The sequence below is a fragment of the Meriones unguiculatus genome, chromosome 3 (genome assembly GCF_030254825.1).
Source record: "Meriones unguiculatus strain TT.TT164.6M chromosome 3, Bangor_MerUng_6.1, whole genome shotgun sequence".
Taxonomy (NCBI): Eukaryota; Metazoa; Chordata; class Mammalia; order Rodentia; family Muridae; genus Meriones; species Meriones unguiculatus.
This window is the reverse complement of record NC_083351.1, coordinates 114,289,155-114,433,333: the sequence shown is the minus strand read 5'-3', so window position 1 is coordinate 114,433,333 and position 144,179 is coordinate 114,289,155.

Below are 144,179 nucleotides of genomic sequence, written 5' to 3'. Positions count from 1 at the left end.
GATTGAGGTATTAAAGCAGAGGCTGAGACTCATGGCCAGATTTGGGCAGAATGCAGAAAATCTTATGAAAGAATGAGGAGATAGAAAGACTTGGAGGGGACAAGAGCTCCAAAAGGAGATCAACAAAGCCATAAAAATTGAGCCCTAGGGTCCCTGGAAAGAATGATACCCCTGGGAATGGGGTGCAGCCTTGCCAGTCCACTAAGGAAGACAATGCAACCAGTCCTTGATGAGTTGTGATAGGCTAGGGTCAAATAGAAGGGGAGGAGGACCTCCCCTATCAGTGGACTACGGGAAGAGTATAGGGAGAGAAGAGGGATGGAGAGTAGGATTGGGAGGAGACAAGTGAGGGGGCCACAGCCGGATAAAAATTGAATAAACTGTAATAAATGATAATAATAAAAAGACTCAAAATAAAATAAAGTTATACACAAACATAAAACACTCACTATGGCAGGTGTATTTTGAATTGTATATTACTTTTTAAAGATCATATGCATTATTGTTTGCCTACAAAAACATCTGTGTCCTCCCCCATCAGGGACTAGGGAAAGGGCATGAGGGAGAAGAGGAAGGTTGGGTGGGACTGGGAGGAGATGAGGGACAGGGCTGAAGCGGGGATTCAAGTAATTAAATTGTAATAAATAAATATATAAATTAATTAAATTAAATTTAAAAAATCTGTGTTTCAGGTGTAAGTGGTCTCCTTGTCGTCTAGGAGAGGGCCTTAGATCCCATATGACTGGAGTTAGAAATGGTTGTTAGTCTCCATGTGGGTACTGGGACCTGGGAGCTGAAGCTATGTCCTCTTTAAGAACAGATTACTCTTAACTGTTAAACCATCTTTCTAGCCCTGGTTTCTGAGTTTTTATCAGAGAATTATAAGATGGGACAATATTGATTTGAAAGCAAGAATAGAATTATAGAATGGTAAAGAATTATGAAAAGGCCCAGAAAGGGAGAGATGTTTTCTGCCTCTTTTGATTTTCAGTGTCTTCTGCAGTTATTGTACTAATAATCCCCTATTTTCCCTTTCCTGAGTTTGATGGGACTGAGACTGTGTTCTGCAGCTTGTATTTTTTATTTTCATTCAAAATCATTGAGAAAAGGTATGCCATATCTGGTGGTATTTGGGTGGTTTCTTCAAATAGCAAAGGTAAAAATATCCGGGATTTTGTGGATTTTTTCAAAGTTTCTGTAGTGCCCAAGTATCTTCATCCTTTATCATTCCAAATACTCGGAGGAGTCCTCTGAGAACAGGAAGAAATCGTCAGTAAATGCCGACTGTTATTTGTGTCACAGCTGCAAAAAAGCTAACAATGTAATCAGGATACTCTTTAAGCAGCTGTAATAGACGGCTTTGTGATCTCTCCCGATCTCTATACTTTTTCTGCTGTGTGTAAATATTTCATTGACTGATATGATCACTAAAGATCCCTTAGATTTGGCCTGTGTAGTCTAGTTTTTAAGTAGCCCACCTCTTATTTTTTTTTATCTCTTTTTAAAATGTAGATATGTATGTATGAGAGAAGGAATGCAATCTTTGTATTTCTGAGTCTTCAATTTCTTCCCTAACAAAATGATTGTCAGGTTAACCGTGAATTGTATAATTCATTTGTCTTTCTCAACATTTTAGTTTAACCTCTTTATAGGAAACCTGTACAGTAGAGAAATCATTTTCAGTTGGCATAAATACAGTCATTAATGATAATGTATTGATGTCAGTGTCCTCTCTATTGGTCTGACTCCTATGGCCAGCTGCACAGTAAACAAACTGGATACATAAACTTTAATAACAACTTATTGGTCTTCAAAATGGTAAATTAATATATTTATTTTTACCTGGTATATGAATTTGTATTCCTCTAGTGTCTTAGCTAACTCCAGCACACAGCAGACATAAAATTAATGAGACGTCCTTAAGCATAATCAAGTGTGTTTAGAAATAAAAATAAGCATGTGATAACTCCTCTAGGAATAGAGATGTATGAATTATGGTAATTTTCTTTTCCAAAATTTTCTCATCTTCTTCAGACAAGGGAAAACACTCTTAGTTATTTTTTTTTTCAAATTCAGCTTCAGTGTAAGTGTGATCTTTCAAAACCTCATAAAATATAGCATATTTCCCAGTAACTATAAGTATTCATGGACCAAATACTAACCAGAACTAACATTATCTCTTTTTTAATGATTTTATTGCAATCATAAAATACCCGTGTATACCTTGGTAAGGATTTTAGAAGTATCAGCCCAAGGTCAGAGGTGTCTACTTCTCTTGCTCCCATGGTAAGACAGAGACATTGTGATGGAACTGTTTATACAGAAATGTTACTGATCTCTCATGGTATCCAAAAACTAAGTGTAAAAAGGAAAGAAAGAAAACACGGAAAAAATGTACTGTTCCTGGAAAAGACACATGTGCTTTGCTTCCTCCAACTTTGCCTTATGTTTGTAGTTCTCACTAACTCCATTCGTTCATTCCAGTAAATCCAGTGATAGCTTCATACTGGTGTGTTTCAACCCTTCCCCAAAGCCCATTAATGGCAAATAAGCCTTCAACATAGCTATGGGGAGGTAATTCAGATACTAATAAAAACAGTTGAATCTCATTTTAATGTGAAATATGTAATCAATGCATTAAAGAGTGGTGAATCTGAAATGGAAAAGATGAATTGTAATTTTGAAGTGCTTACTTCCATGAGCAGAACCTGGGAAGGAGTGATTTTAAGTTTGCTGAGGAAGAAATGATATTTTTTTCTTAATATATTACTTTCTCCCTTTGTCTCAAATCCTTCGCACATTTTATTTCTCTTGTAATATGTAAAAATTGACTTAAAATCTTGATATTATCATGAATCTCTGTAAACTGCTGAGGAGGAAAATAATAGTGATAATGAAGATTTTTCTTTTTGTCTTTTAATTATAAGCTTGGCAGAGAGAAATGCAAAGATAAACATTAATGAAATTGTCCCTTTACCTAAATGAGTGTTAGTATCAATGATTTTGCTGAGTTGTCCATAACATCTTTTGAAATATTCATGAAAACAGTGATAAGCATTTTTAAAACATTGAGGTTTTATTTTCCTAATATTAGAATTATGATACATTTAAAGGATAGGAGCTCCACAAGGGCCAAATATACTGGGCACAGGGTCTTTTCTGAGACTGACATTCAACCCAGGACCATGTATGGATATAACCTAGAACCTCTGCTCAGATGTAGCCTGTGGTAGCTCAGTAACCAATTGGTTTCCCAAAGTGAGGGGAACAAGGACTATTTCTAACAGGAACTCAATGACTGGCTCTTTGGCCTCCCCACCCCGGAAGGGAGGAGCAGTCCTGTTAGGCCACAGAGGAGGGCTTTGCAGCCAGTCCTGAAGATACCTGATAAAATAGGATCAGATGAATGGGGAGGAGGTCCCCCCCCATCAGTGGACTTGGAAAGGGGCACAGTGGAGATGAGGGAGGGAGGGAGGGGCTGGGAGGGAATGAGGGATCGGGACACGGCTGGGATACAGAGTTAATAAAATGTAACTGATAAGAAAAAATAAAATTAAAAAAAGAAAAATATATACCTGTATAGTCTACAGATAAGATGTCAAAATATAGAATAATACAAACAATAACAGGAAAATTATAGCAATTAAGAAAATATATAGTGAGACTATTAGCATAATATTAAAACATTTGAAATTGTAGTAGGTATATAATTAGGACAGTAAGTTATTACACTGAAATAACTGTGTATAGGCATATGTGTTTATATAGATATGACAAAATTCAAGTATAAGAATTAATACATTTCTTCATTTCCCCTCCAAAAAAACATATTTTTACTTTAAATTCACATTTGTTCTCATTTTAAAATACCAGCTTAAATAGTATACATATACACCATCTTATTTGATAATGTCACCTGTGCTCTGAACTACCATGATAATGTCACCACTCTGGGACCATCCTTTACATTAGGCACCAAATTTACATCTTACCATAATTAAAAAATTGACTAATATGTCTCATTATTTCTGCATATATCTAATGTATTTGACCACTGGATAACTCAGTGTAATGCTGCCAACCTACTAGGGGACATATCTCTCAAGAAATAAGCCTCTGCCAAAGGTTTGGTTATGAGTCTTTGCTTTGAAAACACTGCTAGTTAGTCTTTCAGATGCGCTCAGTAGACTCCTGTCATACGTTCAATGCACATCCCATCTGTCTTTCTAAACGAGGATTGATCATCTTACCCCATGTCCGCTCAATTGATAAGGGGCACGGTGGAGATGAGGGAGGGAGGGAGGGACTGGGAGGGAGGATCGAGACACGGCTGGGATACAGAGTTAATAAAATGTAACTGATAAAAAAAATAATAATAAAATAAAAAAATTGTAAAAATTAAAAAAAAGAGAAGTCAAAAAAAAAAAAAAAAAAAAAAAAAACCAAAAGAAAGAAATAAGCCTCTTCATCACCCAGGCAAGAGCATTTCACCTGATGTTGGAACAAGTAAACTCTTCTACTATCATGCTGTACTGTTGGCTGGCTTGACTGTATATAAATTTTCTGCAAGTAATCACAGCTTCTGTGAGTTTGTGTATAAAGACTTTCATAGGCACTGATTTTTAGCCATGAACTACCATGACCTTCATTCCTCTATCCAGGAACCCAGACACGGAGTGCCAAAGTAATCAAAGAATAACAAACGCACAGGCACACGTACAGACAAACAGATCGGGGGGATATACACTCTCATAGACGTGTACCCTCTACTTGTGTAACTTAGAACCTCAGATTGTTTATTAAGTACAGCACAGTGGTTTGGGGTTCCCTAGTCTTGACAGGTGGTCTCTGCAGGTGATAAGTCTACAGATATGTGTGCTGACAGAACATGCTGTGGTTGCTAGTTTTTGTGAACACTGGTCTGCTTGTACACATTCACATCTGAAAAGAAAGCTTTTCCATCTTTCTGAGTATGGTAGACATGGGTTGATTTCACATGGGTTCAAGGCTTGAATTCTTTGATGTAACCATGCCTGTTTCAACATGCATTCACGATTTCAATCCTTTATTGCTTCCTCTGCTTCTTATTTGAACATTAGTCTTACCACTCTCTTCTTCCCCTCTATTAGTATGTCCCTGTAGTCTGGGGGTTAAGTGTCACCATATGGAGCTCCATTTTGGTGCTGATCATCATTACTACTGCTATGTTACATATGACATTATCTTTGTGTGTTATGAAAACTGCTCAATATTTTGCTCTTGTTTAAGTTGAGTGAGATGTTTGTTGTATGCTGTATCAATGAATTAAATCTCTACATAAAGAAAGACTAAGTATACAAGAATAGGAAAGTCATGATAAGGACGCAGGTACATGAACAAAGCTGTGGATGGGAAATTTGTCTCTTAAACTTTTACACACAATATTTCACCTCCTCATAACCATATTTTTCATAACCATTTAGCACGCTATAGCAAATGTGTTGAGAAATGTGTAAAAAGGATGGCTGTTTTTGTATAGATTTGGAAATGTATACAAAACAATGCTCTGGTTATTATTATTATTTTTTGTCTTTGCACTTAATTTTGCATGAGGAAATGTCCTTATACTAACAAAATAATATGATATATTCATAGTTGTCAGGCAAAATTTTATTGTGTGGCCCATCAGGCACATACATATGATGTATGGAAAATAAAAACGCTTGCTCAGAAAATGATTCAACCAATATCAAGATGAAACTTTGCATTTAATGAGATTGGAAAGGCACAGTGTAAACAACTTGTCACTAACTAGGTAGTTAGTTCTCCCAGGGGACATTTGCTATCTCTGATGTAGCAGGTCTGACATTCAGTAGCAGCACATGTTAAATCAGTGGTGTAACGTGAGAAATTTCACTCTGGGGATCATGCTCACATCTTAGCTCTGCCACCAAAACACAAGTCGTTGGTTATATATACATAAAGATATTATGGCAGGTATAAACTAGACCTCAACAGAAATTTGCTAATGGTAATTACCAATTCAATTTCAACCTTTTGCTTATATCTTATTCCCTATTCCCATCTGTATTTCTCTTTCTAGTTACATCCTGTGGTTGGTTTTACACACTAATTTTTGTGGTCCTCTAAAATATAAGCTAAGCCATTCATTACTGTCAAAGACTAATTTTTTTAACTGGAAGAAAATTCCTTTTCCACACAAAATAAATGGTTATTGCAGTACTTAAAATTCTGTTATTTTCAAAAAATAACAAATAATAAGTTAACAAATTAATTTAATATTTACAAATATATTTTTACCCAGGAATGAAAGAAAATTTACAATGAACACCCTTCAAAGTAGATGAATGAAATTGAATACTACATACATACATAAGCAAATGAAAACACTTCTAATCCTTATGATTAAAAGAAAGATGTTTATATTTTCCATACTATATAAAGCAGTTAGGAATTCAGTCCAACAGTCATTAAAATGTGTATTTCTTTTTGTCTTCAGTCTTTTTTTCTCATTATTATTATTATTTACAATTTATTCACTTTGTAGCTAGATTTTAGCTCCCCACCTCATCTCATCATTGTCTTACCCTCCCTCCCTCTTCCTTCCCTATGCCTCTCCTGCACTCCAATGATAGAGGAACTCCTTCTCCCCAACTGTCAGACTCTAGCCTATCAGTTCTCATCAGGACTGCCTGGATCTTCTTCCTCAGTGGGCTGGATAGGTCACCCCACTAGGGAAAAGTGATCAAGGAGCAGGCAACTGAGTTCATGTCAGAGACTGTCCCTTCCCCCTTACTAGGTCACCCACATGGAAACTGAGCTGTCTATGGGCTACATGTGAGCAGGAAGTCTAGGTCCACTCTCTGAATGTCCTTTAGTAGAATAATCAGTTTTGCAGTACCCCCACTGTGGGCTCAGAATTTTTTCAAATGTTGTTCTCCTTGTGGGGCTTCTGTCCTCTCTGGGTCATTCTATATTCCCCCCTTTCAATAAGACACCCTGGTATCTGCCCAATCTTAGGCTGAACTTCTTTGCATCTACTTCAATGCCTTGCTGGTTGGATTCTTTCACAGGATATCTGTGGTAGGCTCCTGTCTTGTTCACTTTCTTCAGTGGCTTCAGGTACCTAACCTGTTTGACCTTCTGAATGAGTTTTAAGCATCCTTTTTAGGGTCCGAATTGTTGTTTAGCATTGTTAGCTCAGTACATTTTAGTATATTGAACCTGTATTATATAGCTATCATCCACATAAAAGTGACGATATACCATGTGTGTTACTCTGCTTATGGGTTACTTCACTTAGGATGATCTTTACTAGTTCCATTAATTTGCATGCAAATTTCATAATTTCCTTGTTTTTAATTGCTGAGTAGTATTCTATTGTGTAAACGTAACACAATTACTGTATCCATTCTTTAGTTGAGGGACATAGTTTGTTTCCAGATTCTGGCTAGTATAAATAAAGCTGCTACGAACATAGCTGACCAAATGTCCTCCTTGTAAATTTGAACATCTTTTGGATATATGCCCAGAAGTAATACAGCTGGGTCTTGAGATAACACTATTCACAGTTTTCTAAGAAAAAAATCAGATTTATTTACAAAGTATTTGTACAAGTTTGCATTCCAACAAGCAATGGAGGAGGGTTTCTCTTTTTCTACTTCCTTTCCAGCATGTGTTGTAACCTGAGAATTTTTTTTTGATCTTTGCCATTCTGATGACTCTCAGAATCATTTTGATGTGCATTTCCTTGATGACTAAATATGTTGAGCATATTTCTTTGTTTCTCTGGCATCCGATATCACTCTGTTAAGAATTCTCTGTTTAGCTCTGTACCCTGTTTTTTAATTGGATTATTTGGCTTGTTGATGTTTAATTTTTTGAGATCTTTATATATTCTGGATATTAGCCCTCTGTCAGATGTAGGTTAGTGAAGATCTTTTCCCAGTCTGTAGGATGTGGCTTTGTTCTGTTGACAGTGTCCTTTACTTCACAGAAACTTTTCAGTTTCATGAGGTCCTATTTATTTACTGTTGATCTTATAGCCTAAGCTCTTGGTGTTCTGTTTATGAAGTTATCTCCTGTGTGTGGAAACAGGATCCAACAGTTTGCTACATTCAAGAAACAGGCCTCTGCAACAAAGATAGACAGTATCTCAGAGTAAAGGGCTGGAAAAAGTCTGTTTCCAAGCAAACAGACTCAAAAAGCAAGCTGGAGTAGCCATCCTAATATCTAATAAAATATTTCATTTATATATGAATTGATAAAATAATTGCAAATTTTACATGACAACACAGATTTCCAAAACCAAAACCAATATTAACCAAAAGGAAAGAATTAGGAGGCATCACAATATATTATAATACATGCAAGAGAATAGTAACTGTAAGTATTACATAATGTATGATGATTCGTAAACAAATACTCAGAATTAATCCATACTTCTGCTGCCATTCTATTAGTATTTAAAAAAAAAACAAAAAATAAAGAAAAATATCCATCCTAACTAAAAGGACAATGAAAAGCAGGCATTCACATGCAGAAGACTAATAGTTCACACTGTCACTCTCTATGGGTAATTAACTCATGGTGAATAAACACAAAAGTAGAATACCTGTGATCAGGAACCTGCTAGAAGAAAACATGGGGGGAAACCTTCAGAACATCATCATGAGACAGATTTCTTTGTATAATACTGAAAAACACAAGGGTATAAATAACAACAAATGAACAAAAAGAAATGTATGTTTTCTTCTGTAACAAAAGAAACCAGAAATTGATGAAGACTGTAGCAACATAATGGAGAATAAATGAGCAAACTACATATCTGCCAAAGAGTAAATATTTGTAATATATGGCAAACCCTAAAAATAACACACACAAAATGACTCAGACTTAAATTTGTGAAAAATACTGAGATATTTATTTATTTTATTTTTAAATTTATTTATTATAGTTTATTCACTTTGTATCCCTGCTGAATCTCCCTCTTCATCTACTTCTTGACCCACCTACCATTCCTCTTCTCTCCCTATGTCCCTCCCTTAATCCATTGATAATAGAGGACCTCCTCCCATTCTATCTGACCCTAGCCTATCAGGTATCATCAGGACTGCTTGCATTACTTTCCTCTGTGGTTTGGCAAGGCTGCACCCTTCACCTCCACACAGGACAGGGTAATCAAAGTTCAGGCCACTAAGTTCATGTCAGAGACATGGCTATTAGGAATAAAGATGCTATGAACATGGTGAGCAATGTCCTTGTTTTATGGTTGAGCCTCTTTTGGATATATGTCCTAGAGTAATAAAGCTGGGTCTTGAGGTAGCACTATTCCTATTTATCTGTTATCCAAGAAAGCACCAGACTGGTTTCCAAAGTGGTTTTATGAGGTTAAATTCCTACCAGTAATGGGGGAGGACTCCCTTTTCTTTAAACCTCTCCAGTATGTGTCATCCCTTGAGCTATTGATATTAGCCATTTTGATGGGTATGAGGTAGAATCTCTGTGTCATTTTGCTTTGCATTTCTGAGATGACTAAGGATGTTCAGCATTTCTTTAAGTGTTTCTCTGTCACTCGATATTCCTCTGTTGATAATTCTCTGTTTAGCTTGAATGGCTATCCTACCAAAAGCAATTTACAGATTTAATTCAATTCCAATTAAAATACCAACAATTAGGAATAGTGCTTCCTTCATATCCAACTATACCATTCCTAGGTATATATCCAAAAGATGCTCAAGTACACAACAAGGACATTTGTTCAACCATATTCATAGCAGCTTCATTTGTAATAGCCAGAAGCTGGAAACAACTCAGATGTCCCTCAAAGAAGGAATAGATATAGAAATTGTGGTACATTTACACAATGGAATACTACTCAGCAATTAAAAACAATGAAATCATGAAAGTTGCAGGCAAATAGTGGGATCTAGAAAAGATCATTCTGAGTGATGTATCCCAGAAGCAGAAAGAGACACACAGTATATACTCCCTTATAAGTGGATACTAGACCTATAAGATAGAATAAATATACTAAAATCTGTACACCCAAAGAAGCTAAATAAGAAGGAGGACCCTGGGTAAGATTATCAATCCTTACTTAGAAAGATAAATGGGATGGACATTTGAAGAAGGAGAAAACAGAGAAAAGGAGAGGAACCTACCACAGAGGGCCTCTGAAAGACTACCTTGCAGTGTATCAAAGCAGATGCTGAGATTTGTAACCAAACTTTGGGCAGAGTGCAGGAAATCTTATGAAAGAAGTGGGAAAGAGTAAGACCTAGAGAGGACAGGAGTTCCAGAAGGAGAGCAACAGAACCAAAATATCTGGGCACAGGTATATTTTCTGAGACTGTTTCTCCAACGTAGGACCATTCATGGATATACTCTAGAATCCCTGCTCAGATGTATCTGATGGCAGCTCAGTCTTCAAGTGGGTTTTCCCTAGTAAGGGGAACAGGGACTATCTCTGACGTGAAATCAATGGCTGGCTCTTTGATTACCCCCCCGCCGAGGGAGGAGCAGCCTCGCTAGGCTGCAGAGGAGGACATTGCAACCAGTCCTGATGAGACCTGGTAAGCTAGGGTCATATGGAAAGGAAGGAGTACCTCCCCTATCTGTGGACTTGGAGAGGGAAATGGGAGAAGAGGAGGGAGGGAGGGAGGGAAAAAGGGAGGGTGGGTGGAATTGGGAGGGAATGAGGGAGGGGGCTATAGCTGGGATACAAAATGAATGAAATAATTAATGCAAAAAATAAAATTTAATTAAAAAAAGAAAAAAAAAAACTGAATAGCTAAAACAATCCTGTACAATAAAATATATTCTGGAGGTATCTCCGACCCTGACCTCAAGCTGAATTGTAGAGTGACAGTAAGAAAAACAGCATGGTGCTGGCATAGAAATAGACTGGTGCATTAATGAAATCAAATCAAAGATCCAGAAAGATCCAGAAGAGTAGAGGAAATAATAGATGTGAGGGGACAGGAGCTTCACAAGAAGACCAACCATGCCAAATAACCACATCTGAGGAGGGCTTATGGAGACTGAAACACCAACGAATGACCATTTATGGACTGGACCTAGAACCTCTAAACAAATGTAGCCAATGGATAGCTTGGTCTTCATGTGAGATTCCCATTAAGTAGCGCAGGGGTGGTCTCTGGCATGGACTCAGTTGCCTGCTTTTAGATCACTTCTTCCTGGTGAGGTTGCCTTGCTAAGCCACAGGGAAGGAGGATGCATTCCGTCCTGAGGTGACTTGATATGCTGGTTTGGATCGGTATTGGGAGGATTCCCTTTTCTGAGGAGTAAGAGGTATAAGGGGAAGATGGAGGGAAAGTGGGACTGGAAAGACTATAGGACAGAGGGGGCTATGATCCAGATGTAAAGTGGATAAAAGAATTTTATAAAAAAGAGAGAGAACGAAGTGTTAGCTACTCAGACATGCTCATTATACATTGTGTATATGTACCCCATTAGCATTCTCTTCCCCATAAAAATACAAAGTTGAAAAATAGTACATGATCACAAAAGGAAACACTCCAATTTATTTCTAATACACTGTAAGTAATGAAGACTTATAGTTAGTATTAAGGTTATTATAGACTCTACATAATGACCTTAATTTCACTACTGTGTAATACCAATGGAACGGGGCTCGTAATATCTTGATGGAAGAAAGAGGTAGAATATATGTAAGTCCACATATCACATTATCCCTGACACTCATCTTCCACGTGATCACTCTTTTCTTGTAGTATAAGCTACCTATTCTGATTTCCAGTAATTACTCTTAACTAGTAGCTTGTTTACCATTTCTTTTTTCCCAGAGTCATTGCTTTAGCTCCAAGATTTTAGCTCTTTTTTTTATATCAAAGTTTTCGCCTTACAGTTACTCACCTAGTTTGTCACCTGAAAGCCTATTAATAATTTTATGACCTACGTCAATGAGTTTAAAAAAGGAAACTTCCAGGCAAATGCTTTAACAGGTTGCTTATTATTATCAAAGAACCTTGTTGGTGAGTGCAAAAACCTGCCACTGAACCCTAATGTTTCAACTGCCTATCATCCTCTCTATTATTAGACACCCACATTCTGTAACAGCAAGTCTTGATACCCTTGATCTACAAAGATCAGCCATTACAAAATGGCAATGTTCTTAGCACTGCCCCCAACGTTAACAGTGTACTCCTGCTCTCACGAAACAGCTAGCATACTGGCTTCAGGTCTCATACAGTAGAGATACAGAACTGTCACAGTGCTTCCAATACTCTGAGCCTTTTGACCCATCTTCCACATACTGTCAGTGTTGCAAGCATCTCTACTTCAATTAATAGGGGCTGTTTGTATTCTAGCTTCTGAAAGACATTTTTTAAGATATACTATTAAATCTGTCTCCCCATGTTTTTACTGGGACTGTAAATAATGTGACACATGAAAGAAACCTTTATTGGCAAGGTAATTCTATTTTCTATTTATGTTTAACCCCTTGGTCCTGAGCCATTCCCTTGCATAGGCTGCAAGTTTGTGCTGCAACACATGAATTCATTAATGTAGCTTCTTTTTTTCTTTTAAAAGATGTCTTTTAACAAAGACATTAATTTGTATGTTAGAATAAGCTGTGTGTTCTTATGATAATTAATGGTTTTATCCTAGAAGTGGAATTAAGGTTCGATACATAATAAGGTACTAGGACAATTTTTTTTTTCCAATTTGAAGCAGAAGGTAAAACAGTAGGTAACAATTTTTGTCTCAAAGAAAGGAAAAACAATAGGAAAAATCATAGCTTCAAAGGGTTGGATGATTCTATGCGTAACTGTTCTCTACTTTCATGGCCTCAAGCCCAAATACTTGATGGCCTCAGAATTTCTCTGTTCAATATGCAGAGATTGCCCAATACATACCCAAAGCTAACAATTCAATTTTACTGATGTTGTGATTTTTTATATAGTTTCAAATGTGATGCACAGAACAATCAATCCTCAAAACAGTATAGGTAGGATTGTTTTTTTTTCTTGACTGAGAATTTTAGGGACAGCATAATTCTTCTCAGATGTGATGAATTCACGTGAGTACAAACCTTCATATTTCCAGAATAATGTATAGTATTAGCAAAAGTCACCAGGTTCCAAGGTCTTAATAATTACTCTTCCTATACCTATTTCAACTAATGCAACATTTCACCATGCAGAACATCACATTCTGATTTTATTACATCCCAGTTCAGCACAGGGGTAAAATTGTGAACTAGAACAATTATAATTTACCAAAAGTACCACTCAACTTACATCCATGAAGGTATTTTCCAGCTGGTCTACTCAGTGGCCAACCTTAATCTATTAAGCTCTTAAATAATTAAACGCTAAAAGTAATTCAAGTTCATCCTTGATTTTACTCACCTCTTAAAATGAAACATAAGTTAAGCTTTTCAGATTTCTTTTTAATGCATAGCCAGATTATTTTGGGTAGGCTTTTCTCCAAATATAGCATGTGCTGAGGAAACTGATATACATGAATTGTTGAGGGAAAACACTTCAAAAATGGTGTAATACAAAAACAAACAAACAAACAAACAAAAAACAGTAAGGGCTCAAGATAGAGCCATACCACTTGTAGGCATATATCCAAAATATGCTCAAGAATACAAGGACATTTGCTAACAGCTTTATTTGCAATAGCCAGAATCTGGAAAGGCAAATGGTGGGATCTAGAAAAGATCATTCTGAGTAAATTATCCCCGAAGGAGTGAGTATATACAGTGAGTGCCTGTCCTCTTGCTTCAGAGTTACCTCAATTAATAGTTCCATTCATTTCTCTGTAAATTTCATGATTTCATTGTGTTTAATAACTGAGTAGTATTCGCTTGTCTAAATGTACCACAATTTCTATATCCATTCTTCAACTGAGGGACATCTGGTTTGTTTCCAGATTCTGGCTATTATGAATAAAGCTGTTATAACAAAGCTGAGCAAATATCTTTACTGTATGGTAGCGTATCTTTCAAATATATGCCCAGGAGTTGTATAGCTGGATTTTTTTTCACTTTATTCACTTTGTATCCCCCTTGTGGTCCCTGCTCTTCTACCATCCCAATCCCTCCCTTCCTGCACCCTCTACATGCATGCCCCTCGCCAAGTCCACTGATAGGGAGGTCTTCTTTTCCTTCCTTCTGATTCTAGTCAATTAGGTCTCATCAGGAGTGGCTGCATTGTCTTCTTCTGTGGCCTGGTAATGCTGCTTCCCCTTCATGGGGAGGTAATTAAAGAGCAGACCAATCAGTTCATGTCAGAGTCAGTCCCTGTTCCTATTACAATGGAACCCACTTAGATACTGAACTGCCATGGGCTACATCTGTGCAGGGGTCTTACATTATCTCCATCCATGATCCTTGGTTAGAGTATCAGTCTCAGGAAAGACCCCTCTGCTCAGTTTTTTGGTTCTGTTGCTCTCTTTGTGGAGTGCCTTTCCTCTCCAGATCTTACTGTTTCCCACTTCTTTCATAAGATTCTTTGCCACTCTGCCCAAAGGTTGACCATAAGTCTCAGCATCTGCCTTGATAGTCTGCAGGGCAGAGCCCTTCAGAGGTCTTCTGTGTCGGGTCCCTAATTTGTTCCCTCTTTCTGCCTTCTTCTGAAGTCCATCCTCTTTGCCTTTCTGGATAGGAATTGAGCATTTTAGCCAGAGTCCTCCCTCTTGATTAGTTTCTTTAGGTGTACATATTTTAGTAGGTTTACCCTATATTATTTGTCTATATGAGTGAGTATATACCATGTCCTTCTTTCTGATTCAGGGATAGCTGAATGGCAGAAAATCACTTAAAGAAATGTTCAACATCCTTAGTCATAAGGGAAACACAAATCAAATTGACCCTAAGATTTCACCTTACACCCATCAAAATGGCCAAGATCAAAAACTCAGGTGACAACACATGCTGGAGAGTTGTGGAGAAAGGGGAACCCTCCTCCACTGCTGGTGGGAATGTAAACTTGTACAACTACTCTGGAAAGCAATATGGCGTTTTCTCAGACAACTAGGAATAGCGCTTCCTCAAGATCCAGCTATACCATTCCTAGGCATATATCCAAAAGAGGCTCATGTATTCACTAAGGACATTTGCTCAACCATGTTTGCAGCAGCCTTATTTATAATAGCGAGGAACTGGAAACAGCCCAGATGCCCCTCAGTGGAGAAATGGATACAGAGATTGTGGTACATCTACACAATGGAATATTGCTCAGCAACATCTGGATTTTGAGTAAACACTATTCCTAATTTTCTGAGAAAGAGGGAGGCTGATTTCCAAAGTGGTTGTATAAATTTACATTCCCACCAGCAATGGGGGAGGGTTCTCCTTTTTTCACAACCTCTCCAGCAGGTGTCACCCCTTGAGATTTTGATCTTAGCCATTCTGATGTGTGAGGTAAAATCTCGGGGTCATTTTGATTTGCATTTCTCTGATAACTAAGGACTTTGAGCATTTCTCTAAGTGTTTTTCTGCCATTCGATATGCCTCTGTTGAAAACTCACTGTTTACCCCACTTTAAATTGGATTACTTGTTTTGTTAGTGTTTAAGTTTTTCAGTTCTTTTTGTATCCTGGATAGTAGCCCTCTGTCAGATATAGTGTGGGGGAAGATCTTTTCCCAGTCTGTAGGCTGTCATATTGTTTTGACGACAGTGTCCTTTACTTTACAGAAGCTTTTCAGTTTCCTGAGGTCCAATATACTGATTAGTGCCTGAGCTCTTGGTGTTCTTTTCAGGAAGTTGTCTCCAGTGCCAATGAGTTCAAGGCTCTTCCCCACTTTTTCTTCTAACAGAATTATTGTGTCTGTTTTATGTTGAAGTCTTTGATCCACTTGTACTTTAATTCAGGGTGGTAAATACGGGTTTATTTTCATTTTCTATATGTAGACATCCAGTTATACCAGCACCATTTGTTGAAGATGCTGACTTTTTTCCATTGTATGGCTTTTGGTTTCTTTGTCAAAATTTAAGTTTCCATAGGTGTGTGGGTTTATTTCTGGGTCTTTGATTTGATTCCATTAATCCACTAGTCTCTTTCTATGCCAGGACAATGCCATTTTTGTTACTATGGCTCTATTGTACAGCTTGAGATCTGGGATGGAGATAGTTCCAAATGACCTTTTGCTTTCCTTTAAGTACATTCATCTTCATCAAAGAATTCAAGCAGTTACTATGAAATAAAAAAGCATTAAATGGAATTATAGAAAATTAACTTGAAAAGAATAATTACCAGTGTGACTACCCAAGGAATCACAGATAATAGTCAAATGGAAATAGTGAAGACAGTCCAGGATTTTATTTTATTTAAAAAAAAGAAAAATGAAACCAGACTATTATTTATTTTACATGTTTTCTTTTATTTATTTATTTATTTATTTGTTTGTTTATTTTAATTTATTACAATTTATTCAGGATTTTAAATGGCATCAATAGATTTAGAATCATTGGAAAAGATTAATTTCTGGGGGTAATGGCACAATCCTTTAATTCCAACATTTAGAAGGAGGAGTTAGGCATTTATCTGAGTTGAGGCCAACCTGGTCTTCATAGCAAGTTCCAGGACAGCCAAAGCTACACAAAGAAACTTTGCCTATTAAAAAAATTAAGATATAAATATGAAGAATGAAAATGCTCAAGCCATGTTGATATAATGTTCTTGTGGAATGTATACAATTTACCCTTGTTCATTCAAATGCTGTTTTCTCTACCCCACTATCTGGTTTCAATCTGGACATTACATTGTGATGCTTATTCTAAGCCTCACCTGTCTCAAGTTTGTGTAAACATGCCATTATTTGTTCCCTGTAATTATCAATTAAACAACTGGCCAATGTTGCACAATGAAGAGAATAAGGTTGGACATCCTGGTCCAGAGGGGAGGAGAAGAAAGGAGAAGGAGGAGGAGAAGAGCAGAGATTGGCAGGACAGGACTTGGAATCATAAGGAGAGTTGAACCAGACCTAAGATATGACTAAAAACAAGTATAATTTTGAAAATCTGAATAAAAGGAAAATATGCAGACTTGGAGGTTTAGGATAGAGTAACTATTTCCTGTGCTCTAGGTTAATTAAATATATTCTAGTCTCTGTGTGTTGATTTGGGTATCCAGATGGTTTAGGAATAACCTCTGTTTAACTAAAAGATAAATCCATATTAAACATTAATAATCGACAATCAATGGCATACGAATGTGTAGCAGAATTTACATTAATCTAGCTAGAATTTAAATAGAAAGTAAAACTATAGAGCAATTTTTGTTGGTTTGTTTTTGTTGTTGTTGTTGTTTTAGTTCTGTCCTTAAAAACATAACTAAGGAAGTTCCTCAACTAGAAGCTTACAGATTTATGATCAGACAGGACTCCCTCTCTCTGTTCCACAGTGCAGCAAGGCCTCCAGCAGGCTACAGAAAAATAAAAATTGATGACATATAAACCCCAGAGAGGCAGTTTCTTTAACAAGGAAGCTTCTCAAAGTAGACTTTGCTAACCAAAGCAGAAAACAAAAGCCCTTGGAGAAGAGGACCTTGCCTGTCTAAGGAACATTCTTAGACCCACTTACTTCCCAGAGTAAAGGAGGGGTCAGGGACCAGTGCAGCAGGAAGAAAAAATACCTCATCCTGGAAGCAGGAGCCAAAGACAGAAGGAGAAGCCTCAAGCATCTGAACTGGTAAGGGCCAGAAGGAAAACTGGGTCTAAGAAAGTAAAGACTTTAAGAAAAGATTTTGAGATTTAAAAAGATAATTTCTGTGTTGAAAATGGAGGAAGGCACAATGACACAGTGCTTCTGGATACCATTTGAGTTTGTTTCTCTTTGCATACAATAATTTTTTCACTGATGATTTCAGTTTTGTATATCCTCTTTAGGAAACATCAGGATAAGACAAACTTGGAGAAAGAAGAGGCTGAGAAAATAGATGCTAAAATAAAGGCCATAGAACAGAGGCGGGGGAATCTTTGAATCAAAATAGAGATATTTCTGAGAAATACAATCTGAAATACACAATAACATCAAAAGCGGTATGTTGTTCCGAGAAGAAAAGTCCACAGAGTCTTGAAGATATTACAAAATGGCAGCCCATTGAGATGCTGAAGAGAAAGTCTTCAGCTATAAGCCAGCTTGGTCAGACTGGGTGTTACATGTGTATTGTCAATGTTCAGTTACTATATGAAGGTCTATAGGCTAAAGTAGATATGCAGGTCCTGCTTAATGTCTTGAAATAAGATCATACAATGGCTGGTGTGCTCCATTTTACAGAGTTTGGAGAACTGAAATACATGCACCATGCCTTAGATTCATATTCAAAATTCCAGTGGGCTTTTGCCTCCAATTCTGGAATGCATGATCCTAAGGTTAGACATTTGTTAGAGGTGGTGAGTGTTTTGGAGATGCCCTTGCAAATTGAGGCTGATTGTACTTCAGCATGTATATCCATTGGAATTCAACAATATTTTAGATATGACATGAAACCTGTTACAGATATAACTTATATCTACAGGTCAAACAATTATGAAAATATTCAACAGTAATTTTAAAAAGATGGTCATAAAAGAGATGGAAGATATAATATCTCCTTAAAATAGATTAAATGATGATTTATCGATTTAAAAATGTTTATATGAGGTAAGTAGCACACCTGCTAAGACATAGTGGAATTTAGAAAGGACTGCTGAAATAGAGCAGCATGTAAAGGTCCTAATTCCAAAATGGAGAACAGGGAGTTTGTTATGCTTGATAAGAGGTTTTGCATATGTTCATACAGAAGAAGAGAAATTATGGGTTTCATCAAAAATAATAAAAATCAGATATGACAGAGGAAGACCACCTGAAGATCTTGGCCACACACAATAAGAGAAAAATCAAGAAGACTAAACAAAACAGGTAACATAAAGTGCTAACCATTTTCCATGGGAACAACTCTGAAACTGACTGAGACATAAAAAATGTCTCCAGCAGAACTTCAATATTACATGGCCAATAAATCCTTGGCTACAACCTCCTCAAAATGTATATATGCCATTTAAATGGCATATATAAAATCATTTTACTGTATAGTTTCATCCTGCACATCTCATACATTTATAATTTTAAGACTGTATAATGCTTGTGAGAAATAATATGTTCAAAGAACAAAAGGACTGGACACCAGAGACACTAGTTCAAACCTGACAGAATTCATCGCTCCAGTATGCAGAGACTTTGACATATCTATTTCGGGCATCTTTCATGTTCCAGCATTTTGCTTGTTCCTGCGTCAACTGATTCAATTGTTATTTCTCATCAAAGCCTTCTCCCAAGAGAGCTTTGAAGAAAGTTACTAATCTCAACTGGTCCAGCATTTTAGACTGCTCCAAACAGGACTTATAGTAAGCCTGAAATTTCTCAAAATTCAAAGACTGAAACACAAATGCAATCATTGCTTAATTAACCATTTTCCCCAATTTCCTTTGGGTTCCTTAACAGGATTTCTACTTGTCCAAAAGGTCAGCTAGGAAAAATTCATGAGAACAACATTCAGTTTCCTTTAAGGGAGGTTTGCTAAGTTTTTGGTTGTTTTCTGTATCTGTGAATGTTTATTGTCATTGGGAGATGGTTATAAGTTATTAATGGTCTTATTCAGAGAGAAAACAAGGTTAGACTCAGGGATTTCTCTCTTTTCTTTTTTTTTTTTTTCTCAATCTATGTTTCTTAAATAAGGAGAAAAGGGATTGAAAAGAAAGAAAGGGGAAAGAATGGGATATCTTATAGGAATAAGACAAAAGGTAGATAATTGAATCTACTTAAGGCTTTATTTGTTATTCTCAAATAAGATTATTTTTAACTCTCATATAGGATTTTATACCGGTAAAAATATAAGTCTATTTTTAATACATTGGTAAGTTTTAGTACATTGATAAAAATTCAAGGTTACTTCCAATACTTTTAAACTGCTGTTTAAAGTGTTCAGGGTATTAGGTAATGCAAGTTAATTGCCAGTTAATAAACTCATAGTCATGTCAGACACTAGTCTGATTTATCACAGGAGTATACATCCCAAGTTTAACAGATAGATATGATTTCTCTAGCCAAGTCAATTACATAAAGATAGGTAAGTCTTTAAAAACTTCAGAAACCTACAGAATATGCCATTTAAAACCTAAGACCCTGCACAGACATAGCCCATGGCAGTTCAGTATCCAAATGGGTTCCATTGTAATAGGAACAGCGACTGTCTCTGACATGAACTGATTGGTCTGCTCTTTAATTACCTCCCCCTGAGGGGGAAGCAGCCTTACCAGGCCACAGAAGAAGACAATGCAGCCACTCCTGATGAGACCTAATTGACTAGAATCAGAAGGAAGGAAAAAGAGACCTCCCCTATCAGTGGACTTGGGGAGGGGCATGCATGCAGAGGGTGGAGGAAGGGAGGGATTGGGACTAGAGGAGGGAGGGAACCACGGCGGGGGGCGAGATACAAAGTGAATAAAGTGTAATTAATAAAGAATTTTTAAAAAAGTATAAATTAAAAATGTCTTTATTATTTTAAAGATTCTTTGCTAATGAGGCAGGACATCTCTTTGAGCAGCACCCTGGCTACCTCAAAGAGGATGATGAGCACTGAAGAACCTCTACATGGAGGTGTCTTCAATTGTGGCAAAGGAGTCACTTGGGCAAAAAGAAAATGCCCTCATTTGATGACAAACAGAATTCTGCCAAAAACAGGCAAGCTTAAATGTAGGAAAAGTCCACTGCTAAACTCTGCCAAGGCACAGTAAGCAAGTCTTAAGTGCTTCCTGCTTCTCATATATGTCTGACAAATATATTAAGTCAGAAGGCTGAAGATGATGCTCCAACATTACAGAAAGTTTTGCGTGACTATTTAGGCAGCAAACTGTCTCTGTCAATATTTTTATTTTTTAAAGGCTGCTAACATGTACTTCCTAGTTCCTTCCAGTAACTACTTTTACTCCTTCTCAAGTCTCTGATGGGGTTGAAGACTAAATAGTTATAGATTCACAATTAAGGTTAAGTTCTTTAGAATAAAGGAAATGTTTTCATATAGGTAAAACGAATAAAATAAAAGTTGATTTATGTGTAGAACTCTAAGCTTGTCAAGATAGGATAGGTAATCAAATATTTTCTCTTAAGCTGTCAAATGCACATGAAATGGACATAGCACATGTAAATCTTACCTAAGAATTTTCTTTTTAAATTTTTTAAAAATTTTAATTAATTACATTTTATTCATTTTGTATCCCAGATGTAACCCCCTCCCTCATTTCTTCCCAATCCCATGCTGTCTCCCTCATCTCCTCCATTGCCCCTTTCCAATCCCACTGATAGAGGAAATCCTCTTCCCATTCCCTCTGACCCTAGCCTATCAGGTCTCATCAGGACTGGCTACATTTTCTTCCTCTGTGGACTGGTAAGGCTGTTCCTCCCTTAGAGGGAGGTGATTAAAAAGCCAGCCACTGAGTTCATATCAGAGACAGTCCTTGTTCCCCTTAGTAGGGAACCCACTTGGGCATTGAGCTGCCATGAGCTATATCTGTGCAAGGGTTCTAGCTTATCTCAATGCATGGTCCTTGGTTAGAGTATCAGTCTCAGAAAAGAACCCTGTGCCCAATTTTTTTATTCTGCTACTCTCATTGTAGAGCTCCTGTCCCCTCCAGGTTTTTCTATCTTTTACTTCTTTCATAAGATTCTATGAACTCTGTCCAAATTTTGGATATTAGTTTTATAATCTGCTTTGATAACTTGCTGGGTAGATTCTTTCAGAGGCTCCCTGTGGTAGGTTCCTGTCTTGTTCCCTGTTTTCTCCCTCTTCTGATGTCCATCCCATTTGCCTTTCGGAGTGAGGATTGATCACCTCACCCAGGATCCTCCTTCTTGTTTACCTTCCTTAAGGCACACAGATTTTAGTATATTTATCCTATGTTAGAGTCTAATATCCACTGAAAAGTGAATATATTACCATGTGTGTCTTTTTGCTTCTGGGATACCTCACTCAGGATGATTTTTTTCTAGTTCACACCACTTGCCTGCAAATTTCATGATTTCCTTGTTTTTAATTGCTGAGTAATATTCCATTGTGTAAATATTTCACAATTTTTCTGTCCATTCCTCTGTTGAGGGACATATGGGTTGTTTCTAGATTCTAGCTATTAATAATGAATCTGCTACAAACATAGTTGAGTAAATATCCTTAAATAGTTGAACATATTTTGGATTTATGCCTAGGAGTGGTACATAGCTGGGTCTTGAGGTAGCACAATTCATAATTGTCTGAGAAAGCGCCAGATTGATTTCCAAAGTGGTTGTACACGTTTATATTTCCACCAGCAATACAGGAAGGCTCCCCTTTCTCCACATTCTCTCCAGCATATATTGTAACTTGAGTCTTTGATCTTAGCCATCTGATGACTCTCAGAGTCATCTTGATTTGCATTTCCCTGATGAGTAAGGACGTTGAGCATTTCTTTAAGTGTTTCTCTTCCATTAGATATTCCTCTGTAGAGAATTCTCTTTTTAGCAATGTATCCCATTATTTAATTGGATTACTTGATATATTGCTTTTTAACTTCTTGAGTTCTTTATGTATTCTGGATATTAGCAACCCTATACCTGGCAGAGGGCTATTATCTAGAAATTTTCACTTTCAATATATCTATCACCACGCCACTTGTTATCTTGAAAAAATAGTAAATAAATTTTATTTTGATGTGTGTTAGCTAATATTTCCTCTGTTAGAGACTCCACAGAATCACTCTGGATTTCTTTTTCCTTCAGATAAATTTTAGATCACTCCACGGGCATTTTAAAACCAATTCTTCTCAAGTAGCAGTTTATTATTTTGCTAATGTACATACTGCAGGTTCTCTAAGGAAAATGGGATCATTTATTATAAAAGTGATAAGCAAAATTAACACATATAAAAATAAAATATAATAGATGAAAAAACTGTGACAGGTAATAAATTTAAAATTATTGTGCATTTTTTTCAAACTATATACGATGAATATAATTTCTAATTCTGAATAAAACCTTTTAATTTGTGCATCCATAACTATAAAGTTTCAAGTAGAGATAAATCTGAAATTATTCTTTAAAAATATAGGAATTTTACATAATTTAGAGATATGCTAATTTGGCTTAAGACAGTCTTAAACTAATAACATTACTGAATACTTATAAATTTGTCTCTGTACATTATATATTTGTTGAATAAATTTCTTTAATAGTATTTATACAAAATATAAGAAGATAAAAATAACAATGTTTTGTTAATTTTGATAAATCAGAAAAATTTCTTGCCTTAAAATCAACATGAAACGAAACTAATATATTTAGCAAGAGCCCAGAAGAACATAGACAATCAAATCCATTTGATACAACAAGGACATTTGTTCAACTATGTTCATAGCATCTTTATTCCTAATAGCCAGAATCTAGAAACAACCTAGATGTCTCTCAATGGAGGAATGGATACAGAAATTGTGGTACATTTGCACAACGGAATACTACTCAGCTATGAAAAACAAGGAAATCATGAAATACACAGGCAAATGGATGGAACTAGAATAGATCATCCTGAATGAGGTAACCCAGAAGCAGAAAGACATACATAATATATACTCACTTATAAGTACATATTAGCCATGTAATATAGGATAAACATACTAAAAGCTATAGTCCGAAAGAAGCTAAACGACAAGGAGGACCCTGGGGAAGATGTTTAATCCTCATAAGGAGGGCAAACAAGATAGACATTGGAAGTAGGAGAAGAAAAGGAACAGGACAGGAGTCTTCCACCGAGGGCATCTGAAAGACTACCCAGCAGGCTATTGAAGTCAATACTGTGACTCATAGCAAAACTGGTCAGAGTGCAGAGAATCTTATGGAAGTGGGAACAAGAAAGATCTGGAAGGACAGGTGCTCCACAGGAGACTAACATCGCCAAAAATATCTGGGCCTCGGGAGGCCTGCAGGGATGAATTAGTCAACCAAGGACCATGCATGGCGAAGACTTGGATCTCCTCTCAGATGTATCCCATGGGCAGCTCAGTCTTCATATGGGTTTTCTAGTAAGGGGAGCAGGGACAGTCACTGGAATGAACCTGTTTGTCTGCTCTTTGTTCAATGCACCCTTGTGAAGTAGAATTACTAGGCCACAGAGAAAGAGCATCCATACTGTCCTGATGGGACCTAATAGGCTAGGGTCAGATAGTCGGGGAGGTGGACCTCCCCTATCAGTGGATTAGGGGAGGAACATTGGGAGAGAAGAGTGAGGGAGGGTGGGATAAAGAGGAAATGAGGGACGGGGTCCTAACTGAGATACAAAGTGAATAAATTTCTCAGAGATATATTTGGCTTCATATGTAAATAATTCCACCAAATATCACAATGTTTACTATTAAGAGGAAAAGCAGCAGGATTTGCTTTGTAGAATTAAAAAGAGAGAGAGAGAGAGAGAGCAGAGAAAATGTAACTGTGCTGAAAATCAGATAAGTACATGTAAGCTCAGTGTTTTAGATAGTACTGAAGAAGAGTCTATTTTCCTATTTTTGATTCAGGTAGACAGGCTTCTCTTAAATATAAGAACATTCGATCTAAATGAAAATTAATATATTTTTCTTAAATTTAATGTTGGTTTTGTGGCTATATTTAAGATCTAGTGTAGAAGCTGAGTCAGAAACAATGGTATCTCAAAATTTTCAGAAAACAATGTCTGCAATTATATTGTAAATAAAAAATTGTTTATAAAATGTGTAATCTGATGAAATATTAATTACTTATCTTACTGGAAAAATGTAACTTAAGAAACTCCAATTGTCGAGCTATATTTCAGGTAATTGGACTGGAGAATTCGATACTACGATGGAGCAGCTGAGAGTGGCCATTGTCACAGTAAATTCTACCAGAGTGGACGCAGGACTAGCCACAGGATTATCAACATGGATTGCTGCAGCCATGAATCATCTGAAGGAATGGGCGGGCATGGGAGCGTTAGCAGGCCTTCTGGTGTTGGTCTCCTTGGTTTGCCTGTGGTATATATGCAAGATTAGAGTCTCACAACAGTGTGATGCAGCCATGATCATTCAGGCCTTTACAGCCATTGAAGCAGGACAGTCTCCCCAAGCATGGTTGGATACCATAAAAAGCTAAAATGATACGCTCAGGATGCGAGGCTAAGCACTGCACTCAGGGTCAGCAGCTTTTGACCCAGAGAAGAGCATGTCTGATTGCATGCGGGTTGATGCCCCAGGTCCCGCCTCTGAGAAAAAGGTATCAGACGGGTCTGATGCTCTTTGGGTGGATGACACCTAAATGAACATCAGTACAAAGTCCCAATTTATTTCTAATATCAGAGATCAGACCTCTACTCTTCTTGCCTGATGCGTCTAAAACAAAAAGGGGGAACTGTAGAGAGCTGCGGAATGCTATGCCTTAAAGGTGGAGCTGGTTTCCGCCTTCCACCTTCCCGATGGTGAGTGCTCTCTGTCAGGAACCATTCCACATTTGGCTAAGGCTGAGGATCTGGCTTGCTTCCATGTATGTGGACCTATCTGCATTGCCCACGTGGCACGCCTGGGTTGGCTACCCAGAGGCTATTTAAGCTGTAGGCTAGCTTTCCCCAGGGTCCGAGGATTGTTCAAGGTTCCTGAATAAACTGCATTGAAAAAAAAAAAAAGAAAAAAAGAAACTCAAATAAAATATTTACTGTTTGCCTATAGAAAACAACACAAAACAGAACAGAAAACCCTCTTGGGTTTTCAAGATTTAAATTATTTTATATGCATGAGTCTTTGTCAGCATATATGTATGCACACCATGTGTGATCCTGGTTCCTACAGAGGCCAGAGGTGGACATTGTTTGGGAGGCACCAAACGGTTGTTTGGAACTCATCCCTGAGTATTCCACAAAGGCACTATAAGATCTTAAGTGCTGAACCATCTCTCTAGCTATCCCCAACCTGTGCATTTGACTTTATATATCACTCCATAATTAATATAACAGGTTGGGGGAAAAGCTCTTACAGAATTAATAAAAAAAGTATTATCTACACTGTTATGTTTGCTAAATTTAAATGTGTACTTCTCACTTCTTAAATAGATAATAAAGATCTCAGGGACTGACTCTGACATGATCTCAGTGGCTGGCTCTTTGATCACCTCACCCTGAGCAGGGAGCAACCTTGCCAGGTCACAGAGGAAGACAATGCAACCAGTCCTGGTGAGACCTGATAGGCTAGGGTCAAATGGAAGGGGAGGAAGACCTCCTCTATCAGTGGGCTTGGAGAGGGACATGGGAAGAGATGAGAGAAGGAGTTTGGGATTGGCCAATAATGAGGGAGGGGTCTACAGCTGGTATACAAAGTGAATACACTGTAATTACTATAAAAAATAAAAATTTAATAATAAAAAAGATCTCTAGAAAACAGGAACCTATGACATGGTCTTCCTCCTTATTAACAATGGGCAATTTTTCAGATTGTGAAAGTGAATAGCAAAATTTCAGAGACTCTTCCATATAAAATCTTATGTTTATGGTACAAGCTGGAAAATACATGCATGCACACACACACCAACAGTCATACAAACCTTCAGGAAGCGTTATAGTCATCTGACAGGGGGATAATGACTATTGACTTGGACAGGAGATAGGCTTATGTATATCTTTATAAATTAGGTCCCTCTCATGTTGGTTCTACCTATATCTTTCTAATGTACTAGTGGGCAGGTAATGAAACGAGATTTTCAACATCACTGTAAATCTTTTATATCAATTCTTCCATATGACACATTATCCTAGTCAGTAAAATAACAAATATTTTTTTCTTTTTTTTATTTTTTTATTTTATTTTTTTTATCAGTTACATTTTATTAACTCTGTATCCCAGCCGTGTCCCGATCCCTCATTCCCTCCCAGTCCCTCCCTCCCTCCCTCATCTCCACCATGCCCCTTTCCAAGTCCACTGATAGGGGGGACCTCCTCCCCATTCATCTGATCCTGTTTTATCAGGTATCTTCAGGACTGGCTGCAAAGCCCTCCTCTGTGGCCTAACAGGACTGCTCCTCCCTTCGGGGGTGGGGAGACCAAAGAGCCAGTCATTGAGTCCTGTTAGAAATAGTCCTTGTTCCCCTCACTTTGATTTAGTGTCAGCCTCCATCTTCTAGGGTTTTGAATACCAGGCTCATTTACTTCTAAAAGAAAATTGCCAATAATCTCCCAGTTTGAGTTTTGCGGGAAGGGAGTTCAGACAACGCATCTCTCATGTTTCCAACCTTGTATTTCAAAGGTAAATTGTTCTCCTTTCTAAATGATCGTGATCTATATGAGCTACAGAGAAGCTTCTCTAGTCACCGTTGCGGATTATGGTGATCCTCTTCCTGCAACACTGTCCAAGTCTATATGCAGAATAATTGTGTCATGATGAGGAAAGTCAAGACATGTTCAGGGCCAGCTCTGTAGGTGCTGTGATTAGGGTGCTTTTGTTTCTCTAAGTATGATAAATCCACCTGAAGTTATGAGCATACTGTGAGAAGGGAAGAAAACTTTGATTTGTAACTACAAACAAAACATGTACCAAGAGTAATGAGTCCTACCAAATATTGAGTCTGCATATTCAAAACGAAGCCAAGATAGAGCTGGCAAGTTCACACATGGAGATTAATAGTGACAGAGGAAGGGTTTGGAATTCTGATCATCATCACCCATGCTGTGTTCAAACACACAAAGTCTAAACACATATTTCCTATATGAATAATTGGAGAAAGACAGTGTTTATTTGTTTTTTTTTCTATAAGTCCCAACATATTTTTTCTCAATACACTTAGGAAAGCTGTTCAGTTTATAAGACATTGCTACTGAGACTTTTAACATAAAGTATGCTTTTCTTTGGCTTACCATTGATGGTATCTTAACTGTAGGCATTTAGTTTATATCAATAAATATTTCTAAATATTTTTTGATGATGAACTTTGCAGACTTGAATTTATCACCTGAATTTCTTTTTCAATCAGTTGTTCTACAGTTGTTCTGGCAGCAACTAATTACGGCATTAATGGACAAACAGAATTAGCCTCCATTTTCACAATTGCTGCTAAAATTCTTTAAAACCTCAGAATCTACAATTTTTAAAATTTTAAAAATCTAAAATTTTTATTTGAAAAAATAGCATGTTATGAAAATGAGAATTTTTCATAGGCTTTGAGGAAGTATTCTAGGTTTCCTCCTTTAAATGAAATGGAAGAAACATGAACCAAGGGAGCATAAATTTCACATGGAGGAGAAAATAATTTTTAAATTATCTCATTCCTTTGCATTAACCAGCAATTGAACTATATTGTTAATGGTCTGTGAATCTTTAATTACAGATAAATGTTCGTGTTAGTGTCTGTCCTTAGGGCAAAAATGCAAACATGTTACCATGAGAGAGGCAAAGAAATGAATTTATGCTTTAATGAGCTGTGGAGTCTTATTATTCACTTGATATGATATGACACTTTGACTTTGTACTAGAAACGAACTGGGAATATGGAGTTCAATTTGTATTCAGGAGTTGTTTACTCTGAAAATTTATCCAATGATTAGTTGTTTTGGTTTAATTTGTTGAATGCTTTCTTTCGTTGATTTTCCTTTTTATTTTTAATTAGTTTAAAGTAATTATTTGAAAATTCAACATTAATTTTGTCTCTAATCTTGAGGGAAATTATTCTTGGAAAAATCTACTATTAAGTTTGTCATTTCACTGTGGCTGTTTGCTTCCTATCCATATGGAAACAAGCAAGCTCAGATTTAGCAGCTGACCCATATAATAGGGGCCTGTCCATTTAATGAAGTACTTTTCATTATGTAGCCCTGCCAGATTTAATTGAGCATTTAACTCATGCTTTGTCACTCTGCTGTTTGCTAATGATTTATATGACGTCTTCATATTAAAGCTATAAGGTGTTGATTTACATGCAATATCAAAGCTCAAATTCTGGAAACAGGAAATCAATATCTCTCTCAGATTTTTCATCATAGTTTTTATTGTTGCTGTTCATGTGCGGAGTTCTATACAGGTGAAAAAAAAGTTATATCCAATGAGCTTATAGCTTGACAATGACAGTTTGAGTTCACTGCTATTATAAAATGGAAAATTAAATGTTATGTGAAGGTCCACAGTAAATAAAAATGTTATTCTATTAGAAGAAAATGTTAAACTTCAAAGTAAAATGCTCAGTGTTAAATAACAGATTAATATTTGTTGTTTTGGGCAAGGAGTTGTGTTTAAAAAGTTTCTTGAGACTTACCTGACTCTGTTTATAACTTTTTTGCTAAATTATAAACAACATAATTATCTCTGAAAGAGAACAATAAAATCAGTTCTCTGAAATCAAAATAACGATAATATAACTGACGTGACGGTTGGCATATTAACAGACATTAATTACATGTTATCATGAGGGAAGATTGAAGATAATATTGGTGTTCATTCAGACACATAGATTGTGCTTTGGATATGCTTGTCTAGTATGTGTGCTAGTTGATAGATTTGAACACCAGCACCCGACTCACACAGAAGTGAAAGGAGGGAGGGAGAATTAGGGGGAAGGAGAAAAAGGGACACACAGAAGGGGAGGGGAAAGAATATTTACAGGTTTCAGTTCTATGAGAGTGCTAGACAATGGCAATACAGTGAGATAAAATGAACCATTTAACCTCATGGAGCAACATAAAATATAACAGGACTTAGGACGGCTCAGTGCATAAAGGTGCATGTTGCTAAGCTCCACTAAATGTGTCAGAATCCTCATGTTGGAAAGAGGAAACTGGCACTGAAAAGTTTTCCTTTGACTTCTTTGTAGGATTTTCACATCTCCATCCATGCACACACACACACACACACAAATAAACTTAGCAAACAAACAAACGAATAATAAATATATTACATGTTTGCTCACTCCTTGTACAGTGCACTTCGGTCAGCAAAGAGAGGCTGAATACAGTATCAGGTGTGAAAATAATGACTTCGTTTCATGTACTTGTCAAGGAGATAACCAAGAGTAACTGAAAATGTCATTTGAAAATAACCATAATTATTAACTTATGCATAAATCTGTAAAAATTATGGAAGGATAAAAACATAAGGAATAAAGTGTAGTGAGAAAAAAATGTAAATAAGGGACATCTGCAATTATATAATACCTGGTCTGCCTTTGTGTAACAGAATGAAGAAAATATATTTAGCTAACAATTTTTGCTGCATATTCATTCTAAAAATTTTTTTGCTCTAACCACTATGCTTAAATGCAAAGCAAATATTAATTGACAAATATTTTACATATTTGAAAAAGAATTGTATCAGTGAGTATGGGGAAATTACTCTATTTTGCTTTGAGGAATCTGATAATATTTAAGTGTTGCGATATCCATGAAAACATTTCTTATTTCATTAATTCTCTAATTTAAAGATTAGTGCTCTCCTTCATAAATATTATTTCTCCATACATTTACAAATTTTACTTTATAGTACTCCTGAGCCAAACCTTCCAACTGCCTTCCTTTTCTTTAAAGCATTCATTCTCACCCCTTTATGAGTGTTCACCTATCACCAGAAAAAACTCACCATATTGAAAAGTCCTTGGCCTTTTCCTTTCCATATTAAAAGTTTTTAAGTTTTATATATACATATGTTACATAATACTTAATTATTGAAGTGATGTGATCAATGTATTTTTTTCCTTTCTATAGAAAATAATTTTTTTCTTTTTCAAATTTTATTTTATAGTTTTTTTTGTTTTTTTTAACTTTTATTAATTACACTTTATTCATTTTGTATCCCCCAAGAGCCCCTCTCTCCTCCCCTCCTGGTCCCACCCCCCCTTTCTCCATGCATGCCCCTCCCCATGTCCACAGATTGGGGAGGTCCTCTTCTTCTTTCTGGTCTTAGTTTGTCAGTTCTCATCAGTAGTGGCTGCATTATCAGGGTTCTAGGTTATCTCCATGAATAGTCCTTGGTTGGAGTATGAGTCTCTGGGAAGTTCCCTGTGTTCAAATTTTCTTGTTCTGCTGCTCTGCTTGTGGAGTTTCAGTCCTCTCCAGCTCTTACTATTTCCCACTTCTTACATAAAATTCCATTCACTCTGCCTGACAGTTGGCCATCAGGCTCAGCATCTGCTTTCACAGTCTGCATGGCAGAGGCTTCCAGAGGCCCTCTGTGGCAGTTTCCTAGATTGTTTCCAGCTTTCTTATTCTGGCTTTCAGAGGCCCACTGTAGCAGGTTCCTAGAGTGTTTCCTGTTTTCTTTTTCTTCTAATGTCAAACCTCTTTGCCTTTCAGAATGGGGATTGAACATTTTAGTTAGGGTCCTCTCTTTTGCTTAGTATGTTTAGATGTACAGATTTTGATGGGTTTATCCTATTTTGTATGTTTATATGAGTGAGTATATACCATGTGTGTCTTTTTGCTTCTGGGACAACTCACTCAGGATGATCCTTTCCAGATCCCACCATTTACCTGCAAATTTCATGATTTCCTTATTTTTCATTGCTGAGTAATACTCCATTGTGTAGATGTACCACAGTTTCTGCATCCATTCTTCAGTTAAGGGGCATCTGGGCTGTTTCCAGCATCTGACTATTACAAATAAAGCTGCTACAAACATGGTTGGGCAAATGTCCTTTTTGTACACTTGAGCCTCTTTTGGATATATGCGTAGGAGTGGTATGGCTGGATCTTGAGGAAGCACTATTCCTAGTTGTCTGAGAAAGTGCCAGATTGATTTCCAGAGTGGTTGTACAAGTTTACACTCTCACCAGCAGTGGAGGAGGGTTCCCCTTTCTCCACAACCTCTCCAGCATGTGTTGTCACTTGAGTTTTTGATCTTGGCCATTCTCATGGGTGTAAGGTGAAATCTCAGGGTTGTTTTGATTTGCATTTCCCTAATAGCTAATGAGGTTGAGCATTTATTTAAGTGCTTCTCTGCCATCCGATATTCCTCTACAGAGAATTCTCTGTTTATCTCTGTTCCCCAGTTTTTAAGTGGATTACTTGGTTTGCTGCTTTTCAGCTTCTTTAGTTATATACTGGATATGAGTCCTCTGTCAGATAAAGGGTTGGTGATGATTCTTTCCCAATCTGTAGGCAGTCGCTTTGTTTTGATGACTGTGTCCTTTGCTTTACAAAAGTTTTTCAATTTCATGAGGTCCCATTTATTGATTGTTGCTTTTAGAGCCTGTGCTGTTGGTGTGCTGTTCAGGAAGTTTTCTCCTGTACCAATGAGTTCTAGGGTATTCCCCACTTTTTTTTTCTAGACGATTTAATGTGTCTGGTTTTATGTTGAGGTCTTTGATCCACTTGGACTTTAGTTTTGTGCAGGGTCATAAGTATGGATCTATTTTCATTTTTCTACATGTAGAAATCCAGTTGGACCAGCACCATTTGTTGAAGATGCTATTTTTTTTCAATTGTATGTTTTTGGCATCTTTGTCAAATATCAGGGTTCCTAAGTGTGTGGGTTTATTTCTGGATCTTCTGTTCGGTTCCATTGATACACCATTCTGTTTCTATGCCAATACCATGCAGTTTTTAAAACTGTTGCTCTATAGTACAGCTTGAGATCAGGGATGGAGATACCTCCAGAAGATCTTTTATTGTAGAGGATTGTTTTAACAATTCTGGGTTTCTTGTTATTCCATACGAAGGTGAGAATTTTTCTTTCCAGGTCTGTAAAGAATTGTGTTGGCAATTTGATGGGAATTGCATTAAATCTGTAGATAGTTTTTGGTAAGATGGCCATTTTTACTATGTTAATCCTGCCAAGCCATGAGCATGGGAGATCTTTCCATCTTCTCATATCTTCTTCTAATTCTTTCTTCAGAGACTTGAATTTTTTTTTTTTCATACAAGTCTTTGACTTGCTTGGTTAGGGTTACACCAATGTACTTTATGTCATCTGTGGCTATTGTGAAGGGTATTGTTTCTCTAATTTCTTTCTCAGCCCTTTTGTCTTTTGTATACAGGAGGGCTACTGATTTTTTTGAGTTAATTTTGTATCCGGCCACTTTGCTGAAGGTGTTTATCAGCTGTAGGAGTTCCCTGGTAGAGTTTTTGGGGTCACTCATGTATACTATCATATCATCTGCAAATAGTGATAATTTGACTTCTTCCTTTCCCATCTGTATCAGCTTGATCTCCTTCAACTGTCTTATTGCTCTAGCAAGGACTTCCAGCACTATGTTGAAGAGATATGGAGAAAGGGGGCAACCTTGTCTTGTCCCTGATTTCAGTGGAATTGCTTTAAGTTTCTCTCTGTTCAGTTTGATTTTGGCTATAGGCTTGCTGTACATCGCCTTTACTATGTTGAGATATGTGCCTTATATCCCTGATCTCTCCAATACTTTAAACATGAATGGATGTTGGATTTTGTCAAATGCTTTTTCAGCATCTAGGGAGATTATCATGTGGTTTTTTTCTTTCAGTTTGTTAATATGGTGGATCACATTGATGGATTTCAGTATATTAATCCACCCCTGAATACCTGGGATGAAGCCTACTTAGTCATACTGGATAATATCTTTGATGTATTCTTGTATTCGGGTTGAGAGTATTTTGTTAAGTATTTTTGCATCAATGTTCATAAGGGAGATTGGCCTGAAGTTCTCTTTTTTTGTTGGGTCTTTGTGAGGTTTAGGTACCAAGGTGACTGTGGCTTCGTAGAATGTGTTTGGTAATGTTGCTTCTGTTTATATTTTGTGGAATAGTTTGAAAAGAATTGGTGTTAGCTCTTCTCTGAAGGTCTGGTAGAATTCTGAAGCCATCTGGTCCTGGGCTTTTTTTGGAAGGGAGACTTTTGATGACTGCTTCTATTTCTTTGGGGGGATATAGGACTATTTAATTGATTTACCTGCTCCTGATTCAGCTTTGGTAAGTCAAATCAATCAAGAAAATTGTCCATTTCATTTAGATTTTCAAATTTTGTGGCATATAGACTTTTGAAGTAAGTCCTAATGATTGCTGGGATTTCCTCAGTGTCTGTAGTTATGTTCCCCTTTTCATTTCTGATTTTTTTGAATTTGGTGGTGTCTCTCTGCCTTTTAGTTAGCTTGGCTAAGGGTTTGTCTATCTTGTTGATTTTCTCAAAGAACCAGCTCTTGGTTTCATTGATTCTTTGAATTGTTTTATTTATTTCTAATTGATTGATTTCAGCCCTGAGTTTGATTATTTCCAGCTGTCTACTCCTTCTTGGTGTGTCTGCTTCTTCTTTTTCTAGGGTCTTTAAGTGGGCCATTAAGTTGCTTGAATGAGCTGTCTCGAATTTCTTCTTGAAGGCACTTAGTGCTATGAACTTTCCTCTTAGCCCTGCTTTCATTGTGTCCCATAAGTTTGAGTATGTTGTGTCTTCATTTTCATTGATTTCTAGAAAGACTTTAGTCTCTTTCTTTATTTCTTCCCTGACCCAGCTCTCATTTAGTAACAAGTTGTTCAGTTTTTATGTGTGTAGGCTTTTTGCTATTTCTGTTGTTGTTGAAGTCCAACTTTATTCCATGGTGATCAGACAAGATAAAAGGGATTATTTCAATCTTCTTGTATCTGTTGAGGCTTGCTTTGTGACCAACTATATGATTTATTTTTGAGAAGGTTCCATGAGGTGCTGAGAAGAAGGTAAATTCTTTTGTGTTTGGGTGTAAGGTTCTGTAAATGTCTGTGAGGTCCATTTGATTCATGACCTCTGTTAGAGATATTGTTTCTTTGTTTAATTTCTGTTTTGTTGACCTGTCCTTTGTTGAGAGTGGGGTGTTGAAGTCTCCCACTATCAATGTGTGGGGATCTATATGTGGTTTAAATTTTATCAATGTTTCTTTTACAAATGTGGGTGCCCTTGTATTTGGGGCATAGATGTTCAGGATTGTGATGTCTTCCTGGTGGAATTTTCCCTTGGCTATAGGAGAAAACAAGTAAGAAAACAGGAGCCTATCTCAGAGGGCCTCTGAAGTCTCTACCTAAGAGTGTATCAAAGCAGATGCTGAGACATAACCAAGCCTTCAGCAGAGTCCAGGGAATCATTTGAATATAAGGTGAGTTAGTATGCTCTGGAGAGGACAGGAGCTCCACAAGGACCATATACATAAGGTCACAGGGGTCTTTTAAAAGACTGTTTCACCAAACAAGGACCTTATGTGGATATATCCTAGAATCCCTGCTGGGATGTAGCCCATGCTAGCTCAGTATCCAAGTGGACACCCTAGTAAAGGGAACAGGGAGTATTTCTGACATGAACCCAGTGGCTGGCTCTTTCACCACCCACCCTCAGGGGAGGAGCAGTCATACTATGCCACAGAGGAGGACATGACAGCCAGTCCTGATGAGACCTGTTGAGCTAGGTTAAGATGGAAGGGGAGGAGGACCTACCCTATCAGTGGACTTGGAAAGGGGCATGGAGGAGATAAGGGAAAGATGGTGGGATTGGGAGCGAATGAGGGAGGGGGCTACAGCTAGGATACAAAGTAAATAACCTGTGATTAATATAAAAATAAAAATTGGGGGAGCCAAGATGGAGGCGCGGGGAGAGCACCACATTTGAGAAGCAGGACAGCACTCTCCATGCAGCGACCAGGAGACTGAACTCTGGGCCCTGAAACTACATTGATCATGTTTCCCAGGTGAGGGGAGGCTCCTATAGCGTGGGAATCGGTCGGGTCCACTCACGGCTACCCAGCCAGAACTCGGAAGAAATCCCGGGTAATGCAGGCTTTGGGTCTACGGGCTGGAGCCACAAGCGTGAGTGTCCCAATCACTTTCCCAGGCTGATCTGTGGGCACAAGGGTGCCTGAGACTGGGAGTCCCAGTCCAGTCGCAAGAAAACCCCACGGGGAAGCAAAGTTGCCAGTCTGATCACGGGTCACCCAGTCTTTCCCTGGAAGGTCTCTAGGACCACTGGTACCCACAGCCATAACAACTGAGCTCCTGCCGCACAGAGAGCTGTGCACTCAGCTCAGCGGTACAGTCAAGCTGTGCGCCACAGTACAACAGGGACTGGGAACCCCTGTGCAGACAGGACCCCACAGGGAAGGAAGAAACTGTGCTGCTGGGGTCACCTAGGGAAAGTTTAGCAGACTGCAGATCACAAACAGGTGAGTACACCCAGCCATCACAGATCTGGGCCCAAACAGGGAGCATAGAGTGATTGGAAACTCAGCTCCCGCAGACTAGCAGTGGCAATTCCTGAGAAACACTGGCCATACAGTGACCATAACCAAAAAGCAGAGGAGGACTCCTTCAGGAAAATTTATCTTCCGGCCAAGGGGATTCTCCCTATCCCAGGACTCCAGAAAGCACAGAAACTAACTGCCAACACCTAAAACAGCCCAATGGGTAGAGGTCAGCATAAAATCGCAACCAACAAAAGACAGAGCAATATGGTATCTCCAGAACCCAGGCATCCAGGGGCAAACAGCCCAGTACAATGCAGCATAACAGAAAATCAAGAAGATGACCTAACATCTATGCTGATGAAGAGGATAATAGAGGAAACAAATGAAATATGTAAAGAATTAGAGGAAGATAAAAACAAACAGATCATGGCTATCAGTAAAGAAAGGGAGGAAATTAAAGACAAGCAGATTATGGCCATCCGTGAAGAAATACCAGAAGATGCAGTCAAACAGTTTGCAGCCTTCAGAGAAGAAATAATTAAATCACTGAAAGAAGTAAAAGAAACAGAGTTGAAGGAAATAAAAGAAAAAGAAGAAAATGCAATCAGACAGGTGAAGGAAGTAAACAAAACAAATCAAGACCTGAAGATGGAACTGGAAAAATTAAAGAAAACACAAATGGAGGAAATAATGGCGAGGAAGAATTTAGGGAAGAAAACAGGAACTGCAGAGGTAAGCATAACCAACAGACTATAACAGATGGAAGAAAGAATCTCAGGTGTAGAAGATACAATGGAAGAAATCGATGTATCTGTCAAAGAAAATGTTAAATCCAAAAAATTCCTGACACAGACTGTCCAAGAAATCCAAGACAGTATGTAAAGACAAAACCTAAGAATAATAGGTATAGAGGAAAAGGAAGACTCTCTTCTCCAAGGCCCAGAAGATATTTTCAACAAAATCATTGAAGAAAATTTCCCTAAGTTAAAGGAGAAGCCAATAAGAATACATGAGGCCTACAGAACACCCAAGAAATTTGACCAGAAAAGAAAATCTTCCCGCCACATAATAATAAAACCGTAAGTATACAGAACAAAGAAAAAATACTAAAAGCTGCAAGGGAAAAAGGACAAGTAACATATAATGGCAAACCCATTAGAATCACACCTGACTTTTCAACAGAGACTATGAAAGCCAAAAGGGCCTGGATGGATATCATGCAGACCCTAAGAGAACACAGATGTCAGCCCAGGCTACTATACCCTGCAAAACTCTCAGTCCTCATAGACAGAGAAAACAAGATATTCAATGACAAAAAGAAATTTCAACAATACCTACATACAAATCCAGCATTACAGAAGACACTGGAAGGGAAAATACAACGTAAGAAAACTAGCTACATTCAAGAAAACACAGGAAATAAATAACACCACTACAGTAAAACAAAAAACAACCAAGCACACAAACTGATGACCACAGCCAACATCAAATTCAAAGGATCGAACAGCCACTGGTCATTAATCTCTCTCAATATCAATGGACTTAATTCTCCAATAAAAAGACACAGACTAACAGAATGGATGCGTAAACAAAACCCAACAATCTGTTGTATACAAGAAACACACCTAAGTCACAAAAGATAAACATTACCTGAGGGTAAAGGGATGGAAGATGGCTTTTCAAGCAAATGGATGCAAGATGCAAGCAGGAGCAGCCATTCTAATATCTGATAAAATAGACTTTCAACCAAAATCAATCAAAAGTGATGGGGAAGGACACTTCATACATCAAGGGAAAATTCCACCAGGAAGACATCACAATCATGAACATCTATGCCCCAAATACAAGGGCACACACATTTGTGAAAGAAACATTGATAAAACTTAAACCACACATAGATCCCCACACACTAATAGTGGGAGACTTCAACACCCCACTCTCAACAAAGGACAGGTTGACAAAACAGAAATTAAACAAAGAAACAATATCTCTAACAGAGGTCATGAAACAAATGGACCTGATAAACATTTACAGAACCTTACACCCAAACACAAAAGAATTTACCATCTTCTCAGCACCTCATGGAACCTTCTCCAAAATAGACCACAGAGTTGGTCACAAAGCAAGCCTCAACAGATACAAGAAGATTGAAATAATCCCTTGTAGCCTGTCTGATCAACATGATATAAAGCTGGACCTCAGTAACAACAGAAATAGCAAAAAGCCTACACATACATGGAAACTGAGCAACTTGCTACTAAAAGACAGCTGGGTCAGGGAAGAAATAAAGAAAGAAATTAAAATCTTCCTAGAACTCAATAAAAATGAAGACACAACATACCCAAACTTGTGGGACACAAAGAAAGCAGGGCTAAGAGGAAAGTTCATAGCACTAAGTGCCTTCAAGAAGAAATTTGAGACAGCTCATTCAAGCAACTTAATGGCCCACTTAAAAACCCTAGAAAAAGAAGAAGCAGACACACCAAGAAGGAGCAGACGGCTGGAAATAATCAAACTCAGGGCTGAAATCAATCAATTAGAAACAAATAAAACAATTCAAAGAATCAATGAAACCAAGAGCTGGTTCTTTGAGAAAATCAACAAGATCGACAAACCCTTAGCAAGGCTAACTAAAAGGCAGAGAGACACCATCCAAATCAACAAAATCAGAAATGAAAAGGGGGACATAACTACAGTCACTGAGGAAAACCAAGCAATCATTAGGACTTACTTCAAAAGTCTATATGCCACAAAATTTGAAAATCTAAATGAAATGGACAATTTTCTTGATTGATTTGACTTACCAAAGCTGAATCAGGAGCAGGTAAATCAATTAAATAGTCCTATATCCCCCCAAAGAAATAGAAGCAGTCATCAAAAGTCTCCCATCCAAAAAAAGCCCAGGACCAGATGGCTTCAGAATTCTACCAGACCTTCAGAGAAGAGCTAACACCAATTCTTTTCAAACTATTCCACAAAATATAAACAGAAGCAACATTACCAAACTCATTCTTTGAAGCCACAGTCACCTTGGTACCTAAACCTCACAAAGACCAAACAAAAAAAAGAGAACTTCAGGCCAATCTCCCTTATGAACATTGATGCAAAAATACTCAATGAAATACTCCCAAACTGAACACAAGAACACATCAAAGATATTATCCACCATGACCAAGTAGGCTTTATCCCAGGTATGCAGGGGTGGTTCAATATACTGAAATCCATCAATGTGATCCACCATATTAACAAACTGAAAGAAAAAAACCACATGATAATCTCCCTAGATGCTGAAAAAGCATTTGACAAAATCCAACATCCATTCATGTTTAAAGTATTTGAGAGATCAGGGATACAAGGCACATATCTAACCATAGTAAAGGCAATATTCTGTAGAGGAATAACGAATGGCAGAGAAGCACTTAAAGAAATGCTCAACCTCATTAGCCATTTGGGAAATGCAAATCAAAACAACCCTGAGATTTCACCTTACACCCATCAGAATGGCCAAGATCAAAAACTCAAGTGACAACACATGCTGGAAAGGTTGTGGAGAAAGGGGAACCCTCCTTCACTGCTGGTGTGAATGTAAACTTGTACAACCACTCTGGAAATCAATCTGGCGCTTTCTCAGACAACTAGGAATAGCACTTTCTCAAGATCCAGCCATACCACTCCTGGGCATATATCCAAAAGAGTCTCAAGTACACAAAAAGGACATTTGCTCAACCATGTTTGTAGCAGCTTTATTTGTAATATCCAGAAGCTGGAAACAAACTAGACGCCCCGCAACTGAAGAATGGATGCAGAAATTGTGGTACATCTATACAATGGAATATTACAAATACTCAGCAATGAAAAATAAGGAAATCATGAAATTTGCAGGTAAATGGTGGGACATGAAAAGGATCATCCTGAGTGAGTTGTCCCAGAAGCAAAAAACACACACGATATATACTCACTCATATAGACATACAACATAGGACAAACCCACTAAAATCTGTGCATCTAAAGAAACTAAGCAAGAGAGAGGACCTTACCTAAAATGGTCAATCCCCATTCTGAAAGGAAAAGAGGATGGATATCAGAAGAAGAAAACAGGAAACAACCTAGGAACCTACCACAGAGGGCCTCTGAAAGCCTCTGCCCTTCAGACTATCAAAGCAGAAGTTGAGCCTGATGGGCAACTGTTGGGCAGAGTGAATGGAATTGTATGTAAGAACTGGGAAATAGTAAGAGCTGGATAGGACAGGGTCTCCACAAAGAGAGCAATAGAACAAGAAAATTTGAACAAAGGGAACTTCCCAGAGTCTCATACTCCAACCAAGGAATATTCATGGAGATAACCCAGAACCCCTGCACCAATGTATCACAGGGCAGTTCAGTGTCCAAGTGGGTTACATAGTAATGTGAAGAGGGACTGCCTCTGACATAATCTGACTGGCCTGCTCTTTGATCACCTCCCCCTGGGGGGGAGCAGCCTTACCAGGCCATAGTAGAGGAAAATGGAGCTACTTTTGATGTGAACTGATGGACTAAGATCAGAAAAGAGAGGAGAACTTCCCCTATCAGTGGACTTGGGGAGTGGCATGCATGCAAAGCGAGGAGGGATGGTGGCATTTGGAGGGGAGTAGAAAGGGGCTTATGGGGTATGCAGAATGATTAAAGTGTAATTGATGAAAAATTTTAAAAAAGGGGAAAAAAAGATAATTTAAGAACCTTAAATGACTTTCAAAAGTGGAGGAAAACATGGAGTTAGTCAATTTACATGGAGCAAGTCTCGCCCCTGGGGGCAATGGTCTCCTGAACCTACTCAGACCTCGGTCACCACCACTGCTATTTCTAGAACCGATGCAGAATGTTCCAACGAGGGGGTTAAGGCTTCTCATAATATTTCTTATAAGAACACCCCTGTTCGTCTATATCCCCCATTTTTATTCATTGTTAGCCAGATAGAGCCAAGTAATTGTTGTAATGATATTTGTTTTTTTGCCCAATGCTGGAATGCTAGTGAATTTAGGTATGCCCTGGTTACTCACATGCCTCGCTGGGTGCCTGTGCCCATTGATGCCCCTCACACTATGACTCTCTTCAGACAGAAAAGGGATCTTGGAACTACAGCCGCCATTGTTAGTGCCATCTCATTGGCGGCTGTTGGAGCTACCACTGCGACATTAGCCATGAGTCATACTGTGCAGACTGCTCAGACTCTGAATAATCTTTTAGCCAATGTAGCTCATGCCTAAGATGTACAAAAAGAAATTAATGCTCAACCTAAAGGAGGCTTGATGGTGTTCAGTCAGAGGATTGACCTCGTGCAGGAGCAAATTGATACCCTATGGCAAATCGCTCAACTTGGCTGTCAATGGATGTATGTTGGACTTTGTATCACTAGCATACAATGTGAGAATTTTTCCTGTGCTGCAAAGCTGTCTAAACAATTGCCGATCTTTTCTAGATCCCACCATTTGCCTGCAAATTTCATGATTTCCTCCTTTTTGATTGCTGAGTAGTATTCCATTGAATAAAAATACCACAATTTCTGTACCCATTCCACCATTGATGGACATCTGGGTTGTTTCCAGGTTCTGGCTATTACAAATAGAGCTGCTATAAACATGGTTGAGCAAGTGTCCTTTTTGTGTACTTGAACAAACTTTGGGTATATACCTAGCAGTGGTATAGCTGGGTCTGGAGGAAGCACTATTCCTATTTGTCTTAGAAAGCGCCAGATAGCTTTCCAGAGTGGTTGTACCAGTTTACATTCCCATCAGCAGTGGAGGAGGGTTCCCCTTTCTCCACAACCTCTCCAGCATGTGTTATCACTTGAGTTTTTATTTTATTTTATTTTTTTTATCAGTTACATTTTATTAACTCTGTATCCCAGCCATATCCCGATCCCTCATTCCCTCCCAGTCCCTCCCTCCATCCCTCCCTCATCTCCACCGTGCTCCTTTCCAAGTCCACTGATAGGGGGGACCTCCTCCCCATTCATCTGATCCTGTTTTATCAGGTATCTTCAGGACTGGCTGCAAAGCCCTCCTCTGTGGCCTAACAGGACTGCTCCTCCCTTCGGGGGTGGGGAGACCAAAGAGCCAGTCATTGAGTTCCTGTTAGAAATAGTCCCTGTTCCCCTCACTTTGGGAAACCAATTGGTTACTGAGCTACCACAGGCTACATCTGAGTGGAGGTTCTAGGTTATATCCATACATGCTCCTTGGTTGAATGTCAGTCTCAGAAAAGACCCTGCGCCCAGATATATTTGGTCTTTGTGGAGCTCCTATCCTTTCCCCATCAGACTAACACCCCTTCTTTCTTATGATTCCCTGTACTCTGCCAAAGGGTTGGTCATGAGTCTTTGCTTTGAAAACACTGCTAGTTAGAGTCTTTCAGATGCGCTCAGTAGACTCCTGTCATACGTTCAATGCACATCCCATCTGTCTTTCTAAATGAAGATTGATCATCTTACCCCATGTCCGCTCAATTGATTATCTTTTTTAGGTGTATAGATTTCATTATGTTTATCATATCTTATAGGTCTATATAAATGAGTATATCCCATGTTTGTCTTTCTCCTTCTGGGATATTTCACTCAGAATGATCTTTTCTAGATCCCACCATGTGCCTGAAAATTTCATGATTTCCTCCTTTTTGATTGCTGAGTAGTATTCCATTGTATAAAAATACCACAATTTCTGTACCCATTCCACCTTTGATGGACATCTGGGTTGTTTCCAGGTTCTGGCTATTACAAATAGAGCTGCTATAAACATGGTTGAGCAAGTGTCCTTTTTGTGTACTTGAACAAACTTTGGGTATATACCTAGCAGTGGTATAGCTGGGTCTGGAGGAAGCACTATTCCTATTTGTCTTAGAAAGTGCCAGATAGCTTTCCAGAGTGGTTGTAACAGTTTACATTCCCACCAGCAGTGGAGCAGGGTTCCCCTTTCTCCACAACCTCTCCAGCATGTGTTATCACTTGAGTTTTTCATCTTGGCCATTCTGATGGGTGTAAGGTGATATCTCAGGGTCGTTTTGATTTGCATTTCCCTGATGGCTAATGAGGATGAGCATTTCTTTAAGTGTTTTTCTGCCATTCGATATTCCTCTGTCGAGAATTCTCTGTTTAGCTCTGTTCCCCATTTTTTAATTGGATTACTTGGTTTGCTGCTTTTCAGCTTCTTTAGTTCTTTATATATACTGGATATTGGTCCTCTATCAGATGAAGGGTTAGTGAAGATTCTTTCCCAATCTGTAGGCAGTCGTTTTGTTTTGATGACGGTATCTTTTGCTTTACAGAAACTTTTCAGTTTCATGAGGTCCCATTTATTGATTGTTGCTCTTAGAGCCTGTGCTGTTGGTGTTCTGTTCAGGAAGTTGTCTCCTGTGCCAATGAGTTCTAGGCTGCTCCCCACTTTTTTTTCCAATTGATTTAGGGTATCTGGTTTTATGTTGAGGTCCTTGATCCACTTTGACTTTAGTTTTCTGCAGGGTGATAAATATGGATCTATTTTCATTTTTCTGCATGTAGACATCCAGTTGGTCCAGCACCATTTGTTGAAGATGCTGTCTTTTTTCCATTGAATGGAATTGGCTTCTTTGTCGAATATCGAGTATTCATAGGTGTGTGGATTTATTTCTGGGTCTTCTATGCGGTTCCATTGATCCTCCTTTCTGTTTCTATGCCAGTACCATGCAGTTTTTATTACTGTTGCCCTGTAGTACAGCTTGAGATCAGGAATGGAGATACCTCCAGATGATCTGTTGTTGTACAGGATCGTTTTGGAGATTCTGGGTTTTTTGTTTCTCCATATGAAGCTGAGAATCTTTTTTTCAAGGTCTGTAAAGAATTGAGTTGGTATTTTGATGGGAATTGCATTGAATCTGTAGATTGCTTTTGGCAGGATGCCCATTTTCACAATGTTGATCCTACCAATCCATGAGCACGGGAGATCTTTCCATCTTCTGATATCTTCTTCGATTTCTTTCTTCAGAGACTTGAAGTTTTTCTCAAACAGGTCTTTCACTTGCTTGGTTAGGGTCACATCAAGGTACTTTATGTTATTAGTGGCTATTGTGAAGGGTGTTGTTTCCCTAATTTCTTTCTCAGCCTTTTTGTCTTTGGTATATAGGAGGGCTTCTGATTTTTTTGAGTTGATTTTGTATCCTGCCACTTTGCTGAAGGTGTTTATCAGCTGAAGGAGTTCTCTGGTTGAATTTTTGGGGTCGCTCATGTATACTATCATATCATCTGCAAATAGTGACACTTTGACCTCTTCCTTTCCGATTTGTATCCCCTTGATCTCCTTTAGTTGTCTTATTGCTCTGGCTAGGACTTCAAGTACTATGTTGAAGAGATATGGGGACAATGGACAGCCTTGTCTTGTCCCTGATTTCAGTGGGATTGATTTAAGTTTCTCTCCATTGAGTTTGATGTTAGCTATAGGCTTGCTATATATTGCCTTTACTATGTTTAGGTATGTGCCTTGTATCCCTGATCTCTCCAAGACTTTAAACATGAATGGGTGTTGGACTTTGTCAAATGCTTTTTCGGCGTCTAAGGAGATGATCATGTGGTTTTTCTCCTTCAGTTTGTTTATGTAGTGGATTACATTGATGGATTTCCGTATGTTGAACCACCCTTGCATTCCTGGGATGAAGCCTACTTGGTCATGGTGGATGATATCTTTGATGTGTTCTTGGATTCGATTTGCAAATATTTTATTGAGTATTTTTGCGTCAATGTTCATAAGAGAGATAGGCCTAAAGTTCTCTTTTTTTGTTGGATCTTTGTGTGGTTTAGGTATCAAGGTGACTGTGGCTTCATAGAATGAGTTTGGTAGTGTTCCTTCTGTTTCTATTTTGTGGAATAGCTTGAGGAGAATTGGAGTTAGCACTTCTTTGAAGGTCTTGTAGAATTCTGCGCTGAAGCCATTTGGTCCAGGGCTTTTTTTGGAGGGGAGACTGTTAATGACTGCTTCGATTTCCTAGGGAGATATAGGGCTATTCAGTCTTTCTACCTGATCTTGACTTAGTTTTGGTAGATGGAATCTTTCAAGAAAATTATCCATTTCATTTAGATTCTCAAATTTTGTGGCATATAGGCTTTTGTAGTATGACCTAATAATTGTTTGGATTTCCTCAATGTCTGTGGTTATGTCCCCATTTTCATTTCTGATTTTGCTGATCTGGATAGTTTCTCTCTGCTTTTTAGTTAGTTTGGCTAAGGGTTTGTCTATCTTGTTGATTTGCTCAAAGAACCAGCTTTTTGTTTCATTGATTCTTTGGATAGTTTTATTTGTTTCTGGTTGATTGATTTCAGCCCTTAGTTTGATTATTTCCAGCCGTCTGCTCCTCTTAGGTGTATCTGCTTCTTTTTTTTCTAGGGTTTTCAGTTGGGCCATTAAGTTGTTTGTATGTGATGTTACGAATTTCTTCTTGCAGGCACTTAGTGCTATAAATTTTCCTCTGAGCACTGCTTTCAGTGTGTCCCATAAATTTGGGTATGTTGTGCCTTCCTTTTCATTGAATTCTAGGAAGTCTTTAATTTCTTTCTTTATTTCTTCCTTAACCCAGCTGTCATTGAGTAGTAAGTTGTTTAGTTTCCATGTGCGTGTCGGCTTTTTGTTGTTTCTGTTGTTGTTGAGGTCGAGCTTTAGTCCATGGTGGTCAGATAGTATACAAGGGATTATTTCAATCCTTTTGTATCTGTTGAGGCTTGCTTTGTGGCCCACTATATGGTCTATTTTGGAAAAGGTTCCATGCGGGGTTGAAAAGAATGTGTACTCTTTTGAGTTTGGGTGAAATGATCTGTAGACGTCTATTAGGTCCATTTGATTTAGGGATTCTGTGAGTGCTTTTATTTCCCTATTTGGTGTCTGTCTAGTTGATCTGTCCCTTGGTGAGAGTGGAGTGTTGAAGTCTCCCACTATTAAGGTATTAGGATCAATGTATGATTTAAGCTTTAATAATGTTTCATTTACGAATGTCCGTGCTCTTGTATTTGGGGCATAGATATTCAAGATTGTGATGTCCTCTTGGTGGATTTTTCCTTTGATGAGAATATAGTGGCCCTCCTTATCTTTTTTGATTAACTTGGGTTGAAAGTCTATTTTATTATATATTAGGATGGCTACTCCAGCTTGTTTCCTGGAACCGTTTGCTTGAAAAACAGTTTTCCAGCCCTTTACTCTGAGGTAGTGTTTGTCTTTGTTGCATAGGTGTGTTTCTTGGATGCAACAGAATGTTGGATCCTGTTTCCTTAACCATTCTGTTAGCCTGTGTCTTTTTATTGGTGAGTTGAGTCCATTGATATTGATAGATAATAGTGACCAATGCATGTTAGTTCCTTTTGTAATGGAGTCGATGATCTAACCCTGTTTCATTGCTTGTTTTCTTTTCATTTTTGTTGGGACATTATCTGTATGCCCTGTTTTCTTGGGTGAATTTGTTTTCATTGGATTGGAGTTTTCCTTCTAGTATCTTTTGTAGGGATGGTTTGCTGTGTAGATATTGTATAAATTTAGTTTTGTCATGGAATATTTTGTTTTCTTCATCTATGTTGATTGAAAGCTTTGCAGGGTATAGTAGTCTGGGTTGACATTTGTGATCTCTTAGAGTCTCCATGATACTTGCCCAGGCCCTTCTGGCTTTCATAGTTTCTGATGAGAAGTCTGGCGTGATTCTGATAGGTCTACCTTCATATGTTACTTGGCCTTTTTCCCTTGCTGCTTTTAATATCTTTTCTTTGTTCTGTAGATTTAGTGTTTTGACTATGATGTGACGTGATGTGTTTCTTTTCTGGTCTAGTCTATTTGGAGTTCTGTAGGCCTCTTGTATATTTATGGACATCTCTTTCTTTAAGTTGGGAAAATTTTCTTCTATGATTTTCTTGAAAATGTTTTCTGGACCTTGGAGTCTGGAGTCTTCTTTTTCGTGAATTCCTATTATTCTTAGATTTTGTCTTTTCATAGCATCCTTGATTTCTTGGATATTTTGTGATTGGAACTTTTCTGATTTTACTTTTTCTTTGAGAGAAGTATCCATTTCTGCAAGTGTGTCTTCAGCTCCAGAGATTCTCTCTTCCATCTCTTGTATTCTGTTGGTGATGCTTACTTTTGTGGTTCCTGATCTTTTCTCCAAGTTCTCCAGCTCAAGGGTTTTCTCATTTTGTGTTTTCTTGATTGATTCTAATTCTGTTTTCATGCCTTGCACCATTTCTTTCATGTGTTTGAATTTAGATTCCTGTCTCTCTACGATGGCCTCTATTTCTTTTTTCATTTCCTTCTTATATGCCAGTAATTTTTCCTCTACTTGTGTATCTATTTGTTTGGCTATGTTTGCCTGTGTTTCTTTAAGGATATTGTCTATTTCTTCTTTCTTTGCCTCCAATTGACTGGCCATCTCTTTGAAAGACTTGTTCATTTCCTCCTTATGAGCCTCAAATAATTGGGCAAGCATGGCTTTAAAATCATTTTCCTGTGCTTCTGCTGAATTGGTGTATCCATCGATTTTGGGGTTTGCTGGTGAAGTCATGATGTCCTGATTTATGTTGGAAGTGTTCTTTCGCCTACCTCTGGCCATTGGCTTATCTGAAACCTTCCCTGTTTGTTTTTGGATTCTGCAGATCAGACTGGTGCTGTCTCTCTCTGGTGTCTGGAGAGTTCTTCAGGAAGCTGAACACTCTCAGCGTGTGCTGAGGACTAGCTGTACCTGTGGGAGGAAAGTACGCAGGCGCAAACGGGGCAAATGCAAGCGTGTGTGTGTGTGTGTGTGTGTGTGTGTGTGTGTGTGCGCGCGCGCGCGCGCGCGTGTGTGTATCTGTGTGTAAGTGTGCGTGGATGAGTTTCTCGAGGGACAGAGTGATGGCTAATGTTGAACCCTTGAGTGTGTGGGAGGGGCTCTGCACTGTATATGTCGCAGGCGCTAATGATGATTGCAGCGCAATTTCTGGCATTAACTGTCTTAGCTCCTCAATCAGGCCCACAGGGCAGGAACTTCAATGTCCCTAGTGCCCCTCTGTTTCCCAAAGTGGGTATGTGGGTGGGAGGGGGTTCGATGCCTGGCTTCTGATTTAGAAGGACCCAGGATCTGGGGAACTGCAGATTCTCAAGGGTGCACTCACTTACAGGCAGGTCTCTTGGCCGAGATCGTGGTATCCGGGGCTCTCTGCTCTCTGGTTTGGCCCTGCTTCTTTGATGTGTTCCGCCAGTTCTGTGCTGCTGTCACTGCCAGGTTCTGAGGTCTTGCTGCAGCTGGAGATTTCAGGGTGGTCACTTCAGCAGGGATGGGGTAACCAGGCTCTCTGTTCTCTGGTTTGGCCCTGGTTAGTCTTAAACTGGAGGGCTGTGGTGCCCCACCAGTTCAGTACTGCTCCGCTGCCACGCCCCGCTGTAACTGGAGACTGGCTTGCTAGTCCCAATGCTTTCTGGGATCTCTTCGTTGTGCTCTCCAAGCTTGGGAGGCCCAGTGCCTGGTGTGTCCAGGTTGTATGACGTTTCTGCCTGGTTTCGGTGAGTATATAGCGTATTCTCGGTCACTGTGGGATTGGGCGGGCCGCACCGTCAGTGATGGCAATCCTGCGGAGCTAGTATGGTGTCTAGCAGATTCACGCCCCGGGAGGATGGTGCAGCCGCTGCGCGAATCTGGGACTCCGGGGCACGTACTGCTGGCTTTTGTCTGCCGCTAAAGTGCTTGGGGCTCCGTCTCAGTGGTTGTATACCCCAGGCAGTTAGGTCTGCACTGAGAAAGATGAGTCCGCTGTGCAGCTGTGCAGAGGAGGAAGGAGGTCTGGGGGAAGGGAGTGCAGCAAGAACAAAGGATCTTTTCTCTCCTTCCCCAAGCAAGTCTCCGGGTGACCGGAGGCCAAAGTTTTCACCTCCTGCGATGTTCTCTGGTGTTCAGAAAGCCTCGCTGTGGTTTTCCTGGGTTGGGGGTCCTTCCATTCTCCAACTCAGAAGATCAGGTATCCCACCGCTCAGAAACTGTGTGTGCTAGTCGCCATCTTGGCCATCACTTGAGTTTTTTATCTTGGCCATTTGGATGGGTGTAAGGTGATATCTCAGGGTCGTTTTGATGGCTAATGAGGATGAGCATTGCTTTAAGGGTTTTTCTGCAATTCGATAGTCCTCTGTCGAGAATTCTCTGTTTAGCTCTGTTCCCCATTTTTTAATTGGATTACTTGGATTGCTGCTTTTCAGCTTCTTTAGTTCTTTGTATATACTGGATATTAATCCTCTGTCAGATAAAGGGTTAGTGAAGATTCTTTCCAAATCTGTAGGCAGTCGTTTTGTTTTGATGACGGTATCCTTTGCTTTACAGAAACTTTTCAGTTTCATGAGGTCCCATTTATTGATTGTTGCTCTTAGAGCCTGTGCTGTTGGTGTTCTCTTCAGGAAGTTGTCTCCTGTGCCAATGAGTTCTAGGCTGTTCCCCACACTTATATAGACCTATAAGATATGATAAACATAATGAAATCTATACACATAAAAAAGATAATCAATTGAGCGGACATGGGGTAAGATGATCAATCCTCATTTAGAAAGACAGATGGGATGTGCATTGAACGTATGACAGGAGTTTACTGAGCACATCTGAAAGACTCTAACTAGCAGTGTTTTCAAAGCAAAGACTCAAATACCAAACCTTTGGCAGAGTACAGGGAATCATAAGAAAGAAGGGGAGTTAGTCTAATGGGGAAAGGATAGGAGCTCCACAAGGACCAAATATATCTGGGCACAGGGTCTTTTCTGAGACTGACATTCAACCAAGGACCATGTATGGATATAACCTAGAACCTCCACTCAGATGTAGCCTATGGTAGCTCAGTAACCAATTGGTTTCCCAAAGTGAGGGGAACAGGGACTATTTCTAACAGGAACTCAATGACTGGCTCTTTGGTCTCCCCACCCCCGAAGGGAGGAGCAGTCCTGTTAGGCCACAGAGGAGGGCTTTGCAGCCAGTCCTGAAGATACCTGATCAACAGGATCAGATGAATGGGGAGGAGGTCCCCCCATCAGTGGACTTGGAAAGGGGCACGGTGGAGATGAGGGATGGAGGGAGGGACTGGGAGGGAATGAGGGATCGGGACACGGCTGGGATACAGAGTTAATAAAATGTAACTGATAAAAAAAAATAAAAATAAATAAAAAATAAATAAATAAAAATAAATAAAAAAAAAAAAGAAAAAGGCAGGGAGACGATAAAAAAAACTATTTTCGAGCTATATTTTAAGTAATTGGACTAGAGAATTCGATACTACGATAGAGCAGCTGAGAGTGGCCATTGTTACGGAAAATTCTACCAGAGTGGACGCAGGACTAGCCACAGGATTATCATCATGGATTGCTGCAGCCATGAATCATCTGAAGGAATGGGCGGGCATGGGAGTGTTAGCAGGCCTTCTGGTGTTGGTCTCCTTGGTTTGCCTGTGGTGTATATGCAAGATTACAGTCTCACAACAGCGTAATGCAGCCATGACCATTCAGGCCTTTGCAGCCATTGAAGCAGGACAGTGTCCTCAAGCATGGGAGCTAAAATGTTACGCTCAGGATGCGAGGCTAAGCACTGCACTCAGGGTCAGCTGCTTTTGACCCAAAGAAGAGCATGTCTGATTGCATGTGGGTTGATGCCCCAGGTCCTGCCTCTGAGAAAAAGGTATCTGATGGGTCTGATGCTCTTTGGGTGGATGACACCTAAATGAACATCGGTACAAAGTCCCAATTTATTTCTAATATCAGAGATCAGACCTCTACTCTTGCCTGATGCGTCTAAAACAAAAAGGGGGAACTGTAGAGAGCTGTGTAATGCCGCGCCTTAAAGATGGAGCTGGTTTCTGCCTTCCATCTTCCCAATGGTGAGTGCTCTCTGTCACAAACAACTCCATATTTGGCTAAGGCTGAGGATCTGGCTTGCTTCTGTGTATGTGGACCTATCTGCATTGGCCCCGTGGCACGGTGTGGTTGGCTACCCAGAGGCTATTTAAGCTGTGGGCTGGCTTTCCCCAGGGTCAGAAGATTGTTCAAGGTTCCTGAATAAACTGCATTGAATAAAAAAAAATTACAAAAAAATAAAATAATGTAAAAATTATTATAAAAAGAAAAAAATTAGCATATAACATATCAGTTAATCAACAGTAAAAAATTGCTATGTATGGTTTTATATTAGATATAATTCAAAATTAGATATAGAAAGATTTTCAGTTAAAATAGGGGTATTACTTTAGTGAATAAAAACAGTTTATTGTTTTAATAAGTGTGAAATATTCTAGACCTAACTCTTATGATAAAAATTCTAAAAATCAGGAGAATTGAGATGGTTCTTTAGCTTGTCTCCAGCAAACTGGACAAGTTGAGATTTTTCTCCCTGTAAACCACAGGATAGTGTGAGCTTATCAACTCCAAAAAGCTGTTCTCTGACTTTCACAAGCACATCATGGACTGTGCATTTACAAACAGAAACAGAGAAGGAGAGAAAGAGAATAATATGCAGATATTAGAAGTTATACAAATATTTTAAGTAGTTATGCTGTTTGTATCCTAATGTGAAACAGGTGTGGATTTGGGTGTACAGTGTATGGGGAAGTAAAATCTGTGTAGGTGGGGAAATAAAGAGGATATGGAAACCGTGATTATAACTTATAGCATTCAATAACAGCCTACAAATTATATTAAAAATGGTTCTTTGCCAAAATTGTGTACTCTTACAATGTTCAATGGTCAAAGTCCTATTTTATTATTTTAATATACAAAGTTATATAGTTTTGTTCATTTAACTCTGTTTTTTTGGATTTTCAATGATTTTTTTTACAAGAATGACAGTTTGTGAAACAGGGATTAGGACTGAACTCCAGTCCTCATGATTGCATAACAAGTACTCTTAGCTACTGAGCCTCCAATCTATTCTCTTGAATTTTTAAATAAATAGCTTTTGTGTTTTAAGTAGTAATATAGGATATTAGAACACAGGTCATCTAGCATAGAAGAAAAATAAAACAAAAGAAAATTAATGGTACAAAAGTATTACAATACAAATGATCAACTGAATTTATAATAATACACATTCAGTAATAAGTCTATTATTTAATACAATAAAATTATTGGTTTGAATATTATATAATAGAAGAAAGAATAAAATATATTAGCCTTAATATAAGTAACACTATATAGAGAGAAACAAATTAAAACATGTCCAAACTGTGTATTTTCTTCTACAATTGGAGAAGATTCCAAGAGATGCTGAAAAGAAGGTATACTCTTTTGATTTTGGGTGGAAAGTTCTGCAGACATCTATTAGGTCCATTTGAATTAGGGCCTCTGTAAGTGCCCCTGTTTCCCTGGTTTGCTTCTGACCATATAATCTGTCCCTTGGTGAGAGAGGAGTGTTGAAGTCTCCCACTATTAAGGTGTTTGGATCAATGTGTGATTTCAGCTTTAATAATGTTTCATTTACACATGTAGGTGGTCTTGTATTTGGGGCATTAGATGTTCAAAATTGTGATGTCCTCCTGTTAGAATTTTCCTTTGATGAGAGGGAAGTGCCCTTCCTTTTTTTATTGATTTTAGTTGAAAACCTGTTTTATTATGTATTAGGAATGCTACCCAAGCTTTTTTTCTGGGTCCATTTGTTTGAAAAACATTTTTCTAGCCCTTTACTCTGAGGTCGTGTTTATCTTTTTTGTATAGGTGTTTTTCTTGGATGCAACAGAATCCAAGATACAGAAACAGGATCCTGTTTCTGTACTCATTCTGTTACTCTGTGTCTTTGTGTGTGTGTGTGTGTGTGTCCATTGATATTGATAGATGATAGTGACCAATGACTGTTAAGTTTCTTTTATTGAGGGGTCTTACTATGATTTATTGCTTTTTTCTTTAAACTTTTGTTGAGAAGTATCCTATATTTTCTTTGGTGTAGTTGTTTTCATTGGATTTGAGTTTTTCTTCTAGTATCTTCTGTAGGTCTGGGTTGCTGTGTAAATATTGCTTGAATTTAATTTTATCATGGAATATTTTGTTTTCTCCATCTATTTTAATTGAAAGCTTTGCAGGGTATAGTAGCCTGGGTTGTTATCTGTGTTCCCTTAAAGACTGAATGACTTCTGCCCAGGCCCTTCTTGCTTTCATAGTTTCCAATGAGAAGATCAGAAGTCTGGTGTGATTCTGATTGGTCTACCTTCATATGTTACTTGACCTTTTTCCCTTGCTGCCTTTAATGTTTTTTTCTTTGTTTTGTGGGTTTAGTGTTTTGACTATGATGTGACCTGAGGTGTTTCTTTCCTGGTCTAGTCTATTTGGTGTTCTGTAGGCTTCTTGTATGTTTATGGACATCTCTTTCATGGAAATTTTGGGAAATTTTTCTTCTATGATTTTCTTAAAAATATTTTCCAGTCCTTGGAGCCTGGAGTCTTCTTTTTCATCTATTCCTATTATTCTTAGGTTTTGTCTTTTCATGTTTTCCTTCATTTCTTGGATGTTTTATGTTTGGGATTTTTCTGACTTTATTTATCCATCGATTTTGGGGGTTGTTGGTGGGACCATGGTGTCCTGATTTTTATTGGGTGAGTTCTTACACCTACCCTTGGCCATTTGGTTATATGTAATCTTCACTGTTTTTTCCTTGAATCTGAACTTCATACTGGAACTGTCTTTCTCTGGTGTCTGGAGTATTCTTCAGGAAGATCAGGGAGGTCCAGTGGTTTGAGAGTGTGTGTTGTTGCTTCAGTTGTACCTGAGAGAGGAAAAGCCACTGTTGCAGAATCGTTATCTCAGGGGAGTAAGAGTGTGTGTGTGTGTGTGTGCGTGTGTGTGTATGTGTGTGTGTGTGCACGTGCGTGCACACGTGTGTCTTGAAGGGGAGTCCTAGAGAGTGTAGGTGCTTGGTACATGGGGTTTGCAAGCAAGCACAGGAGGAGATGAAGAGGCTAGTACTGTTAGCAAGTGCAGATTGCAGGGGCAAAGTGCCTGCGCAGGTTTCCTGAACACCCAGTGGTCTACAATCTGTAGAGGGCTCTGCAGGCTGGACTCTGAGGTCTGTGGCTGAAGCTGTGGGAGGGACAAATAATCCGTTGTAGGCTCTATGTGCCCAGCCCTGTGTTCTGTGCTAGAAGTTTTGAGCACAGCAGGCTGGGCTCTGCTCTCTGAGTTGGGAAGCTCTTCAAGCTTCCTTTGGCACCTTTCCCTTAGGCAAGGTTGGAGATGTGAGGTCAGAGGTCCTGGGGTGTGGTTGGGGTGAGTGGTCTCAGTCTCAAATCTCAACAAGGGAGATCTGTGCTTGGAACAGGCAGCACTGTGCTCCTTGCAAGTTGCTGTGTGCACTGTGGGCTGCCTCCTCTGCTCCAGCTGCTGGTTGCGGCACCTCCACTGCTGTCCCCCTGTTGGCTGTGGTACCTCCACTGCTTCCTCTGCTGCAGGCCTGGCTACCTCTGCTTCTGCCCATTACAGGGAAGTGCCCAGGGAATCTATTCCCCAAGAGAAGTCCACAGAGATGTCTGCTGTTGACCTGTGTCCTATTGGACTCAGATCAGGGTTTGTCCCCCTTCTCCCAGGTCTCCTTGCACTGGTACTGTTGTTTTGGATTCCAAAGTTCCTCGACTCATCAGTTCAGAATTTCAGCTCCTCTGAATACAGTGGGTGCTAGTCACTACCATCTTGGAATCCCCCTCCCCCGTGTGCTAAATTTTGAAAGTAGAATATTTTTTATAACATTCAACTTTTTAATTGATTCAGTTTCTTCTATTTCTTTTCATAAATGACAAAAAATGTTATTAATATAATTCATTCATTATAAAACTAGAATAATTGCAGTTCTTTCTATATGACAAAGAACATGAATAATTCATTTATATTTGAAATTTTTCAAGAAATCAAATTGTCAAATTTTGTAATTTCAGAAATACCTATTTAAATTACAGTAATAGTTACAAGTTATTATAACACCTATTTCATCCACTTTACTGTTATTATGATTTAAATTTTTCTAAAGGGTTTGTCTCATTTATCCTGTTTATGAGCAAATACCTATTTATGTAGATGTGTATAAGATCTAGTTTCACTGTAAATATATATATATTATTGTTTTAACTATTATTTATCACAATTTATTCACTTTGTATCCTAGCTATAGCCTCCTCTTTCATTTCCTCCTGGTTCCACCCTTCCTCCCTCTTCCCTATTTATGCCCTCCCCTAGTCCATTGATAGTGGAGGTCCTCTTCCTCCCATACTATCTGATCCTAGCTTATCAGGTCTCATAAGGATTGTCTGGATACTCTTACTTTGTGGTAGAATAAGATCACCCTGCAGGGGATCAAAGAACAATCAACCCAGTCTGTGTCAGAGACTATTCCTGCTCCCTTACTAGAGTCTCCTCATGGAGACTGTGCTGCGCTTGGGCTGTATCTGAGCGGGGGGGGGGGGTGTCTAGGTCCTCTCCACACATGATTCTTGATTAATTCATCAGTCTCTGCAGGCCACCATCGGTCCAGGTTCACTGGTTCTGTTGGTCTCTTTGTAGAGCTCCTGTCCCTTCCTGGTCTTTCTATTGCCCCCTTTTCCATAAGAAAATCTATAGTCCTAAAGAAGCTAAACAAGGAGGAACCTAGGTAAGATGTTTAATCCTAATTCAGAAGGGCAAACAAAATAGACATCAAAACTGGGAGATAACAGGAAACAGCACAGGAGCCTACCACCATTGTGGTGTTTTATGACAACCATAGAAAAGTAAGCAATGCAGATGTTCATACTAGAAAGATTGCAATTGCTGTGGAGAGTCAGACCATGCTGCTTTTTGGAGGAATGTGGAAAACCTTGAATCTTTGAAAAGAGAAGTGTTTGAATGCTTGAGTAGTACTTAAATGTCCAACTTAGTATAAACTTGGAAGGAAGTAGTGTTTACTACATTATGGACTGTGTCAGCCGAGTTTCATGTAAAATTGACTATTATTCAGCTGATTGAGTTGTCATCCTGAAGGCTTGGTGCCTCTCTCTACTAACCTAGGCCTGGACTTGTAGCTTTGAGGTTTAGTATAATCTAATCTATGCCTAGAATATTTTCAGCCTAGAAGATGTATTGCTGAACAAGCTCATGATTTCTACTTTTTTCTGAACTATGGCTGGCTGGCTCAACTCGTGTTCTGGCTCGAATGCTTCTCCAAGTTGGCTGATTCAAACTGGCATCTCTCAGCTTCTGCCTGAATTACTCTGCTTGGCTACTTACTAACTTTGGGTATATGATCTAATCTTCTGGCTCCTTCTCAGTCCTTGGATCTTCTGTCTTCACGTATGTCTAGCTTGTTCTCTCTACAACCTGTCTTTGTAAAACTGTCTCAATAAAACTGCCTCTTCTCTCCCTCTGTGCTGTTCTCCTAAGTCTCTCTTTCCTCACTCTCTTGTGAGAGTTGGGCGTATCCTACCTCTGACTCACTCTGTCCTAACGTTTTTGTTGTTGTTGTTTTGTCATTTTGTCTACCTCTGAATTAGGCATCACTTTCAAACACTGAGGCTCATTTTACCAACTACTTAATCTCATTGCTTGAGATTAAAGGTGTGTACTAAGAGCAAGTCTTCGTTCCAGCTGGATGACATAGACCTAGAAGGTTGTTAGATGTGATCAGAGCAGCATTTTTGCTGGTTTAAAACTTCTCTACAGTTTCAAAAGGAATCAATATTAACCACTGGAGTAAAGGCCATTTCTCTGGTATTTGAAAATATTGTGCTGGAGTCTACTTTTGTCATAAGAACAAGCCTGGGAATATATTAAACAGGAATGGAGTAATTGCTTTATAAGAGGCAATATCAAGGCAACGTAGTATTGACTCTGTGCTATAGTTACTATTACTGACTATTATGAAGGTCTACATGAATAAAAGCAAGTTAGTCAAAAAGCAATACAAAATGTACAGTTAAAAGAAAAAATAATTTCCAAGAAACATTTTTTTAGGCAGGTATTTCTCCTTTTTTTATAGTTAAATATTTTCCAATATGGTAGAATTATATATAGGCGGAAATGTCTGTATATAGGTGGAAATGTCCTCCCCTTCTAACTGACCCTAGTCTATCAGATCTCATAAGGACTGGCTGTATCATTTTCCTCTGTGGCCTGGCAAGACTATACACCCAGGAAAAGGTGATTAAAGAGGCAGGCACTGAGTACATGTCAGAGACAGCCCCTGTTCCCATTACTAGGGAACCCACTTGGAGACTGAGCATGCATCCTCTCCATGCATGGTCCTTGGCTGGAGCCAAAAGAAAACTGGGCCCAGGAGGGACTGCACAGAATGATACTCCAACCAGGAAACAATTCTTTATCCAAGACATCTTCTAAAAGATATAAAGAAACAGTATCATTAAGGAGAGGCTTCTTTCTTGACACTGAAATAAAAGAAAGGATGCTCTCACAAAAAGACCCCACTCAACCAAGTTTCCAACCTGTGAATGAATGCATAAAACACTTTCTACTCTTAAACACCATTGAGTAAACTAGCTACTCATAATGTGAGTCAAGAGGTCCAGGGTTCTTCCAAAGCTACTGGAAAATTTGACAATGTTATCCATGTGATGCTGCTTTAGAGTCATAAAATACACACAGAAAGAGGTAATAGAATCTTCCTTTTATTTTTCAGAGACCTGCTGAAAGCAGTCATGTGACATTGCAGAATCCCAGTAAACTACCCTGACAGGGCAATAGGCCCAGCATGAAGCTGTGAACATGGAGTCCAGGTTTCATTGAAAACTCAAAGATAGGAAGTATACTCCTTTGAGTTTGAGACATCTTTTAGGTCCCTTTGAATTAAGGCCTCTGCGAGTGCCTGTATTTCCCTACATGGCTTCTGTTTAGATGATCTGTCCCTTGGTGAAAATGGGGAGTTGATGTCTCCCACTATTAAGGTGTTGGGATCAATGTGTGATTTAAGATTTAATAATGTTTCAATTACTAATTAAGGTGCTCTTGTATTTGGAGCATAGATGTTCAGAATTGTGATGTCCTCTTGGTGGATTTTTCCTTTGATGAGAATGAAGTGCCCCTCCTCATCTTTTTTGATTAATGTTTGTCGAAAGAAAGTCTATTTTATTAGATATTAGGATAGCTATCCCAGCTTGTCTTTTGGGGTCCATTTAAAAAAAAAACAAAAACAAACAAACAAACAAAAAAACTTTTTTCCAGGCCTTTACCCCAAGGTAGTCTTTATCCTCTTTGCATAGGTGTGTTTCTTGGATGCAGCAGAATGTGGGATCCTATTTCCTCACCAATTAGAGGTGGACATTGCAACCAGTCCTGAAGTAACCTGATAAGCTAGGGTCAGCTGGAAGGGGAGGAGACCTCCCCTATCTGTGGACTTGGAAAGAGGCAGGGAGAAAATGAGGGAGGAAGGGTAGGATTGGGAGGGAACGAGGGAGGGGGCTACAGCTAGGATACAAAGTTAATAAACTGTAACTAATATTTAAAAAATAAAAAAAGAAAAAAACATAATTAACAATGTAAAAACTAACATTTTCAAATGTAAAAAAAAAAAGAGAGAAAACTCAAAGATAGTGGAGACTCCAGGAATGTTGAATATTTCCAAAATAAATGCATAGAGGGAGTGGAACAACACCAAGATAGATATGTATGCCAAAGGCAACAAAAGTATAGAGGCAAAATCATGTAAGCAATATCAGAAATAAAACTGTACTATTAGTTTTTGCCCTGATAGGTTCTGGTCTGGCTTTGGTCTAGTATTTTTCCATTATATTGACTTCTTCAATTTTTGAATCATAATGTATGTTTTATGACATTATATGTTGGAAGTATGTAATATTTTCATTTTACATGATGTTATAATTAAGAGATTGCTAAAGGTTTCAGAAGGAACATTGAAGTTTATAAACTTCAAAGAAGGGCTCTGACGTTTATAAACTGTTAAGACTGTTAGAAAATATGTTGGACTAAATGCATTTTGAATTATGGTATAGCTACAAGTCTATGGAGGCCAGGGAGGTAAATGCAATAGTTTGAATGAGAACGCCACCTATAGTTGCTGATGCTTAAACAGTTAATACCAAGCTTTCGATATTGCATGAGAACGGTGTTGACTTCTTACCAAAGTATGACACTGAAGGTGGGCCTTGTAAACTGAGGTCCTTCAGCTCTACACAGGAAACTACAGGCAATGAAGTAATGCTGACAGAATAAGAAATTGTCTTCCCCAGGGCACCACACATAAATTGGTTACACAATGCCAAATAGTGAACCCTGAAAACATATGTATAAATAATGTATGGACTAATCAGGTTGTAATATGTATTTAGGAATATATATGCATAAATGTATACACACATATATAAATATTAATAAAAGAGTGACCATAAATTTGAAGCAAGGTGGCTTATACAGAAAGCCTTTGGGGCCAGAAAAGGAAGTGGAAAATAACATCATTATATTATAATTTCCAAATATTATTCTCCATACAATACATTCCAACCATTTTCCCCTCATCTCTCTCAGTATCCCCCTCCCCATCAACCACACCCGCCAAGTATCCCAGAAACACTCTTCTACTGTTGCTCTTCAGAAATTAGCAGGCATAATAGGAAGATCAAGTGAACATAGCATGTCAAGACACAATAAGACTAGGCACAGACGCTAATATCAAGGCTAGGCAAGTCAACCAATTTAAAATCAAAAGGAAGAGGAAAAGAAAACTTGTAGTCTGAATCTGCTTGCAGCTTGTTTTCTCTCTTTTATATTTTCAGTCCAATATACGAGCTCTCTGCTTCCTGTTGCTGTCTCCACAGCAGACACCTACTGGCATGTATATTCTGCCATTATAAAGCACTCGGAACTTTAATCCAAAATAAACCTTTTTATTTTAAATCATAATTAACTGTATTTATTATTTTAACTGCTTTTAGACTAACAAAGCAACAAGTCTTATTTTAAACTGGTGTGAATTTTTATATAAATTCAAACTTTAAAAAGTAACTGATAAACCCTTTTTTATTAAGTATTTTAATTATAGTGTTGTACCACAACATCAGAAAATAAAAAAGAGTCTAACACTGGTAGCTATACAGTTTGAACTTATATCTGCATCAGGATTATTAAGGTGTGATGATATTTTTATGAAATTTAAGCTGGGTCTTTATTGGTGTTTCCAGAAAAAAAAAAAGGCAAAATGATTGAGTAAAGAGAAAAGCTTCAGGCTCAAGCGAATCCACTTGCATTCTTCTGGTGGGAAGTGCAACAACAAAGGATTCTCTGGACTTCTCCCCATTTCTTTACACATATCCAGAAGAGTATTGGCTTTACTGAGTTACAATTTTATCTAAGAAATTCTACATTAGAAATCTATGAATTTTAGTATGAAATTCACATAAATTTATAATATGGATGATTTTTCATTTCATATCTCTTTCTTAATTAATTTTCAATGGAAAAATTTTAGAGTATAAGGAAAATAATAAAACTTCCTTATATTTTCTATATTTTATGAGTTCTAATAACCCACAATAGATATTTATCGTATGGCTTTGTACAATCTGCATATATTTTAAAAAGAGAATTTATTTTATTTTTAAATTATGTGTATGTTTTTGTGACTATGTGTACATATGTGATCATGTGTGTGGCTGCATGCCCCAAAAAAGAAGAGGGTTTCAGATCTCCTGAAACTAGAATTACAGGTGGCTGAAGGATATTTAATGCTAGTGCTAGAATCTGAATTCTGATCCTAAGAACAACAAATGCTGAGATATGTCATTAGCCTTTTCAGTTTTTTAAAAAGATTTTACCATTCATTAATATAATTTATACATTCATATTTTCTATTTTGAATGTCTTCTGAAAGAAAAAAAATGAGAAATTAATATCTTTAATAACAATGTATGGTATGCTTATCAATTATTTAATCACACCTTATATATTATATAATATTTGTCCTGGACCTTTTAATTACCTTGGGTTAGATGCATTTCCTTAGATATTTGACTTCAAATAAAGATCTCATCACTGTTAACTAACTTCCCAAATTGTTTACCATTGTGGTTGGAGGCATGAACCTGGAATGGTGAGGAGCTAAAGTTGAAGAACACTGAAGTCTCATTCAATAGCCAACTTTATTCAGAGCATCAGACAATTTATACTATAAGGGTTAAGAAGAGTCATCTATACCACAGTTAGGCATATATCCAAAAGATGCTCAAGTATGCAACAAAGACATTTGCTCAACCATGTTTGTAGCATTTTTATTCATAATAGCCAGAAGCTGGAAACAACCCAGATGTCCATTAATGGAGGAATGGATACAGAAATTATGGTACTTTTTCACAATGGAATACTACACAGAAGGTTAAAAAAAAAGGAAATCATGAAATTTGCAGGCAAATGGTAGGATCTAGAAAAGATCTTCCTGAGTGAGCTATCCCAGAAGCAGAAAGACACACACAGTATACACTCACTTCTCAGTGGGTACTAGACCTATAAGATAGGATAAATATACTGAAATCTGTACACCTAAAGAAGATAAACAAGAAAGAGAACCTGGGGTATGATGATCAATCCTCACTTAGAAAGACAAATGGCCAGTCCTGAAGATACCTGATAAAACAGGGTCAGACGAAAGGGGAGGAGTTCCTCCCCATTCAGTGGACTTGGAAAGGGGCAGGGAGGGGCCAAGGGAGGGAGGGTGGGATTGGGAGGAAATAAGGGAGCGGGATACAGCTGGGATACAGAGTTAATAAAATGTAACTAACAATAATAATAATAATAATAATAATAATAATAAATTAAATTAAATTAAAAAAAAAAGAAAGACAAATGGGATGGACATTGGAAGCAGGAAAAAAAAAAAAAAAGCAACAGGATAGGAGCTTACCGCACAGGGTCTCTGAAAGTTTCTGCCTAGCAGTGTATCAAAGCAGATACTGAGACTTATAACCAAACCTTCGGCAGAGTGCAGGGAATCATATGAAAGAAGGAGGAGTTAGTATGACCTGAAGAGTACAAGAGCTCCACAAGGACCAAATATATCTGGGCACATGGTTCTGTTGCAAGACTGTTTCTCCAACCAAGAACTGTGTATGGACATAACCTAAAACCTCTGCTCAGATGTAGCCCATCTCAGTATCCAAGTGGGTACCCTAGTAAGGGGAACAGGGACTGTCTCTGACATGAACTCAATGGCGGGCTCTTTGACCTCCCCACCCCAGTGGGAGGAGCAACTTAGCTAGGCCACAGAGGAGGACATTGTAGCCAAGCCTGGTGAGACCTGATAAACTAGGGTCAGATGGAAGGGGAGGAGGACCTACCCTATCAGTGGACTTAGAGAGGGGCAGGGAAGAAATGAGGGACTGTGGGTTTGGGAGGGAATGAGGAGGGGGCTACAGCTGGGATACAAAGTAAATAAACTGTAATTAAAATTAAAAAATAAAAATTTAATAGAAAAAAAGAAGAGTCATCTGAGTAAATAAAAAAAAATACCAGGGACAAGACACTTGTGTCAAAACATGTTTTTCCATAGAGGTATATAAACAAACAATAGCCAGCTAAAATGACTAATCAAAAGAGAACTCATTCTTACCCAGTGCATGTGGGAAAGACATGAAAGCACATTCTAAGAATATTTCCATGGTTTTGAGGAAATGGCAGTCAAAGAACATTTGTCTTGTCTGCTTGGAGTTTCCTCACAAGCACTTAGTAATGTCACATGACTCATTCTTGGACGGTGGTCCAAAAGTGTGTGAGGGCAGAATCCTGGTTGATCTGATTTGGGAGCTGGTTGTGTTGGAAAGGCTTGCCTATTCCTGGCTGCACCGCAGTTGTGTAAAATTTTCAGATTTCTGAAGGTGCTTGTCTGCTCTGAATCTCACTCATACACTTCCTAGCCATAAACATCTTTTTGAGCTATGCTCTTCTCATATAGATGGCACAAACATATGTGAGAGGCCAATTTTGCAAATACTTTACATGCAACTAGTAGTGTGGATACTACTGAAAACACCAATTCACAAGCTAAGTTTGGAAACAAGAGATGCTACTTAGATGAAAATTCTGAATGCAGAGAAAGAGTACAGAAAATTTACACAGAAACTTTTCAGAGTTGAAATTATTAATGCCACCCTCTATATGATACACATTATGCTACTTTAGTCTTCTGTTTGTCCTTGTCATTTTCAGTTTGCAAGTGCTTTGTTTTCCTCATTCTGTATGGTCTTATCACACTATGCCAGAAACACACACTAGAATATTTCTTTGTAAAAAGTCAAAATTTACTGAATAAAAATAACTTGTTATATAGTAACATTTTGTCATATACTCAATCTACCTAAGTAGCCAGACTGAGGTAAAAAAGATCCTTTTATTTTAATCATAATTACTAATATTAATTTTCCTATTTCCTTTCAGAAAATAAATAATCTATTTATCTATGTGCTGAATGAGTTGTGATCTGATATATGATATATCTCTCGGGTCCACTCCAAGGCTGAATTGATACTTTTCCCTTAAAATGGAGTTAAAAGCTGTTTTAAAAAACAGTCTAGAAATTAGTGGCTGGCTCTTTGATCACCTCACCCCTTTGGGGGATGGGAGGAATAGCCTTACCAGGCCACAGAGGAAGACCATGCAGCCAGTACTGGTGAGTCCTGGTAGGCTAGGGTCAGAGGGAAGGGGAGAATCACCTCCCCTACCAGTGGACTTGGGGAGGGGAATGGGAGGAGATGAGGCAGGGAGGGTGGGATTGGGAGGAGATGAGGGATGGTCTACAGCTGGAATACAAGTAAATAAATTATAATAAATTAAAAAAATAAATAAGAAATACTGACTTAAATAAAAATATAAAAAAGAATTAAAGAATGGTTAAAAAACCTAGAGAAAAAATTATACATTGAAGAAACCTGAAAGAAGGCACAAAAATGGAACAGTGTGATATTAAGGAATAAAAATACAGACTTTTTTTTCAGAAATGATGAAAGAATGAACACAAATTTGAATTTTCAACTTCTCTCTCTGTGCCTATTATCTATTTTTAATTTGTGGCTATTGGTCTCTTGGCTTATATGTAACAAACGGTTTTGATCAATCCATTTTGAAGAACAAATATAAGCCATGAAACAGGAAAGGATGAGGAAATCTTTATAGAGTTATAGAGTGAAATAGTTACTTCAGTGATCCTAAATAACCCAGAATGGCACTCAAAATTACACAGAGGTATTATTATTAATAGATGCACACATTTTGCTTCCATCACTTATAGGTATTGATTTTATACACACACTAACACACACACACACACACACACACAAACACTCACACACACAAACACCATAGCATACCACACATGCTATTCTGGGTCAAAGGCATAGAAGAGAGCATAGTTTATGATTAAAGTCATGTACCTAGATGATTCTAATGGAAGTCCAAGGAATAGTAACTCTGCCTGTATTTCTTTCTTAAATGTGGACTGAATGTAAACAGGATGAGTACACAATAGACTATCAGGTTAAGTAAATAGTCTTAAATGTTTTCAAGACATAAAGGTAATTTGTGGCACTTATTAGTAATTAAAGTTAGTAATTTTGAAGAAGAAGACACTTTCAAAATTATATCACCATATTCTAGGGAAATGAATAGCCTAAAACCAACAACAACAAACAATCAAAGAAAAAATCAATTAAAAAGACCTAACAGGGGTAAGATGGCGGCTCCGGGAGGACTCTCTTTCTGACCATCAGCACAGCAGGTTCAGCACAGTGACCAGCAATCAAAACTCTCGGCCATAAAACACAAGTGATTATATTTCCCAGGTGAGAGGATACCCCATAGTGGGGGATTCAATCAGCTTTTAACTCACCCGGCTAAACCGAGGAAGAGATCCAAGTTCCGCCAGACTCTTGGCTGTCGGCCACCAGCCCCAGCCCCAGCCCAGAGCCACAAGCCAGTATCTATGGTCACGGTCCCAGACTGAACTGTGCTTACCACACTATCAGAGACTGGAATTTTCAGTCGAGAGATAACCCCACAGTGCATGAAACGATTGGGACCAACCTTAGGTCACCCAGACATCCCCTGGAAAAGACTCGGGTTCCACGGGTGCCCCAGGAGCCAGCCCGGAGCCAGAGCCTGGGACCCAGGATCCGCTGGAAAAGAGCTCTACCTGCGCGCCTGATTCACCTTCTGAGATAGAACTGTGGGCTACAGGGCACCAGCAAATGAGTTTCACTGAATGGTGCAAACACACACTGAGGGAAACAGCTGGTCTGATCTCAGAGCACTCAGCTGACACCCCCACCCCGAAAAGGTCTCGGGAAAATTACCCAGTTTAGGCAGACACCCAGGCTCCCAAAGGCAAGAAAGGCAGACACAGGCAGTTTCTGCGCACCAGGCAGCTGGCAGAGACTGAGCCACCATCACTCAGCTGTGCTCCAGACACAGGCAGTTTCTATGGCCAGCCAGCTAGGGGAGACTGAGCAGTGCGCACCAGGGCAAAAAAAGAGATTGGGAGTCCCTATCTCCAGAGAATCCACAGGGAAGGAAGGAAACTGTACTGACTTAAATCACCCAATCCTTCCCTGGAAAAAGCCTAGCAGACCAGAGGGGACAAGCCGCCATCACTCAGCTGTACTCAAGGCACAGGCACAAACAGTTGCTGCTCACCAGATGTCCAACTGGGTCACAGCAGCTGAACATTAAATTTACAGCAAGAAACACAGAAACAGGGCAGCTGCCCTCAGGACTTCCCTGGGTGAGAGGAGAACCCTCTAGACTAACAAAGACCACAGTTACCACTCAGGTCTCGATCCCTAAGGTGAGCAGCAGCAACTTATGAAAAAATGCCAGCCAGCCAGGGATTATACCCAAAAAGCTGAGAAGACATCCTTCAGGAAAAACCAGCTTTCTGCAAAGGGGATTCTCTCCACCACGGGATCCCCAGGAACCGTCAGAAAATAACCCCAAACACCTAAGATAGCACAATGGGTAGAGGCCAGCGTAAAAACTCAAGCAACAAAAGACAGAGCAATATGGCATCTCCAGAACACAGGAGCAAGTAACCCTGGAAACCCCAGCATAACTGAAATCCAAGAAGATGATGTAACAACTATGCTGAAGAAGATGATAACAGAGGAAACAAATAAGATACATAAAGACATAGAGGAAGATAAACTCAAACAGAATATTGCCATCTGTAAAGAAATAGAGGAAGCTGCAGCCAAACAGTTTATGGCCTTTAGAAAAAAAAATGGTTAAAGCACTGAATGAAATAAAAGAAACAGAGTTGAAGGAACTAAAAGAAAAACAGGAAAGTACAATCAGACAGGTGAAGGAAGTAAACAAAACAACTCAGGACCTGAAGATAGAATTGGAAAAACTAAAGAAAACACAAATGGAGGAAATATTGGAGAGGAAGAACCTAGGGAAGAAAACAGGAACTACAGAGGTATGCATAACCAACAGACTACAAGAGATGGAAGAAAGAAACTCAGGTATACAAGATACAATGGAAGGAATCGATGTATCTGTCAAAGAAAATGTTAAATCCGAAAAATTCCTGACACAGACTGCCCAAGAAATCCAAGACAATATGAAAAGACAAAACCTAAGAATAATGTGAATAGAGGAAAAAGAAAATTCCTTCCTCAAAGGCCCAGAAAATATTTTCAACAAAATCATTGAAGAAAATTTCCCCAAGTTAAAGGAGAAGCCAATAAGAATGCATGAGGCCTACAGAACACCCAACAAATTTGACCAGAAAAGAAAATCCTCCCGCCACATAATAATAAAAACAGTAAGTATAAAGAAGAAAGAAAAAAAACTAAAAGCTGCAAGGGAAAAAGGACAAGTAACATATAATGGCAAACCCATTAGAATCACACCTGACTTTTCAACAGAAACTATGAAAGCCAGAAGGGCCTGGACAGATATCATGCAGACCCTAAGAGAACACAGATGTCAGCCCAGGCTACTATACCCTGCAAAGCTATTAGTCCTCATAGATTGAGAAAACAAGATATTCAATGACAAAAACAAATTTCATCAATACCTACACACAAATCCAGCATTACAGAAGGCACTGGAAGGGAAAACACAACCCCCAAAAATTAGCTTATCTCAAGACAACACAGGAAATAATTAACCTTACTACAGTAAAACAAAAAGCAACCAAGTACACAACCTAATGACCACAGCCAACATCAAAATCAAGGGATCTAACAGCCACTGGTCATTAATCTCTCTCAACATCAATGGACTCAACTCTCCAATAAAAAGACACATATTAACAAAAGGGATACATAAACAAAACCCAGCAATCTGTTGCATACAAAAACACACCTAAGGCACAAAGATAGACATTATCTGAGGGTAAAGGGTTAGAAGACAACTTTCCAAGCAAATGGACCCAAGAAGCAAACAGGAGTAGCCATTCTAATCTCAGATAAAATAGACTTTCAACCAAAATTAATGAAAAGAGATGGGGAAGGACAATTCATACTCATTAACGAAAAATTCCACCAGGAAGACATCACAATCCTGAACATCTATGCCCCAAATACAAGAGAACCAACATTTATTAAAGAAAGAAACATTGATAAAATTTAAACCACATATAGATCCCCACACTTTAATAGTGGAAGACTTCAATACCCCACTCTCAACAAAGGACAGATCAACAAAACAAATTAAACAAAGAAACAATGTCACTAACAGAGATCATGAATCAAATGGACCTAACAGACATTTACAGAACTTATACCCAAACACAAAAGAATTTACCTTCTTCTCAGCACCTCATGGAACTTTCTCCAAAATAGACCATATAGTTGGTCACAAAGCAAGGCTCAACAGATACAAGAAGATTGAAATAATCCCTTGTATCCTATCTGATCACCATGGAATAAAGCTGGACCTCAACAATAACAGAAATAGCAAAAAGCCTACACACACATGGAAACTGAACAACTTGTTACTAAAAACAGCTGGGTCAGGGAAGAAATAAAGAAAGAAATTAAAGTCTTTCTAGAAATCAATGAAAATGAAGACACAACATACCCAAACTTGTGGAGCACAATGAAAGCATTGCTAAGAAGAAAATTCTTAGCACTAAGTGCCTTCAAGAAGAAATTTGAGACAGCTCATTCAAGCAACTTAATGGCTCACTTAAAAACCCTAGAAAAAGAAGAAGCAGACAAACCAAGAAGGAGTAGACAGCTGGAAATAATCAAACTCAGGGCTGAAATCAATTAATTAGAAACAAATAAAACAATTAAAGAATCAATGAAAGAAAGAGCTGGATACTTTGAGAAAATCAACAAGATCGACAAACCCTTAGCCAAGCTAACTAAAAGGCACAGAGACACCACCCAAATCACCAAAATCAGAAGTGAAAAGGGGGACATAACTACAGACACTGAGCAAATCCAAACAATTATTAGGACTTACTTCAAAAGTCTATATGCCACAAACTTTGAAGATCTAAATGAAATGGACAATTTTCTTGATCGATTTGACTTACCAAAGCTGAATCAGGAGCAGGTAAATCAATTAAATAATCCTATATCCCATAAAACAATTAGAAGCGGTCATCAAAAGTCTCCCATCCAAAAAAAGCCCAGGACCAGATGGCTTCAGTGCAGAATTCTACCAGACATTCAAAGAAGAGCTAACACCAATTCTCTTCAAACTATTCCACAAAATAGAAACCGAAGGAACATTACCAAACACATACTATGAAGCCACAGTCACCTTGGTACCTAAACCTCACAAAGACTCAATAAAGAAAGAGAATTTCAGGACAATCTCCCTTATGAACATAGATGCAAAAATATTTATCAAAATACTTGCAAACTGAATCCAAGAACACATCAAAGATATTATCCACTATGACCAAGTAGGCTTTATCCCAGGTATGCAGGGGTGGTACAATATACAGAAATCCATCAATGTGATCCACCATATTAACAAACTGCAAGAAAAAAAAACCACATGATAATCTCCCTAGACGCTGAAAAAGCCTTTGACAAAATCCAACATCCATTCATGTTTAAAGTATTGGAGAGATCAGGAATACAAGGCACATATCTCAACATAGTAAAGGCAACATACAGCAAGCCTATAGCCAACATCAAACTGAACAGAGAGAAATTAAAAGCAATCCTACTAAAATCAGGGACAAGACAAGGCTGCCCACTCTCCCCATATGTCTTCAACATAGTGCTGGAAGTCCTTGCTAGAGCAATAAGACAGTTGAAGGAGATCAAGGGGATACAGATTAGAAAGAAAGAATTCAAATTATCACTATTTGCAGATGATATGATAGTATACATGAGTGATCCCAAAAACTCTACCAGGGAACTCCTACAGCTGATAAACACCTTCAGCAAAGTGGCCGGATACAAAATTAACTCAAAAAAATCAGTAGCCCTCCTGTATACAAAAAACAAAAGGGCTGAGAAAGAAATTATGGAAACAACACCCTTCACAATAGCCACAAATGACATAAAGTACCTTGGTGTAACCCTAACCAAGAAGTCAAAGACTTGTATGAAAAAAAAAATTTCAAGTCTCTAAAGAAAGAATTAGAAGAAGATATCAGAAGATGGAAAGATCTCCCATGCTCATGGCTTGGCAAGATTAACATAGTAAAAATGGCCATCTTACCAAAAGCAATCTACAGATTCAATGCAATGCCCATCAAATTTCCAACACAATTCTTTACAGACTTAGAAAGAAAAATTCTCAACTTCATATGGAATAACAAGAAACCAAGAATTGCTAAAACAATCCTCTACAATAAAAGATCTCCTGAAGGTATCTCCATCTGTTGTACCATAGAGCAACAGTTATAAAAACTACATGGTACTCGCATAGAAACAGAATGGTGGATCAATGGAACCGAACAAAAGTCCCAGAAATAAACCCACACACTTATGGACACCTGATTTATGACAAAGACGCCAAAACCATACAATGGAAAAAAGATAGCATCTTCAACAAATGGTGCTGGTCTAACTGGATGTCTACATATAGAAAAATGAAAATAGATCCATACTTATCATCCTGCACAAAACTGAAGTCCAAGGGGATCAAAGACCTCAACATAAAACCAGACACATTAAATCGGCTAGAAAAAAAAGTGGGGAATTCCCTAGAACTCATTGGTAAAGGAGAGAACTTCCTGAACAGAACACCAACAGCATAGGCTCTAAGAGCAACAATCAATTAATTGGACCTCATGAAACTGAAAACCTTCTGTAAAGCAAAGGACACAGTCATCAAAACAAAGCGACTGCCTACAGATTGGGAAAGAATCTTCACCAACCCTATATCTGACAAAGGACTCATTTGCAGTATATATAAAGAACTAAAGAATCTGAAAATCAACAAACCAAGTAATCCACTTAAAAAATGGGGCACAGAGCTAAACAGAGAACTCTCTGTAGAGGGATATTGAATGGCAGAGAAGCATTTAAAGAAATGCTCAAACTCATGAGCCATTAGGGAAATTCAAATCAAAACAACCCTGAGATTTCACCTTACACCCATCAGAATGGTCAAGATCAAAAACTCAAGTGACAACACATGCTGGAGAGGTTGTGGAGATAGGGGAACCCTTCTCCACTGCTGGTGGGAATGTAAACTTGTATAACCACTCTGGAAATCAATCTGGCAATTTCTCAGTCAACTAGGAATAGCACTTTCTCAAGATCAACCATACTGCTCCTAGCCATATACCCAAAAGAGGATCAAGTGTACAAAAAGGACATTTGCTCAACCATGTTTGTAGCAGCTTTATTTGTAATAGCCAGAAGCTGGAAACAGTCCAAATGACCCTCAACTGAAGAATGGATGCAGAAATTGTGGTACATCTATTCAATGGAGTATTACACAGCAATGAAAAATAAGGAAATCATGAAATTTGCAGGTAAATGGTGGGACCTGGAAAAGATCATCCTGAGTGAGTTGTCCCAGAAGCAAAAAGTATATACTCACTCATATAAACATACAACTTAGGATAAACCCACTAAAATCGGTACATCTAAACAAACTAAGCAAAAGAGGGGACCCTAACTGAAATGTACAATCCCCATAGTGAAAGGCAAAGAGGATGGACATCAGAAGAAGAAGAAAACAGGAAACAACCTAGGAACCTACCACAGAGGGCCTCTGAAAGCCTCTGCCCTATAGATTATCAAAGCAGATGCTGAGCCTGATGGCCAACTGATGGGCAGAGTGAATTGAATTCTATGTAAGAAGTGGGAAATAGCAAGAGCTAGAGGGGACAGGAACTCCACAAGGAGAGCAACAGAACAAGAAAATTTGAACACAGGGAACTTCCCAGAGACTCATACTCTAACCAAGGACTATTCATGGAGATAACCTAGAACCCCTGCACAGCTGTAGCACATGGCAGTTTAGTGTCCAAGTGGGTTACATAGTGACAGGAAGAGGGACTGCCTCTGACATAAACTGATTGGTCTGCTCTTTGATCACCTCCCCCTGAGGGGGGAACAGCCTTACCAGGCCACAGAAGAAGAAAATGTAGCCATTCCTAATGTGATCTGATGGACTGAAATCAGAAGGAAGGAGAGGAGGACCTCCCCTATACGTGGACTTGGGGAGGAGCATACATGCATAAAGGGGAGGAAGGGAGGAAGGGTGGGATGGGGAGGGGAGGAGGGAGGAGCTTATGGAGGGATACACAATGAATAAAGTGTAATTAATAATAATAATAAATAATAGAAAAAACATTTTTCTATAAAATATGTAATAACAGAGAAATACATAAATGATCCCCGTTTACATAGAACTTACTTTTTCCAACACTGATCATTGAAAATAACTAACATTGGTGGAGGGGAAAGATGGCAGCGCCGGGAGGACTCTCATTCTGAGCAGCAGTAGCAGGATCAGCACAGTGACCAGTAATTAGAACTTGAGGCCATAAAACACAGTCATTGTGTTTCCCAGGTGAGAGGATACCCCACAGTGGGGGATTCAATCAGGTTTTAACTCACCCGGCTAAACCGAGGAAGAGATCCCGGTTTCGCCAGAAGCTTGGCTGCTGGCCACGAGCCCCAGTCCCAGCCCAGAGCCACAAGCCAGTGTCTCTGGTCACAGTCCCAGACTGAACCATGTGCACCACACTATCAGAGACTGGAATTTTTAGTCGAGAGATAACCCCAGGGTACAGGAACAGATTGGAACCGGCCTTAGGTCACCCAGAAATCCCCTGGAAAAGACTTGGGTTCCACGGGCACCCCAGGAGCCAGCCCGGAGCCAGAGCCTGGGACCCAGGCTCCAACACCACAGAACTCTGCCTGCCTGCCCGCCTGATTCACCTTCTGAGATAGAACTGTGGGCACCAGGGCACCAGCAAATGCGTTTCACTGTCTGGTGTAAACAAACAAGGAGGGAAACGGCTGGTCTGATCTCAGAGCATTCAGGCGACACCCCCAGCCTGTAAAGGTCCCTGGAAAATTACACAGCTTAGGGAGGCACCCAGGCTCCCAAAGGCAGGAAAGCAGACACAGGCAGTCTCTGCGCACCAGACAGCTGGCAGAGACTGAGCTGCCATCATTAAGCTGTGCTCCAGGCACAGGCAGTTTCTGCGGCCAGCCAGCTGGCGGACACTGAGCAGTGTGCACCAGGGCAAAAAAAGACACTCTGAGTCCATGTCTCCAGAGAATCCACATGGAGGAAGGAAACTGTACTGACTTAAATCACCCAATCCTTCCCTAGAAAAAGTCTAGCAGACCAGTGGGGCCGAGGCACGATCACTCAGCTGTGCTCCAGACACAGGCACAAATAGATGCTGCACGCCTGATGTCCAACTGGGTCATAGCAGCTGATTATTAAATTTACAACAAGAAACCCAAAAATAGGGCAGCTGCCCTCAGGACTTCCCTGGGTGAGAGGAGAACCCTCTAGACTAACAAAGACCACAGTTACCACTCAGGTCTCGATCCCTGAGGTGAGCAACTCCTAAAAAAACACCAGCCAGCCAGGGACTATACCCAAAAAGCTGAGAAGACATTCTTCAGGAAAAACCAGCTTTCTGCAAAGGGGATTCTCTCCACCACAGGATCCCCAGGAACCACCAGAAAATAACCCCAAACACCTAAGATAGCACAATGGGTAGAGGCCAGCGTAAAAGATCTAGCAACAAAAGACAGAGCAATATGGCATCTCCAGAACCCAGTTATCCAGGGGCATGTAGCCCTGGACACCCCAGCATAACTGAAATCCAAGAAGATGACCTAACAACTATGCTGAAAAAGATGATAACAGAGGAAACAAATAAGATACGTATAGACATAGAGGAAGATAAACTCAAACAGAATATTGCCATCTGTAAAGAAATAGAGGAAGCTGCAGCCAAACAGTTTATGGCCTTTAGAAAGGAAATGCTTAAAACACTGAATGAAATGAAAGAAACAGAGTTGAAGGAACTAAAAGAAAAACAGGAAAGTACAATCAGACAGGTGAAGGAAGTAAACAAAACAACTCAAGACCTGAAGATAGAATTGGAAAAATTTAAGAAAACGCAAATGGAAGAAATAATGGAAAGGAAGAATCTAGGGAAGAAAACAGGAACTACAGAGGTAAGCATAACCAACAGACTACAAGAGATGAAAGAAAAAATCTCAAGTGTAGAAGATAAAATGGAAGAAATCGATGTATCTGTCAAAGAAAATGTTAAATCTGAAAAATTCCTGACACAGACCTTCCAAGAAATCCAAGACAACATGAAAAGACAAAACCTAAGAATAATGGGAATAGAGGAAAAAGAAAATTCCTTCCTCAAAGGCCCAGAAAATATTTTCAACAAAATCATTGAAGAAAATTTCCCCAAGTTAAAGGAGAGGCCAATTAGAATACATGAGGCCTACAGAACACCCAACAAATTTGACCAGAAAAGAAAATCTTCCCGCCACATAATAATCGAAACTGTAAGTATACAGAACAAAGAAAAAATACTAAAAGCTGCAAGGGAAAAAGGACAAGTAACATATAATGGCAAACCCATTAGAATCACACCTTACTTTTCAACAGAGACCATGAAAGCCAGAAGGGCCTGGATGGATATCATGCAGACCCTAAGAGAACACAGATGTCAGCCCAGGCTACTATACCCCGCAAAACTGTCAGTCCTCATAGATTGAGAAAACAAGATATTCAATGACAAAAACAAATTTCAACAATACCTACAAACAAATCCAGCATTACAGAAGACACTAGAAAGGAAAATACAACCCAGGAAACTAGCTACATTCAAGAAAACACAGGAAATAAATTACCCCACTTCAGTAAAACAAAAAGCAACCAAGCACACAACCTGATGACCACAGCCAATATCAAAATCAAGGGATCTAACAGCCACTGGTCATTAATCTCTCTTAACATCAATGGACTCAACTCTCCAATAAAAAGACACAGATTAACAGAAAGGATAGGTAAACTAAACCCAGCAATCTGTTGCATACAAAAAACACACCTAAGACACAAAGATAGACATTACCTGAGGGTAAAGGGTTGGAAGACGACTTTCCAAGCAAAGGGACCCAAGAAGCAAGCAGGAGTAGCCATTCTAATATCTGATGAAATAGACTTTCAATCAAAATTAATAAAAGAGATGGGGAAGGACACTTCATACTCATCAAGGGAAAATTCCACCAAGAAGACATCACAATCCTGAACATCTATGCCCCAAATACAAGGGCACCCACATTTGTGAAAGAAACATTGATAAAAATTAAAGCACATATAGATCCCCACACATTAATAGTGGGAGACCTCAACACCCCACTCTCAACAAAGGACAGGTCAACAAAACAGAAATTAAACAAAGAAACAATGTCTTTGACAGAGGTCATGAATCAAATGGACCTAACAGACATTTACAGAACTTTACACCAAAACACAAAAGAATTTACCTTCTTCCCAGCACCTCATGGAACCTTTTCCAAAATTGACCATATAGTGGGTCAGAAAGCAAGGCTCAACAGATACAAGAAGATTGAAATAATCCCTTGTATCCTATCTGATCACCATGGAATAAAGCTGGACCTCAACAATAACAGAAATAGCAAAAAGCCTACACACACATGGAAACTGAACAACTTGTTACTAAAAACAGCTGGGTCAGGGAAGAAATAAAGAAAGAAATTAAAGTCTTTCTAGAAATCAATGAAAATGAAGATACAACATACCCAAACTTGTGGGACACAATGAAAGCAGTGCTAAGAGGAAAGTAGATAGCACTAAATGCCTTCAAGAAAAAATTTGAGACAGCTCATTCAAGCACCTTAATGGCTCAATTAAAAACCCTAGAAAAAGAAGAAGCAGACAAACCAAGAAGGAGTAGACAGCTGGAAATAATCAAACTCAGGGCTGAAATCAATCAATTGGAAACAAATAAAACAATTCAAAGAATCAATGAAACCAAGAGCTCGTTCTTTGAGAAAATCAACAAGATCGACAAACCCTTAGCCAAGCTAACTAAAAGACAGAGAGACACCACCAAAATCAACAAAATCAGAAATGAAAAGGGGGATATAACTACAGACACTGAGGAAATCCAAACAATCATTAGGACTTACTTCAAAAGTCCATATGCCACAAATTTGAAAATCTAAATGAAATGGACAATTTTCTTGATCGATTTGACTTACCAAAGCTGAATCAGGACCAGGTAAATCAATTAAATAGTCCTATATCCCCCAAAGAAATAGAAGCGGTCATCAAAAGTCTCCCATCCAAAAAAAGCCCAGGACCAGATGGCTTCAGCGCAGAATTCTACCAGACCTTCAAAGAAGAGCTAACATCAATTCTCTTCAAACTATTCCACAAAATAGAAACAGAAGGAACAAACTCATTCTATGAAGCCACAGTCACCTTGGTACCTAAACTTCACAAAGACTCAACAAAGAAAGAGAATTTCAGGACAATCTCCCTTATGAACATTGATGGAAAAATACTTAATAAAATACTTGCAAACCGAATCCAAGAACACATCAAAGATATCATTCACTATGACCAAGTAGGCTTCATTCCAGGTATGCAGGGGTGGTTCAATATACAGAAATCCATCAATGTGATCCACCATATTAACAAACTGAAAGAAAAAAAAACACATGATAATCTCCCTAGATGCTGACATAGCATTTGACAAAATCCAACATCCATTCATGTTTAAAGTATTGGAGAGATCAGGGATAAAAGGCACATATCTAAACATAGTGAAGGAGATATACAGCAAGCCTATAGCCAGCATCAAACTGAACGGAGAGAAACTTAAAGCAATCTCACTAAAATCAGGGATAAGACAAGGCTGCCCACTCTCTCCATATCTCTTCAACATAGTGCTGGAAGTCCTTGCTAGAGCAATAAGACAGTGTAAGGGGATCAAGAGGATACAAATTGGAAAGGAAGAATTCAAATTAACACTATTTGCAGATGATATGATAGTATACATGAGTGATCCCAAAAACTCTACCAGGGAACTCCTACAGCTGATAAACACCTTCAGCAAAGTCACCGGATACAAAATTAACTCAAAAATTCAGTAGCCCTCCTGTATACAAAAGACAAAAGGGCTGAGAAAGAAATTATGGAAACAACACCCTTCACAATAGCCACAAATGACATAAGGTATCTCAGAGTAACCCTAACCAGGGAAGTCAAAGACTTGTATGAAAAAATTTCAAATCTCTGAAGAAAGAATTAGAAGAAGATATGAGAAGTTGGAAAGATCTCCCATGCTCATGGCTTGGCAAGATTAACATAGTAAAAATGGCCATCTTACCAAAAGCAATCTACAGATTCAATGCAATGCCCATCAAATTACCAACACAATTCCTTACAGACCTGGAAAGAAAAATTCTCAACTTCATATGGAATAACAAGAAAGCCAGAATTGCTAAAACAATCCTCTACAATAAAAGATCTTCTGGAGGTCTCCATCCCTGATCTTAAGCTGTACTATAGAGCAACAGTTATAAAAACTGCATGGTACTGGCATAGAAACAGAATGGTGGATCAATGGAACCGAACAGAGGACCCAGAAATAAACCCACACACTTATGGACACCTGATCTTTGACAAAGATGCCAAAACCATTCAATGGAAAAAAGATAGCATCTTCAACAAATGGTGCTGGTCCAACTGGATGTCTACATGTAGAAAAATGAAAATAGATCCATACTTATCATCCTGCACAAAACTGAAGTCCAAGGGGATCAAAGACCTCAACATAAAACCAGACACATTAAATCGGCTTGAAAAAATGTGGGAAATACCCTAGAACTCATTGGTACAGGAGAAAACTTCCTGAACAGAACACCAACAGCACAGGCTCTAAGAGCAACAATCAATGAATGGGACCTCATGAAACTGAAGAGCTTCTGCAAAGCAAAGGACACGGTCATCAAAACACAGCGACCACCTACAGATTGGGAAAGAATCTTCACCAACCCTTTATCTGATAGAGGACTCATATCCAGTATATATAAAGAACTAAAGAAGCTGAAAAGCAGCAAACCAAGTAATCAACTTAAAAAATGGGGAACAGAGCTAAACAGAGAACTCTCTGTAGAGGAATATTGAATGGCAGAGAAGCACTTAAAGAAATGCTCAACCTCACTGGCCATTAAGGAAATGCAAATCAAAACAACCCTGCGATTTAACCTTACATCCATCAGAATGGTCAAGATCAAAAACTCAAGTGACAACACATGCTGGAGAGGTTGTGGAGAAAGGGGAACCCTTCTCCACTGCTGGTGGGAATGTAAACTTGTACAACCACTCTGGAAATCAATCTGGCACTCTCTCAGACAACTAGGAATAGCGCTTCCACAGATCCAGCCATACCACTCCTGGGCATATATGCAAAAGAGGCTCAAGTACACAAAAAGGACATTTGCTCAACCATGTTTGTAGCAGCTTTATTTGTAATAGCCAGAAGCTGGAAACAACGCAGATGCCCCTCAACTGAAGAATGGATGCAGCAATTGTGGTACATCTACACAATGGAATATTACTCAGCAATGAAAAATAAGGAAATCATGAAATTTGCAGGTAAATGGTGGGATCTGGAAAGGATCATCCTGAGTGAGTTGTCCCAGAAGCAAAAAGACACACATGGTATATACTCACTCATATATACATACAACATAGGACAAACCCACTAAAATCTGTGCATCTAAAGAAACTAAGCAAGAGAGAGGACCCTAACTAAAATGTCCAATCCCCATCCGGAAAGGCAAAGAGAATGGACATCAGAAGAAGAAGAAAACAGGAAACAACCTAGGAACCTACCACAGAGGGCCTCTGAAAGCCTCTGCCCTACAGACTATCAATGTAGATGCTGAGCCTGATGGGCAACTGTTGGGCAGAGTGAAGGGAATTTTATGTAAGAACTGGGAAATAGTAAGAGCTGGAGAGGACAGGGTCTCCACAAGGAGAGCAACAGAACCAGAAAATTTGAACACAGGGAACTTCCCAGAGATTCATACTTCAAGCAAGGACTATTCATAGAGATAACCCAGAATCCCTGCACAGATGTAGCCCAGGGCAGTTCAGAGTCCAATTGGGTTACATAGTAAAGTGAAGAGGGACTGCCTCTGACATAATCTGATTGGCCTGCTCTTTGATCACCTCCCCCTGGGGGGGAGCAACCTTACCAGGCCATAGTAGAGGACAATGCAGCCACTTTTGATGTGAACTGATAGACTAAGATCAGAAAGGAGAGGAGAACCTCCCCTATCAGTGGACTTGGGGAGTGGCATACATGTAGAGGGAGGAGAGAGGGTGGAATTGGAAAGGGAGGAGGGAGGGGCTTATGGGGGGATGCAGAATGAATAAAGTGTAATTGATGAAAAATAAATAAATTTTAAAAAATTGAAAAAAAAGAAAATAACTAACATTGAGTTGCAAATGTTTCAATACCAAATTAAGATGGAATTAATTGATTTTAGTAGTTGTCTTAATAAAATTGGTAAAAGTCATTTTTGAAAATTAAAAAAATAACAAAAACAACACACTGATAAAGAGTTATGAAGGGTTGGGGAATTACCACACATTTAATAACCATTGCTCCCTACCAATGCTAAAAGTACCATTCAGATTTTTTTCATAAGCGTTCATACAAAAGGTTTTGAGGTAAGATATAATTATTCCTCTTCAATCAGGAAATGTATATGTAAACTAAAGTATGTGTCCCATATATTATGATTTCTATTTAGTGTTTCCACTTGCTATTTTTTTATATCTTTTCTTAAATTTAATTTACTTTTTTATTATTAGTTACATTTTATTAACTCTGTATCTCAGCTGTATCCCACTCCCTTATTTCCTCCCAATCCCACCCTCCCTTCCTCCTCTCCAACCTGCCCTTTTCACTGATTGGAGAGGACCTCCTCCCCTTTCGTCTGACCTTGTTTTATCAGGTATCTTCAGGACTAGCTGCAAAGTAATGAAATTTGCAGGCAAATGGATCAAACTGCAAAAGATCATCTTGAGTGAGGTAACCCAGAAGCAGAAAGACACATGTGGCATATACTCATTTGTAAGTAGATATTGGACATATAACATAAATCTGTATTCCTAAAGAAGCTAAGCAAGAAGGAGATCGCTAAGGAAGATGCTCAATCCTCTTTCAGAAAGGATAACTGGATAGACATTAGAGGCAGGAGAAAACAGGAAACAGGACAGGAGCCTATCACAGAGAACCTCTAAAACACTATATCCAGGAGGGTATCAAAGCAGATGCTGAGACTCATAGCCAAACTTTGGGCAGAGTGCAGGGAATATCATGAAAGAAGAAGGAGATAGAAAGACCTGGAGGGGTCAGAAGCTCCACAAGGAGACCAACAGAGCCAAAAAATATGAGCCCAAGTGTCTTTTCTGATACTGATGCTCCAGCAAAGGACAATGCATGAAGAGGACCTAGATCCTCTGCTCAGATGTAGCCCATGGCAGCTCAGTCTCCAAGTGGGTTACGTAGTAAGAGGAACAAGGACTGTCTCTGACATGAACTCAGTGGCCTGCTCATTGATGACCTTCCCCTAAGGAGGGAGCAGCCTTACAAGGCCACAGAGGAAGACAGTGCAACCAGTATGGATGAACCTGATAGGCTAGGGTCAGATAGAAGAGGAAGAGGATTTCCCCTCTCAGTGTACTAGGCAAGGGGCATAGGGGGAAAAGAGAGAGTGAGGGTGTGATTGGGAGGAGACGAGGGAGGGGTTACAGCCATGATACAAGGTGATAAACAGTAACAAATGAAAAAAATTAATAAACTAATTTATTATTTTATGTGCAAACTCAATTACTCTGTTGATACTACATACTGTAACTTAGGAATGCACAGCCTAATTAAGGAAACAGAATATATTAATAATGAATATAACAGGAAAAGTTTATCTGTGTCCACCACAATATAATCATAAAAATTGTAAAAATTTCCATCCTTAATGTAATTTATTGTGTATCAAGTGACAAACATTTGAGTAATTATGTTCCTACCTAATTATCATAATAATATTAATATTTCTAGATGTCAGGTTTGCAAAACTGAATAATATATTTTATAGTTTTAGTGGGTTATATGTCATTTAAAGTGTTTTTTTCCAGCCCTAACAAAATATGATAGATTTATTTTTCATTGAACTACTTTCTAGATGTCTCTGAGGCATAGTTAAAGATGTGCAATGTGCAATAGATGTATAAATGATTTGTTTACATTACTCTGTATAAATGATTTGTTTGCTTAATGTCCTGGAAATTATTTGGTCTATTATGGGAGCTCATATTCTTGTCATCATCATATTACTACAATAGAAATGATCTGCATATTATTTAGTTGTGTAAGTTCTCCAAATCACATACGGATCCCAACATTTTTATATTAATAGCATTTACATCAAATTAGTGTCACGTTATCACATTCACAGCGCTGAGTGTATCAATTAATAAAAAATGTGTATTATATGACATTTTATAATAAAAAATGTCATAATGCAAAATTATATGACATACTAACATTATAAAGTAAGATATGAGATACATTCATACTTTGCTAAGTTGAAAAAATTAATGGGCTTCTCCCATCAGACTTATTATTTAAAACATGAAATATCAGAAATAAAGCATTATATCTTAAATATTTCTGTGAATATTCATTGAGGCATTATCCTGGCATTGGTATTTATACCAGGAATTGACTATACAATAGTTTTTGCTACATAGGAATAATATTTTAATATCTGAAAATTAACTAGTTTTACTAATAATTTTGGGGTTAATTATGATATATGCTTAGATATTCAAGTATGCTATAGGTCATATATTAAGTACATATTTTTAACTGACTTTCAAATTTACCAGATCTGTAATACTGCTAACTCTGCATGACAAGAATTGTAGTTGTTCAAGTTTAAGTAATAAACTAGAATTGCTTAAAATTAAATAATAGACATTTTAGCTATTATTTTGTTTCTTTTTAATTGAAAAGTTTAGGGTTGATGTAGAGAGGTAAGAAAAAAAGAACCGAATAAAGTAGCCAAAAATACAGTTGTAATCCTAAGCTCTATATGAGAACTTGTGTAGGTGTATCTACTATGTTATGATATGATAATGAATAGCACAAAAAATTTATTATAAAAAGTATGATTTGATCTCACTATACACATAATCTCACCAGAAAGTTATACACATTAAGAAAAAGTAAATTTTAAAAGTTCAATTCACATTTCAAAGATTCAAATTCTGAATTTTTATTGAAAGTAAAACATATGCTAATGGCTTCCTCAGAATATGAAAATTTAAACTCAGTATTTTAAAATTACTGGAGGGAATACCAAGTAAAATGATGAGAAAGGACATTAGAACATCAAAAGACCACATTGCAGTTCACTCAGCTATAGCACTTCTTGACAGATGTCCAAAGGACCTGATGTCCTACTCCACAAACAACGTTCATAGCTGCCCGATTCACAACAGACAAGAATTAGAAACAGTTCAAATGTCTTTTAACACATGAATAAATAATGATAATATGATGCATGTATACAATTTAGCTGTAAAGAAAGATGACATCATATTGAGAGGTAAATGGCTGGACTTCGAAGAGAACATAGTGAGTGAAATACATCACACCACGGCAAGCAATGCATGTTCTCTCTCATCTGCACTTTCTCATGCCAAATGCTAAATATGTTATACAACCTGGATTAACTACAGACACCAGGAAAGTGTGAGTATATCATTACGGGCTTCCAGACTTGGGCTCTTATAGGATGCAGGTTATATGAAATGTGCTAACGCTTAACAGGGAGTAGGCTTCAGCTGATCGATGAAAAAGAACACCACACAGAAGAAGGGGGGACAAGTAGGACATAACATAGAAATGGTTTGTTAAAGCCTCACAGAATTGTTTCTCATAAATACCTAAAATTATTCAGACTACAAACAAGTAAGTATATGTATATGTTTTCTATACATTTAAGTAGGTATGTATGTGTTTATATTATGTATGTACAAATCTGTTTTTGCTTTTTTAAACATTATTCTTTATTCACTTTGTATCCCTCCTGTGGTTCCCTCCCTCTTCCTGGCCCAATCGCTCCCTTCCTCCACCCTCTCCATGCATGCCCCTCCCCAAGTCCACTGATAGGGGAGGACTTCTTTTCCTTCCCTCTAATCCTAGTCAATTAGGTCTCATCAGGAGTGGCTGCATTGTCTTCTTCTGTAGCCTGATAATGCTGTTTACCCCTCAGGGGGAGGTAATTAAAGAGCAGGCCAATCAGTTCATATCACAGGCAGTCCCTGTTCCTATTACAATGGAACCCACTTGGATACTGAACTGCCATGGGCTACATCTGTGCAGGGGTCTTAGGTTATCTCCATGCATAGTCCTTGGTTGGAGTATCAGTCTCAGGAAAGACCCCTGTGCACAGATATTTTTGGTTCTGTTGCTCTCCTTATGGAGTTCCGGTCCTCTCTAGATCTTAGTGTTTCCTACTGCTTTCCTAAGATTCCCTGTACTCTGCCCAAAGGTTGCCCATAAACTGCAGCATTTGCAATGATAGTATATACATATCTTAAAGGAAGATAAGCCACTTGAGGTATCAGTGCTCCCCACAGAATGGTAGACAGTGCATAAAGATGTAAAACAAGTGTTTAAAGGGGCTACAGCTGGGATACAAAGTGAATAAACTGTAGTTTAATATAAAAAAAATAAAAATTTAATAAAAACGTGTTAATGTGTTTTCTGTATAGTTTTTGAAAAAATAAAATAAAATATGCAAAATTATTATTATTATTATTTTATATTTTTTTTCAATGCAGTTTATTCAGGAACCTTGAACAATCATCTGACCCTGGGGAAAGCCAGCCCACAGCTTAAGTAGCCTCTGGGTAGCCAACCCCAGCGTGCCACGTGGGCAATGCAGATAGGTCCACATACATGGAAGCAAGCCAGATCCTCAGCCTTAGCCAAATGTGGAATTGTTCGTGACAGAGAGCACTCACCATTAGGAAGGTGGAAGGCGGAAACCAGCTCCATCTTTAAGGCACGGCATTTCGCAGATCTCTACAGTTCCCCCTTTTTGTTTTAAACGTATCAGGCAAGAGTAGAGGTCTGATCTCTCATATTAGAAATAAATTGGGACTTTGTACTGATGTTCATTTAGGTGTCATCCACCCAAAGAGCATCAGACCCGTCCGATACCTTTTTCTCAGAGGCGGGACCTGGGGCATCAACCTGCATGCAATCAGACGCTCTGGGTCCAAAGCGGCTGACCCTGAGTGCAGTGCTTAGCCTCGCATCCTGAGCATAACATTTTACCTTTTTATGGTAGCCAACCATGCTTGGGGAGAATGTCCTGCTTCAATGGCTGTAAAGGCCTGAATGGTCATGGCTGCATTATGCTGTTGTGAGACTCTAATCTTGCATATATACCACAGGCAAACCAAGGAGACCAACACCAGAAGGCCTGCTAACGCTCCCATGCCCACCCATTCCTTCAGATGATTCATGGCTGCGGCAATCCATGATGATAATCCTGTGGCTAGTCCTGCGTCCACTCTGGTAGAATTTACTGTGACAATGGACACTCTCAGCTGCTCCATCGTAGTATCGAATTCTCCAGTCCAATTACCTAAAATATAGCTCAACAATTGTTTAGACAGATTTGCAGCACAGGAAAAATTCTCATGTTATATGCTAGTGACAAAAAGTCCAGCATATTTTCATTGACAGCCAATTTGAGCGATTTGCCATAGGGTATCAATTTGCTCCTGCACGAGGTCATTCCTCTGATTGAACACCATCAAGCTTCCTTTTAGTTGAGCATTAATTCCTTTTTGTATAACTAAGGCATGAGCTACATTGGCTAAATGATTATTCAGGGTCTGAGCAGTCTGCACAGTATGACTCATGGCTAATGCCCCTGTGGTAGCTCCAACAGCCGCCAATGAGATGGCAGTAACAATGGTGGCTGTAGTTCCAAGATCCCTTTTCTGTCTGAAGAGAGTCATAGCGTGAGGGGCATCAATGGGCACAGGCACCCAGCAAGGCATGTGAGTAACCAGGGCATACCTAAATTTACTAGCATTCCAGCATTGGGCAAAAAAGCAAGTATCATTACCACAATTACTTAGCTCTATCTGGCTAATAATGAATAAAAATGGGGGATATGAACAAACAGGTATGGGCTTATAGGAAATATTATGAGAAGCCTTAACCCCCTCGTTGGAACATCTTGCATCAGTTCTAGAACTAGCAGTGGTGGTGTCCTAGGTCTTAGTTGGTTCAGGAGACCATTGCCCCCAGGGGCGAGACGTGCTCCATGCCAATTGACTAACTCCATGTTTTCCTCTACTTTTGAAAGTCATTTAAGGTTCTTGAATTATTTTTCCCCTTTTTTTAAAAATTTTTCCTCAATTACACTTTATTCATTCTGCATCCCTCCATAAGTCCCTCCCTCCTCCCCTCCCAGTCCCACCCTCCCTCCTCCCTCTGCTTGCATGCCACTCCCCCAGTCCTTCCTATCTACCCTAGCTTATCAAGTGTCATTAAAGTTGGTTGCATCATCTTCCTCTGTGGCCTAGGAAGACTGCACTCCCCCAAGGGGGAGGTGATCAAAGAGCAGACCACTGAGTTCATGTCAGAGACAGTCCCTGTACCAATTACTAAGAAACCCAGTTGGAAACTGAACAGCCTATGGGCTTCAGTTGAGCAGGGAAGGGGCCCTTTGTCCTCTCCAGGAATTATTGTTGGTTGGAGTATCAGTTTCCTCAGGTCCTCCCGTGCCCAGATCTTTTGGTTCTGTTGGTCTTCTTGTGTAGCTCCTGCTCCCTCCAGGTTTTTCTATCTCAGTCTTCTTCCATAAGGATTCTGGCACTCTGCCCAGAGTTTGGCAATCAGTCTCAGTACGTCCTTCGATAACCTGGTGGGTAGAGAGCCTTTCAGAGGTCCTCTGTGGAAGACACTATACCACTCCTAGGCATATACCCAAAAGATGCCTCAACATTCAATAAGGACATTAGCTCAGCTGTATTCATAGCAGCTTTATTTTTATAGCCAGAGTCTGGAAACAACCTCCATGTCCCTCTGGAAGAATGGATACAGAAAATGTGGTACATTTACACAATGGAATAGTACTCAGTAATTACAAACAAGGAAATCATGAAATTTACAGACAAATGATGGGACCTAGAAAAGATCATCCTGAATGAGGTAATCCAGAATCATAAAAACTCATATACCAAATAAGTGGTATATACTCACTTATAAGTAGACATTAACCCTATAATATAGGAGAAATATACTAAAACCATAGTCCTAAAAAAGCTAAACAAGGATCACGTTAAGGAAGATGCTTAATTCTCATTCAGAAGGACAAACAGGATAGACATCGGAGAAGACAGAACAGAGAGTTGTTAAAAGGCCCATATTCCAAGAGACGTAAGAATCTGTCAAGTTGAAAATTTACACTAAACACAGACACATATCACTTTGTGGAAAAGACAAAAACTGGAAAAAAATAAAGTTCTACAGGGATTCTTGTTGGTGAGAGGATATACAGACAATTTTAATGATATTGAGATTCGGTTAATAAATCTGATAATGTTATATGTTATTCATGGCTTTAATTTTTTTGTGAAAACTTTCACAGTATGTTAGTAATATCTAACATACTGACATATATTTCAGAAGCCACAAGTCATTTTCATTGTTTGGTAGATTGGAACACAAAACTGGAGGTAAGATCAATAAAAATTTGAGGAAAAGAAATAGTATTATTTATGAATACAGTTTGCAGATTTTCTGAAATGTTAGAACTTTTTGTAGCAATTGTGAAACCCAAATATACACAAAATATCTATGACTTTTATTATACTATATCAAGATAAAGTTTGACAAGTCTAGATTATTAAAATACTTGATTTTAAGAATTACCTCCCCCACCTAACTTCCCCAAAAATCTGTATAAGGGGATTATTTTAGAGTAATGTTTTCATAGCTGAAATGATTTACAATTGATTAAACAAAATTTGGTTAATTATAAAACTAATATAATGCAATGCTTTCTTCAATCATGAAAAGCATTCTATATTTTCCTTTAAGACCTCGTTTAAAAAATAATAAAATAAACAATAAAAAATTAAAAGACGTTATTTTTGTTCTTGTTCTCAAATAAGAGCTAATAATAAAACTTAAAATAATAAAAATTAAAATAGTATCATTTGTGACTGAAATCTGATCTTTCCTGCTACAACTGTAATCAAAAACAATTTGGTTTAGTATCAAAGCTAGAAAAGATTATAAATTAGCTATTTATTTCCTTTTTTATGAATACATCTCATCATTTATGACATTTGAATAATTAATTATCTAATACTGAGTGGTCAACCCTGAAATCATAGACATAAAGGTAACATTATGTGCAAATACTTAGCAAGTTGTATTTATATATTTTTAGAAATATTGTGTGTATGAAAAATATAAGTGTGAGATATATAGATAGATATAAATATATGTAATAGCAGTTAAATAAAAGGTATCATAATATAAAAGAGCAAAGGAATGAGTAGCAAAATTAATAGAAAGAGAGAATGGTGTAATTATATTTTAATATTGAAAAATATAATGAAATACTTATCAAGTTTTAAGCCTATAGTTTGCAAGAAGAATTTTTGAACGCTTCATAGGGGGAGTATAATTCAAATGAAAGAAACTAGAATTAAAATTATGTATATCAACACTATCAGCTAGGAAAGGGTTAATTTCTTCTCTATTACATATAAAAAATCTCCCTAGAGGGCTTCTTTCAATTTCAAGTATTTAATCAAATGAGAAAATGGAAAGTGTTAATCAAATGGGAATACTCTAGGCAGGTTTTCCCACTGAGGATGCTCCCATGGTCCTATTGACAAAGTTAATGAGATTTGGATACTTGGGTATAAAACCTCTCATTATGAGGAAAAAATGTGTCAGACCTCTGAAGGATTTCACTACATATTTGCCAAAATCAATGGTTGTAATAGATAAAAGACTCGGTTCTCTGTTCTACATTATCACTTATTTCAAAAGGAAGTCAGCTTATTAAACCAAAGCATGTAGTTGTACACATGGACTTGTGTGCACATATACTCATGGACAGAATTATCCCTCTAGGGCCAAATTCTCATTCTAAGCAACATTAATAAGGTTCGGCTTGCAATGGCAACTTATATCAGTTATACAAAAAAATGAAGTGAGCCAAGGTTACAGACACCTAAGACTTGTTTCTTACAGGGTGCACAGTATTTGTTCTAAATTATAGCTATTTGACTGTCACATTTTAGTTTAGATATTTTCAGATTTTGAATATAAAATCACAACTATAACTTGCATCAATAATTTGATAATGGAACTATGACCTAGAAATAATTACTGTCTATTTTATATACTAATACTATTGCTTGCCTGTGCTAAAAAAATGAACAACAACAAAGTATTATAGTTAATACTTAACTTTAGCTACAAAACAGAATTTCATACAAAAACAGTTTGAACTTTGATAAATACAATTTCACAGAAATGCACTTTAAATGATAAAATATTGGATACTTATATAGTGATTTATTAATTAATGAAAATAAAATAAAGAAGTTTTAATTTTAGCCAAGGTATTCCAGACTATTATAATATATAAAAATGATGTACTCAGTATTTTTACAGAACTTCTACAAGTCACAAATAATACCACACAACAAATAAGTTGTAGTTTGAGTATATGCCAAAATATAAACAAAATATTAAAAATTTAACCATGCCATAGTTCTTCAATCAAAATGAATCAGGAAAAACAAGATTTTTTCTAGGAATGTACTGTAATCAAAATCTATTAACATTATTTGCTATTTCATTCTCTTGTTGCATATATTATTTTCCCGTAAATAAAAAGTTAGAAATACAAAGGAGAAAAATGTCTTTACTGTCAGATTCAATGAGAAATGAGAGACTTGCCTAGGACACTAAAAACTTACTGATTTTATTGTTCAAAGATGAAAGCATTTAAAAATACAAGTAAGGTGGTTTCTTCAAACTAAATCCTTAAACCATGGGGTAGAATTAGTTTACAAGTGTTAATCTTTGTAAAAATTTGACAGCTCATGCAAGCAACTTAACGGCTCACTTAAAAGCCTTAGGGGGAAAAAAAAAAGCAGACACATCAAACAGGAGTAGGCCGCTGGAAATAATCAAACTCAAGGCTGAAGTCAATAAATTAGAAACAAATAAAACAATTCAAAGAATCAATGAAACCAACAGCTGGTTTTTTGAGAAAATCAACAAGATAGACAAACCTTTATCCAAACTAACTAAAAGGCAGAGAGACACCACCAAAATCAACAAAATCAGAAATGAAAAGGGGGACATAACTACAGACAATGAGGAAATCCAAGCAATCATTAGGACTTACTTCAAAAGTCTATATGCCACAAAATTTGAAAATCGAAATGAAATGTACAAATTTCTTGGCTGATTCTACAAGCCAAAGATAAAACAAGAACAGGTAAACCAATTAAATAGTCCTCTATCCGATAAGGAAATAGAAGCTATCATCAAAAGTCTACCATACAAAAAAAGCCCAGGGCCAAATAGTTTCAGCACAGAATTCTACCAGACTTTCAGAGAAGAGGTAACACCAATACTCTTTAAACTATTCCACAAAACAGAAACAGAAGGAACATTACCAAACTTATTCTATGACGCCAAGTCACCTTGGTTACCTGAACCTCACAAAGACCCAACAAAGAAAGAAAATTTCAGGACAATCTCCCTCATGAACATCGATGCAAAAATACTCACAAAATACTTGCAAACCAAATCCAAAAACACATCAAAGATATCATCCACTATGACCAAGTAGGCTTCATCCCAGGCATGCAGGATCAATATACAGAAATCAATCAATGATATCCACCACATAAACAAACTGAAGGAGAAAAACCACATGATCATCTCCTTAGATGCTGAAAAGGCATTTGACAAAATCCAACATCCATTAATGTTTAAAGTCTTGGAGAGATCAAGGATACATGGCACATACCAGCACATAGTAAAGGCAGTATACAGCAAGCCTATAGCCAATATCAAACTCAGTGGAGAGAAAATTAAATCATTCCCACTGAAATCAGGGACAAGGCAAGGCTGCCCATTCTCTCCATATCTCTTCAACATTGTTCTAAAAGTCCTTGCTAGAGCAGTAAGACAATTGAAGGAGATCAAGGGGATACAAATTGGAAAGAAAGTATTCAAAGTATCACTGTTGGCACATGATATAATAGTACACTTGAGTGACCCCAAAAATTCTATCAGGGAACACCTCCAGCTGATTAACACTTTCAGCAAAGTGGCTGGATACAAAAATAACTCGAAAAAAAAAAAATCAGTAGCCCTCCTGTATACAAAAGACAAAAGGGCTGAGAAAGAAATTAGGGAAACAACACCGTTCACAATAGCCAAAAAGAACATAAAGTACCTTGGTGTGAACCTAAACAAGCAAGTCAAAGACTTGTATGAAAAAAATTTCCAGTCTCTGAAGAAAGAATTAGAAGAAGATATCAGAAGATGGAAAGATGTCCCACACTCATGGCTTGGCAGGATTAATATATTAAAAATGGCCATCTACAAAAGCAATCTACAGATTCAATGCAATTCCCATCAAATTACCAACACAATTCTTTACAGACCTTGAAAGAAAAATTCTGCCCTTAATATGGAACAAGAAGAAACCCAGAATTGTTAAAACAATTCTCTACAGTAAAAGATCTTTAGGAGGTATTTCCATCTCTGATCTCAAGCAGTACTATACAGCAACAATATTAAAAACTGCATGGTATTGGCATAGAAACAGACTGGTGGATCCATGGAATCGAATAGAAGATCCTGACATAAATCCATACACGTATGGACACCTGATTTTTGACAAAGATGCCAAAACCATTCAATGGAAAAAAAAAAAACAAAACAGCATCTTCAACAAATGATGCTGGCCTAACTGGATGTCTACATGTAGAAAAATGCAAATAGATACATACTTATCACCCTGCACAAAACTGAAGTCCAAGTGGATCAAAGACCTCAACATAAAACCAGACACATTAAACCACTTAGAAGAAAAAGTGGGGAAAAGCCTTGAACTCATTGGCACAGGAGACAACTTCCTGAACACAACACCAACAGCATAGGCTCTAAGAGCAACAATCAATAAATGGAACCTCATGAAAATGAAAAGCTTCTGTAAAACAAAGGACACTGTAGGCAGAACAGAACGACAGCCTACAGATTGGGAAAGAATCTTCACCAAACCTACATCTGACAGAGGACTAAAATCCAGTATATATAAAGAACTAAAGAAGTTAAACAGCAAAAAAAAAAAAAAAAAATATCAAGTAATCCAATTTAAAAATTGGAGTATAGAGCTAAACAGAGAATTCTCAATAAAGGAATATTGAATAGCAGAGAAACACTTAAAGAAATGCTCAACCTAATCAGCCATCAGGGAAATGCAATTCAAAACGACCCTAAGATTTCACCTTACACCAATCAGAATGGCTAAGATCAAAAACACGAGAGACAACATATGCTGGAGAGGTTGTGGAGAAAGGGGAATCCTCCTCCACTGCTGGTGGGAATGTAAACTTTTACAACCACTCTGGAAAGCAATCTGGTGCTTTCTCAGACAACTAGGAATAGCGCTTCCTCAAGTCCAGCTGTACCACTCGGGGGCATATACCCAAAAGAGTATCAAGTACACAAAAAGGACATTTGCTCAACCATATTTGTAGCACCCTTATTTGTCACAGCCAGAAGCTGGAAACAGCCCAGATGCCCTCAGTGGAGGAAAGGATGCACAAATCATGGTATATCTACACAATGGAATATTACTCAGAAATAAAAAACAAGGAAATCATGAAATTTGGAGGTAAATGGTGGGATCTGGGAAAGATCATCCTGAGTGAGCTATCCCAGAAGCAGAAAGATACACATGGTATATATTCACTCATATAGACATATAATATAGGATAAACCTACTAAAATCTGTACATCTAAAGAATCTAATCAAGAGGGAGGACTCATGCTAAAATCCTCAATTCCTATCCAGAAAGGCAAAGAGGCTGGACATCAGAAGAAGGAGAAAAGAGGGAACAAGTCAGGAACCTGACACAGAAGACCACAGAAAAGCTCTGCCCTGCAGACTATCAGTGCAGATGCTGAGACTTATGGACAACCTTTGGGGAGAGTGAAGGTAATCTTATGAAAGAAGTGGGAAACAGTAAGATCTGGAAAGGACAGGAACTCCACAAGGAGAGCAACAGAACCAAAAATTCTGAGTAGAGGGGTCTTTCCTGATACTGATACTCCAACCAAGGACTATGCATGGAGATAACCTAAGACCCCTGCACAGATGTAGCCCGTGACAGTTCAGTATCCAAGTGGGTTCCATTGTAATAGGAACAGGGACTGTTTTTACATGAACTGATTGACCTGCTCTTTAATTACCTCCCCCTGAAGGGGAAGCAGCATTACCAGGCCACAGAAGAAGACAATGCAGCCACTCCTGATGAGACCTAATTGATTAGGAACAGATGGAAAGAAAAGAAGACCTCCCCTATCAGTGGACTTGGGGAGAGGCATGCATGCAGAGGGTGGAGGAAGAGAGGATTGGGCCAGGAATTGGGAGGGAACCATGGGGGGGGGGCAGAAAGTGAAAAAAGATGTAATTAATAAAGAATTAATAAAAATAATTTGTAAAATAAAAAAAAAATTGAAAAGTAACAGTTTGAATGATGCCTCCTATGACAATGTCTAGGAGCTACCAACCACTAACCATTTTGGTAAATACAAATTTACAATTTCATACTACTTTAAAATTAAGTTATTCAAAGAAGCTGATTTCATGCTGTTTCCTGAAATTTTCTTCAGAAGATACACTTTTTCTAGTAACTAGTTTTGCAAAAAATATTAGTAATGAGTGGGAAAATATGAATGCATGTTATAAGTTACCCTGCTTCATATCTGATCTTAATAAAACACAGTCAAAATACTCTGAAAAAAAGTATGCCTCTCAGAAAAAATATAGTAGTAATGCTTTTCTTAGGTATGTAATAGGCAAGGGTCCCTTCAGCTCTATTTTAAGGTATTAAACATGAGATCTTATAATCATCATATTACCTGTGGATAGCCAGCAAAACTCCCTTGTAGAGCTCTAGCCCCAGGACAGGGTTTACCTGCTCTCATGATCAGACTTCTTTTTCTCTCTGCATTGATTCAGTGTTCCCACAAGCCAGCCTGATTCATCTTTTATTTTTGTGCAAGTTTAATATTTTCACAGGCAGTCTACTTACTTCCTGTGCTGCTTGCTGCTCTGCCCAAGTTATTCCCCAAGACACCAATTACTGTTTTTGTTTATGTTGTGTTTACATAGCTGCATAGGTTTTGGCCAGTACTGTTTCCTCATAATATATGTGTTTGTTGGTGGTGATTTTGCTGAATGCAAGGTCTTTCCTATGATGTATATTATATTCTCGTAGATAAACCTGGAATAAACATACTGCTAGCACATCTGTCCTAAGCAGCAAAAAAAAAAAAAAAAAAAAAAAAAAAAATGCTTGTAACAATGGTAGATATGAACCTAATATTAAAGGATCTAAGTAACTAGATCCAGAAAACACACAGAGATAATGGGCAGAGAGCTACAATGAAAATTCAAATCTTGTAAAATACTAGTACAGAAAAGGCTTATTAGCCCTTAAGAATGCTTATTTTGAAGAACAACTAATACAAAACATGAGAAATACTAAATAGAGTGGTATGGCAATTTGTTTTAGACCTATGCATTAGGGTGTATATTACCCTATATATATAAACATCAGATGTCACATGGTTCTGACTTCCCTTAAGTTTCTCCTATGTAAATGTTATGATTTATAAATATTTTCCCTACTGAAATACAGAGACAAATAAAGGCAGATGTGAATAAGTCAAATCATTATGAAATTAAAATAAGATCATTTGCATATGAATTAGAAATAAAGACATTCCACACTTTCCAAAATTTGCCACCTAGACTAAAGCCATCATTTCTGAGAGAAGATAACAACAAATTAATGCATAGCCTAAACAAACAAACAAACAAACCAAAAAACCAAAAACAACTCGGGGACACTCAAAGTCCAGATGCGTAAAAAAGTAATAGTTTTGGGTTATTTGACAAAATCCAGCAGGCCAAGAGCTGCAACGATGCCTCAGTGGGTAAAAGTGCTTGTACTAGGAGTATAGATATGAGCTGAGTCCCCAGATATCAGATCAATAGGGCTGCATTGATGAGAAGCTGTAACCCTAATGCTCCTACAGGGAAAGGGAAGGCAGAGACAGGAGAACTCACAAAAGTACTATGGGCCAGCTAACAAGGCATATGAAACTACAAACAACAGATATATACTGCCTTAGAGTTGAAGGATTAGAAGATGCCTGAGTGCCCCTCTGACATCCATACTTGAAAAGTGACAGAAGAATACACTCATATATACAAACTCACCACATGTACAGGAAGTATATTGCAGATCTTATAGCTGTGAATGTAATAGACATGGAGAAGTTAAGTTATACCTGTACATGTGAACTCATAGGAAAACCTTTCAAAAGCAAATCTATACATGGGAATAAGATATACTTTTGATGCCAATAGTTTGCTATTTTCCTGAAAATGTACACATCCTTTTACTGAAAAAGGTTGTGAAGTATTGAGAAAGCTTGGAATTTCCTATTGGTCCTCAAAATTGAAATGTAAATAAATCAAGGAACTACATCCATAACTGACAGGAATAGCAAGGTTGTTTATTTCAAGTCATAAGTTTTTCTGAATTAGAAGTAAGCTAGTATATACCATGTGTGTCTTTCTGCTTTTGGGATTCCTCACTCATGATGACCAATTCTAGGTCCCACCATTTGCCTGCAAATTTCATGATTTCCTTGTTTTTAATTGCTGAATAGTATTCCATTGTGTAAAAGTATCACAATTTTTGTATCCATTCCTCAACTGAGGGACATCTGGGTTGTTTCCAGATTCTGGCTATCACGAATAAAACTGCTACAAACATGGTTGAGCAAATGTCCTTGTTGTGTACTTGAGCCTCTTTTGGATGTATGCGTAGGAGTGGTATAGCTGGATCTTGAGGAAGCACTATTCCTAATTCTCTGAGAAAGTGCCAGATTGATTTCCAAAGTAGTTGTACAAGTATGCATTCCCACCAGCAACGGAGGAGGGTTCTCCTTTCTCCAAATCCTCTCCAGCATGTGTTGTTACTTGAGTTTTTGATCTTAGCCATTCTGATGGGTGTAAGGTGAAATCTCAGAGTCGTTTTGATTTGCATCTTTCTGATGACTAAGGACATTGAGCATTTCTTTAAGTGTTTCTCTGCCATTTTATATACCTCTACTGAGAATTCTCTGTTTAGCTCTGTATCCCATTTTTTAATTGGATTGCTTGATTTGCTGCTTTTTAACTTCTTTAGTTCTTTACATATTCTGGATATCAGCCCTCTGTCAGATATAGGGTTAGTGAAGATCCTTACCCAGTCTACTCACTTATATAAATCTATAAGATAGGATAAATATACTGAAATCTATCCACCTAATGAAAATAAATAAGAAAGAGGACCCAGGATACGATGATCAATCCTCACTTAGAAAGTCAAATGGGATGGACATTGGATGTAGGAGCAAACAACTACCAGGAGAGGAGCCTACCACAGAAAGCCTCTGAAAGACTCTACCTAGCATTGTATCAAAGCAGATATTAAGACTCATAACCAAACCTCTGGCAGAATGCAAGGAATCAAAAAAAAAGGGGGGGGGCGTTAATACGACCTCGAGAGGACAGGAGTGTCACAAGGACCAAATATATCTGGGCACAGAGGTCTTTTATGAGACTATTTCTCCAAACAAGAACCATGTATGGATGCAACCTAATGCCCCTGCTCAGATGTAGCCCTTGGTAGCTCAGTATACAAGTGGGTACCCTAATAAGGGGAACATGAACTGTTTCTGACATAAACTTGATGGTGGGCTCTTTGACCTCCCCCCTACCCCAGGGAGGAACAGCCTTGCTAGGCCACAAAGGAGGACTTTGCAGCCAGTCCTGAAGACACATGATAACCCAGTATCAGATGTAAGGGGAGGAGGTTCTCCCTTATCAGTGGACTTGGAAAGGGGCAGAAAAGAGATGAGGGTGGGAGGTTGGGATTGTGAGGGAAAGAGGGAGTGAGATACAGCAGGGATACAAATTAACAAACTAACTAATATTAAAAAAATAAAAATTAAAAAAAGAAGTAAAATAGGAAGTCCAGTAAGCTCTGATACTTTAGGAATAAACATACACATTTGTATTCCTTTTAAAAGCATTGTATATTACTTTTAAATTCATTTAAGTTCTGCTAATATGTTTTATTGAAATAATATTAGTATGAAAAACAGAAAATTATGTTTTGAGATTTATTATCATAAAAGTTTGAGGAATATGTGACATTACTTAAATATCTTAAAGTAGATTCTACCTAAAGAATGAAGCTTTTTTACCTTTAAAAATGAATCATCCATATAATACTGGATAAACATACTAAAATCTATATTCCTAAGGAAGCTAAACAACAAGGAGAACCCTAGGGAAGATGCTCAATCCTCATTCAGAAGGGCAAACACGATAGATATCAGAAGCAGGAGAAGACAGGGAATAGGACAGACAGGAGCCTATCAAAAGGGACCTCTGAAAGACTCTACTGATTGAAGTATGGAAGCAGAGGCTGAGACTCATAGCCAAACTTTGGGCAGAGTGTATGGAATTTTATGAAAAAAAATCGGGAGATAGAAAGACCAGGAGCAGACAGAAGCTCCAAAAAGAGAGCAATAGAGCCAAAAATATTGGGCCCTGGTTGCCCTGCAGAGACTGATACCTCAACCAAGAAACATGCAGGGAGAGGACCTAAAACTCCTGTTGAGAGAATGCCCACAGAGTGCTCAATTGCCAAGTAGGTTCCCTAGCAAGGGGAGCCTGGGCTGTCTGTGGCATGAGCTCAGTGACAAGCTCTCTGATCACCAGCCCCTAGGAAGGTACAGCCTTTCCAGGCCACAAAGGAAGACAATGTAACCAGTTCTGATGAGACCTGACAGGCTAGGGTCAAATAAAAGGGGTGGGGGACCTCCCCTATCAGTGGAGTAGGGGAGGGGCAAAGGGAGAGAAAAAGGAGGGGACAAGGGAAGAGGCCACAGTAGGGATACAAAGTGAATAAACTGCAATAAATAGTAATAATAAATTTAAAATTAAAATATAATCATCAAGCCAAGCAGTGGTGGTACATGTCTTTCAAACCAGCACTCAAGTGGCAAAATCAGGTGTCTCTGAGTTAGAGTCCAGTCTGGTCTACAGAGAGAATTCCAGGACAGCCAAGCTACACAAAGAAATCCATTCTGGAAAAATCTAAATAAACAAAATATTAATCACTTACTACAGCAAAGGTATTCTTTTTAATCAAAATGTCCCTTTTTGGGTGGAGGAGGTATTTCTATAATCACTGATTTGGAATGCGGACTGAATTTAGACTGGATAGCATATGAACATTACATTCATTATGCCACCCTGTCAGGAAGAAACCGGTAGAGATGTAGAGTTATTGTTCCTAGTTTCTCTGTATTGATCGTCATGTCTCTCATGATAGCTTTTTAGGCCACACCACATGGAAAAAGATTTTGTAGCTCACTGAGGATGACACTGACTAATTTACCTTTGCTGAATGAATCTAAATTTACTGACTGACTCCTTCTCATTTGGTGGATAATGAAATAGAAAAATATAAGGATATCTGCATTTCTTACCATCCTTCAAACCTACAGCAAATAATACTTCTCAAAGGAATATGACATATTTGTTTTTATGTATTTCTCTAAATATTTCCAAACCAATTTATAAATATAGCTCCCAGGAGGGCAGGAAAATGAACACTAATCTTAGAGTTTATATATTAATATTAATATTGAGGGTACTAGTAATTAAATACATCACAGGAGAGGGGCACGGAGGTGAGGAGGGACAGATGGTGGGATTGGGAGGGAATGAGAGAGGAGGCTACAGGTGGGATACAAAGTGAATAAAGTGTAATTAGTATAAAAAATAAAAATTTAATTAAAAAATTACAAGCTACCAACTAACACTTGTTAGAATAACTTAAAAAAAAAAAGAAAACGAAACAAGAATGTGTAAACCTAAACTTATATTCTGTCAATTGAAATGGACTACATTGTAATCAGTCTCAGAAATAGCAAGAAAAATCCTCACAAGTTAGAAATAATGTAGAAATTCCATTGGGTACATAGCCAAATTAATTAAAATTAGGTCTAAAAAAATATGTATATGTCTATGTTCATTAGCTATATTATTCTCAGTATATAAAGTGTGGAAATGATTCAAATGGTAATAATAGATAAAAATAGAATATTATTGAGATTCAAAATTTATAAAACCTTAATATTTATCACACTATCTACAAATCAGGAAGACATTGTTAAATTGAAATGTAAGTCATAGAAAAATAACATCTACTTAAGTTTCAGAGAATTGCTGCACAACTCAGAAGCTATCATTTCCATACATGGAAATGGCTGGAGAAACAGTCTCATTAAAGAGCCCCGTGCCCAGATATATTTGGTCCTTATGGAGCTTCTGTCCTCTCCAGTTCATACTAACTTCCCCTTCTTGCATATGATTCTCTACAATCTCCCGAAGTTTATGAATCTCAGCATCTGCTTTGATACACTGCTAGGTAGAGTCTTTCAAAGGCCCTCTGTGGTAGGCTCCTGTCCTGTTACTTGTTTTCTCCTACTTCCAATGTCCATCCCATTTGTCTTTCTAAGTGAAGATTGATCATCTTACCCTGGGTCCTCTTTCTTGTTTATCTTCTGTAGATGTACAGATTTTAGTATGTTTATCCTATCTTATAGGTCTAGTACCCACTTATAAGTGACTATATACCATGTGTATGGATATAACCTAGAACCCTTGCTCAGATGTAGCCCATGGTAGCTCAGTATCTAAGTGGATTCCCTAGTAAGAAGAACAGGGACAATTTCTGACATGAACTCAATGGCTGGCTCTTTAACCCCTCCCCGCCCCCAAGGAAGAACAGCCTTGCTAGGCAATAGAGGAGGACATTGCAGCCAGTCTGAAGATACAGTCAGATGGAAGCAGAGGAGGACCTCCCCTATCAGTGGACTTGGAAAAGGGCAGGGAGGAGATGAGGGAGGAAGAATGGGATTGGGAGGGAATGAGGGAGGAGGTTATGGGTGGGATCAAAGTAAATAACCTGTGACTAATATAAACAAAATAAAAATTATAAAAAAACAGAACCTATCATTTACAATAAGAAATTGTTAGTTGAGAGAAGTTAAGAAAAACAATCTCATGTTAACTGTTCTTAATATAAACACAATGCACACATTACAAAACACAACCACATACACACATTGAAGCAAAACAAAACAATACAAAATGGGACATAATATTTCCAAATAATGTACAGTCTTACTGTATGAATTCTGGTAATAGTAAATTGAAAATTTTGTATATGTTTAACAACTATACCATAAATAATGTACATAAAATGTGCCAGAGTTTACATATATGACTAATAAAGCCTACACTAAAATATTGTGTAATTGAATTTTTTGTCACTAAAATCATTTATAATAATTTTATAAAAATCTATTGCTTTTTAGCTTTACTGAGTTTATTAACTGACATTTTCATACATGCTATTCAGTATATTTAAATTTTTTAACAATATATGACTTCACACTCATTTCTTCACAGTGAAAACAAAGTTTCTTCAAAAATCACATTACATTTGCAAACATTTTGAGCAAGAATAAAAGTAAATGAATGATGAAAGAATATAAAATACTTTTTTTATTCAGAGAGAAAAATTAATTCAATTTAGTGAGCCACTGGCTTAGAAAAGCTGAGCTATTACTGTGCAGGGCATCAGGATCAAACTAAGTGCCCAGGCAGCAGATTTAGCTTCAAGAATTCCTGAAGGCCACGAAAACAATGCTGTTTGAATAAAGAAACCTCAGAGCAACAAGATGCTTGTCATTCAGAGTAATGAAAGGAGCATCCCCAAGACAACAGCAGCTTCATTTCTGATTCATTCAAGGACTAGAAAGAAGTACACTGGCTCATGAAGAACTACGGTATCCAGAACTCAATGGCAGACTCTCCTTCACTGGATGACCTTATCAGGAACGGTAGAAAGAATGAACCAGCCATACGCAATTAAAAAAAAAAAATCCCATTTCAGAGTTAATGATCTTTCAACCTAAGCACATTTCAGTCTCTCCTGAATTCCAAATTTTGTGCTGCTTCATTACATGGTATTTCTATCATTTACCTTGATGATAGTTTATTTCTTCTATGGCTCTAATTTTCATTGGAAGTCCTAAGGCAACTCTAGGAGAAATTAAAAGCATTTTGAACAAAAAACAGCCTTTCATCATCCAAACTGTCTCTTCTAATAACATTTACAGGGAGTTATCAGATCACAATCTCATGATTTAGATATTTTATGAGGCACATATTGATGGTATACAGTTCCTTACTATCAATTAAAAGCTAGAATTTGGTGGACTCTGTTCAACTGCTTGTTTGAAACACCTGCTAAAATAATGATCATAAAAAAATACAACTTATATTTTCAAATGCACAGAAATGCAAATAAGTCTTTAGAGGACTCCCTTTATTGTGTGTTCTTCATGTTGAACCAGAGATAAGTAACTCATTTTAGCTTATTTAAAACAAAAGTTAGTTGTCAAAACCTTGGCTCTCTTCATGAACATTAAATGTTCCACAGTTATAAATCACAGGAAAAAAATATCACACAAAATAAAGGTTGAGATGTGATGTTATTAACTTATTTCTCAAGAGAGGAATTTTTGTTTGATCCAAGTTGTAGTTCCTATCTCAGATTCATGGAAACTGTACACAAGGTTCATGTTCAGTAATATAACTACCCAGCTATTAAAAACAAGGAACTCTCATTAGCTATTTAGAAATTAAACACCAAGAAAACCTCCAAAAAATCCAATTAAAATGGGGTACAGAGTTAAACAAAGAATTGTTAACAGAAGAATATCAAATGGCAGAGAAATACTTAAAGAAATGTTCAATGTCCTTCGCCACCAGGAAAATGCAAATCACAACGATCCTGAAGTTCCATTGCATACCCATCAGAAAGGCTAAGATGAAAATCTCAATTGACAACATATGCTAGAGAAGTTGTGGAGAAAGGAGAACCCTCTTCCATTGTTGGAGGGACTGTAAACTTATATAACCACTTTGGAAATCAAAGTGGTGCTTTCTCAGAAAACTGTGAATAGTGCTTCCTCAGGACCCAGCTATACCACTCCTGGGCTTATATCTAAAAGATGCTCAACCTTACAGCAAAGACATTTTATTCATTTATGTTCATAGCAGCTTTATTCGTAATAGTCAGAATCTGGAAACAACCTAGATGTCCCTGAACTAAAGAATGGATACAGAAACTGTGACACATTTACAAAATGGGATACCAGTCAGCTATTAAAAACAGAGAATCATAAAATATACAGGCAAATGGATGAAACTAGAAAAGATAATCCTGAGTGAGTTATCTCAGAATCTGAGAGACATGCATGGTAATACTGGCTTACAAGTGAATATTAGGAATATAATATAAGATAAACATACTAAAATCTACAGAGCTAAAGAAGATAAACAGCAAAGAGGAACCTGGGGAAGATGCTTAATTCTCATTCAGAAGGGAAAACAGGATAGACTTCAGAAGCAGTAGAAGAAAGGAAACAGGACTGAAACCTACCACAAATGTCCTTTAAAAAACACCAACCAGAACTAGATCAAAGCAGATACAAAAACTCAGAGTACAGAAGTCTTACAGAAGAAGGGGCATATAAAAGACCAGGAATGGAACAGGGGTGACACAATGAGAACAACAAGCCAAAACAAACAAATAAACCAAGAAAAGTGCCAGGGCTAAGGCGTGACTGCAGTGAATGATACATCAACCAGCGATCATACAGAAAAAGGATCTAGACCCCTTTGTCAAAAGTAGCCCATAGACAGCTCAGTCTCCATGTAGGTTCCCTAGTAAGACAAGAGACAGTCTCTGACATGAACTTGGTTGCCTGCTCCTTGATCACTTCTCCCAGGTGGGGAAACCTAAGGGCCACAGGGGAAGAGAATCCAGGAAGTCCAGATGGGACCTGATAGACTAGGGTCAGAAAGTAGTGGTGGAGGACTTCCTCTATCAGTGGACTAAGGGAGAGAGATAGGTGAGGAAGATGGAGGGAAGGTGGAACTGTGAAGATATGAGAAAGGGGGCTACAACTGGAATAAACAAAAAGAAAAAAATATGAAGAAGAAGAAGAAGAAGAAGAAGAAGAAGAAGAAGAAGAAGAAGAAGAAGAAGAAAGAAGGAAAGAAAGAAAGAAAGAAAGAAAGAAAGAAAGAAAGAAAGAGAGAAAGAGTAAATGTTATTGTGAGATTAAACTTTTACTTTTTTATGAGAACTCAAAGCCCTATGTTTACCTGGCAAATTCATCATAATCTCTAAGGAGGAACTTTTAAAGGCAATTTATTGAAAAGATTATATTTTCTCACTATCATATGGATATTTCACTCTTAAGTTCATCATTTATCACCTGGTGACCTTCTTGGATTTTCAAATCAGCATTCAATAAAACATACCCTCATTATATTTTGAGCCAGAAAAAATGAATAATTTCTTTTATAAATACTGAGTGAACAGTGAATATATTTACAAACACTGAAATTATTGAATGTATAATGAGGACATATTTTATTATTTTATCTCTATCCACTTTTGTAACAAAATATATCTTGTTTATACTATGTGGATAGATCTCCCAAGATGATGAATAAGAATGGAAAGAAAGCTTGGCAGATAGTCAACAAAATCAATATTTTTAGAAAAAGGGTTTGAGCAAATCTGCTGTAATAATAAGAACTGACCAGTCCAGACATGCAGAATGATCCAGGGCTGGCACATTTTGAAGCACGGCATATCTTGAGGATTCCCATGATTCATGTGTTTTGATGGCTTATAAATTCCCAAAGATCATTCTGGCCAGATAGATTACAGTAGAGTAGTGTCGACAGTGTAAGGAGGCTACCCAAGCAGGATGGCACATGAACTATAAAGTACTTTTGGCGTTTATAGTTAGACAATATTGCCATTACAGGGAAAATTTATAGTAAGTATACGCAGAATCTAAACAATGCATCCCTGATGTAGGAATAGCAGTTTCTAGGTGAGGAAGAGTAAATGTGATTATCTTTTTATCTTCTTATTATTATTACACTTTATTTACATTGTATCCTAACTGTATCCCTTCACTCATCTCCTCCTAGTCTACCCTCCCTCCTTTCTCCTCTATGTCCCTCCCTTAGTTTACTGACAGATGAGGTCCTTCTCCCTTATTATCTGAACCTAGCCTTCAGGTTTCATCAGGACTGTCTAGATCCTCTTTTTCTGTGGCCTATTTAGGCCACCTTGCCAGGGAGTGGTGATCAGAGTCTGCCACCGAGTGCATGTCAGATAAAACTCCTGCTCTTAGAGTATCCACATGGAGACTGATCTGCCTATGGGCTACATCTGGGTAGGGGTCTCTGTCCTCTCTATGCATGGTCCTTGGTTGATTTATCAGTCTCTGCAGGACCCCTTGAACCCAGAATTTTTTTTTTTTTTTTTTTTTTTTTTTTTTTTTTTTTGCTTTCTTGGTCTCCTTGTGGAACTCCTGTCCCCGCCAGGTCCTTCTATCTTCCCTTTCATCCATAAGATTCCCTGCATTCTTCCCAATGTATGGCTATGAGTCTTAGCATCTGCTTCAAAATTGTGATGAGTGGAGACTTTCAAGATCCCCTGTGGAAGGCTCCTGTCCTCTTTGTATTCTACTTCAGATATCCAACTTGTTTGTCTTTTTGAATGAGGATTAGGCCTCTGACTTACAGTCCTCCTTGTTGTTTAGCTTCTTTAGGACTATTAATTTTAGTATGTTTATTCTGTATTATATGCCAAATATCCACTTGTAAGTGAGTATATACCATGTGTGTCTTTCTGCTTTTGGGTTACCTCAGACAGCATGATCTTTTCTAGTTTCATCCATTTGCCTACAATTTCATGATTTCCTTATTTTTAATTACTGAGTAGTAATCCATTGTGTAAGTGTACCACAAGTTCTGTGTCCTTCTTCATTTGAGGGACATCTAGGCTGTTTCCAGATTCTGGCTATTATGATTATAGTTGCTAAGAACAAAAAGTCCTTGTTGTATCAGAATGGCTAAGATAAAAAACTCAAGTAACAACACATGCTGGAGAGGTTGTGGAGAAAAGGGAACTCTTCTCCATTACTGGTGGGAATGTAAACTTGTACAACCACTTTTGAAATCAATCTGGTGTTTTCTCAGACAATTAGGAGTACTGCTTCTTCAAGATCCAGCTATACCACTCTTAGGCATATATCCAAAAGATGCTCAAGTACACAACAAGGACATTTGTTTAACCATGTTCACGGCAGCTTTATTTGTAATAGCCAGAATCTGGAAACAACCCAGATGTCCCTCAATGAAGAATGGATACAGAAATTGTGGTACATTTACACAATGGAATACTACTCAGCAATTAAGAACAAGGAAATCATGAAATTTGCAGGCAAATGGTGAAATCCAGAAAAGATCATCTTGAATGAGGTATCCCAGGAGCAGAAAGACGCACACAGTATATACTCACTTATAAGTACTAATCTATAAGATAGGATAAACATACTAAACATACTAAAATCGGTACACCTAAACAAGATAAGCAAGAAAGAGGACCCGGGGTCAGATGATCAATCCTCACTTAGAAAGACAAATGAGATGGACATTGGATGTAGGAGAAAACAAGTAACAGAAAAGTAGGAATAGTGCTACCTCTAGATCCCTTTATATCACTCTTGGGCATATATCTGAACGATGTTCAACCATACAATAAATATGATTTTCTTAAGAGGAAGAATGTCTTGGAGTAATGTGACAGATCCAAGTGGTTTCTGGGGTAAAGGAATAAAGCAATAATTATAAAATATATTCTATATCCTAATGCAGAGAACTTGAATTAATTCTCAAATTACAAACTGGCCATTTTTACTAAAATTCAAAGCTTAGATTTAAGAAAGAGCAAATATCTTTAATATGTATATCAATATTTTAAAATAAACAATGCTTTATAATTTCATATAGTTTTTAGACTTCTGTGCCTCCTAATCAATTTTGCCTGACATAGTCCAGTTGATGTCTGGTAATGAGTGTAATTGTTTTTTAGAACAACAATCTCTCTCTCTCTTTCTCTCCCTTAACAGTCTGATATTATTGCTCTGCAGCTTAAATTATATTGTGGTTTTAAATACACTGAACTGACACCATGTAGTCCTTAACAGATATGAAGGGACGCAAAGGAAAAGAGAAAAAGAAACATTTGTCCTTATTCCAGTCTGAAACAATTGTTTACTGAGAGTGAACAGGAATATAAAACACTACAGGAGATGTTTCCATAGTGAGGAATCTTGTATTGGGAGAAATGCCCTACAAAATGCATTTTATTTGTTCTAAAATCATATCACTTCTAAGAACCAAAATCAGAGCACATGGACATATGTATTTTTCTGTGTTTAATAGAAAGATATTGTATGTTTGATTTCTTAAGATTATCTTCCAGTATATTCATTAGGTTTAAGTATTCATCAAACAATAAAGGAAATTAGTAAAGAAGACAATTACAATAATTTTGTGAGATAAATATCTGAATTCAGTTAAGGTCCTCTATATATTTTCTGTGTAAACATTTTTTAAATTCTTTTACTTAAGAGAGAGAGAGAGAGAGAGAGTGTGTGTGTGTGTGTGTGTGTGTACATGCTAGAATTCACATGTTGTGGTCAGATGACAACTTTCAGGAATGAATTATTTCCACCTATCAGAAGTTTCAGATATGTAACACAAATAATCAAGTTAGCATAGCAAGTACTTTTACTCACACATTCATCTTGCCTGCTGTGTTTAAAAATCTGAATAAAAAAAAATCATGGTTCATCTGCCTAAAGGGGAACACTCCTCCATTGCTATTGGGGGTGCAAACTTGTGCAACCACTTTGGAAATCAATCTGTCATTTTCTGAGAAAATTGGGAATATCTCTACCTTAAATCCCACACCGCTCCTGAGCATATACCAAAATGAACATCCACCATACAAGAACACTTGCTCAGCTATGTTCATAGTGACTTTATTTGTAATAGCCAGAAATTGGAAACAACCCAGTTGTCCCTCAACAGAAGAATGGATAAAGAAACTGTGGTATATCTATGAAATACAATACTGTTCAGCTATTACCAAGAACATAATGAAATTTGCAGGTAAATCAATGGATCTGGAAAAGATAATCCTGAGTTTGACAATGCAGACCCAAACAGACAAGCATGGTATATACTCATTTATACGTGATATTAGCCATATGATACTGGATAACCATAGAACAATCCACAGACCTAAAGAAGCTAAATAACTCTGGTAGAATTTGCCGTAACAATGGCCACTCTCAGCTGCTCCATCATAGTATCGAGTTCTTCAGTCCAATTACCTAAAATATAGCTCGACAATTGTTTAGACAGATTTGCAGCACGGGAAAAAATCTCATATTGTATGCTAGTGACACAAAGTCCAGCATACTTTTATTGACAGCCAAGTTGAGCGATTTGCCACAGGGTATCAATTTGCTCCTGCACGAGGTCAATCCTCTGATTGAACACCATCAAGTCTCCTTTTAGTTGAACATTAATTCCTTTTTGTACATCTGAAGCATGAGCTACATTGGCTAAAAGATTATTTAGGGTCTGAGCAGTCTGCATAGTATGACTCATGGCTAATGCCGCGGTGGTAGCTCCAACAGCCGCCAATGAGATGTCAGTAACAATTGTGGCTGTAATTCCAAGATCCCTTTTCTGTCTGAAGAGAGTCATAGTGTGAGGGGCATCAACGGTCACTGGCACCCAGCGAGGCATGCGAGTAACCAGGGCATACCTAAATTCACTAGCATTCCAGCATTGGGCAAAAAAGCAAGTATCATTTCCACAATTACTTGGCTCTATCTGGGTAACAATGAATAAAAATGGGGGTTATAAACAAACAGGTGTGGACTTATAGGAAATATTATGAGAAGCCTTAACCCCCTCGTTGGAACATCCTACATCAGTTCTAGAACTAGCAGTGGTGGTGTCCGAGGTCTGAGTAGGTTCAGGAGACCATTGCCCCCAGGGGTGAGACGTGCTCCATGTAAATTGACTAACTCCATGTTTTCCTCCACTTTTGAAAGTCATTTAAGGTTCTTAAATTATCTTTTCTTTTTTTTCTTTTTTTTTTAAATTTTTCATCAATTACACTTTATTCATTCTGCATCCCCCCATAAGTTCCTCCCTTCTCCTCTCCCGATCCCACCCTCCCTCTCCTTTCTGCATGCTACCAGAGTGGACGCAGGACTAGCCACAGGATTATCACCATGGATTGCTGCAGCCATGAATCACCTGAAGGAATGGGCGGGCATGGGAGCGTTAGCAGGCCTTCTGTTGTTGGTCTTCTTGGTTTGCTTGTGGTGTATATGCAAGATTAGAGTCTCACAACAGCATAATACAACCATGATCATTCAGGCCTTTACAGCCATTGAAGCAGGACAGTCTCCCCAAGCATGGTTGGCTACCATAAAAAGCTAAAATGTTATGCTCAGGATGCGAGGCTAAGCACTGCACTCAGGGTCAGCTGCTTTTGACCCAGAGAAGAGCATGTCTGATTGCATGCAGGTTGATGCCCCAGGTCCTGCCTCTGAGAAAAAGGTATCTGATGGGTCTGATGCTCTTTGGGTGGATGACACCTAAATGAACATCGGTACAAAGTCCCAATTTATTTCTAATATCAGAGATCAGACCTCTACTCTTGCCTGATGCCTCTAAAACAAAAAGGGGGAACTGTAGAGAGCTGCGGAATGCTATGCCTTAAAGATGGAGCTGGTTTTCGCCTTCCACCTTCCCGATGGTGAGTGCTCTCTGTCACAAACAACTCCATATTTGGCTAAGGCTGAGGATCTGGCTTCCTTCTGTGTATGTGGACCTATCTGCATTGCCCACGAGGCACACTGGGGTTGGCTACCCAGAGGCTATTTAAGCTGTGGGCTGGCTTTCCCCAGGGTCAGAAGATTGTTCAAGGTATCTGAATAAACTGCATTGAGAAGAACAACAACAACAACAAAAGATCAGAAAGAAAGAGAGGAGGACCTCCCCTATCAGTGGACTTGGGGAGAGGCATGCATGCAGAAAGGGGGGGAGGGTGGGACCGGGAGGGGATGAGGGAGGGGCTTATGGGGGGATACAAAAGGAATAAAGTGTAATTAATAAAAGTTAAATAAAAAATTAAAAAAAATAAATAAATAAAAAGGAAAATAAATAGAGTCTGGGCCAATGGCTGACAAAAAAAAAAAAAAAAAAGAAGCTAAATAACAAAGAGTACTCTAGGAAGAGTACATAATTCTCATTCAGAAGGGCAAATAGAAGAGACACTAGAAGGAGCTGGAGAGAGAGAGAACAGGAGTGGAGCATACCATGGATGTCTTCTGAAAGACTTTACCCAGCAAGGGTTTGAAGCAGATGCTCAGACTCACAGCCAAACTTTGGGCAGAGCATGATGCAGGCAGTTGTATGGAAGAGTCAGGGGATAGAAGGACTCAGAACGGACAGGAGCTCCACATGAAGAGGAATAAACTAACAAATCTGGACCCAATGGATTCTGCAGAGACTGATGCATCAACCAAGGACCATGCATGGAGAGGACCTAGACTGACCTGATGTAGCCAATAGGCAGCTCAGTCTCCATGTAGGTTCCCTAGTAAGTGATACAGGGGCTGTCTCTGATATAGAATTTGTCCCTGCTCCTTGGTCACTTCTCTCTGATGGGATAGCCTTGCCAGAACACAGAGAAAGAGAGTGCAGTCAGTCCTAATAAGATTCCTTAGGTTGGGGGTCAGTTTGTAAGAGAGGAGGGCTCCCCTTTCTGAGGACTAGGGAGGTGTACAGGAGTGGAAGAGGGAGAGAGGGTGGCACAAGAAGTTAAAGGGACAAAGATGTGGATATAGGTGAGAGCATGAGACTAAAAAAAGTTGAATTTAAAAAACTTTTAAGCATACTATTGATAGTCTAGAATCAATAAGATAACCATTATATTTAACAGAGTACCAGCAGTGTTCCAGTGTGCAATCTTTGGAGATACAAAATATCATAAGAAATGCCTGTGTATCTTAACACAGTCAAAATAATTCTGACATTTACTTAAATGATTTAAAGTATAATGTTTAATTATGATTTAAAAAATGATTTAAAGTATAAATGTTTTAAAGTATAATGTAATGTTGAACCAAAAAGTAGCATCAGGATCCTACCTTGATTTTAACACCATATCAAAAGCCATACACAATTCTGTAATGAAGATAGGCTTTAACTATGATATGAAAGGAATAAGGCAAAAGGGTGGTTTTAATTGGTGTGTATCAAATCTAATAAATATTTGTTAATAAAATAAAAGTTGTATTAATCTGACAATGTGCATAATGTCATCTTTTAAATCTTTGCTTATAGTATAGTCACAAAACATATCATTTAGAATAATAATATGATTTAATTGCAAATGCACGTATAATCATGCTGAAATATTTTAGGTTACACAATTAATCATGTGATAAAATCAGGAAAATATAATAAATGTAACTGATATATGATTTGATTAACATAAACTATTTAATGTATGAAGTTTGTAATGGTTTGACAAAAGAAATGTGAAGCTGTTATTTGAGAAAAATAATACCGCAAGTTTATTGTGTAATAAATAATTAATGAAAAATTTCCTAATGTGGAAAAAAAATCTTTGCTTATTTGAGATTAAATCAAATTTAATTCGTTTGAATAGGGTTTTGTAAAGCAGAAAAGTTATCAAAGATAATAATTGAGGAAAAGAGGTTAAGTTGTAAAGATAAATATTTTAGATCTTCCATTCACAATAAGACATATTAGAACAGTAGCATACAGAGTACTAACAGTTAAACAGTTAAGTTTAACTAACAGTTAAACTTTGGGAGGATGAAGTAGAAATAAATAACTGAAATATTTCAATAGAAACCCATGTTATTTATATCAAAACCTAATTCTCTGTCTATTGATATAGCTCTACCATCACCTGCATAGCTCACCTATAGAAGTGCTGTGCTACACCACCTCTGGTTAGAACAAAGAAGTTACTTACTAAACCTATATTCAGTAAACATATTTGTTAGCAATGGCTTTAGTTTCCAATTTGCTGTTCTTGAAGGTCAAGGGAGAAACACTTTATATTTGTTAGAAACAGTGGTTCTATGAAGGGGGGGTCTTCTGAGATTGTTTAAAATCTAGAATCTCTGAATTATTTGGAGGAAATGGAATAGATTTTGATGGTTAGACACCTCTAACATGAAACAGGAAAACCATGAATGGTAAACTGTGTGAAAATAGAGAATATGCAGAGGAAACCTACTGTATATATAAAGACAAAGTATATTGATCAAGGAGGTAAAGAAAGAATAACATTTCCTGTCTGAGGAAATTTATAAAATATTGGATCACTATTATGTGGAAATATATCGATAAAAATGTAAAAATATATCTATAACATGTTATTCAGCAAATGTGCTGTTCATTTTAACAAGGGAGAACATGAAGTCCTGGGAAGCAGCATAAATGCTAGGAAAAGAAAGAAATGTAATAATATTGAGCTTGGATGATCACTGTTGAAGGAATACTTAAGTGAATTAACATGAGGTACACAAGGATAAGAAGACACCAATACTAAATAAAAAAGAATATAGGATATATTCAATTATAACTTTAGTATTAGTCATGCAGAGTATGACTGCAGCTTCTATAGTATAGAAAACAAACAAAACCTATTGTACTTGTCACTTATAAGCAAAGGGAAGAGGGCTCTAGATTATTAATCTGTAGGCTATTATATGGAATGCAGACTTTAAATTTACTGACAATAACAACTTTTTCTTTGTAAGATTTTACCTAGTATTAAAACAAACAGTAAAAGTTCTACCCATTTCGTATACTTAAAATTTTGTAACATGAAGTTGTCACTTATTTCCTAAACTAAGGTGAAATACTGTAGAGGAATTTTAATTCACAGCATGGTTGCTCTGGAAAGAGAACACATCCAAAGACCTTCTAGGCTTGTGCAATCTGGTTGGAAACAGACACACCTTCAAACCCAGGACACAGTGGAAAGTAAGCTCTCTGAGCTCAGGCCAGCCTGGTATATACAAGTATCAGGTAAAGAAAAGCTCAGGTCTAGGTGTACACTGCTTTAATCCCAGGACTCATTTAGATCTCTAAGTTCTAGTCAGTTCTGTTAAGGCAGTTTGATTGTGTCAGTGAGTTCTGAGGCAATGCAGTGGAGTTGAGTTTGAAGTGAATATTATCCTAGAATTCAGAGGCAGTTTTACAAGGAGAGTTTTACAGAAACAGGTTGAAGAAAGAACAAGCTAGACACAGATGAAGACAGAAGGAGTCAGAAATTGAGGAGAAAGAAATTAAAACATATCACTAGTTAGTTTGAGGCCAATCAGAGCAATTCAGTCAGAAGCTGAGAGAAGACAGTTTGATTTAATTAGGCAGAAGAGGCGTCTGAGCTATCCAGAGTTCAAAATGAGCTTAAAAGGGTGAGCTTATTCAGCAGTCTTAGAGGCTGAAAGATTCTAGGCCTACATTAGATTGTACACAGACTAGAAGCTTGCAGGACTAGGCCTAGGTTAGCAGACCAAAGCAGTAAGCTTCCAAGATAACAGTTACATTAGGAGAACAAAAGATAGTTTTATTATTATTTGGGTAGGGTTGCCATTTTTATTGATTACTTATTATATTTATTCACTTTGTATCCCAGTTATAGCCCCCTTCCTCATCTCCTCTCAGTTTCACCATCAGTCCCTCTTCTCCCTCTGTGCCTGTCCCCTAGTCCACTGATAGAGGAGGGCCTCCTTCCATACTCTCTGACCCTATCCTATCAGTTCTCATCAGGACTGGCTGCATCCTTTTCTACTGCGGCATGGCAAGGCCAGCCCCTACAAGGGGAAATGATCAAAAAACAAGCCACTGAGTCCATGTCAGAGACAACTCCTGTTCCAATTACTGAGGAACCCACACTCCATGCATGATACTTGGTTGGAGCATTGGTCTTTGCAGGCCCCCCTGGGACCAGGTTTTTGGCTTTGTTGCTCTCCTTGTGGAGCTCCTGTGCCCTCCAGGTATTTCTATCTCAACCTTCTTCCATAAGAATCCTTGCACTCTGCCAAAAATTTGGCTATGTGTCTCATAATCTGCTTTGACACCCTGCTAGGTAAAGTATTTCAGAGACCCTCTGTGGTAGGCTTCTGTCCTGTTCCCCATTTTCCTCTGCTTCCAATGTCTGTACTGTTTGCCTTTCTGAATGATGATTAAGCATTTTCCATAGGGTCCCTTGTTGTTTAGATTTTTACGACTATAGATTGTAGTATGTTTATCCTATATTAAAAGGCTAATATCCACTTATAAGTGAGTATATACTATTTGTGTCTTTCTGTTTCTGGGGTACCACACTTAGGATTATCTTTTCTAGTTCCACACATTTGCTTTAAAATTGCATGTTTTTCTTGTTTTTTAATCATTGAATTTTATTATTAATAAAAGATACTTCAGAAAACAGAATTGTAAGTATTCAACTCAAAATAGATAGAAATTCCCTTCAATTGGCTGGATTCCGTAGGACCTTCCTTCCCAAGAATACATAAGCACAAAAGATAGTAGGGAGTAAGAACAAGGTATAATGATAGATGTCTATGTTTACATATGAAAATGCCACAGAAAAGAGCATTTCTTGTTTGTTAACCCAAAAGATTAATAAAAAAAATCATTGATGAATTAAAAAAAAGAGTTTCTGGATGTCTCAAGTTGCAAAGGAGACTTGGGTAAGTCCAGTAGCCTGCAAGCAGAAGTCAGCAGCCTTGACAAGAACAAACAAACACAGGCTGACCTACTGAAGGAGGCTCACTCCCACTGTTCTACCTTGATATAATACTCTACAAACTGTTGAGCCATCTGTAGACTGTACCAGGTTCTCCAGGTGTCCAACTCACACACATATTGGGGTGAGTTTTGGCGATGCAGCTGTCTATAAGTCATTTCTGCTTTTGTAAGTAACCTGTCATCTATATACCTGATGGTAACCCCAAGAAAACTCATTGGTTCATCAAGTTGGAATTTGGTGGCATCTGTATTGGAGGCTGTTCTATGCTCGCTCTTGGAAGAGTGGAAATTTGTGTGCTTTGTATCTTTCTATGAATAGACTGTTGAATAACAACTGACTATACAGCAATATTTTTATATGTTGTTTGTGTATATAATACATACAAGATGAGTAAAGTAAAAAAGTTGCTAACAAGAAGCATTACAAGTGTGCAGAACTCATAATTGGGAATCAAAATAAAGGTTAAAATTATATTGGCTGGAAAATAAAGCAACTTGTTGTCAGCACAATCAATATTTAATATCATCTGTAATTGCTCTTAAAAGTAATTATGCTCATTATTTTCTTTTTCAGAAAATGTGAATGAAAGAAGTGTCATATTTTTAAAAGCCATATTTTCAACATAATGATGCTCATTTCATTTCCCCTGCTGGGAAAAATAAGTGACCATTATTGGATTTATATATAATGAGCTATTGTGAAATATAGCATATAGGATAATATGATCAATATTTGAATTATAAGGGAATTGAAGAAGAGCCAATCACAAGATATACTTGAATTTACTTTTTTCTCCTTCATTTACATGTTGAAGTTCATCATGAAAATGTTTTCTTGTATGTTCATAAGTTTAAGTCTCCATAAACTCTCAGAAAATAAGAATGGTGTTCAAAAGATGGTTCAAAAGTCCTATTACAGCTAGTTGCTATTCCAGAGGAGCAGAGTGTTGTTCCCATCACCAATGTTGACTAATTTAAAATTGTCTGTACCTCCATCTCCAGGAACTCCAGCTGCTTCTTCTAGCCACATGGACCCCCAGTACAGATGCACATACATGCACACAGACAATATCACACACATATATACATAAAACCAAAAGAATGTGAATGTGTGGTTAAATAAGGTAAAATAAAATTTTCATTAAGTAATTAATGTTAATGTGTGTTAATATGATTTGAACACACAAATCTGAATGAATACTCAGCTAAATAATATCTGTTAAAAATCAAAGGTCATTGGTTGGAGTATGAGTCTCTGGGAAGTTCCCTGTGTTCAAATTTTCTTGTTCTTTTGCTCTCCTTGTGGAGACCCTGTCCTCTCCAGCTCTTACTATTTCCCAGTTCTTACCTAAAATTCCATTCACTCTGCCCAACAGTTCCCCATCAGGGTCAGCATCTGCTTTGATAGTCTGAAGGGCAGAGGCTTTCAGAGGTCCTCTGTGGTAGGTTCCTACGTTGTTTCCTGTATTCTTCTTCTTCTGATGTCCATCCTCTTTGCCTTTCCGGATGGGTATTGGACATTTTAGTTAGGGTCCTCTCTCTTGCTTAGTTTCTTTAGATGCATAGGTTTTAGTGGGTTTGTCCTATGTTGTATGTCTATATGAGTGAGTATATACCATGTGTGTCTTTTTGCTTCTGGGACAACTCACTCAGGATGCACAGATGTAGCCCAGGGCAGTTCAGAGTCCAATTGGGTTACATAGTAATGTGAAGAGGGACTGCCTCTGACATAATCTGATTGGCCTGCTCTTTGATCACCTCCCTCTGGGGGGGAGCAGCCTTACCAGGCCATAGTAGAGGACAATGCAGCCACTTTTGATGTGAACTGACAGACTAAGATCAGAAAGGAGAGGAGAACCTCCCCTATTAGTGGACTTGGGGAGTGGCATGCAAGCAGAGGGAGGAGGGAGGGTGGGACTGGGAGGGGAGGAGGAAGGGGCTTATGGGGGGATGCAGAATGAATAAAGTGTAATTGATGAAAAATTAAAAAAAAATCAAAGGTCATGGAAAACTTAAAACTCTTTACCATCAAGTCATAAACACACAATGTTCAGTGTTTTCTTCTAATTAACATAACATGTTTTAACGGAAGTTTGGAAATATTTAAAAACTATATATTCTTTTTTTTTTTTTTCAATGCAGTTTATTCAGGAACCTTGAACAATCTTCTGACCCTGTGTAAAGCCAGCCCACTTTAAATAGCCTCTGGGTAGCCAACCTCAGCATGCCACGTGGGCAATGCAGATAGGTCCACATACATGGAAGCAAGCCAGATCCTCAGCCTTAGCCAAATGTGGAGTTGTTTGTGACAGAGAGCACTCACCATCGGGAAGGTGGAAGGCGGAAACCAGCTCCATCTTTCAGGCGCGGCATTACGCAGCTCTCTACAGTTCCCCCTTTTTGTTTTAGACACATCAGGCAAGAGTAGAGGTCTGATCTCTGATATTAGAAATAAATTGGGACTTTGTACTGATGTTCATTTAGGTGTCATCCACCCAAAGAGCATCAGACCCGTCTGATACCTTTTTCTCAGAGGCGGGACCTGGGGCATCAACCCGCATGCAATCAGACATGCAAATGTCATCAGTTTTATAATAATAAATGGGAACATTTTGGGATATATGAGAGTATTTTCTTTGTTCATTAATAAATGTTTAGAATCAACTCCCAGAAATAGCAACCTACATATGAACTGAGCAATGACAACATAATAAAACATAGTAATGCATAGAGAAAAAAACATATTCTGTAGTCATACCACTGGACAAAAATCCACGGGAAACTAATGACCACTGAGAGATGGAGAATAAACCCCTCTGGTGCAAGAGGCTCTTCATTGGTTATCCAGTCCGGTGTGGTCTGGCTTGAAATCATACACCATCAAATAACAAAAGCAGAATTAGCAAAATGTGCCTATATATTTGTGCATACATGGGTGCATGGGATATGTTGCAGTGAGTGGAGAAATTATGTATTTATAGTTTAATTAAAATATGTTGAATAAAATATAATGATAAAAAGCTAAAGAGTAAGTTGATATGCTTAGAAACTCTGTAGAAGTCTCTAAGAAACAAACGGTTATGAAGCACAGACTTATTTCTCCTTAATACAGTTCTTAATTTTAAGACAGAAACGTAAAATACTTGCAGTCATGCAAAGCCCCCTAGTTGTGATAATTCACTTGATCTTTTTTCCATTTAAGGAAAGCTTTCAAGCTTTCTTATTTTTTAAAAAGTTTTAATCATTAATCTTAATATGTAAATATAATGTTTAACCAAGGAGAAGGCTGAGTTACAGACTTTCCAGTGACTTCCAAATTAGGAAGTCTAACATAATAGGGTAATTATGAAAGAGTATTGCATTACTTCTAAATACAAATTTGTGATTCAGAATATAGTTGTTCATAGTTTAGTCATGTTCCACTTATATAATATATGAGAAACATATTAATAAACATAATTAAAATACCTAGATTTGCTATTGTCTTACATCTCAATCTCAAAACATACATAAATCCATATTTATGTATTATAAAATCATAATATTTTATGAGACTATTTTATTTGAGCTTCATTTTTTTTTTCAATAAGGTGACCAAGTGTAGATACAGAAACACAAGTCTTTGAGAAAAACTTGATAACCACTGAGCAGAACCATCATTCATTCCCACTGCTATACAGGTGAGAATGATAAGCCAAGTCAAAGAGAAAGAGGGCATTCCACCTAATCAAAACAGTTTAATGTTTGGAAGCAACCATCTGTGTGCTGCCCATATTAAAACACAACTTTCAGAAACAGCCCTGTTTATACCTGGAATTTCGATTACTACTCAAAATCATACAGACTAACTCCTGCCAGCTCACCTACAAACACAATTCGTGACTGGGTGATCTTCAGGGTTATACACTGCTATGCCTTGAGAACTACTACCTCATCAGCATTTCCGTTATAAGAAACTCCTTCTTTGTGGGTGCCCTTCTCTTTCATACGCTGCATTGGGACCTCTTTCATAGTCTAGAATGTGACTGAGTGCTTTTATTGTTTGTCCAGTGTAGAACGGATGGGCGTAAAACTGTACAGACACACACACATATATTCAGTTGATCTTATATTTGTGCACATATATATTTGTATATGGAAAAAGGTTATTTTACACATATATTTGTATATTGAGAGTGGAAAGAGTATAGCAGAAATTGACAGATGGGTTGCTGAGAGACAAACAAAACGTATGTATTCTATTTCAGTTAAAACTATGATTTTTTTTTCAGGGAAGTACAGCTCCTCAAACTTTTATTCCCAGTTTTTTTATCATTTTAATTTATTTTTTTATTTATTACAATTTACTCACTTTGTATCCCAGCTGTAGACCCCTCCCTCATTTCCTCACAATCCTGCCCTCCCTCCTTCTTCTTCTCCCATGACCCTCCCCCAGTCCACTGATAGGGGAAGTCCTACTCCCCTTCCATCTGATCCTAGCCTATCAGGTCTCATCAGGACTGGCTGCATTATCTATGATTTTTTAAAACAAGTGAACAATAAGGTATTTGAAAGCCTATCACATTAAGTCCAAAATTATTAAAACTAAAAATGTACTTGCCAAATTCAAGCAAAAGACAAAAGAAATATGTTAATTCTTCTATAGTCTATTTTGCTGTTTATATTCATTATATATTAAGGTGTGAACTGGTACAGAAACAGTCAATTTCTGTCTGTCACATCATAACTAAGATATAAGACATGCTTTTTTTTTTGCAAAGTAAATGTGACTTTATGGAGATTTTCATCTAAATTTATCTGTCTAGCCACCGATCATTATCATTATCTACTTTTGAAGTGGCAATTACTCCAAGCATATATTAATATTTAATTTCTTTAACAGGCTTCAGGTCCCAAAATAAATGTCATTCCTAATACTAGCTTTGCCTGTTGCTTTATGTCTTCCCATAGCTAGAGCAACTGTAATGTGTTTTTATCATATATATCATGAGTATATGATTTCCATGGTCATACTTACAATATCTCTCTTGCTGTATTACCATGTCACCTAAGGAAAGACAATGTTGACATTTATATTTGAATCATTATCAATGTGATTTTTTTCTAGGGGTCAGGATTTGATTAAAGAAAATTAAAAAAAAAATCTCTTTCCAACTTCTGTGGCAATTCATTATGCAAAAAAATGTAAAACAGCATGAAATTCAACATTAAAACTATAGCTTAAATTTAAATCTAAAACCATAAGATATATTATTCAAGGAAGATTGATCAATAACTTACATGTTTTTATTTAAACATGATTGCATAACAACTTTGTGTTTATTTTCTTCCCTCAAATATTTGAAATTTTCAAAATAAGAGTAAGTTTAACTGATCAAATAATAACAATTCTTTTTTAATTAATTTATTTATTAAAAGATATTCACTTTGTATCCCTACTGCAGCCCCCTCCCTCATCTCCTCTTAGTCCCACTCACCCTCCCTTTTCTCCCTATGACCTTTCCTTAGTCCACTATAGGAGAGTACCTCCTTCCCTTCTATTTGACCTTACCCTATCAGGTCTCATCACAGCTGGCTGGTTCATCTTCCTCTGTGGCCTGGCAAGGCTGCAACACCTAAGGGGAAGTGATCAAAGGACCAGCCACTGTGATCATGTGAGAGAAAGCCCCTGCAATCCTTACTAGGGCACCCACTTAGAAACTGAGAAGCCTATGGGCATCCTCTGAGTAGGGGGTTCAGGTTCTCTACATGCATGGTCCTTGTTGGTGAATCCGTCTCTGCAGAACCCCTGGGCCCAGGTTTTTTGTCCCTTTAGATATTTTTATTTTCCTCTTCTTCCATAAGGTTTCCTGCACGGTTTGGCTATGAGTCTCAGTATTCCCTTCGATACCCTGGTGGGTAGAGTCTTTCAGAGGTCCCCTATGGAAGGCTCCTGCCCTGTTCCCAATGTCTTGTTTGCCCTTATTTTTAATATTTTAAGATTTATTTATTTTATGTATATGAGTGTTCTATCTGCATTTACAACTGGCAGAAGAGGGAATCAGTTCACATTATAGATGGTTGTGAGCCACCCTGTGGTTGCTGGGAATTGAACTCCATGACCTTTGGGAGAGCAGGCAGTGTTCTTAACCACTGAGCCATCTCTCCAGCCCCTGTTTGCCCTTCTAAATGAAGTTTCAACTTCTGTGCCAGGGTCCTCCTTGTTGTCTTATAGTCTTAGGACTATAGAGTTTAGTATGTTTATCCTATATTCTATGGCTAATGTCCACGTCTAGTGAGTATATACCATGTGTATCTTTCTGCTTCTGGGTTACCACACTCAGGATGATCTTTTCTAGAGCCCATAATTTACCTGCAAATTTCATGATTTCCTTGTTTTTAATTGCTGAGAAGTATTCCATTGAGTAATTGTACCACACTTTCTGTGTCCATTCCTCCTTTGAGGGACATTTAGATTGTTTCCAGATTCTGGCTATTACAAATAAAGTTTCTATGGACATAGTTGAGCAAATGTCCTTATTCAATGGTGGGGCATCTTTTGGGTATATGCCTAGGAGTGGTATAGGTGGATCTTGAGATAGCACTATTCCTAATTTTTTGAGAAAGTACAGGATTGATTTCCAAGGTGCTTGTACAATTTTATATTCCCAAAACAATGGGAATATAAACAATGGGAAGGGTTTCCCTTTCTCCACAACCTCTCCAGCATGTGTCATCCCTTGAGTTTTTGAACTTAGCCATTCTGATGGGTATAAGGGTCATTTTGATTTGCATTTCCCTGATGACTAAGAATGCTGAACATTTCTTCCCCCCCCCTTTTTTTTTGAATTTTCAGTTGCTTTGTTTATTAAAACTCAAAAGACTGAGACAATCCATTAAAATGTTTACTTTATTTAGTCTCTTAAAATTTTTATTTATATTTTCTGTAAGTTTGATAATTATCCAAGGACAGAATCAGAATATAGGGATAATTTCATTTTGGCTTAATTATGTGTTTTCACTGGAAGAATTCATATAAAAGTTTATGTTCTCTTAATATCAGGCCCATCATATTTGTCTTGTATATGTTAGTATTATCACCTTCAGTTTATATAATGTGATGTTCAAAATTGATTTATATATTTTTTTCAATATAAGAATTCTCTAGTTTAGCCAGATATACTTTAGTACACACACACACAAACACACACATTTATATATAATGGTACTTTCAGTTTATCAATTAAGTTGAGAAAAAAAGAGAGAGGATAAGGTGAGATAGTCTTCAATATGACAGGATTATACAGTAGTGGTACAGACCATCTTCAAATCCCTATCTGCTTTTTTCTAAGGAAAGATTTTTATTGTTGTTTTTAGTCGTTTGTTTGTTTTTTTTTTTTCATTGAGCATTTCTTTAAATGTTTCTATGTCATTTGACATTCCTCTTTAGAAAATTCTGTTTATTTCTGTACCCTATGTTTTTTAATTGTATTACTTGATTTGTTGGTGTTTAACTCCCTGAGTTCTTTATATATTCTGGATATTAACACTCTTTCAGATATAGGGTTGTTGAAGATCTTCTTCCAGTCTGTAGGCAGTCATTTTGTTCTGATGACAGTGTCCTTTGCTTTACAGAAGCTTTTCAGTTTCATGAGGTCCCATTTATTGATTGTTGATCTCAGAGCTTGTGCTGTTAGTGCTATGTTCAGGAAGTTTTCTCTGGTGGTATCTCCATCCTAGATCTCAAGTTGTACTATGGAGCAACAGTAATAAAAAGAGCATGTTACTGGCATAGAAACAGTCTGCCAGATAAAAGAAATTGAATTGAAGATCCAGAAATAAACCTACACATCTACAGAAACTTAATTTCTGACAAAGAAGCCAAGACTACATACAAGGGGGAAAAAGCATCTTCAACTTCAAAAAATGGTGCTGATCTAACTGGATGTGTACATGTAGAAAAATGTAAATAAATGCATATTTATCACCCTCACAAAACTAAAGTCCAAGTGGATAAAAGACCTCAACATAAAACCAGACACAGTAAATCTGTTAGAAGAAAAAGTGGGGAAGAACCTTGACCTAATTGGCCCAGGAAACAATCAAGAATTCTAAGACTCATAAGCAAACCTTTGGAATAGTGCAGGAAATCATATAAAAGACGGGGGAGTTAGTATGAAGTAGAGAGGATAGGAGCTCCACAAGGACCAAATATATCTGGGCACAGGGGTCTTTTCTGAGACTGATACTCTACCAAGGACCATGTATGGATATAACCTAGAACTTCTGCTCAGATATAGCCCATGGTAGCTCAGTAACCAACTAGTAAGGGGAACAGGGACTATTTCTGACAGGAACTCAATGGCAGACTCTTTGACCTCCCTACCCTTCAAGGGAGGAGCAGTCCTGCTAGGCCACAGAGTCCTGCTAGGCCAGTCCTGAAGATACCTGATAAAACAGGGTCAGATGAAAGGAGAGGAGGTCCTCCCCAATCAGTGGACTTGGAAAAGGGCAGGAGAAGATGAGGGAGGGAGGGTGGGATTGGGAGGGATTGAGGGAGCAGGATACAGCTGGGATACAGAGTTAATAAAACGTAACTAATAATAAACATAACAAAAAGATAAAAAAATAGAATTCTTCAACTAGCCTGGATATTAGGGAGAAGAGAGTGGGTAATTTGATCAGAGTTTGCTAGATAGTCAAGACTGTGAACTAAAGGAAGAGAAGAGGGTGTCTAGGTTTATAAGAAAAACAAAAAAACAAAAAACAACTTATCGCTCCTTTTGTGTTCTACTTTGTATTTGAAAGAATACATGATATCTGACTACAATGAACATAACACTTATTTATCATTTATATTCTTTCCACAATGCACTAATTCATATCCTCATCTTTTTTTCTCCATAATTTTATTTTTCTCATTAGTTACATTTTCTTAATTCTGTATCCCAGCTGTATCCCTCATTCCCTCCCCAATCCCACCCTCCCTCCCTCATCTCCTCCCTGCCCCTTTCCAAGTCCACTAATAGGGGAGGACCTCCTCCCCTTTCATATGACTCCCTTTTGTCAGGTATTTTCAGGACTGGCTGCAAAGTCCTCCTCTGTGGCCTAACAGTACTGCTCCTTCCTTGGGAGGTGGGGAGGTCAAAGAGCCAGTCATTGAGTTCCTGTTAGAAATAGTCCTTGTTCCCCTTACTATGGGAAACCAATTGATTACTGCGCTATCATGGGTCACATCCGAGCAGAGGTTCTAGGTTTTGTCCTCTCATGGACTTTGGTTGAGTGTGCATCTCAGAAAAGACCCTGTGTCCAGATACGTTTGGTCCTTGTGGAGCTCCTATCCTTTCCACATCAAACTCCCCTTCTTTCATATGATTCCCTGCACTCTGCCGAAGGTTTGGTTGTGAGTCTTATTATCTACTTTGGAGCACTGCTAGGTAGAGTCTTTCAGATGCAATATCCTCATCTTTGGAAGAAAAAAAATTTCATAGGCACCAAGAAACATATTTTAAGATACATGAGCTTCCTTTAATCAATTTAATTTGACCCATAAAAATATGTCCACTTTTTGTCATTTAGGCACCAAGTATATTAAAATATAAATAATAAAAAACAAACAACAGGATTATCATTTAACCTAACATGATATGGTATGTCCTACATACAAATAAAAGTACACTATCTCTTCTTCAGTAGGATAAAAATTTCTTAAGTTACATTTATTTTTGCCTTTTGTACTTATAATGTTGTAATATTGGCAATACTTTCATAATGTAAAAATTAATATATTTGTGTTGCATTATGATGATATAAGAGAAAAATATATACCTGCATGAATAATAAATATAAACATACAAAGATATCATCAACGTAAACATGAGAAAATACTTATGACAGTTACAGCCTTCATTTTGGTGGCTGAATAAAAGATAATAAAAATATTAAGTTTTCTTTCCTCTCTTCCATTCTGAAGTGTCTTCAGTAAATACATTTCATAATGATGGGTCCTTGCTTGAGGGGTGAGGCAAATTTGTATTTGTAACTTTTTTAATCTTGTCTCCATATATCTTGCCCATCAGATTTTCCTTCTTACTCCTTCCAAAATCCTGCCTGTCCATTTAAATCATGGGCTAGACTTTATATTGTGGTGTGACTTTTCCCAGGAACCATGAAAGAATGCTTATTCACTGTAGACATGATTTTAGCTATAGACAAAACGAATGATTCTACCAAAGTCTTGTGCTGGACAAATCAATTAATTTGAGATGCTTGTAGGAACACAGGTTGGGAGGGATTACTTATAAGAAAACAAGAATGCATTGCTAAAACTCTCACTAAAACTGTGTGATGACTCACAGAATCTGTATCTCTTCCCTTGCACACAGGTGGTTATGATCTTTCTGACATAGCTGCTGGGAGCTGAAATCAGCTATTCTTCAAGAGCAATAAAATTTCTTCACTACTGAGCCATATCTCCACTCCAAATACCTTCTTTATCAGAATGAGCTACCATCCTTCCTCTAGTATGGAACATTTCAGTGAACGGCAACAGTGACACCACTAGATTATTCCCTACAATACATTTTTTTTTTCCTGTCCTTTCTTCGGTATTCGTCACTAAGCCCTGGACATGACAGTTAATGGCTATTTTGTTTTTCAGTCATTACATCACAGCCACAGCCACTTATTCTCAGCAATTTGGCCTGCCCCATGTTTCTGAGTTAGCTGCCATGCATTTCATTAGGAAAGATTCTCTCCACAATGGAGGTTGATAGCAGCAAGAGTAGACTGTAAACAGACATGTGTATTTCAGCAAGTTCATGTAATCTACTTGCACACTCAGGGGCTGTTAAAGCCCTAGTACTTGCTATAAAGCATTTGATTATAAAATTTTGCTGTGAGCCAATCTTTATGGTCTAATGGGTCAGATAGCACTCAGTTTGTGGTGGACAGTTAAGGTCACTTAGTGCTTTCGAGACTCATAACGAGTGTTCAGTTTCTACTGAGGCCAAGGGCTGACTCACAAAAAGAGTATTTCTCTCTAAGGATAACAAACCTTTACAATTCATACAAAATGAGCCTGCAAATATCTCTCAGCAACATCTCTTTCTGCCACTGCCATTTCAGTTACCAATGATCTGCAGTATCACGTAGCAGAATAGGTTCATAAGCATTCACAGGAAATTAAATGTGAATTAGACCAGACCCTCACTTGTTTTGAATCCCACACAAAACTATTAATATTTGTGTAACTCAGGAAATTGAAGTGAGTAACACATAGAAATGTGCAGCATGTAGCCTTTAAAACCTGACTAAGACCACTAACAAGGATTGATAATTTTTTGCTTGCATGTGAAGCAATGTAGAAACATTTGTATGTGCGGATATAGAAGAGTATCTTTCATTTTTCCCATTCATTTGATTAGTATACTTCACAAAGGTAATTTTTCTTCAATAATAGTAATCTTCAATAACAATAATAATAATTATCTGAAGTGGACTCTTTTCTAACTGCCGGTGCTTTATCACTAAGTCTAAGAGTTCTTTATATTTACTATCAATGTTTAATAGGTATTTTTAATCAGTGTAATAAAATTATGTGATAACTTGTGAAATATGAGACAAGTGAGCCAAGAAACTGAACATAAATCTGTGTGGTGCATACCCCTGGTGCCAATACAGAAAGTGAGGCAGAAATATCACAAAGAATTTTAAGTTAAATGGGTTTTATAGTAAGTTCTGTACACGGATAGTCTATAGTATAAGTCTATACTTCAGAAAAACAAAACAATAAAAATTAATCTAAATATAGATTTATGATATAGGCTCAGAAGGTTGATAAACGCTGATGTAAAGCAAATAAAAATTTTCCAAGTAAAATTAAACACTTATGGTTTGCCTTGTGGAAGAACAGAGAGAAAGGATGACCCAGATCAGTACCTGGATAATATTTACCCAGGCATGTAAGAATTTGATCAAACAATGAAATGATTTCTGACATTTAAGTTGTAAATGCAATAAATGTCTTGTTAAAATGTTGCAGGTTATTATTATTTTGTTGCAGTTCAGCTTGCTGAGAATGTCTCTTAGAAGTGTTTCAGTGGACTAGGCATGGAACATAAGGAGAGAAGAGGGAGAGAGGGTGGGACTGCGAGGAAATGAGGGATTGGGTTATAGCATGGATACAAAGTGAGTAAATTGTAAGAAATAATAAATAATTAAATAATTAAAAAGCAGTGTTTACTACTTATAAGTCTAAGAATGGACAGGTCTGGTTAAATCTCTCAGGTTCGGAGATTCCCCATATATTTTTTTTTCCCAAAGCTTAAGGAGCTTTCTTATTCAGGGAAGAATTTCCAGATCTCTTTAGAATATCTTGCATATTCTAAAATATTTTCCCAAAATTTTAAATTTTATATTAGAAGAAATTTTGACATCACATTAGTTCATGGTGATTCCTATATTTCCCAAAATCGCTCTATCTCTGCACAGAACAAAAAGATGATTTTGGTGCAAATACATCTTATATTAAAACCACTGGCATATTTCAAGTTCTCAAAGTGCATCAATCACTGCTGTCTTTATAAACATATAGCATTAATTTTAACCTCCTCTTTTCTTCGGTAGGTTAATTCTAATGATCCAGTTTATATTTTGTCATCATAACAACCCACAATTTTCAGGTCAGAGAACCTATGTGGGCATTCTGCAAGATGCTGAAGATTTCTTTTTTCATTATACACTCAGATTCCAGTAAAATAACTACAGAATAGATTGAAGTTTCAAAACACTAGATTTGAGATGGATCTGGAATAAACCTTCCATAAACGAGCTTTATTTTTTACAAGCTGATCTATTTTAAATATTAAATAAATTTAATTTTAATTAAATTAAATGATGTATTTAATATTTATTATTCAATATTGTTTATTTGTTAATATTTATTTATTAATGTTTATTTAAATATTAATCTATATTAAATATTTTAAATCTTCCTGAGTCATGATCAATTTGTAAACAGTGCTTAGTAATTTTAGAAATTGTGACGATTTTCTTTGTCCCAATATATTCATTGTGATAAAATATCATATGACCCTTAGGAGAATTCTGTGGAAATGAACAACAGTACACAGTATCATTCTTTCATCACTATAGTAACTTCATTTATAACCAAAAACTTCTTGGTCTTAATCCACTCAAATCTGGGACTTTGTGAGTGTCTTAAGGTTCCCATTGTTATGACAACACACCATGAATAAAACAACTTAGGGAGCAAAGGTTTTATTTGGCTTACACAGTCTCACTATAATTCATCACTGAAGGAAGCCGTGATGGAAACTCAAAGATTGCGGAAAGATGGAGGCAGGAACCTGATGCAGTGGCAATGGAGAGGTTATGATCATTGGCTTTCTCCCATGACTTGCTCAGCCTGCTTTCTTATAAAGCCAAGGGCCACCAGCCCAGAGGTGAACCCACCCACAGTTGGCTGGGACCTCCCACATCAATCACTTATTTAGAAAATTCCCTACAGGCTTGCCAATATCACATCTATTTTTTTTTCTGTTTTTTGTTTGTTTGTTTTTAGCATTTTTTTAATTTTAATTTTTATTAATTATAGTTTATTTACTTTGTATCTCACCTGTAGCTCCTAACCTCCCAACCCTAACCTCTCTCCCTATTCTCCACCCATGCCCCTCCTCCGCCCCAATCCACTGATAGGGGAGGTCCTCCTATCCTTCCTTCTGATCCCAGTCTATCAGGTCTCATCAGGAATAGCTGCATTGTCTTCCACTGTGGCCTGGTAAGGCTGCAGGCCCCTGACGGGGTGGTGATCAAAGAGCCAGCCACTGAGTTCATGTCAGAGACTATAACTGTTCCCATTACTATGGAACCCCCTTGGACACTGAACTGCTATGGACTATATCTGTGTAGTATTACAACTCATGGGGGTATTTTCTCAGTTGATATTCCCTCCTCTCTGATGACTTTAGCTTATGTAAAGCCGAAATAAAAATATCCAGGAAAAAAGTGAGGAACTATAATTCTCAAATTTTATAATATGTGTAGGATGTTTTTGTTACTCAATCTGAATATTTCATCTTTACATGTGCAAGATAACAATTTTCCACATTTCCTATGCTAAAAAATGGAACCATGTGACAAACTATAAATACAAGTCCAAATGTTCTGATTGGATTTTTGATGCTGTTGTCTATTGCAATAAAAATGTTGTCTTAGCTTATTTTCTGTTGCAACTACAAAGTACCTGAGACAATCCAGATCAATAGCTGCTTACCACACACTAGGGTGTGTGATTAATTGTTTAAACAATGGAATCATATCTATTATTTGAACTGTAATTGCAGTAATCACTCTGTTAAACTATTTTATGATAATATACATGTTTTATTTAGGAAAAAAAATATTTGACTACATTAGTTTACATTTGTCCTATAAATCTCCAAAATCAATCTTTGTTCCACTCTTCTGGATATAGTCAAATCCAGGAAAATTATGTTAATATCTCTCTTGGGTACCACACCCTCCTGATCTTTTCTAAATCTAACTACTTTTTCTAATATTTCATCTCTAAATATCATTAAACTATGAAATATAAGATTATATTTAAACTATGAAATTTCTTAGATTAAATCCAAGCCACACAATTTCTATTATAGACCCTCAAGCCAATATTTAAGAATGCTAAAAGTCCCCCCTATCAGTGGACTTGGAAAGGGGCACGGTGGAGATGAGGGAGGGAGGGACTGGGAGGGAATGAGGGATCGGGACACGGCTGGGATACAGAGTTAATAAAATGTAACTGATAAAAAAAATTAAAAAACAATAAAAAATAAAAAATAAAGAAAAAAAAAGAATGCTAAAAGTAGGAACTTTTTTTCATCTACTCAAACTTCCAAGGTCCAGAATGTCACATGATTCACACATATGTGAAACAAAGGCTCAACCTATTTTGAGGCAAACTCAAGTTACATGAGTCTGCTAAGCAAAAGCAGAAGTAACAATGTAAAGGACATTCAAATGTTAAAAAAAAAGAGAAATGATGAATATGAAAAAAGAACCAAACCCAATATAGTGAACAATATTAAGTCATATCTTCCATTCTATAGGCAATATTGAATTATTAGCCCCATGGAATTTGGCTAGTATTATAGCCTGTGTCATCCAAAGAAAAGACGAGCCACAAATCGGACCACTGAATGCCAGAGCCTGCTGGCAATGTTGAACAGTTTCAGAGTTGGGAATGAGGATTGAAGAAAAAACATAATAATAACTCACTACACATGGGTCAGTTTGAAAGGGCTGTCTGTAAAAACTGTCATGTCTGGTTTATTCCATAATTCCTTTTCTTTAGTCTGAACAAAGTACCTCAATACAATGAAGAGGTTCATTGAGAGGTCAAGCTTGTTTAACTCAATCACCTCTCTGTGAGATCTTCACACAACCAGGTTGAAGGGGCTTGGCAAAACATCCTGCTTCTCTCTGTCTCAAAGTGAAGGCCAGGGTGAAAATGTGTTTTTCCACTGAAAACAAAATAACAAAGCAGTCTTATAAGCAAGCAGGTCTCCACAACCGAATCAAGCTGAAAGAGCCTCACCAAACTTCAGAACACAAAGACTAGAGAAGATAAAATTATGGGCACTGAATTGGTGGACAGTTATAGAACAATCCTTTAAATTTAAAAAATCATTTTACCTGTTATGAGTCTTGGACTATGAAAATATTCAACTTCCATACTTTAAGTACTTGTAGAAAAGAAGCTTGTATTTTCACAAACAATTCTTTCTAGTTCATATTATGACTTTTTGAAAATTATTTATTTAATTTTATTTTATGTGCATTAGTGTGAAGGTGTCAGATCCCTTGGAATTGTCATTACAGACAGTTGTGAGCCCCACTGTGGGTGCTGGGAATTGAACCCAGGTTTTTAGGAAGAACAGACAATCTTCTTAACCACTGAACAATCTCTCTAGCCCCCTCAAATTATGACTTTTAATAGAATAACTGAGAATGGACAGCTTTTGAAAAACAAGCTAATTCAAGATCAGAGTATGTTCTGCCAGATTCACAAGACCCCAAAAACTACCAGGAGTCGAATTCGTTGCAAAACACATGAAAATCTTTTTCTTACAATCTAGAGCTCTGGCTTACACCCTCACTGCCTTAGCAGTTGAGAGCAGAGAGCCCCAAGATCATATTAGGTGGTTGATTTAAAGAGTCTAGTCCCTCCCAGCATGCCCAAAGCAGGGAGATTCCTGTCTAGCAAGCATCTATTGTTTGAAACCCAAAAGGGGATGTTGCATTTTTAATTGATTGGCTATAGGATAGCCCCCAAACCATTAATAGTCTGACTTCCCTTATTTGGCCATCCTAGGGGAGAGGGTGATTGGGCCAGACTCCTAGCAACTGTATCTCTGGTGGTCATGGAAAGAATGTGGTAAGGCTGGGTCCTCCCTGCAGGTGGCTGGACATGTCTTCACCTGTCTGGCTTTTGTTCAGTCTTTCGCTTTAAACTTTGAACCAATACCTCAGAAAACTAATCTTTAATTCTTTGTTCTCTCAAGGAATGCTGTAGTGTGGTTTCGGTGCACTGAGTAGACTTTCTTCATTTATCCTAATAACAACCTAACAAGGTACTACAACATAACATGGTACAGACAGTATGATAACTTGGACATTTCAACTTTTCTCAGATTCAGGGTCAGATGCCTTATCAATTGAGCTATCCAAGCCTTCATATTAAGGTACAATATAATCAAGAAAGGCACAGGCCATGTAGATTGAGCAAATACTAACATAATGATAAGATAAGCTATCAGCTTGGCTGGACTCAAGAGATATGTAGAAATTGGTAAAGCATGTTAGTTAATGTGTATGTGAGGATGTGTCTAAAGAAGATTAGTAGGTTGTCATGTGGCTGACTAAACTAAAAGGAGAAGAAATGTCTTGAAAATGTTTGGTAACAAGTATGAACTACAGTCTTTTCTAAAAAAATTAATTGTTTTTTTTTTATAAATTATAGTTTATTCACTTTGTATCTCACTTGTAACCTCCTCCCTCATTCCTTCCCAATCCCACTCTTCCTCCCTCATGTTCTCCCATGCTCCTCCCCAGGTCCACTGATAGGGGAAGTCCTCCTCCCCTTCCTTCCTACCTTAGCCTATCAGGTCTCATCAGGACTTGCTGCATTGTCTTCCTCTGTGGCCTAGCAAGGCTGCTCCCCCATCAGAGGGAAGTGATCAAAGAGCCAACCACTGAGTTCATGTCAGAGACAGTCCCTGTTACCATTATTAGGGAACCTACTTTGACACTGAGTTGCAATGGGCTACATCCGTGCAAGGGTTCTAGGTTACCTCCATGCATAGTCCTTGGTTGGAGTATCAGTCTTAGAAAACACCCAGATTTCTCAGTTCTGTTGCTCTCCTTGTGGAGCTCCAGTCACCTCCAGGTCTTTCTATCTTCCCCTTCTTTCATAAGATTCTCTGCACTCTGCCCAAAGTTTGGTTATGAGGCTCTGCATCTGCTTTGATACCTTGCTGGCAGAGTCTTTCAAAGGCCCTCTGTGGTAGGCTACTGTCCTGTTCACTGTTTTCTACCTCTTCATATGTCCATCTTGTTTGCCTTTCTTAGTGAGGACTGATCATCTTACCCAGGGTCCTCCTTGACAAGCTTCTTTAGGTACAGATTTTAGTATGTTTGGGTTGGAGAAATGGAAGAGCCATTAAAGGCTAGGCTCACAACCATTAATATAACAGCTACAGTCTTAATGAAGTAATGTAAATATGAATTCTCATAGAGATACTTAATCCTACTTGATTGGACCCACTTGTGTGATTGGACACACATACACACAAACACAAACACACACATACATGCACATATATTTAATACATATACATTTCAAAATACTGTCAAAGTATACATATGGAGATCTTTAGGGAAACACATTCAAACTTAGTGTATGAATACAAAACTATTGAACTGGAGGTTGGCAAGTCTCTCTTACTGCCCAGCATACAATTGTTCACCTTGCAATTAGACTTCCCAGTAACTGGCAGTTGTTCCTGCTATTTGGTTAAGCGAAATAGAGGCTGATTATTAAGCCATTAAAGTATTCTTAGATTTATCTTACAAATTTATTCCTCAAAGTATTGGTAAAATGAATTCCTTCTGTAGCATCCCTGGATAGATGAATAACTTTTAAAAAACAAAGACACTTAAACATTCTAATTTCTAAGCTTTTGAATCTTCATCTTTTCCATGATGTTGGGGAGTTTGTGATTTTCCAGTTGGATAGTTTTAATCCATACATAAACTAAGAAAGCACACTGTTAAAGCCCTTTCTGAATATCTGGTTTGTAACATTAAATTCAAATCCTCTTGTGAACCAGTGTTAAAATAAGCCTGTTTCATCTTTGGCTCTAAAACTTCATTATATGTTTCTACAACAGTCCCCAAATTTATGTGTGTGTGTGAGTAAGGAAAACCATTTTTTGCTATATAGTACTACTCCACATGGGTTACATCTTATTTTCTTTATTGTGAATTTAACTCCAGATGTCATTTATGCTAGACAAACAATGAATCAAAAGTTTTCTCCCATATACATGACTATCATAACTTAGGTCCAAGTGTAGTTTTAGAAAGCAAAGATGGATTGAAAGTGCCCTGATGAGAAACTAAAGTATCTTTGCTGATACCAAGGTATGGCCTGTCCTATAACATTCAAACTACATTAAATGGTGTGTTTCAGACTATGTTTTTCCCAGAGACACTCCATTTCATAATCATCTTTTGAGTCTAAAGAAGGAATATTATTTTGCACCAAAGCAGACAAATGAATGGTTTTCCTATACAGCATATTACTTTCAGCACAGGCTGATAAATAACTTATTTTGGGGAGTGAAATCACATAACCCTATATATTAATCATGCTGAATTGAGACTACAGGAACACAGAAAAAAATATTATAGTCATGTCAGAAAAATCAGACCAGTGAACACACTAAACACAGCATATCAGAGATATGCAATTCTCTTACCTGGACCTAGCTGAGTAATAGCCACAGCCTCCACTAACATCTCATCTGATAGCCAGGATGCACACCAATGACTGTTAGATAGCTAGAGTACTACTGACTGCCCCAGGTGACACAGCTCAACTAGTTCCCTGCTGTTAAAGTAACCTAATATAACTGCTTTTTTTCACCCATGTCTTTTCACATCTTGTCATGCCATCCATCCACCTGTTTATCTGAAAGCAGTCTGTCTCCTCATAGAAATTCACTACTCCAGTTCATCTACGATACCACAATGTGACACTATGACCAGCAGCCAACATCCTGGGTCCACAGCAGCTTTACTAGTTTCTTCTGTCATTCCAAGAGGATAAATGTGTTGTCAAAAGTTTACATCTTTATTAGTTTTCAAGTTTTTACTTTGCAAGACTTTTTGAAACTCCATCAAACTTTTCCCCTTCTTATGCTGTCGCAATCTTTCCGTAATCTATCTCTATAAAATTAAGATATATTTGAATGTCTACATTGCAAAGTCATGCTACAAAATGTCATTGTTCTTTATGATATAAGAAATACTCACTGGTATTGAATCAAATTAGCAAAGTGAAGAAACACCTATATCAAATCAGAAGTGCTCATCCTAATAAGATTATTCTCTATTGTCATTCCTGGATTTTAAAAGCATATATTATTTTCAAAGAAATAAAACTTAGTTCATGGGAACATGAAAAGTCCTACTTTTCCCTTAACAAATGGTAAGCCAGAAAAAAAGCTGGTGTAATTCAGCCTGAATCCGAAAGCCTGTTAAACACAACTTTCAATGTTATAACTCTCAACTTGAAACTTGGGGGCTGAATATGGTGTGAGTGGAGTGTTGCTGGGACAAATGGCAGGGAATGACTCTGAATCAGGAGCTACCACTTATGATGGGTGCCACAGCTGAAATAAAGTGGAGGAGAATTGGTCTTTGCTTTTCTGTAACCCTGAAACATATATAAGTAGAGTGATGCTTGCTTCCATTATTCAGGATATTTTTTTTTTCACTCGAGTTGCCAAATTAAATGGTAGTGTCTTTTAGAAACAAGCACACGGGATGATGTATCTAAAGATAATGCTCAACTCACTATGTGAGCATGTCCTAATCTAGGCAAGCTGACACATAAGATTAACTATCATAATAATTATTACTGAATGTCTGTGTCTGTATCTCCATGTCAGCTTGTATCTGGAAGACATAGGTATTCTGGTGGAGATAAGAAGAACAAATTCAGGGAGGACATGATGAAATGGTGCCACTGCTGACCTTTGCACAAAACATTTGCTTTGATAATACAAAATCTCAGACAAACAAATGACAAAATTCTTCTTTTCACTAAGTAGAGAAAATCAAAATAAAACCAAACAAGATGACACCTTATCTGAAAAGCAATTTATTTTAATATGTGAAAATTAAGCTTAGGTGAATCACATTTTTATTTGTTTTCATGTCTAAAGAAGAAACTTGTGCATTTATAAAAGTATATTCAAAGATTACATATAACATTTTAAACACTTAACATACACCTTACTCATTATTGTTATAGATTTAATCAGCAAAATTATCGTATTATTATTACTATAAATTTTAACTATTTTAAGAAATGCAATACTAAAGTATTATAATTAAGTATGCAATCTTATTTTTATTACTGCTGTTTTCTCAGTGACACAGATTATGAAGAATCAGTGAATTGCATTTATCTGTAATATGCTTGGGATAAAGTGCAACTTTTCCACACTTTGCTTAGTTTTTCTCATGGCTTACATTGCATAAGATGTAAAAATGACAGAGGAAATAGGTGCTAAAAGGGTTCAGATGGCATTACTGAATTGTATTTTTCTGCATTGCAGTAAAGGATGTTGCTTGACAAAAACATTTTCAGTCATCTTTGTATTGAACAACTTATCACTCAGTCAATCACAGAATGTCAATCTCTCAGAATTATAGTCCAAACAATTATGAGAAATATTCCTATTTTGATCTTAAATATACATTTTATATGTGAATTTCATTATCATTGTATCATAGATCAAGAAGAAAAATAATGGTTTACTGTGGATAACAAAGAAGAGACATGAGTAAATCTTTGAGACGAGTAATATCAGAATGAGACATCATGCATATATCACTTGACTATGTGAACCTGTCTATGTGAATATATGTGTATATGTCTTAGGGATAATATCTGTAAATGATGCAAGTGCTTCATTTAGGATGATTTTGACCTAGTATAAAAGCCAAGTTTAAGATACATTAGCAACATGAAAAAAAATTAAATACTGACTTTTTTTCATTTGTGATCCACACAATGTATTTAGATCTTTTAGCCATCTTCTTTTTAAAATTTTATAATTATTATTATGATCATTATTATTATTTATTACAATTTATTCACTTTGTATTCCAGCTGTTACCCCTCCCTCATCTCCTCCAGGTCCCACTCTCCCTCCTTCTTGCTCCCTGTGTCTTTCCCCGAGTCCACTGATAGGGGAGGTCCTTCTTCCCTACTATCTGATCATAGTTTATCAGGTTTCATCAAGACTGTCTGGATTTTCTTTCTCTGTGACACCCAGCCAGGGGGAGGTGATCAAAGAGCAGGAAACTAAGTTCATGCCAGAGACTACCCCTGCTCTCCTTACTAGTAACCTCCATGAAGACTGAGCTGCCCAACTGCTACATCTGAGTAGGGGGTCTAGGTTCTCTCCATGCATAGTCCTTGGTTGATCTATCAGTTTCTGCAGGCCACAATGAATCCACATTTTTTGGTACTGTTGGTCTCTTTCTGCTTCACCATCATTCAGGATGATCTTCCTAGTTCCATCCATTTGCCTGCAATTTCATGAACAGGACAGGCTCTAAGATCAATAATCAATAAATCAGACCTCCTGAAACTCAAAAGCTTCTGTTAAATCAAGGACACTGTCCCTATTCCTGTGACTATGGAACCTACTTGAAGACTGAGCTGCCATTGGCTACATGTGTCCAGAGAATCTAGGTTATCTCTATGTAGGTCCTCCGTTGGAGTATCAGTCTCAGATAAATGGTAGAAACTAGAAAAGATCATCCTGAGTGAGGTATCCTAGAAGCAGAAAGACACACATGGTATATTCTCACTTATAAGTAGATACTAGACAAATGATATAGGATAAACATAATAAATCTATATACCTAAAGAAGCTAAGCAAGAAGGAGGACCTTGGGTAAGATGATCAATACACACTCAGAGAGGCAAATGGGATGGACATTGGAAGAGGGAGAAAACAGGGAACAGGACAGGAGCCTACCACAGAGGGCCTGTGAAAGACTCTACCCAGCAGGGCATCAAAGCAGATGCTAAGACTCATAGCAAACTTTGGGCAGAGTGCAGAGAATCTTATGAAAGAATAGGGAAATAGAAAGACCTGGAGGGCACAGGAGCTCTTCAAGGAGAGCAACAGAATCAAAAATTTGGGCACAGAAATTTTTTATGATACTCCAGCCAAGGACCATGCATGGAGATAATCTAGAACCCCTGCACAGATGTAGCCCATGGCAGCTCAGTGTCCAAGTGTTTACTGTAGTAATGAGTACAGAGACTATCTCTGACATGAACTCAGTGACTGGTTCTTTGATGACCTCCCCCTGAGGGAAGAGCAGTCTTACTAGGCCACAGAGGAATACAATGCAGCCAGTCCTGAAGAGACCTGATAGGCTAGGGTCAAAAGGACAGGGCAGAGGACCTCCTCTATCAGTGGAATTAGGCAGGGACTTGAGAAGAAAGGTAGGATTAGGAGTGGATGAGGGCGAAGGATACAGCTGGGATAGAAATTAAATAAACTGAAATTAATAAAAAATAATGTTTAAAATAAAACAAAACAAAAAAACCCCAAAAATCTCAAGTGACAACATATGCTGGAAAGGTTGTGGAGAATGGAGGGCCCGTCTCCATTGATGGTGGGAATATAAAGTTGTACAATCCCTTTTGAAATCAATTTGGCTCTTTCGCAGAAAATTAGGGATTATGTTACCTCAAGATCCAGCTATACGACTCCTGGGCATATACCCTAAAGATGCTCCACCATTCAAGAAGTACATTTGCTCAACTATTTTCATAGCAGCTTTGTTTGTAACAGCCAGAATCTGAAAACAATCTAGTTGTTCCTCAAGGAAAAATATATCCAGATATTGTGACACATATACATAATGGGAAACTACTCAGCAATCAGCCAGTTTCATATTCTTTCTAAACCCAAGCTCTTTCTCCTCTACAAACTCTCTTCATAACCTCTTTTTTAAAATAATTTTTATTCATCACATCTAATTTTTGTGACCTATATACTGTTGTATTTTTTTTCCTCTTTCCCTGAAACATAGTCTGTGTATAAAGGGATGACACCCTTTAAAAAATCAAGTCTCATTCTCCCAACATCTGTCAACTACAAAAGATTTTCAGCTCTTGTCATATACACCTTGCTTCTCCATAAGATGAACTTGCAAAGAAAAATAAACCAAAATTCTCAGCTTAAAATGAGACCTACTTTACAACTCTTCTTTTCAACACTTTGAGAAGGTAATAAACATATTTTTAGACCTGATTCCAATATTTTTATATAATATTTCTAAGAGGAGTGGCTGAATTACATGCTAACTCTACGTTTGTTTGTTTTGCTTTTTTTTAGTTTTGTTGTTGTTTTGTTGTTTGTTTGGTTAGTTTCGTGACCCACAGTGCTTTTGGGGGTCTTATCCAAAAGCCCTACTCATTTTTATATTTTGAAGTATTTCCTCATATTTTACTCCAGCAGGTTTACAATTTTCTTTTAAGTCTTTAGTTCATTTTGAGTTGGTAATATATTTGATGCAAGATAGATATCAGGATGCATCTTTCTCTTTATGATAATTCATTTCTTCTTATTCATTTGAAATATGTCCTCTTAGCATCTCAGTTGAAAGGCAGTTTTATATTTATGTGTATTTTCACTTCCGGGCTCTTTACTCTGTTTCAATGATAACAGTATAGTGCAAGGATGATTTGATTAATATAGCCTAGTACTATTTTTTGGACAGTACATATTGAGGGGTTTTAAATTAGTTTGTTATTGAACAATATCTTACATGTTTTCATTGCATTATTATTATTTTCTCTCCATAGACCTCCTGTGTTGTTTTTATTATATAGTCTTATATAACTTTTTATCTGTCTTCTTTTTATTAATTTGTTTATTAATTAAAGTTTATTCACTTTGTATCACAATTATAGCCCCCTTCCTCATCTTCTCCCAATTCCCCCTCCCTCCCTCATGTCCTCCATTTCCCCTCCCCAAGTGCACTGATATGGTAAGTCCTCCTCCCCTTCCATCTGATTCTAGTTATGTCTTTTTTTTTTCATTTTTTATATTTATTTTATTTTTTATTATTTCTTCTTTTTTATTAAAAAATTAAACTAGCTTTCACAGTGGTAAAAGTTTCTCTGAAAATTTCTGGAAGAGAAAAATTAGGAACAGTACTAATAAGATATGGATCCTAAAGGTACAGAAACGAATGGCTTGATAAAATATTCCCATTGCTGTGATAGTTGCATGGATATTTTGAGAGTAACCAACTGTTCTCTAATTGTGTTTAATGCCTGTTTCACAAGGTAGAACCCAATGCTGTACTGTTAACTGGGCCAAAAAATCATAGCTGGGTAAGTCATAGAGTCTAGGGGAAATTTTTGTATCATTATTCGGCTCAATAGAAACTCATACTTTTATATACACAAATAGCTTCCTTTTTCAATTTACCAAGACCCACAACTACTTAAAGTATAGAGACTAGTTAATTGACTGTAGCATATGTGACCTTGTAGAGCATATATGCCATACTATTCTCTTCAGGACTCAAGTACCAATATGGTAGAGAGTTTTGAAAGATTTTGACGACCAAAAAAAGAGGATGTTCATAGTGAACTAGGATTTTCTAGATATTATAGCACTATTTCACATATGAACAAACAGTGAATAGAACTCTTCATCCATATTATTTGATTAAGGTCAAACCACCTTACAACCCAGCATAGATATGAGAGAGTCTTATAAATACCCTCCCCTTCTACAGAGCTAATGGTGTTTCTGAGAGTCCATCTGTGTGCTAGTCGATTGTCTTACATCCATTCACGTACAATAAGCAGAAGCAGTAGATATGTGCAGCTATGTGAAATGAATCACATTAAAGATATGAATGATTAATTTATCATGTTGACCTTATTATATAAGTCCTAATTTGTTGACATAATTATTAATATTAGTGAATTTTGTATCTTTATATGTATATCGCTTATTAACATTTCATTCTTTTAATATAAAGATCTTTCTTTAGTGTTTCTTGTTGCATAGATCTTCTGAAGAAATATTATGTCAACATCTGTTTGCATAGGAATGTTGATCTCTCTTTAATTCTTAAGTTTTAATTTTTAGGGTGTTGTATTTTTTATTCAGTTCTTAATATTGCTTTGCTTGTTTTTTTTTTTTTGCTATAGAGTTTATTTTTATTTTTATTATTAGTTACATTTTATTAACTCTGTATCCCGCTCCCTCATTCCCTCCCAATTCCACCCTCCATCTCTCATCTCCTCCCTGCTCCTTTCCAAGTCCACTGATTGGGGAGGACCTCCTCCCCTTTCATCTGACCCTGTTTTATCAATTATCTTCAGGACTGGCTGCTTGGTTTTAATTTTTTCTATTTTGATTTAGTTTTTTTTTTTTCAAAGTACTGTGAAAATTCCTCTGTGTGCTCGTGATATGCAAGACTTGTGCTGAGAATTCTGATGTGAACTGCATCAGGAAAAATTTGTGTACTCTTCTTTTCGGTCTTTTTCAGCTCTTAAGAAAATTTAAGTGCCAAAATACTCAGAAAGTGTATTATTTGTATTAAATACATAGACACAAGCACACACATATATGTGAGTACAGTATAACATGAAGAAGAGGGAAAATAAATGATAACTATTAGGAAATGAGGTTTGAGTCATATAAAGCACAAGTGTTATGCAAAAGCGTACGACGTTAATTGTTTTTCTAGTTCTAATTTAGTCATGAAAGTTTGGGCCTTGGTATGTAAACATGCTCAATAATGAAGGCGTACATTTTAGTGTGAGGCATCAAAGCTTCTATTTGGAAAGGCTCTTCCAGCTGTTGAATAGAAGTTGAATAGACTTTAGGTTTACTTATTTTTTTTTGCATATGATGCTTTTGTATATTCATGGGTCTTTAAAAATAATAAAATTTATGTAAAAGCATGATCATAGTATGTTATAGGAATAGTTAGTTGAATCAATATGCCTCATTATGTTTGACCTCTTCACAACTAGATATTAGTATTGTCTGTCCATTTGGGGAAGTTTATGTTTTTCTTCTTTGAAAAGGCTTCACACCCCATTGAAATAATTTATGAAATTTGTAATCTTGGTATTTGCTCTTTTTCCAAATTTTTATTTTTTATATTAATTACAGTTTATTCACTTTGTATCCCAGCAGTAGGTCCCTCCCTCATCCCCTCCCATCCCCACCAACTCTCCCTCATCTCCTCCCTGCCCCTTTCTAAGTCCACTGATAGGGGAGTCCTCCTCCCCTTCCATCTGACTCTAGTTTTTTTGTTTTTAATTTAATTTAATTTTATTAATTACACTTTATTCACTTTGTATGCCCCATAAGCCCCTCCCTCCTACCCTCCCTATCCCACCCTCTCTCCCCCTTCTTCACACATTCCCCTCCCCAAGTCCACTGATAGGGAAGGTCCTCCTCTCCTTCCTACTGATCTTAGTTTATCAGATCACATCAGGAGTGGCTGCACTGTCATCTTCTGTGGCCTGGTAAGGCTTCTACCCCCTCACGGAGAAGTGATCAAAGAGCAGGCCAATCAGATAACATCAGAGACAGTCCCTCTTCCCATTACTATAACCCACTTGGACACTAAACTGTCATGGGCTACATCTGTGCAGGAGTTCTAGGTTATCTCCATACCTGGTACTTGGTTGGAGTATGAGTCTCTGGGAAGACCCCTGTGTTCAAATTTTCTGGTTCTGTTGTTCTCTTTGTGGGGTTCCTGTCCCCTCCAGATCTTAGTATTTCCTATTTCTTACATAAGATTCTATGCACTCTGCCCAACAGTTGGCCATAAGTCTCAGCATCTGCTTTGATAGTCTGCCATGCCACTCCTAGGCATATATCCAAAAGAGACTCAAGTACGCAATAAGGACATTTGCTCAACCATTTTTGTAGCAGCTTTATTTGTAATAGCCAGTATCTGGAAACAGCCCAGATGCCCCTCAACTAAATAATGGATGCAGAAATTATGGTACATCTACAAAATGGAGTATTACTCTGTAATGAAAAATAAGGAAATCATGAAATCTGCAGGTAAATGGTGGGACCTGAAAGGATCATCCTGAGTGAGCTGTCAGTAGAAAGACACATATGTTATATACTCACTCATATAGACACATAACATAGGATAAACCTACTAATATCTGTAAATCTAAAGAAACTAATCAAGAGAGAGGACCCGGACTAAGATGCTCAATCCCCATCCCGAAAGGCAAAGAGGATGGACATCAGAAGAAGAAGAAATCAGGAAACAACCTAGGAACCTGCCACAGAAGGCCTCTGAAAGGCTCTTACTCTAGTTTTATCAAGTCTCATCAGGGCTTGTCTGCATTGTCTTCCTATATGGCCTAGCAAGGCTGCTCCTTTACTGAGTTAAGATTCCCATTATTTGTATTCTTTTGATTCTTTTTTTCACTTAGGAAACTATGTTTATATTTATATTTTCCTTGAGCTAAATGATTGTTCCATTTTTTTTCTGGATTTTTCTATACTTTTTAATTTAATTTACTGCATTGCCAAAGACTTACATTTGATATTTCAAATATCTTTTTTCTAAGAAGCAAGTCCATTTCTAGTTTTCTGGCTACCTCTGATTTTCAATAAAGCAAATGTTTTATTTTATGTATCTAAAGGGAGGGGGCCACAGCTAGGATACAAAGTGAAGAAATTGTAATAAATAATAATATTTAAAATAAAAAAATAAAAGTTCCCATCTGGTTGCATTCATTATTTTATGAGACACCTTTGATTGTAATAAAAGGCTAAGCCATTACAAAAACTCCTAATGCTTTCAGTGTGACATCTTCTAAAGACTTGGTATTTGTTTTATACGTGGCTTTATGTCTGTCTTTCTAGAATTCCAGGAAGTTTGCATATTTTTTTTTAGCTTTTTCGAACTTCTATATCTTCAACATCACATGTTATCTTAAGTGCCCTAAGTCCACTATTGTTCTGCTAATATTTATCTCTATGCTGTGATCCAACCTCAAGTGTGGCTCAAAAAGCTCATAATGAAACATGGGAATATCTGTGAGTTGGCATCAAGGCACCACTACACTAAAGAGCTACTCTTTGAAGAGACCAGTTTATAAAAATATTGCACATTTTTATTATAAACATGGTTTGGATCTTAGAAAACACATAACAACAACTTCATGTTAGGTTTTATATGGATATATATCTCAAATTCTAAAATCTGGTGCATGTGTTAACCAGTTAGGAGGAAATAATGAGAAGGTGTTTATAACTTGTATATATTATAACTACAGCAGAGAAGGGTGATGTTTTTCAAATTAAAACAAATATAACAGAGTAAAAAGTATTTAAAAAACCTAGTAAAATGTATCAAATTGAGAAATAAAATAAAGTTTTCAACAAATGTCTGTTGCATTCATTCCTGAAAGTTTAGAATAATATTCTATGTACTTCATATCTACTTTTAAAAATCCAACCTCTTTACAAAGCTTGCATTCACTTACAAGCATGATTAAATTTAGTGCCATTTAATTTATTCACAAGTAATCATATTGTGCTTTTCCTATACTTTTGAAATGTCATTAAAATTTCTCTTATTAGTAGAAAAGATATGTTTGGAATTACATTTTAGGTTGTTTCAAAGATTTATTATTGCATAGTTTTATTCAAAATGTTTGCAAGCTTTTGTTTTTAAAATATATTTTGAATGTCACTTCTCTAGTTTCTTGAGAGTTTCATATGCTCTATTTTTACTTTCATTACAATTTTTATACTTGCATTTGCTTATCTTCAATCAAATGATGTTTGTAATCTTTGTCTGTATCATTGAGAAGGAACTGATTGAGGACTTTCTGTGTGCATGGTAAGATTACTTTTCGTAAAAGTATGAAAGATTGAAGAAAATGTTTTCTCAGAGGCGGGACCTGGGGCATCAACCCGCATGCAATCAGACATGCTCTTCTCTGGGTCCAAAGCGGCTGACACTGAGTGCAGTGCTTAGCCTCACATCCTGAGCGTAACATTTTAGCTTTTTATGGTAGCCAACCATGCTTGGGGAGACTGTCCTGCTTCAATGGCTGTAAAGGCCTGAATGATCATGGCTGCATTATGCTGTTGTGAGACTCTAATCTTGCATATATACCACAGGCAAACCAAGGAGACCAACACCAGAAGGCCTGCTAATGCTCCCATGCCCGCCCATTCCTTCAGATGATTCATGGCTGCAGCAATCCATGATAATAATCCTGTGGCTAGTCCTGCGTCCACTCTGGTAGAATTGGGTCTGATGCTCTTTGGGTGGATGACACCTAAATGAACATCAGTACAAAGTCCCAATTTATTTCTAATATCAGAGATCAGAACTCTACTCTTGCCTGATGCATCCAAAACAAAAAGGGGGAACTGTAGAGAGCTGCGGAATGCTATGCCTTAAAGATGGAGCTGGTTTCCGCCTTCCACCTTCCCGATGGTGAGTGCTCTCTGTCACGAACAATTCCACATTTGGCTAAGGCTGAGGATCTGGCTTGCTTCCATGTATGTGGACCTATCTGCATTGCCCACGTGGCACGCTGGGGTTGGCTACCCAGAGGCTATTTAAGCTGTGGGCTGGCTTTCCCCAGGGTCAGATGATTGTTCAAGGTTCCTGAATAAACTGCATTGAAAAAAAAAAAAAAGAAAATGTTTTCTGCATCCACTTCATATTTTATCTACATTTTGAAGCTTCCATAATTCATTTGAACTCTTCTCTTATGAGGTTCTTTCCATCTTAAGTTGCAGAAAAATTTAATCCTGCATGTTTAAACTACTTTCTAATTATATTTGCTATTAAGTAAATAAAGTTATTGAAAAAGTGATTCATTAAGAAAATTGAAGGCTTTTGAAAAGAGTGAAATGAGTCACAACAGACCTTGTCAGCATTCTAAGTCAAGTATGTAACTGAATGACAAGATTCAGAAGTTCAAATTGATACAGATTCTCCACTCATTTTGGTAAAAAGAAATTATTGCTATAAGGAATTTGAACACTTAGCAAAGATAACATGCATTTGCATATAGGAACAGTACTCTTTCTCAAAGCAAAGGTTTTGGTCACCATAAAAAATGAAGCATGCGTGCACACATATAAGTGAAATTAAACATTAAATTTCTTTTTTATTTTGAGGGTTTTTTTCATTTTTTTAATTTATTCTTTATTAATTTCACTTTATTCACTTTGTATCCCCATGGTTCCCATCCTCCTCCCCTCCCAATCCTTCCCTTCCTCCATCCTCTGCATGCATGCCCCTCCCCAAGTCCACTGATAGGGGAGGTCTTCTTTTCTTTCCATCTGATCTTAGTCAACTAGGTCTCATCAGGAGTGGCTGCATTGTCTTCATCTGTGGCCTGGTAATGTTGCTTCTCTCTCAGGGGGAGGTAATTAAAGAGCAGGCCAATCAGTTCATGTCAGAGACAGTCCCTGTTCCTATTACAATGGAACCCACTTGGATACTGAATGGGCTACATCTGTACAGGAGTCTTAGGTTATCTCCATGCATAGTCCTTGGTTGGAGTATCAGTCTCAGGAAAGACCCCTCTGCTCAGATATTTTGGTTCTGTTGCTCTCCTTGTGGAGTTCCTGTCCTCTCCAGATCGTACTGTTTCCCACTTCTTTCATAAGACTCCCTGCACTCTGCCCAAAGGTTGCCCATAAGTCTCAGCATGTGCATTGATAGTCTGCAGGGCAGAGCCTTTCAGTGTCAGGCTCCTGACTTGTTCCCTCTTTTCACCTTCTTCTGATGTCCATCCTCTTTGCCTTTCTGGATAGGAATTGAACATTTTAGCAAGAGTCCTCCCTCTTCATTAGTTTCTTTAGGTGTACAGATTTTAGTAGGTTTATCCTATATTATATGTCTATGTGAGTGAGTATATACCATGTCCATCTTTCTGCTTCTGGGAT